We start from the raw sequence: 109,817 nt of genomic DNA on the forward strand, positions 1-109,817 counted from the left end.
GAAAATCGTTCTGGAAACGGGGGCTCAGCACTCTCTCCAGCTGGCAGGACTTTATCCCAGTCAGGGCTGTGACTAGGACGGTATCTGGAAAAGGGACCATGTGCTCCTACTGGGACTGACATGGGCGCTCGCGTCCCTTGGGGCAGCCATTTCATGGCCATCTCCGGGAGTGTAGGGAGTCCCTGCAGGGGACTGGGCGGCACCCCTAAACCCACCCGGGTCTGACCGCATGCACTGGGGCAGCTGGGCAGGGAGAACGTCCTCCTGGGGGGCGGTAACGGCGCTCGGAGGTTGTCAGCTCAGGGCTGCTCCTTGCTCCATTCCTGGCTCCGTGGGGCATCCATCCAAGCGTGTTCAGTTGGAGCCTTAACGCTTCCGTCACAATGACACCCCGTGTGCCCCTAAAGCTGTGGATGAGTCACGAACGCCCCACAAAGATGTGGCCTGGCCTGGCCTGGCAAGGTTTTGAGGGGCACAGCAGTGTGAAGAGCAAGTGCACTGAACCACCTCCATCTGGATACCGGCCAGAAATGGCGAGAACCCCACTGTAACGGAGAGAAAGCAGCTTCCTTTTGAATTCAGTTGTCACACCCCGGCCTGAAGCAACACACACCTGCACACAGGATCCCTGCGCCTGGTCCAGCATCCTAATGTTGCCCTGGGGGGTTACCTGTATCCAGGTGTGCTGCTCCCAGGTAGGGGCTGCGATCACAGCTTCTGGCCCACCGAGACCACTGGGCTCATCCGGCCAGCGCCCGAGGGTCCACGGGCACCATGTGCCAGGGCAGAGGCTCGGGGGACCCATCAGGCTAATGTGACAGCGACTGTCAGGCAGGACCGCTGCCTCCGCGCCCCGGGCCCCTCCCACAGCCCTGTGACAGCCCAGCCCCATTACCGCTCTTGCCGAATTAGGGTAGTAAAATGAAAGTAATCAAAGCCGTGGGAGATCTCTCACCGCTCAGCTCGGGTATTGTGCCTTTGTGAATGTCAAGGAGCTAAAGAGCGGGCCAGGAGCTGGACCGGGGGGCCAGGCCCTGCTGACCACACCTGCCTGACCCTTGCAGACCTTGAGCCCAGACTCTGACTGTGCCCGTGGAGCCCTCCCTAGAAGGCTGGCGGGCCACGTCCCAGCAGCCAGGACCCTGGGGAGGACATCAGAGGCAGCCCCCCCTCCCCTGCCCCTGCCCACCCTGCCCCACAGCATCCAGTGCCCTAGTGGGCACTCCACCTGGCTCCCTGAGCCCCACAGAGGACCGGGGTTTCCCGGCATCTGGGAACCTAGGCACCTTGAATTGGGAGGGGCCCTAGCCCCAAACAGGACCACGTCTCCAGGGACGTGCAACTCGGCGACCTGCCCAGGGGCCCCTGCCAGGGCTGGGCTCAGCGTCTCGGACCCCAGTGCCCCAGCAGCCGTGCCCACCTCTGCACCTCCTCACACCCTCTTTGCTGCTGGGAGGGGGTGAGTCCTAAAATATCACCCCCACCCCATGCTGCCGGCCCTCCTGCACTACAGTCCAGGTGACCCTGGGCCAGCAGGTGCATGCCACAGCCTCTTAGGGCCTCATCTCAAGAAGGGACAGGCCCTCTGCTCAGGAGTGGCGCCCAGGCCATTGGGAGTGGAGGTGGCTGGTCTGTCTGCCCAGCTGGGAGTAGCCTGTGGGGAGGGCGACCCAGGGCCAATAGGAAGACCTACAGGAGCCCAAGTGGGCGGGGCGACTTGGGGGCCGGCTTCCTAGGAAGCCACCTGCAGGAGGCGCACCAGCCCGTAGAAAGGGGCCCTGAACCAGCCAGACAGCTCTGGGGATGGCAGACCCAGGGCTCCTGCACCTCCCCGGAGCTCCTTCCTCACCTGTGAGGGTGATGAGCATGCGTGTGCGGCTAGCCCCAGACTGCAGGCAGCTGCTGCCCGGCGCCCAGGGGCCCCATAGCCCCTACCCTCCTCCCCAGACTCGGGGCTCAGGCTGCCCAGAGCCTGGTCCTGGGGTGGCGTCTCTCCCCGCCCCTCCCTGTGCGCTGGTGGGGCAGGGGGGCAGGGGGCAGGGTCGGCGGGGCGCAGGGGGCCTGGGGGACGGGGCGGGGTCCGAGGCGGGGGCGCGCCTGGCCGCTGGGGGCGCCGCTGAGCCGCCGAGCCGCCGGGGTGTTGACGGTGTCCCGGGAAACGGACCCGCCCTCCGGACCCGGGCGCTGCGGCGGTGGGCGCCTCTGGGAGCCCAGCCGCGCGGACCCTCGGGCAGAGCCGCGTCCACCGCCCCTCCACCCGGCCACCAGCAGGTGTGGTGGCTCGAGCCTTTCCCTTCCCCGCGCGCCCCGCACGGCCTCGGAGCACAGGCGAGTGTGAGCGCGTTTGCACATTGGGGGGCGCCTGTGTGTGCACATGCGTGTGAGCGCGTGCGTGTGTGTGCACACGCGTGTGTGTGTCTCAGTGTGTGTCGGAGAGCATACACTTGGTGGGGGTCTTGTTTGCAGGCACTTTGGGATCCAGGAGAGAAAGGGGCATGAGCAATTCGTTCTTCAGGTCAGAAGGTTTGGGGACGGGGAGAGGCACAAGACAGGGCTGGTCCTGAACTGACCTCAAGACCTGACCCTCCGGCCTGGGCCATCGTGGCTCCCCACTGCCACCCAAGAGCCGGCCAGGTGCCCCTCACCACCCCAGCACCCGCCGCCCCCCCCCCCGCATTGCCCCCGTGCAGGAGGTGCCCACGGCTGTGGTCCTGAGGTTGGGTGAACAATAGAAACTTAGAGCCCTGAGAAGCAGTCGAGAAGGCCTGTGTGAGCTGGATTGATGGGAGGGGGTCCGCCTTCCTGAGGGGCTCTGTGCAGGGAGGCGCAACAGGTGGAGTGAGGGCCACCCAACTCCTCCCTGCGTGGATCCTCCGGGGTCAGATGTCCACAGAGGGCCCATTGCTGAGCGGGCCCATTCTGCAGAAGAGGAAGCTGAGGCCTAGAGGCAAAGAGCCGGCTGGGGGCCTGGCTTGGGAGGCGTGCCCCAGCCCCATGGAGACGCCTGCAAGGCAGGCACCCCCAATGCCCCTTAATGGTTGAATTCACCCTGCCTTCACTCGGGGGCTCTGTGCTGACCCTGGGGTCTCCATGGGGAGGGGCAGGAGGCCTCGCTGGAGCAGGGCTGGGGGGCCATAGGACAGGCTGGCTGCCGGCCACCCACGCACTAACCACGCTCCCCCCTCCAGGTGCTGTGAGGACCGGACATGGGCCCATCTGAGGCGTGGGCGTGATGTTGGCCCAGGAGCTCGCAGCCTGCCTCTGCTGGCAGGGGGACCGGCACCTGGCCCAGGGGGAGACACCACTGGCCACCGCCTTCTACCTGGCTGCCTTCAGCTGCCACGCCCCCTCGGCCGTGCGGAGTGTCCGAGCTGCCCTGGCCGGGGCTCGGGAGTCCCCCGTGGTGGCCACGCTGGAGGCCTGGTGCCGAGGTGACAGCCAGATCCCGGCCATCCACTGGGACGGCATGGCGGTGGTCTCTCTGACGGGGACCCTGGCCCGTGCCTTCCTGGCCACCCTCTGCCCCGACCACCCAGCTGCAGCCCTGCACTCCCTGGCGGGCCTGCTGGCCCACGGGTACCACGGGGAGGTGGTGCAGCGCTGCGGGGCCCTGCTGGACGCTCACTCCCAGCAAAGTCTGGAGCTGCGGCTGACCCGTGCCCTGGCCTGGCTCCTGTCCAGGACACAGGTGGACGCCGGGGTGGCCGACTACCTCCAGGCCTTTGCAGCTAGCGCCGACCGGATGGTGGCCTTCGTTCACACCCACCAGCAGCCCTACCTCTCCGCTCTGGTCAGCACCCTCCAGGACTACATCTCGGGATGCCAGGAGGCTGGGGACAGTGCCAGCCAGCAGGAGACCGACTGCCGGAGACTCCTGGCAGCCCTGGACCCTGTGGGCACCTGGAGCAACACCCCGTCGCCTGAAGCCCTGCTCCAAGGTGGCAGGTATGAGGACTGCCAGGCAGCCTGCAGCCGAGCCCTGGAGGCCGCCTCAGCGGGCAGCAGACCCCAAGGTAGGCGTGCCCTCCACACCCCCTAAGGGCCGGGGCAAAGGTTGCTCTCACTGCATGGTTAAGTCCTGCTTATGGCGGGGGTGGGAGTTGTGCTGGGGCTGGGGACACCACAGTGACAAAACAGAAAGACCCCTGAACTTATGTAGCACCAAGAAAAGAAGCAAAACAAAACCTGTGCTTTGAAAAATGGACTATGAGAGGTGCTGCTCTAGCCTCATGGTCAGGGAAGGCTTCTTGGAGGAGGTGTTGTTTGAGCTGAGACTGAAGGATTCCAGATAGCAGAAACAGAATGTGAGAAAGTACTTGGGGTTCCTTGCCACTGAATGGAGCCAGAATGGCTGGCGGGGGCCGGCGATGGGGGCAGAGGGAGCCAGGAGATGCTAAAGACAGTAGCGGTGGCTGAGCCCTCCTGGCCTTGAAAGACTTTGGATTTTATCCTCAGGGCAGCAAGAAGCCATGGGAGGGTTTTAAACTGTGGAGTGAGGTGCTCTGATTTGCATTTTTAAAGTTTCCTCTGGCTGCTGTGCGCAGAATGTGCCACGGGGGCCGGACTGAGAACAGAACCTGCTGGAGGCTGGGACGCGGTCCAGGTCTGAGTTATCACTGAGACAGAAACGACAAGACTGTAGCCAGATGTAATGATGGGGAGAGGACGGGGGCATAGAGGAGGATCAGCAATGATTTTAAGAGTTCGCCTTCAGCACCTGGATTGCAGAGGCCGGGGAGGAGCGGACGGGAAAGGGGGCATCAGGGGCTGGAGACACACCCAGTCTGAGACGCCGCTCCTGCCAGGCCCCTTCGCTGGGTCCTCCTTCACGGCGGGGGCGGGGGCAGCGGGGCGTGTGGCTGGGAGCACGCCGGAGCCACTCGCCAGCCTGCCGCCACACTCCCGGCTCCCTGCCGCCTCTCCACCTCCCCGTGCGCAGGTGAAGGGGGTGGCCACGCCCACTTCGGAGGGTTGCTGTGCAGATTCAGTGAAATTGTGTATCAAGCCCTGAAAATGTTCTCACCCGCTAAACACTCCCCAAAAGAGTCCCTTGAGTCCCTGAAGTGGACGTGTCATTAGGCAGCTGGACACACGAGCCAGCTCATGAGAGGAGTGGGGGCTTGGTCTGAAGAAGGGGTTTGGGGATCACCCACACAAGGAAGGGATTTAAAGTCAAGGTCTAGATCGGGAGGGAGCACGGGAGAGAGTGGGGCAGCCGGACACCTAGAGGCGGGGCGCTGGGGGGCTGCCATGCGCTCAGTGGGCGGAGCCATTGTGCGGGTTTCATACGCATTTTCATTGCATCCACACAGCAACCCTCGGAGGCGGAGGCGGGGGCAGGCACATCCCCACGTGCCCGTGGGGCCACCAGGGGCACACAGGGTGTTCACAGAAGCTGGAATTTGACCCCCGGGTGCTCCTAACTGCCCACCGCACTGCTCTCCACCAAAAGAGGACCCAGCAAAGGGGACAGGAGGACAGGAAGAAGGCGGAAGCTCAGGAGCCTGCAGGGCAGTGACGAGGGTGTTTGCGAGATAACCACGTGGAGGGCGGGACGTGTCTCTGTGTCCCACGAGGCTGTTGGTGACCCCAGGGTGAGAGGGGGGCCAGACAGAACTGAAAACTGAGCGGGCCAATTTCTTTCTGGAAATATGCCAGACCAGATACGCTGCAACTCTCCTGCTATAAATTACCTAGGAACGCTCGAGTCACAAAGAATCCTGAGTAGGAGGCCCTTGGTGCCCAAAGCACAAACATGCAGCGGCCTGTGCGCTGGGGGTGTTCAGCAACCCCTGGGTGGAGGGGGTCTTCCACTTGAATAAGCCCCTACAGAGATCCAGAATCCCCAAAGGGCTGCAGCCTTGAGGAACAGTGTTCTAGAAAAACTTTGCTCCCCACCCCCACCCCCAGAGACTGCAGGAAGCTTGTCTGTTCCCCCTGGGCTCTGAAGCGGACAGGCGAGCCTTCACTATGGATCGCTGCATTAATTAGGACAAAGTCACTAATGTCACTGGGAGTCACCTTATCATCCCCACCCACACTAGCATGGCTTACCATGTGAACAAATAAATTCTCCTGTAGCAAACTTTTTACCCATGTAGATTCCCATAACAAATGCATTCTAATCTCCATGTTACTTATCCAAAGTCCTTGGAAACGTCGAACAAAACCTTCCATATTTGGGAATATGCTCAGCCCTTCTCAGTACGTGGACATACAAGGACACTCGGTGTATGAGGACGAGATACAGAACAAGAGTAGCTTTAACTCACGTCCACCAGGGGCCTCAGTTCCCTGACTGCTTATCCTCTGAAAGTCCCCAGGGCAGCCATCTCCAGTTCGTTCAAGGTTCCTCATTCAGAGCGACTGGGGTAGGTGAGAGACCGAGCCATGGTTGTAGCTCCACCCAGCACGGAGACAGAGTTCACTTGGCCTTGAGATTTGCTGGGACCAGCAGAAAATAGTGGACGTGGTGCCGTGTGGTTCTGGAGGCCAGGCTCCACCTCCATCCTCTTGCAGTATTCCCAGTGCCCTGCAAGGAAGCTAACTAGTGAACCACGAGGGCACACACAGAGAGGGAGGCTCAGCCCACGGCCAACAGCAGGGCCCCAGACATGTGACTGAGGCCACCTTACACCCTCCTGCCCAGTCGAGCCACCAGGTGGCCTTAGCCACAGGAGTGATCCCCAGTAAGACCAACAGAAGAACTGCCAGCTCAGCCCAAATTGAAGAAGAATCGCAGACAAATAGAAATGGTTGTTGTTTTAAGTCACTAAGTTTTGTGGTAGCTTGTTACACAGCAATAGTAGCTGATACAACTGCATACTGAGTCAAAGCATTGGGTTTTTTTGTTTGTTTGCTTGTTTGTTTTTTGTCTGTGTTGGGTCTTCTTTGCTGCGCGTGGGCTTTCTCTAGTTGTGGCGAGCAGGGGCTACTCTTGGTTACGGTGCACAGGCTTCTCATTGCGGTGGCTTCTCTCCTCGCGGAGTACGGGCTCTAGGCGCGCGGGCTTCAGTAATTGTGGCACACAGGCTTAGTTGCTCCATGGCATGTGGGATCTTCCTGGACCAGGGCTCGAACCCGTGTCCCCTGCATTGGCAGGCGGATTCTTAACCACTGTGCCACCAGGGAAGCCCAAAGCATTGGTTTTTGATGCATCCTTTAGCCAAAACTGAGTTAAATAATATAAGACTTATAGTTTTATGTTTCTGTAATAACACAATTTACTACATTCATTAATGGAAGAAAGAAGAATATATTATCATTACAATAAATTAGGGACAAGTATTTTATAATATTTAACATCTCCAAAATGTAAACAACCAGGAATAGAAGAAAGCTTACTTAATTGCAAAAGATAAAATCTGTCAAAACCTACCAAAATATCATACTTAATGTGATATTTTAGAATCAAGAACATGGTGGCTGCCCACCCCCCCATTTATCCATCATTGCTCTAGAGATGCTAGCCAAGACAATGAGGGAAAAAAATGTAAGACTAGAAAGGAAGAGATAAAGCAACCATTATTTCAGACTATATAATTCGCTATGTAGAACCCCCAACAGAAACAACAAAAATGTATTAGATATAGGAATAGAATTTAACAGGAGATACAAAAAGTATTTATGTTTATAGACACCAGCAACAAATAGAAACTTTATGGGGTTTTGGGGGGTGGTTTTTTTTTGTTTGTTTCTTTAGATTTTTTTTAACATCTTTATTGGAGTATAATTGCTTTACAATGGTGTGTCAGTTTCTGCTGTATAACAAAGTGAATCAGCTCTACATATACATATATCCCCATATCTCCTCCCTCTTGAGTCTCCCTCCCACCCTCCCTAACCTACCCCTTTAGGTGGTTACAAAGCACCGAGCTGATCTCCCTGTGCTATGCGGCTGCTTCCCACTAGCTATCTGTTTTACATTTGGTAGTCTAAATATGTCCATGCCACTCTCTCACTTCGTCCCAGCTTACCCTTCCCACTCCCCACGTCCTCAAGTCCATTCTATACGTCTGTGTCTTTATTCCTGTCCTGCCCCTAGGTTCTTCAGAACCTTTTTTTTTTAAGTCTCCATATGTATGTGTTAGCAAGCTTTATGGTTTTAAAATACACCATTTACTGTAGCAAAAGAAAATAATTTATTTCAATGAGTCATATGACTTAATGGAGAACACTATAAAACTTTATTAAAAGAGAATAAATTATACGTATATAAGCAGAGAGATAGTCACTGTCCATTGATAGGAACACTTGATATTATAATAGAAGAGCAAAGGACCAATAATAGACAAGACAAAGAAGAATGAGCAGAAGCAGAGGAGGAGGGGGAGGGGGAGTGGGAGAAGATGGAGAAGAAGGTGGTGGTATAAGGATTTTCTCTACCAGTTAATACAAAGTTATGTTAATCAATACAGAAGGATATTGACTTAAGGGATAGATAGATAGACTAATAAAACCAATAAGAGAGGTTAGAAATAGACCTATATTTGTCTGGAACTTAATATGTGAGAGTGTGCATTGCAAATCTATGGGGAAAAGAGGACCATTATCCAATGCATGGTGCTGATTCTCTACCTCAAACCATGCAAAAACAAGTAAATTCCAGGTGAATCATGTTAATAGCTAAGTTTTACAGTTTCTAAGAGAAAATATGAGAGAACATCTTAAGACTTCTGTGTACAGCTGGGCTTCTTAAGATACAGAAAAAGTGGAAACTGTAAAGCAAAATTTGATACATTTGATTAAATTGAAAATTTTAAACTTCTGTTTTGCCCATAACTATAGAAAATGAGAGGAGAATCCACAACAGAAGAAAATATTTGCAAAATATTCAGTGGGCAAAAGATGAGTACCCAGAGTATTTGAAGAATTCATACATATCAATAAGGAAAAAAAAATCCAGGACAAGAATTGGCAAATGCATTTCCCAAAAGAGAAAACACAGATGGCTAATAAACAACGTGCAGAAAATATTCAACATCATAGTAATGATACAAATGCAAATTAAAACAATGAGACACCTCTTTCTACCCACCAGATTGGCAAGAAAGGTTTTTTAAATAAATGAGCCTTACCAGCAATCAGGAAAATGAAAATTAAAACAACAGTGGGGTAGCATTATAGCATTTTATATCCCCCCACTGCCAGATTTTCAAAATTTTTAAATTTAACAATAAAAGATTCTGGCTTTCAATAACGGTGAAGTAGCTGGACTAAACTGTGTGTTCCACATATAATTATAAAATTGGGGCAAAATATAAAATGCAAATATTTGGCAACCAAACAGTGGCCAAATGCAGGGAGAAACTGGAGACTGACCCCTAAAAGATGAAGCGTGTACAGGGTAAGATTTGCAGGCTTGCAGCTTTTTGCCTCCTCAATCCATGTTTTATCCATGTAGGATAGAAAGTTGCCATTTTACTGGCTTGAGATATCATATGACAGAAGTTGGGAATGAGAAAAGTGACTGTAAAGTTAGAAGGGAAATCCTGAAAAAGAGAGAGCCACATTCAAGGGGGAAGGGAGGTAAGACCCCAAAACCGTGTATTAAAGGCACTTAAATCCTCAGCTGACCACTGAACTATACACACATGGGAGAGACTGGGTGGCCTAAAAAAGCAACAACTGGAAGCTGCAAGAACTAAATGGAGATTTCAGCTGCTGTCCAATAAAGAAGACAGAGAATTTGGAGTTTGATCCTAGCCAATTTAACTGCCTGTTAAAACAAAATTCAATTCTCTTCAGAGGAACACAACTGAACCCAGAGTCTCTACAAAGAATCAACCAGATGTCTAGTGTACAATTTAAAAAATTACTAGACATGCAAAGAGACAGGAAAATAAAAGGTGAGCCACAGTCAGGAGAAGAAGTCAACAGAAACTGACCTCAAGGTGATCCCAGGGCTGAAATTAGCAGACTAAGGACTTCAAAGGAACTGTTATAAATATATTCAAGGACTAAAGGAAAATATGGTCATAGTGAATGAACAGCTGTGGAATCTCAGTAGATAGGTGGGAACTATAAAAAAAAAAAAAGAACCAAATGGAGATTCCAGAATTGAAAAACACAACTGAAATGAAAAATTCAGAGCACATTGGAGACAGCAGAAGAGCCAGTGAACTTGAGATACAGTAGAAAGTACTCAACAGGAAGAACAGCGGGAAGATGAGCTGAACCTTGGTGACCCATGAGACAATAGCTGGAAGTATAATGTGTGCAACTGGAGTCTCAGAAGCAGTGCAGAGAACACACTTCCATGTGGGTAAATAATAACCGGCCCCCCAGGCCCCATGGGCTCTCCATCTGCTGCAACTCCCTAGGATCCATGAACTATTGCAAACATCAGGGATACAGGTGTTTTCTTCAGGACTTAGTAAATGACAGGGAAGTCTCAAAGTTTCTTTAAATTTGGCCACCAGGAGTAGACTGGGTGACCTTGTTGTTGGTTGGTTGGTTGATCTCAGGGTGCAAGATGCTTCTTTTACTTGGCTAGGTGCTGTGTTGTGACACTTACCCACAATGGCAACAGGGCAGGGCAGCAGCAACTTTGCTTCCATGCAGACGTGAAGGTTATTTGCCCCCTCCTGTTTCAGCGTAAATGATTATTACTGTTGTGGCTATTGAGTTAGGTTATAAGGAGAAGATCTGAAGGAGTCTGTGCAAAAGGCATGGAAGTGGAGGTTCAGTGCCCCAGCATTGTGACTCACCGGGCCCTGAGAACTCCCCTCCCCAGCAGCACTTTCCTGACCTATAATACTATAAGAGTGGGCACCCATGACCTTGAGCTCCTTCCAGCACTGAGTTTTCTGCGATTCTTTCAATGGCATGCACCTGCCTGGCAGGGATGGGGTGGCTTGGCTTTCTTTACCAGTCGGAAAGCCCCCATTCACACAAGCCTCCATTCACACAAGCCCCAATTCACATATTTATGCTGCTCGGATACAAAGTATGGGGACGGTGGAGGTGAGGCCGCTGCTGATGGGAAGGCTCACTGAGTGACGCCACCCACCAGTCCTGGTTCCAGGCCTGGACACACATTAATCCATTCAATCCTCGCAGGCCTGTGAATGGAGACCATCCTTGTTCCCACTATAAGGCAGAAAAGGAAACTGAGGCACGGCAAGATGCAGTAAATCCCCACGTCCCCCACTCTTTAAGTGGCATTGGGTGCATCATCCCTCCTTCTGGAACCTGATGGGGTGATCTCATTTCAAAGAGGGAAGCACTGGATCCCACTGTAGCCAAAGAAGGCATGAAACAAAGATGCTGCAGTGACACCTGGCCCCTAAAACCTCACAGGCTCAGAACCTCAGCTCTGACCTGGGGGAGCAGGGGTGGAGTGGGGTTGCTCTCAGAAGAGGGAACTCAGCCCTAAAATCCATCACTGAAAGTGCCAGGGGTGTTGTGACGAAATGTCCAGGGCGGCTGGGCTGGCTGTGAACCGATGTGGCGAGCAGCACTGGGGAGGCCCACCCCGGTTGCCCCCTTCTGAGCCTGCTCTGCCCCTGATGGGCTTAGGACCTCCTGCCAGCACTCATCCTTCCGGTGCCATGTCCTGGGCTTCTGGGAGACTCAAGGGAATCGCCGTGAGACGCTTCAGAAGGTCCCAGCACTGGAGGGCTGGGGTCTGCAGGTGGCTCCCCTGGAGGACGTGGCCCAACAGGCAGGACCAACACCTCTGTCCTCTCCCCAGGTGAGCGTCGGGCCACCCTGCTGGTCACCCGCGCTGCCGCGACCTTCCTCCTGGACAGCGGGGCCCAGGACCTCCTTCGGGACCTGCACGAGGCCTTCTGCGAGAGGCCCTCAGAAGCGCAGAGGCAGTTAGAGGCCATGCTCTCGGCCGGGGACCGGGAGCGTCTGCGGGCGCAGGTGCAGGAGGCCGCGGACGTAGGCTTCGCGCGCTTCCAGGAGACCGTGCGGAGCCGCCCCGAGCTCCGCGAGGACTCGGGCCGCGAGCTGCTGGCCCCGGTGACCCGCGCGCTCCGGGTCCTGTGGCGCGTGGCACCGCCCGGGGCGCGCCCAGCACTGGGCACCCGGCTGGCCGAGTGCCTGCTGCTGCAGGGGGACGCGGTAGGCGCTCGGGCTCTGTGCGAGCGCTTGCTGCGGCCCTGGAGCACCGGGGACCGTGCGCGGGTCCAGGCCGGGGACCGCGCGCCCCTGCTGGCGCTGCGCGGCTTCTGCGCGCTGCACGCCGGCGACGCGGGGCGCGCCCAGGAGGACTTCCAGGCGGTGGTGGAGCTAGGGCCGCCGCACCCTGGTAGCTGCGTGCGAGCCCTGTGCGGCCGCGGGCTGCTGCGGGTGCTGGCGGGCAGTGCGTTCCTGGGCGCGCTGGACTATGTCACCGCCTGCCGCCTGCGGCCCGAGGAAGCTCTGCTTGTCACAAAGGCCTACGTGCCCTGGAACCAGCGGGGGCTGCTAATGACCGTGCTGCGGGAGGAGGGCCGCAGGATGCTGCAGCGGAGGCCGGAGCCGGGATCCGAGAGCGGGCCGGGCCGCAGGAGCAAGGTTGCGGAGACCGACAGCCACGCTGCGCAGGAAGGGTAAAAACTAGACCCGTGCACGCCTGGGGCTGCTGCTTCAGTCTGGTCTCCTCCAAGTTAGTCGCGGTGTGTTTCCTACTACTTTACAGTAAACTGAGGCAGGGAGCTGCTAGGTGATTTCCTTAAAGCTTTGGTGGCAGATTTAGCGCCGGGGCCCAGACCTTAGGACCCTTGGTCCCAAAGGGCAGGATGCATTATGGACTTAGTTGTCAAAGAAAATTAGAAACACAAAAATGGGAATGAAAAAATAGAACTTACCTGTCATCCCACTGTTACTTTTCCTTGTTGTTTCTCCCTGTGCATATAGAGTCCACAAAACTGAATTTGTGCTCTATGTGCAAATACTTCCCACCTTTTTTACTCCCTGGATCATGAACGCTTCTTTGGTCCCACTTCTTGGACAGCCCCGTAGCTCATCCCGTGAACGTGCCATCCATCCTGCGGGCACTCCAGTATGTCCGCTCTTAGTTATAACGCATCCTGGGTCATCTCTAGCCTTTGCAATGTTCTGCACTACAGATAGAGACAGAGGTGGAGCTCCTGGGTCAGAGAACACAGCCCCCGTGAGGCCCTTGACTTTGGAGCTGCCCACCTGCCCATCAGTCCACACGCTCCAGCCCTCATGCTCCTTTCACAAAATTCTTTGCCAGCCCAGTGGGTGAACCTGCAGCTGTTTTGTTTTGTTTTTGCTTTTGTTTTTTTTTGCGGTACGCGGGCCTCTCACTGTTGTGGCCTCTCCCGTTGCGGAGCACAGGCTCCGGACGCGCAGGCTCAGCAGCCATGGCTCACGGGCCCAGCCGCTCCACGGCATGCGGGATCCTCCCAGACCGGGGCATGAACCCGTGTCCCCTGCATCGGCAGGCGGACTCTCAACCACTGCGCCACCAGGGAAGGCCCCTGCAGCTGTTTTGACTTGCATTTCTCTGGTAGCTGGGAGGTGGCAGGAAGGTATTTTAGCAAAAAGCTAAAAGCACTAAGCTGAGGGGCCCCTGGTGCGGGGGGGCATGTTTGACGTCAGCCCCCTCGCCCCTCCACGCACGCACAGGCACGCACGCAGGCTTCCTCAGCCCCCTAGTTCCTTAATTTGCATTGCTTTGATTTGATGCTGAGGAGGAACTTTCTTGTAAGAGATTTGGGGCCCTTTATATCTTTTCTCTCTGGGAACTGTCAAATTTGAGGCTCTGGCCCCTTTACCAGTGGGAGCTCCTTCTCATTCCCAAGAGGGCACCAGGATCGTTCCAAGTGCAGCCTGGGTGTTATCCAGCTCTGCCTACAGCACCCCTGAGCCCTGCAAGGCCAACATTTTTATCCTGTTTTTGCAGAAAAGAAAGCTAAGGCAGCGTTGGCTGGGGGTCAGCATACAGCCTCGATTTCTCATCTGTAAAATGCCCGCCCTACGGGGTGGGGGAGAAGGGGGTGGTGAGGGCCAAGGGCTGTATGTCGGAAAGGGCAGCCGTGCGCTCTGGGGACGGCACGAGGGTCCTTCCAGCAGGAACCTGGTCTCTGAGGCCCAGCGGGAGGGGCGCTGCCTGGACCAGGTGCAGGGGTAGGATTTGCGTGCAGCCTGCCTCCCTGGGTAGGTGAAAGGGGTGTAGGGAAGGGGTCAGCCCTCTCCCAGCTGCTCTCTCCACAGGGACGCCCGTGGCGTGTACCAGCTGGCCACGCTCCTCATGGAGCTGGACACGGAGGATGAGGCTTCGCGCCTCCTGGCGGCCGATGCCCTGTACCGCCTGGGACGCCTGGACGACGCCCACAAGGCCCTGCTGGTGGCCCTCTCCCGAAGGCCTCAGGCTGCCCCTGTGCTTGTGCGGCTGGCCCTGCTGCAGCTCCGGAGGGGCTTCTCCTATGATGCCAGCCAGGTGAGGGGGCCCCGGTGGGCCCCCCACCGGCTCCTGACGCTCAGCCCAGAGCGGGACCCACAACTCCCGACCCAGTTTTCCCTGTGCTCAGCTCTGGCAACCCGCAGTCCTTGCCCCCATGGGCCACGCCCCCCGCGAGCCTCGCCCTTGCGGGCTGCATCTCTGAGCCACACACCGCTGCACGGAGGATGGGGGTGGACTGGTCTGGGCTGGGGCACAGGGAGGACCAGTGGTGACGCCCATGCCCCTGCAGCTGGTGAAGAAGGTGGTCCAGTCTGGAGACACAGCCTGCCTCCAGCCCACCCTGGACGTCTTCCGCCACGAGGACCGCCAGCTGCTGCAGGGCCACTGCCACGCGAGGGCCCTGTCCATCCTGCAGGCACAACTGGGCGGCGCTGAGGGCAGGGCCCACACCAGGGAGGCCATCACCTACCTCTCTCTGGCCATCTTTGCTGCAGGTAGGAGCCGCCCTCGTTCCCCCGGGTCCCCCACACTGCGCCAGGTGCCCGAGGGCAAGGGGAGCCTCTGCCATGCGGGGAGGGGGTGTGGTCAGGCACCAGGGAGTCTGAGCATGTGCTTGGCTCAGGGGTATGGCGTGCTCCCGGGCCACTCACTGCAGCGAGCGCACTAAGGCCTAGGAGAGGGCCCAACCAGCTGGGACCTGAGCTGGGACCCTCTCCTGAATCCTGGGCCATCATCGCGCACACGCAGGGCCCCGAGGGTGGCAGGGCCAGACTCAGCTGAGGCCCTTCTCCCAGCTCAACCCCTCTCCCTCCATCCGTGGGGGATGAGGGCCCCACCCCCCGAAGCCGTTCTTCGGAATAGCAGGGGCAGCTCTGTGCGTGTCCGCCTGGTCTCCGCGCTCGCCCAGCCCACCCACCGCGCCCTGCCCTAGGCGCAGGAGGGTCAAAGAGTTGAGCCTTCTCAGCCTGGCACCTTCACGGCTGCAGCCATTCTGTGACCTGCCCCGTGGACCCTTCCCCCCACCCCTGCCCCTCCCCTGGCCTCACTTCAGATGCAGCTGCAGTGCCCCCTCCTCTCAGAAGCCCCCTCGGACTGTCCACCAACCCTCCCAGGTGCCACCCCTCCTGGCTGAGCTCCCCATGTCCCTCAGCCAGGGCCCCCGGATCAATCCAGACTGCTGTTCCCTGGTGTGTTGTCGTGCCCAGCAGTTTGTGAGCTCCCTAGGTGACCCCAAAGCTGCTGCACCCCCTCCCCCTGCCCCTTGGAGCACCAGGACAAGTGCAGTAACTCCTGGATGAGGGCAGACACACTGAACCTGGCCGTGCCCAGCCGAGGTTACATCCTGACGCCACACCCCCTTCCTCCAGGGAGTCAGGCAAGTGAGTCCCTGCTTGCCCGCGCCCGCTGTTACGGGTTCCTGGGCCAGAAGAAGACGGCCATGTTCGACTTCACCTCCGTGCTAAGGGCTGAGCCGAGGAACGTGCAGGCGCTGTGCGGACGGGCGCTCTTGCTCCTGGCCCTGGACCAGCAGAAGGTACAGGCCCACCCTCCCCGCCTGGCGCTGGGCAAGTGGGGGTGCCCAGGGTAGGCGCTGCCCTCCTTCTCAGAGCCCCCGGAGATTGGAAGCAGGGCCAGGCCATCTGAGCGTCAGTCATCCATCAAAACCCCGCCTGTACTGGGGCTCCCGGGAGCCTCACCATCACATCCCCGGTTTGGGGGGGTCTTTCCCTTCCATCTGCAGAGTCCCTGTGCCCCACCCCCGCTTCAGTCAGCATGGATTGATGTGCAAAGCGGGGGCCCCCCACCTTACAGTAATGAGACCTCCGCTGCCCCCTTGGGTGCCACTCTGAGCTGTCTACACAGGGCCTGTGGATTTGGGTGGTCAGCGTGCAGGGGCAGGGGTGGGAAGCGGTCCATTGCAGGCCCAGGGCAGGTACTTTCCAAAGGGAAGACGTGCAGCCACAAACAAACAGCCCTGGACAAGGGCACTCTGCAGCCAAGAGCAATGTCGTTGGTGAATAACTGAAATCGATTGTCTGCCTGCCCTGCTGCTGCGCTGGGCCAAAGTACAGCCCAGAGGTATCCTCCCTGCCAGGTTTCTGAATTTCTTAAGGGTTGGAGTCTTAGGAGACAAGGTAAAATGATCCAAGATGCCACTGGGATGACAGCGTCTCAAGATGGTGCTTCTGCCTGTCAGGGTGTCTGTGTTTCCCCCAAGGGCACTGGCAGCCTGATTTCTGTTCCAGCTGGGCACACACTTGTGCTTGGGAGCACCTGTAGTTCTCAGGGACGAGCCCATTAAACAGAGCCGGGATTCAGCCAGGAGGGCCCTACTGCAGGAGGTGGACCCCTTGGAAACCCACCCCGGGGTGATCTCGACATGCCAGCAACTCCTCCAAGAGGTGCCTCAGAAGGATCCCTCCTGCCGCTGTGTCCAGGGCAGCAGGGCATGTGGCAGGGAAAGTCAGCCTGGATGTCTGTGCATCAGCATGAGGGAGCAGGGGCACCCCCACATCGTCACACCCATGAACTTCCTCCTCCTGGAGATGGGCTGAGGCCAAGCACCCACACACCCTCTGGCACTTCACCAAGAGAGGAGCTCTGAGCCAGCCTGCCGGGGTCCAGAATCCAGAACCCTGCTCCCCCACCTCTAACTTTCTGAGCAAGTCCTGTAACATCTCTGAGCCTTGTTTCAACATCAGTAAAATAAGGAGGGGGGGTGCTTGTTCAAGGCCATCAATGCTCAGCCTTGAGGGGGTTGCTTATTCAGTGCAGCTGTCAGATACTCAGCGTGGTGCCTGGTCCCTAATGAGGGCTCCATATGTGGCAGCTGGAGTCTCCATGAGCCAGCACAGAATTGGACTTTCCAAGCTGATCGGGTTTACCACTGGCCAGCACCAGGGTCACGTGGGGCCCCGGTCATAGTGTAGGAAGGATCGGAGAGGACCGTCTTTCCATCCACCCATCTAAGGGCTCTGTCTCCCAAGACCTTCATCCCCCACACACCTGCTCCAGGACAACCCCATCCCTGGACTTTAAAAGTATCTGGGCAGGGCTTCCCTGGTGGCTCAGTGCTTGAGAGTCCACCCGCCAATGCAGGGGACGCGGGTTCGTGCCCTGGTCTGGGAAGATCCCACATGCCGTGGAGCGGCTGGGCCCGTGAGCCATGGCCGCTGAGCCTGCGCGTCCGGAGCCTGTGCTCCGCAACGGGAGAGGCCACAACAGTGAGAGGCCCGCGTACCGCAAAAAAAAAAAAGGATCTAGGCAAACTTCCAGTGCTGGCTAGGAGAGGGTAACTGGTATTGGGCTGCTGAAAACAAAATATCTGGATAAAATACATGACAACTGTCTTCAGGCCCTGAACAACAGGCAGTGGAGAACTGCCATCCCGGAGGAAAGGGAAGCCACACAAGGGGAGTCCAAGGGGAGCCCCATGATAACCTTTCTGCCTGGGGAGGCTTTCCTGTTACTGCACAAGGAGGTGGGGCAGTCAGCTTGCTGAGCTGAGGAGGCAGAGACTGGGGTTCCAGACTGCTGCAGTAGCTGGAATTTGCAAGGAAAGGCAATGGAGAACATGGGGCTGTGCAGAGAAGTCTTCATGGGATTCCAAGTGGTTCTTGTCTTGAGTCTGGGCTGCACATGCAGGGGCACAGCAGAGCTCACCCGTGGCAGGAGATGTTGGAATTCTGACCCTGCCAGAGCAGAGACCTTTCTGAATACCTTGGGCACTTAGCTGAGGCCACACCCTAAGTAAAGGTCATATCTTAGGACTAAGTTCAAAACTGAAATGGACCTGCCCTCACAAGGAACAAAACCAAGTCTAGCAGAACCAAAATGACCCACCAGAATAAAACACAACCTCCTTTATGAGAGGGTGACATCGTCCAGACTCTCTACAAGGTACCATCCACAATGTCCAGCCCCAAATCAAAAACTGCTAGACACACAGAGAACCAGGAAATGTGACCAATAATAAGGAAACTAAGTGCTCAATAGAAACAGATGTCGATCTTGAACAGCCACCTCAAGATGGCTCAGATGCTGGAATTAGCATACAAGGATGTTAAAACAGTGATTGTAAACATGTGAAGAACTTCAAGGAAAATTTTTTCATAATGAGTGAACAGATGGGGAATCCTAGCAGAGAAATGGAAACTATAGAGAAGAATCAAGTGGAAATTCTGGAGCTGAAAAGTATATCTAAAATTTTAAATTTACCAGATGTGCTTAACAGCTGGTTGGAAACTGCCAAAGAAATGGTTAGTAAAACTGAGGATGGACCAATACAAATTATCCTATCTGAAGAACAGAGGGGGAAAAGGATTTTTTTTAATGAAGAGAGCTTCAATGACCTCTGGGATGATTCCAAGCAGTCCAGTATACGTATAACTATAGTCCCAGAGGAGAAAGAATGGGGCAAAAATATATGCATGTATGTATATATGTATATGTATATGTATATGTATTTGAAGAAATGCAGAAATTTTTCCAAGAAGCTCAATAAATCCCAAGATAATAAACACAAAAAGAACCACACCTAGGCACACCTTGATCAAATTTCTGAAAACCAAAGATAAAGAGAACATAGTCAAGGCAGCCAGTGGGAAAAAGAAACATTACATACAGCAGTATGAAAACATGACTGACTTGTCATAGAAACAATGGAAGCCAGAAGACAATGGAATGGTGTCTTTAAAGATGCATAGTTTGGGGACTTCCCCAGCAGTCCAGGGGTTAAGACTCCACGCTTCCACTGCAGGAGGCACGGGTTTGATCCCTGGTCAGGGAATTAAGATCCCACATGCCACACAGCAGGGCCAAACAATAAAAAATAAAGGTACGTATTGTCACCTTATAGGACAACGGCCAAAAAATGTTAGAGAGGCAGAGTTAAAAGGCCAATGGAGGAACTAAAATAAAATACTAAAACTATTTAGTTAGCCCAAAAGGGAGGAAGAAAACAAAACAAAACAAAAGACACCTAGAAAACCAACAGGAGGGTGGACCTGAAGATGACTCCATGTTGGCCAGGTCAGAGGTCAGATGCAAATGACTCACCAGGGTCAAGGCTCTCCTAAAGGGGCCCAGCCTCCCCCCCGCCCCGGCCTTGTGTGCGTCCACAGCACTGTCAGGGCCTCTAGACTCCTCCCCCACTACTCCAAGCTGCAGACTCAGCCCCTGGCCCATGGCCCTTCTGGTACCAGCCCAAGCCCACCTCTGTGCCATAGCGGGTTCTTTATCAGTGTGGCCCTTCTGGGGTTCCAGACCTTTTCCCCCGTCCAGAACTCTGATACGCTTGCCTCAGTTTCACCACGCCCTCCTTGAATGCTCACCATACGGGCCCTCATGTTGGCTGACCCCCACTCCCACCCCACGGTGGGAGGGCAGGAGCTGGGCCATCTGCCCGTTCCGGTATCGCCAACACCCGGCACCAACAGGAACACAGCAGATACCCAGCTGGGACCACTTCTGCCGCCCACCCTGCCCTCCACCCCTTGCAGGAGGCTGTGGACGACATCCTCTCGGCTCTGAAGCTCAGCCCAAGAACGGCGGTCCCTGAGATCCGCTCTCTGAAGCCAGAGGTCCAGGCCCTCATCACGCAGGGCCTCTCATCCCGCTGCCGGGCCCTCCTGATCCAGCTGCCAGGCACAGGGGCCCGCCTGAGCAACGAGGACACCCAGAGCCTCCTGGCCGCGGGGGAAGCACTGATCGAAATCGAGGCCGGGCAGCCCAGCTGGCACATACTCCTGGCAGACGTGCTGGCTGCAGTGGGTATGTGTCAGCCAGACATGCAGGACGTGGGCGTCTGTCCCTGTTCTTCCCACCCCTGGATCCTTTTCTGTAAAATGGGAGAAAGAGACTCAGGACTCAATGGCTTGTAAGGTCACTTCCACCCTGAATCCCAGGACCTGGTCCCCGTATGGGTCCTCCGTGTGGCTTTGCCCACTGGGAGGTGAGACAAAGGAGTGATTTGGGGGTGTCGTAAAAGGCCCAGATGCTCAGGCCCCTCATTAACTCGTGCATTGATTCAGCAGGTGTTTATTGAGTGCCCTGTTCTAGGTGAGATTGTCTCAGGCCCACATATGTCGGTCTTCCCTGCAAAACCTTGAAAATATTTCAGCACTAATTTGAAAGGGAGACCTCTCTGCAGCCTGCGTTTCACAGGCCTGTCATCATCACTTGCAAGCCTGTGAGATGCCCCCACCAAGGCCTTCAGGGCCTCCGGGGCTGCTCTCATCCGATGCAGCCCTGCTCAGGAGAGAAGGCAGGTCCCTGCAGTGACCATGGTGAGGGGGCTTAGCGTCCTGTTACTCCACCTGGGGGTCCAAGAGTGTAGTGACTGCCCCCAGGTCAAGGGGCTGGGTCATCAGGTGAGTCCGTGTGAGCGACATGGTGTCACCGTGCCCCTCTGTTCCCTGCTCCTTCCTGCTGGTGCTGAGAGCCCCTCCATCAGCCAGCCACTCCCAGAGCCAGCACCCAGAAACGCTGAACTGGGCTTCCCAGTGGCCCCTCTGCCCCAGCTCCACCCTGACTGTCCTTCCCCAATCCCTGACAGGCAGCTTTGAGAAGGCCGGCGCCCGCCTGCAAAAAGCCCTGCACCTGGCCCCTGCATCAGAGGCGGCCCGGGCCCGGCGTGGCCTGCTCCGGCTCAAGAAGGGTGACGTGCCAGCTGCCACACAGGACCTGCAGCGTCTGGCAGAGACAGACGCCCAGGACCTCGGCTTCCTGCTGCATCTCCTGGAGGCCTCGGAGAGGCAGAGCCTCGCCCAGGTGGGCACAGCACCCCGCGGAGGCCCCAGCCCAGCCCCTCTCCAGCACCTCGGGTGGGAGGCCCCCAGGCCCGGGGCTCCGGGTATGCTGAACTCCCCGTGCGCCTGATCTCACCTGGACACGGGGTGGGATGGAGGTTCAAGCGGGAGGCACCCGGATCTGGCCAGCTCAAGCCCTGACACCCCCAGAGACCTCAGGGCTTCTTTACATGAGGCGTACGAGCCACAGCTGACTCAGGGTCAGGGAGAGGGAGGGGACCCCATCCTCAGAGCCAGACTGAGCCAGGCAGGAACACCTGGCCCTCGTTGGAAGCCCACCCCAATCCCCAGGTCAGGCCAGGAGAGGCGTGTCCCTCCCAGTGAGCGCGTGGGCGGCGGGCCAGCTCCTGCCCCTCGTGCGCTGAGAGGGACCCTGAAGGGATGTTGGGCGGGGCTGCTGCCCCTTTGGGTGGATGATTGTTCCACTGCTCATTGGACAAGAACAAAGAGCACCTTCCACCAGGCCTTGGGTGGAGCCACTGCCCGCACTGTGGCCCTGGCAACTTAGGGGGTGGACCGTTTGCGGGGAGGGGAGTTCACTTCAGAGGGTGAAAGTGTAAGGAAGACCCTAAGACAGGGCAGCGGGGGTGCGAGGCGGCCCTGGAGGTGAGACCACGGTGGCGACAGGTAGGCCAAGGCAAAAGCCTGGAGGCAGGAAAGATCTCAGAGTGTTCAGGAAACAGGTGGGCAAAATGCAGCCGGTGTGGAGTGCAGGAGGAGGGGCTCGGGGTGGGGGGCAGAGGGAAGGGTGTCCTCCATCCTGCTCTGGCCACCTTATTCCCTTCACTTGCTGGAGGCAGGAGCCGGAGAGGCAGGGCTGGGGGAGTGGAAGCTGCAGAGTGGATTTCCCTGCAGTGGCCGAATTTCTTTTTTTTTTTTTTTTTTGGAGGGGGTGGGCGGTGAAGGGACCAGCAGGTTGGAGTGGGGCGGGACCAAAAGCATCAGCCGGTGAATCAAACCCCTAAGCGGCCTGGGGCAAGTATTTCACCTCCTTATGCTTCCACGGGCTCCATCACTCAGGGTCCTTCAGGAAAACTAAAACCGCACTAGGTGTGTCAACGAGGGGGTCAATAGGGGAGTTGGCTAAATGAGCATTAGGGACGGAAGCAGTGAAGCGAGCAATGGGTCATGCAGGCGGGGACAGCCCTCGTAGGGCTGAGGGGGCCAAGGAGCGTGTTAACAAGGCCTAGAACTCAGAGGAGCGGCCGCGGAGCCCGGGGATGTCGGAGGAGGGGGCCTGGCTGGGGTCTCAGAGCCTTGAGGTGGCGGGGGGGGGGGGCTCTAAGCTGGGAGCGGGGAGCTAGGTGAGCGTCTCTCAGTTCACAAGGCGGGTCTGGGCAGGGTTCTGTCTCCGAGTTCAAACGACGGCCTGGGCCCGGAGGAGAGCACTAGGCAGGGCCGCCGGGAGCCCAGATTCGGTGTCGCGAGAATTCGCTCGACGTCGGGCCGTGGCCGGGCGACGAGGGCCGACCCGGAAGTGAGACGGAAGTAGTGGCGCCCCGTTTCCGGCGATAGTATGGCTGTGCGGCCGGTGGCTCCACGCTTCTCCCCAGCTCCGGGAGGACCACGCAGAGCCCGTGGGGAGGGCGCTGCACGGCAAGGACGGGTCGCCGGTCCGCGTCGCACAGCAGGGCCAAACTGGCTCCAGCCCGGGCTCCGGCCTCCCGCCAGCCTGTGTGCGCGGTCGGGCTGGTGGGAAGACAGGACCACGCGTTCACCCCGCCGGGTGCTGGGTGCCCTGTGCTCTCCTGGGGACAGGAGGGGAGTGGGGGCGTTGCTAGCACCTGGCTGCATGGAAGAGGGAGGGTCTGGAATGTGCCCGTTCAGTCCGTGGGGGGCCACTGTGGGCTCTTGGGAGCGGGAGGGGACGAATGAGGCCGGCGGATTTATCCGGGCCAGTTCGGCGGAAGAGGTAAGGCATTTTGGCAGGTTTGGAGAGTGGGCTTCAGTCACACTCAGAAAAGAAGAGTGAGCCTGGGGGGCAGAGGAGAGGCATCGGCCCTCGGGGCTGCGCCATCCAGAGGGGGGCAGCAGTGCACTCAATCCAGCAGTCCCCAGGGAGAGAAGTGCTCGGGCGGACAGCGCCCTCTGATCTCTGGCCTGGCCCTGCAGCATCCAGCGAGGCTGAGGCTGAGGCCACCACAGCCTCCTGGACGCACCGCTCTGCCCGTCCCTGGGGAGCAAACGCAACCCCAGCCCCTGGGTCATGCTGGCAGTGCAGGGGGCGCCCGGAGAGTGTCTCCCTGGCCTTGACTCTGGCTCCACAGGGCCTGCGGGAGCAGCTCGTTGGTTAGCAAAGTGAGAAGCACAGTAGCGCAAAGCAGACCCTGCTTTTCTGACCCGGGGAGCAGGCTGAGCGGAGGCGGTGTTTGCTTCTGTCCTCGGAGCCAGGGCGGCCTCGGGAGGGTGGGCAGGGCGGGAGGCTGGGAAGAGCGGAGGGAAGGGGAGGTCACCCAGGTAAGAGGTCACCCAACACCCCTTCCAGAGGGAGCGGGCAGCTTCTGCCTGGGGAACAAGCAGCGGCCAGCCCGTAAGGGGCCTTCAGTGTTCTGGGTTGACCTGACCTCCCTCCCTCCGTCCTCTCTCTGCAGGCCGCAGCCCAGGAAGCTGACACCCTCATGAACTCAGGGCAGCCCGGCCAGGCGCTGGGCTACTGCTCACTGGCCGTCCTGGCGGGTGGCAGTAGCGCCTGTCATCTGCGCCGGCGGGCTGCCTGCCTAGCAGAGCTACGGGAGTTTGGCCGGGCACTCGGGGACCTGGACCATGTGCTCCGAGAGGGTTCAGGGGACGGTGACCTCCAGGCACGGGCGGAGGACTTCTGCTCCCAGGGCCGCCTGCTTCTGAGCCTGGGGGATGAGGCCGGGGCTGCCAGGGCCTTTATCCAGGCCCTCAGGCTGGCGCCCGCCTTAGCCCAGAGCAACCTGTGGCAGCGGCCAGGCCGGGCCCCGACTGCGCACGCGCTCCTGTGCAGGGCACAGCACTGCCTGGACGAGCAGCGCTACACAGAGGCCTGGACGGCAGCCGAGGGCGGCCTCCTGGTGGACCCAGAGCACAGCGGCCTGAAGAGACTGAAGGCGAGAATCCGGAGGGAGGCATCCTCGGGCTGCCGGCTCCACTGACCCAGCGCTCCCCAGGCCCAGCCGTGGGGCCACCCTGTCGTTAGCATTTCTCGGACCCTGGGGTGCACCCCGCCCCCAGATCGGGGAGGTGCTCACCCACCGTCCCCCTCCTCCCAGTCCTGGGGTGGGTTGGTGACAACCAGCCTCGGGAAGCAGAGCGGAGAGCTCCCCACTTGCCTGAGTCACCATCCCAGGGGGCTCAGACACCCTCCCCTCAACAGCAACCTGGTCCCCAAAGCTGTGGCCCTCTTGGCCCACACATGGGGCTCGGGCCTCAGAGAGCAGCCCCAGTCCTGTCCCTGGCTTGGGACCTGCAGGTTGGATGGGGTTCAGGCCGGCCCCTCGTGGCCCTGGGGAGACGGTGCCAGCCCAGGGAGCCCTTCTCCAGGTGTGAAGCAGCCCTTGACCCTGGTCTGACGTTCGGGCCAGCCTCCTGCAGGGCCTGGGCCCCCTGAAGGACAAAACTCCCAAGCTGGGCCCCAAACCCACGCTTTCAGCAAGGTTGTTCTCCAGGGAACCCAGTGCCTCCTCCCCCACCTGCTGTGCAGAACCCTCCGCCCCCCGAGGGTCCCCTGATGAGCAGAGCAGCCAGGCGTCTACTCAGCAGGTCTCCGGCAAAGCTGCCTGATGTCAGGGCGCTTCTACATGGATTAAACTGAGCCACCCCCGCCCACCACAGTTTGCTGGGAAAACCTCTCCTGGAGGGAGCGGAGAAGCCCACCCTTGTCCCATCACCGGGGGTTTCAAAGAAGCCGGGTCTGAGTTGCGCAGGTTTTCTCTCCTGTTCCTGAACTCAACTGCTGGACGGGCCATCGGGTCCAGGGGGTGCGTTCGCCCGTGCTGTCCTCCCCCCAAGACGTCCTGCCCTCGTCCGTCCCCTCGAGGCCAGAGATCCCCGCGCTGAGCCTGTGGGTGCCCGACTCGCCACAGCTCTCCAGGACCTGATGCTCTTTGCGGAGCCCCCGACGTGCCTCCCACCCCCGGCTGCTCACTGCTGAGCTGGAGGCTGAGAAGCCGGGCCTGGATGTGTCCCAACAGAAGGCACAGAGGGCGGCCCTCTGTCTGCAGCCTGGCCGCCTGGCCTCATCACCTGCCCCTGCTGGGCGCCAGGACTGCTCACAAGTGGGCCTCTCAGACCGCGGCTTCCTCTCCCCCCTCCTCCAGGGCAGAAGCTGGGAAGGTGGAGCTAACTGCTGTCAAGCCCCTCACCACCGAGCGCATCTCCCAGAAGCTTTTCACATGTGTTACTGTTTTCTTTTTCTCCCTGGAGGCTGAAGTAAGCTCATCCTGTTCTGAAAGCTGAGGCTGGAAAGGTCCAAAGATTCACAGATGGTCACAGTCAAGTTAGCTGGGATGTCTGGGGACCACTCCCAAGCTCCCGGCTCTCTGGGCAGCTTCAACAGAAGACAGGCCTACGGAACCTACAGAGAGGGGCTCATCCTCCCAGCTCCACGGGCCAAGCCTGCCCTGCCCCGACTCGTCCCGAGTCGACCCACCTCCACCTGGGCAGGGGGTCGTTCTCACATCTGCAGGTACACGTGAGACCATTGTCCCAGCCTCCTGTTGTGGCGCTCAGAGGACAAGGACTAGTGGGCGCCGGACGGCCTCCATAGCGGAATGACCGGGTGGGTCTGATGTAAATCAGACTCTTCCCCCAGAGCAGATACTGCACCTTGTTTTCTCAAAATCACATTTCAGGTTACCAAGAAAATGTTTATGATGTGGTATATAGAGCATTACCTACCCTCAAGGCAATAAAGCTATAAATTAATTTTTTAAAACTCCCTGCAGGTGAAACACCTCTTGGATCCAACAGGGAATCAAATCTGGAATTGCAGAATATTGGAAAAAATAATTGTGACAAAAACAGTCCAGGGAAGCCCCTAAGGGATACAGTGTCCAGAGGGAAGTTCACACCCTGAGTATATAACTGACCAACGAATATGAAGCATATCCTCATCTTGAGAAGTTAAAAAAAGACAATAAAATAGAGAAAATCAGCAGGTAGGAATCAGTAACAATAGGAGCAGAAATTAATGAATTAGGAATAGAAAAATGGAAGAACTCAGAAATCCAAAATACAATTCTTCAAAAATCAAATAGATGAACCAGTAGCTGACTTAATCTAGAAAGATGGAAAAAGCACAAAGACAAATTTTTTTTAAAGTAATAAGGACAAAATAACAGGAAATTTAAAGAATCATAAGGCATTACTTTTCTCAGTTCTGTGCAAATAAATTTGAAGGCCTGGATGAAATGTATAGGTTCCTAGGAAAACATTACTTCACTAAACTAACTCCAGAGTAGACGTAAAAATTACACAGGACAATTACCGTGGAGGGAAACAGAAGGTTGTTAGGGAGATTTCCCCGAAGCAGCTCCAGTTCCAGATGGTGTCAGGGAAGATCTGCCGGCCTTTAAAGAACAGTCAGCTCGTAATTGCTTTAAACTCCTTCATAGCCAAGAAAAAGAAGAAAAGCTTCCAAGTTATTTTTTTTTCTATCGAAGTAGAGTTGATTTACAATATTGTGTTAGTGCCTGGTGTACAGCAAAGTGATTCAGTTATACATATATATGTATATATCTGTGTTCTTTTCTTTCAATTCTTTTCCATTATAGTTTATTACAAGATAGTGAATATAGTTCCCTTCCAAGTTCTTTTTTGAAGAAAGCATGATCTCAATCAAATGAAAGCCACAAACCAATTTCATGTAGAGATTTCCAGTTCAGAAACCCTAAATGAAATACCAACAAACCTGAATCCAGCAGCACGTTAAAAGAATAACACACCACAAGCAACGTACACGGGAATGCAAGGATGGTTCAAACTTAGGAAAGGGGTTCATATAGTTTATCACAGAAATAGGCCTAAGGAGAAAGTAAGTCCCACGACCCTTCCTGGGTCTGTAGCGGGGTCATGGGTCACGTGTGATAAGTCCACTCCAACATGTCATCTCCCTGTGCCTTTGGGTTCCTTCCTCTGGCACACAAGGGAGGTTCTGGCATCTCAGCTTCATTAGCTACAGACCACCATTAAGTCCAGATAGAGTCACTACCCACAGCTGCCATGAGCCAACACACAAATCCATAATTTTTGGCAGGTGCGCCCATATGAATGGAGCCAACCCAGCCCAGTGCTGGGCTCCCTCCACTGTGGTCTGACACCCCTAGACCCAATCCCCACACATAATCCTCAGGTTTCTCAGTGTCAATGAATTACATCTTGAAATTCTCTGGGTGGATATGCTATTTCCTTGTGGGAAAGATGTCTTACTTTCCCCCACCCTGAGTGTGCTGAGATTGGACCCTACTTATGGGTCTGGGGTCAACAGGGGCTGGGGGGTTGAGTAGAATGAGGATCCTCTTTCTAGGCACCTGATCCACGTGAGGTTCTCGCAGGGTTTATAGTGAAGAAGGGCTCGGGCTTCCCTGGTGGTGCAGTGCTTGAGAAGCTGCCTGCCAATGCAGGGGACACGGGTTCGAGCCCTGGTCTGGGAAGATCCCACATGCCGCGGAGCAACTAGGCCCGTGAGCCACAACTACTGAGCCTGCACGTCTGGAGCCTGTGCTCCGCAACAAGAGAGGCCGCGACAGTAAGAGGCCCGCGCACCGCGATGAAGAGTGGCCCCCGCTTGCCACAACTAGAGAAAGCCCTCGCGCAGAAACGAAGACCCAACACGGCAGAAATAAATAATAAATAAATAAATAAAGTGAAGAAAGGCTCATCTCCTCAGACACTGGAGGGGTTCAGAGGGCCCTGGGGGTTCAAGGTTCTCGGCTTTATCTGAGCCCAACCAGACATCCCATTCCTCGTTTCAGGGTCCCATTCCTTCCCGATCAGTGCCCGAACTTTCTCGTAAGAAACTTGGTGAGGCTGTGAAGGCACCAACACTGCTGGGATTGTGCTACTCACAGGATCAAATGTTGTGTTTGACTTTTAGCCACATCAGCCCTGTGCTGGTGAGAAATGAGGGACTCTCAGGGCTGTGGCTGGAGCCGAGTGCAGACCTGAGCTCGCGAAGGTCCGGGGCACCAGGGACCTCGCAGCTGCTGTCATTCCGTCAACAGTGGGGGCAGCCCTCCGCTCCCGAGGCCCAGATTCAGCATCACAGCCGAGCTCGGTGGCAGCTCGGTCACTCCCAAAGCCACCACGTGCCACAAGTCACATCTCCCATGGCCTCAGGCCCAAGGGCACAACCAGGCCAGTCCCCAAACCCCATCTCTGGAGGCACCACCTGGGGCCGCTCCTAGCGCCAATTTATGTGTCATCAGGGTTCGCTCAGGAGACAGAAACCACACCCAGTGATTCAAATAGTGAGAATTTAATATAAAGAACAGTTAGTTACGGGGGTAAAATAACTCTAGGGTCACGGAAGTAGCAGCCGAGCTCCAAGACAGGCAACCCGGCCCTCGGCACGGGCCCCTCCCGCCCCCAGCTGGTTTCCAACCACATTGTTGGGCCAGGCACTGCACATCTGTCTTCTCTGACTCCGTGGCAAACCTTGTAGGGGAGGGGACCGATGTTCCAGCTATTGGGGCTGGGTTGGGCACTCAGTGATGGAGCCCTGGGGCACAGTCAGACCACCCTGGCCCCTTCCCTTCTGCCCAGGAGGCCCAAGGCCTGGCTTCAGGACGCAGCGGGCAGGGAGGGGGTGCGGGGGCTCCCAGAGGCCCGGCTCTCATCCCAGCTCTCCAACTGCCTCAAAACTATTTAACCTCTTCCAGCCTGGAGGTCTTCTCCAAGCGGGGCACCTCGTGCCTGCCTGCAGCGTACACGGGCAGGGCCAGGAGAGGTCCAGTTCCCGTCGTGCTGAGGCTGAGAAACACGCCTGCTAAGGGATGCTGGGCTTCCTGCAGAGGACAGGACCTACCCCAGACCACCCAGCCCGAGAGCATGGGGCAGGGAAGGACTGGACCCAGCAGTAAAGGGCAGGCGCCTACAGGGTCTGAGGGTAGCCCCAGGAACAGAGGCTACTCCCTGCCTTCCATGGTCCCAGGACTGATGAAGGAAGGGATGCCCACCCCCTACCCTCATGGGGGGCTACCTTCTTGGACCCCAGAGCTGAGGCTGGGCCTCGGACCTCCACATCCCGCATCTACTGCCTGAGAGACAGGGAGGGGTGGGCAGGGAGCCCGCACTGGCCCCTGAGCTCACCTAGGAGAAAGGACTAAAATCCACCTGGTGGAGGTGTCCTGAGCAGCTGGGTCGCTGTCTGTCTAGGGATCTGGCTGGGGCTGGGAGTCTGTAGCTCCTTGGCCTGTGGACTCCCCTGCCACGCTTCCCAGCTTCTCTTGGAAGGGAGCCAGCACTGCTAGGCTTGGTTCCCCCCAGAACCTGCTGGCCTCAGCGCAGTGCCTGCTAGGAGGCCGACCCAGGACCCCAGGCTCCTTGCTCCCTCAAAGTTTCTATCTTTCACTGATGGAGCTACAGACAGGGAGGACCCAGAACATGGCAGTGTGGGTGGGAAAGCGCAGCTGAGCTCCGGGGACCTGCCAGCCTCTGCATCCAAGCAGCCTCTGGCAGGGATGGGGACCGCTCTGGCTGCACTGCATCAAGCGTGGGTCCCCAGGGCCGCCACACTCTGGGAAGGAGTCTCTAGCTGGCAGGCTGGACCCTGACCCATCTCTGGCTCCCAGGAAGGGCAGTTGCAGCTTCTCAGTCCCCTGACCTTGACCTCATCCTCATTCAGGCCAGCAGCCCAGACAGCTTCCAGGCCAGGCTGCCAGCCCCTCGCTCTGGCTGGGTTTGTTCGGGGGAGTGGAGGGCTGCCAGGGCAGCCAGCGGACTGAGGAGAGCCTTGCCTGGGGGTCAGGGTTGGGTTCTGGATCTGAGCCCCTGAAGCACTGCCCTCCTCCCAGGGAGGGGGCCAACGTAAGAGGCCACCTGAACGTGGACTGGAATATTCCGAGACCCAGTGCGGGCCTTCTGGTGAGGGGGTGGCATAAGCGGCTGTTTACCCCCAGACCCCTGGCTCTGTGGCCTGGCCCCTGGCCTTGGACACCCTTACAGAGTCCCAGGGGCCTGGGAGGATCCCTCCGTCCTCTGAAACGGAGGCAGAACCATGCTGATGACCGAGTTGGGCCCAAAGAAGGGAAATCTGGCTCCTGACTGGGGCCTAGTCCACGCAGAGCCCCCCAACCCGGCCCCCACCCCTGGGCCAGGGGCGCCCGCCTAACGCTCTGAAGCACTGGGGTGCCTCTGCGAAGCCCGGAGGGCCCCTCCTGTCCCCCAGCCAGGGCCGCCTGCCTCCTAGGGGTTAGGGTCTGAGCCTCGAGACCCCCCCAGGGGTGGAGAGGCAGCCGAGCCCCACACCAGCTGAATGTGGGTGTCTCTGGGTGGGGACCGCCCCCATCATGATGAGCAGGGACGTCTCCTCCCCTGACACCCCAGCAAGACCCCCAGAACCCACCAGCCTCACTGGGGATGGAAGGGAAAGGACCCCACGGCCAGGGTGCTTCTCTGGTTGCGACCTCTCTCGGGCAAGGTGGGCAGGGTGAGGAGAGGGGTCTGGCCTTCCTTCCCAGGAGCCTTGCGGCCCCTTCGGACTCCGAAGGGAGGGAGGGAGGAGGGGCAGGAGGTGGGGCCCTCAGCCTCCGAGGGACACCGCTCAGCAGGGAGCCTCGTGTCCCCTCCCCCCACACCAAACCGGGATGGAACCTGCCAGCTGTGAGCAGGGGGCGGTCCAGGCCTCCAGAGAACCCATGCCCGCATCACTGGCCTGGCCTCTCACAGCCCCACCCCTGGGAGCCCTCCCGACCCAGCCTTCCGAGACCTGCCTGTGGGTAGCAACCTTTCTGAGTGACCCGCAGGTGAGCCGGGCCAGCTTTCCTGGGCAGTGCGGCCGGGGGAACACTCTCCAAGCACCGGCCCATTTCCCAGGCCGTGGGGCAGGCAGACCAGCACCCCGGAAGTTAGCAGGGCAGAGTGAAGTGGATTAACTGAGTGATGAGGGGACTCTAGTTCTGATCAGAGAAAGAAGATACTGGGGACCCCAGAGCCACACGTGCCAGGCGAGGCTCAGGCCCAGCCATTCATTCATTCGACAGTCGTCGATGGACGCCTCCAAGGTCGTGGGCACCCGTCTAGGTCCTGGGGACCAGGCAGAAGGAGCCCCCTGCCCCCGGCACCGATGTTCCCGGTGGGGGGTGGGCAACAGAACTAGAAATAAGGGCCGTAGAGGCTGAACCGTCGGTGAGGTGGTGAAGCAGGTCAGGTCTGGGAGCAGGTGGGGGCCGGACCCGGAGAAGGCCTAGCTGAGGTGACCTTGAGCATGGACTTCCAGGGGGCGAGGGGCTCAGGTGGGGATCCGGGATGGGAAGTGCAGAGAGAGGTGATGGGGGCCGAGGGGGCTCCTGAGATCAGAGCGGGCCTGGCTTCTCCTCTCTGGTTGGGTCACGTGACAGGTGATGCCAGAGGTTGAGAAACCCAACCCCCCCACCCCTCAGTGAGTCGGGACAGGTGTTGGCAGGTGAGAACAGCTAACCCAGCCCTGGGCGATCTCCGGGCTGCGCTTACCTGCCCGCGGGCGGGTGGGACAGGGTCTGTCCTCTGTCCTGGGGCGGGGCTGGGCTCCGAGTGTGAGCTTGTGTGAGGACTGGAGCTCGGCAGGGCAGCCAGCTCTCTCCCAGGGCCCGGGCACATTTCTGGGTCAGGGCTCTGTGTGCCAGCAACAGAGGCATGCACATGAGCACACACACATACACCCAGGAGCATGTGCACACCTGTACGGGCACACATGCTCACTCACACGCACCAGGGAGCACGTGCAGCCCTTGGTCCGCTGTCCCCACCTGACCGGAGCAGCACACCCTCTCCTGCACACAGCAGCAGCCCTGGGTGTTTTCCACCACTGCTCACCGCCCGGCTGTCACCGCCTGGCTGGCTGGAGAAGGCGTCCCTTCTGTAGTGACAGTGTGGGGAGACGGCAGGAACTGCGCGCCAGCCAGGTGACTCCTGGAGCTGCCCTGCCGGGGCCCGTCGTGGCCTCCGTGGTCACCGCTGCGTAGATTCCAGTCATTCTCGCCTCCCCCTTGCCCCTTGGGCCCCAGGCAGGAACAGTGGGCAGGGAGCCCAGTGGGCCAAGCCACCTCCCAGAGCATGTCCCTGATGCACCCAGGCCCACAGCTCCCTGATGCACCCAGGCCCACAGCTTCTCAGCACAAGAACCCCAGGCAGGCTCCACTGCAGAAGCCCCTTGACAAGCCTGGGAGCTGGGCCTCTGGGTCCCGCGTGCCCAGCACAAGCTGTGAGCAGAGCGGCCCCGGACCAGCCCCAGCCAGAGAACAAGCTTGGAGGGGACTCCCTCCAGAAGGGACGGCCACCAGGGCCAGCAGGCCAGTCCTGCCCCACCCCCGGCACTCAGACTCTGGCCCGGGGAGAGAGAGAGGAAAGCCCTCAGGCACAGGCCGGCTGTGGCCTTGGGATGGAGAGAGGGACTGAGCACCCGCCAGCCTCAGGCAGGGCCTCAGGAGCTCCACACCCCGTCCTCCGGGCCCTGGCGCCCCAGGCTGGGTGGACGCCGGCCCTGGCCTTGGTCTTGGGCTTCTCAGCTGTGCGCTTTCCCCGTCTAGAGACTTGCAGTGAGAAAGCCCGAGAGCCCGGTGGGGACGGTGGAGGTCGCCGGCCGCGCAGGGCAGGAGCACCGAGGCTTCCTGGAGGGAGGGCGGCGGCTGCTGCGGCTGCTTCTGGTGACCGGCGCCCAGGTCGCCTTGGGCCTCCTCTATGCCGACAGAAGAGGTGAGTGAGGGCACACCCTCCCCTCGGGCCCGACACCGACACCCTGCTCACCGCCTCTTCCCCACGTGGCCTCGGCAATGTCTATGTGCCCGCTCACCTGGATAAGCCAGCCATCGAGCGGGCAGGTGGGGTCTGCTCGGGGCCCCGGGGGCTGCCGGGCTGTGCTGCAGCCTGGAGAGAAGGGGCACTGACCTGCGGGGGCCGGGGCCCTTCCAGAAGGCTCTACCCAGGCGCCGGCTGGCACAAGGCTGGTTCTGCCGGCTCTGGGCTGGCGGGCCCCTGCGGGACTCCCGAGATGCTGCAGAGCGGTTCCCCCCACCCACGCCGCGTCTGCGCGACCCCCTCCCCTCCCCTGCCGCACAGGGCGCTGCAGTTCCCGGCCGGCCCAGCAGCAGGAGCCCGCGCTCCAGCGCTGGGGACCCGCGGCACAGCATCCCTCCAGCCAGCGGGGCTCGCCTGCCGCCCCTGCAGAGAACCTGCTGGGAACCCCCTCGCGGCCTCCTGAAGGCCTGGGTCCCCGGGGCCTCGTGGCTTCCCAGGCTCTGCTTTTTGCACAATGGTGGGTGGGGGCCAGGCCGGGGTCCTAGGGAGATGGGGATGCCAGGGCCACCCTGCAGGAGCACCCCCACTCATAGTCCCTCCCCCGTCTCCCCAAGGCCAACGTGGAGGAGCCTGGACTGTTCCCGCCTTGGGTCTGGAGGCACTGCGGGGGCGGGGGGAGGTGCTCGCCTGCCTGCACCTGGGCACCAGGTGGCCCGGGTCAAATCCCAGAGGCAACTTACTCCCGGCAGGCACAGCCTCGGGCGCAGCTGGGCGGTGCAGTTGGTTCCTCCTGCAGGTGGGCGGGTGGACGGGGGGCGGTGTGGCGGGCTCAGGACTCAGGAGGATCTGCAGGAGAAGCCCTCTCCACGGCCCCAATAGTAGGGCAGCACAGGCTTTGCTACTAGAATATTCCCTCACTGGCCAGAGCCACCTGTGCTGTGGTGGGACCATCCATCCATCACTGGTCAAGGCTGCTTCTGAGAACCAGATGCGGGTGCTGCCCACAGATGTGCTGGGCGGGCCCTGCCCAGGGCTCCTCCCACCTGACCAGGAGCCTGGCCGGACCCTGCCAGCTGCTGCCGTCTCTGGCCCCTCCGGGTCTCCTGGCAGGGTCGATGGACTCTCCATCTCCATGGGCACGGGCCGTGGGGAGGGACCACTCACTGCTCGGAGAGCCCTGGAGAGCCCAGACCCCAGGGAACCTCTGTTCAGGACTACTGGGCTGCAAACACCTGGTTGAGAGGCTTCCAGGGGACAGGGCTGACCCCCCACCCCACGCCAGTCCTCATCGAGGTGGTACCAGCCTGACAGCAGGGACCCTCCCTGCCCAGCCTGCCTCCTCCTCGTGGTCCCCTAAATACAAGTGGGGTCTCTGCCAGGGCCCCTCAGGCAGGACTCTGTGCCCCTACCACCCCGAAATGACCCAAGCCGATCTCGGCCTCAGGTCCTGATGGAGCCCGTGGAAGAGTTTAAATGCTGCATTATTATTTATTTCTAAAGACTTTCTCATCCACTATGGTTTTGTGGGGTTTTTTTAATTGATTTATGAGTTATTTAGAAATCTCTCTTTTTAAAATTTCTAGATGCTTGGAGACTTTTTCTTAGTTACCTTTTTAAATTGGTTTCTAATTTAATTGCACTGTTGTCAGCAACTGTGGTTTATGTGATATTGATTCTTTGGTATTTACTGAGGCTTGCTTTAGGGCTAATACACAGTCAGTTTTATAAATAATCCACATGTGCACGTGCAGTACACACAATCACCCTTAAGTGAAAGTGGAGATACATACAGAGGTTTAGATGCATCCATTAGGTCAATCAAATCGTCTGTATGTTTGTTTTTTTCCATTTTGTTGACCTTTCAATTCTTGAAAGATGTGTGTGCTAAAATCTTGCCCTGGAGAACTATCAATTTTCTTTGTAGTTATGCCAAGTATTAATTTGTGTGTTTTAAGGTTAAACTATGGGAATTCCCTGGCTGTCCAGTGGTTAGGACTCCATGCTCTCACTGCTGGGGACGTGGCCAAAAAAAAAAAAAAAAGCCACATTATTATGTGGATGCAAATTTAGAATCAGTGTATCTTCACTCTGTATGATTATGTAGCGCCCCTTTATATCTTAACAGTGCCTTTTGCCTTAATATGTTTTGTTTTAAATTCTGTTTTGTCTGATATGAATTAGCATTTGTTCTCTATTTTTTCCATCCTTTTTCTTTGAGACTTTGTCTCTTTAGCTTTAGGTGTGTCTTTTGGAACCGTGTACAGCTGGATTTTGTCTCCATCTTGTACCTGGAGGATTTAGTCTATGTGTATTCACACAGAAATGTACGATTTTTTTCTGTTGTGTTCTTTTGTGTTTCTGATGCCTCTTCTTTCTCTTTCCTTGCCTTCTTTTGGATTGATCTATTATTTTTCACTCTGTTTTCCTGCAACTATCTTGAAAGTTTTATATTTCTAATCCTTTTAATGGTTACCTTAGATTTTTGGTTTTAATATTTATTTCAAAAGTTATACATAAACCTTTTTCAGAAAATTGAGTGTTTTTTTAAATAAAACTTTGAGTGGGAAATACAATCCCTCACCCACAATCCTGCCTCCTGGAATTCTGCTCCTCAGAAAGAGCCATATTCATTGTCTAGTGCAGAGGTCTGCAAACTATGGCCTGTGGGCCAAATCTGGCCCACTGCCTGTTTTTGTAAATAAAGCTTTATTGGAACACAGCTGTGTCTACTCACTTATGTATTGTCCGTGGGTGTTTTCAGGCTACAAGCGCTAAGTTGAGTCGGTGAGACAGAGTCTGTATATGGCTCACAAAGGCTAAAACATACGTTGTCTGGCCTTTTACAGAAAAATATTGCCAAGCCCTGGACTGGGGTGTCTAAGCCTCCTCTTTGGACCCTTCTCTCTTTATTGTCAGCGTTAGATCACAGGGAGGCATCGTAAGGCTGTGGTTCATACCCAGGCTCCTGAATCTGACAGCCTGGTTGGGCTTGCCAGCCCCCCACATCCCAGCTGTGTGACCTTGGAAGGTTTTCTTCACACCTCTGTGCCTCAGTTTCCTTATCTGTAAAATGGAACATAACATAGAGGCTTACTGGAGGGTTCAATGATTAATACATCAATAACACTTAGAAAAATGTCTGTCATGCTGTTTATGATCAGATTTAATAATAAAATATTAGATTTGTCATTGATTCCCTATCCATATTGTTATTGACATCCCGAATGGGAGGCAGATTTAGCTCCTTAAGCCACCCAGGCTTCCACTGTCCCAGTATAGGTACATCATTGCTTTTGGATAAATCCATATGCATCATTACAATAGTTCTACTGAGTATTTTTCACAGCTGAGCTATGAAGAATAGTTGGATTACATTTCCTTTCCTTGTTATTACTTTGTTTTCTTATCATTAATAGCTATCTTGTTTAAGGAGTTTCATTTCTCTCCTGCCACTTTTCCTCTCTCTCTCTCTCTCTCTCTTCTCTCTCTCTCTCAGACTCTATATACATATCTGTGGCATGGTTTGATATTATCCCACAGTATTTGGGTGCCCTGTTCAGATTTTGTTCATTCTTTTACTCTTTGTGATACAGTTTGAAGAGTTTGACCCTAATTAGTCTTCAGTTTCACTGGTTCTTTCCTCAGCAGTATCCAGGGTGCTGGTCAGCCAGTCAAAGTAATTCTTCATCTCTAATATCATGCTTTTTCTTTCTGATATTTCCATTTCCCTCTTTTTTATAGTTTCCATCTCTTTGTTGAAATTTGTCTGTTCATGCATGTTATCCACCTTTTGCATTAGATGGAAACATATTAACATATTAACCATAGTTATTTTGCAGTCCTTCTCTGATAATGCCAGTATCTGAGCTATCTCTGAGCCTAGTTCTATTGATTACTTTATCTCATGGCAATGGATTGTTTTTTCTTGCCTCTGTGTGTGTGTGTGTGTGTGTGTCATACATTTTTACTGAATGCTAAACATCCAGAGAAAGAGCAGAGACTGAGGTAAACAGCATTTGCACCCAGAAACAAGCACAGTTATTCTGTCAGTCTGTTAGTGTGAGAGATTGAATCCATCTAGTCAGGAGTCAGCTGATTTGGGGTTTTGTTTTCACTTTTGTCACCCTCGGTGCACCACAGACTTCACCTTTCTCTCGCTGTGAGCAGTGATTACCTGTGCTTAGAGAAATGGGCCTGGGGGGCCAGAGGTTCCCCATTGTTCCTGCTCCAGCCTCAGATCTCAGCAGTCCCTGGACGTGTGCAACACAGAGGGGTTCTCTCCATGCCTCTGCCCCTCCACAGATGGTAGGTTGCCCTTGCTTTTCAGTGCTTGGCTCATGCTGGGGTGGGGGATCTCTGGTGTCCTGGCCCCGTCTCAGTCTTGGAGTGGGGCTGTCTCAGTATCCCTGCCCCGATCCGCACGTCCATCACACTTTGCCTGATGCCTGAGTCCCCTGCCCCTCTCCTCGTGGCAGCAGACCTCAGCGTGGTGTCAGTCTGGGGTCCTGGGCCCACAGGGGTCTCCTGTGCCTCTCCCATGAGCAGAGGAGTTTTAGATCTGACGCTCCTCCGGGCCAGTAGGTTTTCATCTGGTCCAGGGGAGTGAGAGGGTTTACCCTCCCCTCGGTGGTTTAAAGCTCTTGCTTCCTACAAGAGGAGGGTCCAGGCAAGCAGGAGACGCCTCCTGCTGGTACCTCAGCAGAAGCAGATAACCTCCTGCATGCCCGTGCCACTGAGGGGGACTCTCCGGTCTTCTGAGACCTGCCCCAGTTTTTCTCATTGGCACCTGGTAAGGATCCATGGAAATAACTGGTGAATGAGTGCAAAATCCCCCTGTGCTGAGGCTCCAGCTGTTCCCACTGACAAGCTAACTCACACTTGGCCTTCAAGACTTCATTAAAATGTTAGCTGATTTCTTCTTACCCACTTGTGTGGTGACTGTCTCTTACTCCTACGTCCTGTCAGAGTTCTCAGTTCTGCTTGGTGGGATGTGTCACTCTGTTTTCCTGCTCACCCTCTTACCTCAGGTCCTAGATGAGCTCCAGAAAAGCTCTGATTTCTGTAGACTATCTGGATTTTTCCTGTTATTACAAAGGGAATGATACTCTAGTTGGCTTTTGATGTCGTAAGTGGAAAGCAGAAGTAATATACCTTAAATTTTATATGCATATTTAACTTAAAGTATTCAGCTAGTCAATATCTTCATATTTCTTCCAAACAATACAAGCATTTAGAACAGTTTAACTCATCCTCCACCCTGATCACATGTTATTGTGGGTAAGTCCGTGGTTTCTATCTTATTTTTTATTTACTGAACACAGGCAACATTCTCTAATATACTCAATTTAATTCCGATTTTCCCAAGTCCTTATCAGTTTCTTTTTTTTTTTTAATTTACTTTTGGCTGCGTTGGGTCTTCATTGTTGGGTCTTCGTTGCTGCGTGTGGGCTTTCTCTAGCTGTGGTGAGCAGGGGCTTCTCTTCGTTGTGGTGCACGGACTTCTCATTGCAGTGGCTTCTCTTGTTTCAGAGCTCGGGCTCTAGGTGCACGGGCTTCAGTAGTTGTGGCACATGGGCTCAGTAGTTGTGGCTCACAGGCTCTAGAGCACAGGCTGAGTAGTTGTGGCGCATGGGCTTAGTTGCTCCACGGCATGTGGGAACTTCCCGGACAAGGTGTCGAACACATGTCCCCTGCAATGGCAGGAGGATTCTTAACCACTGCGGCACCAGGGAAGTCCCTTATCAGTTTCTTTGCTCATCATTCTTCCTACTTCTCAGGTAGCCCTTATGAAATCATTTTCCTTCTTTCTGAAGTACATGCTTTCGGAGACTCCTACACAAAGTGTGTCCATGGACCAGTGGTGTTGGCCTCCCCTGAGAACTTGTTAGAAATTCAGAAACTCAGGGCCCATCCCAGGCCTACTGGATTAGGATCTGCATTTCATCCCCAGGTAACTCATCTGCGCTAAGTTTGGGAAACGCTGATTAGGACACAGCATTTGTTGAACTTGCTTGATAATCAGAGTAACCTGGGGCAATTGTTAAAAATCCAGACCTTGGACCCTGTCTCCATCTGCTTGGGCCACCATAACAAAATACCATAAAGTCAGGATGACTTAAGCAACGGAAATCTATTTTCCCCTAGTTCTGGAGCCTAGAAGTCCGAGATCAGGCTATCAGCCAATTCAGTTCCTGGTGAGGACTCTCTTCTTGACTTACAGACAGCCACCTGCTCACTGTGTCCTCATGTGGTGGACAGAGCAAGTTCTGGTGTCTCTTCCTCTTCTTATAAGGCACCAGCCCTACTGGATCAGGGCCCCACCCTTATGACCTTATTTAACCTTCATCACCTCCTCACAGGTGGCAACACCAAATGCAGTCACATTGGGGCTTAGGACTTCAACATAGGAACGGTGGGGTGGGGGGGGGGAGATACAAAATTTAGTCCATAACAGGACTCAACCTGGGCAGAACCAAGAAATCTTATAGGGTAAGACCTCCGAATCTGTACTGTAACCAGCATGTTAGGCCTTTCTTGTGATCAGGCAGATCTGGGGAGCACAGCTTTAAAATACTCTTTCAGGGGCCTCCCTGGTGGCGCAGTGGTTGAGAATCTGCCTGCTAATGCAGGGGACACGGGTTTGAGCCCTGGTCTGGGAGGATCCCACATGCCGCGGAGCAACTAGGCCCGTGAGCCACAACTACTGAGCCGGCACATTTGGAGCCTGTGCTCCGCAACAAAAGAGGCCGCGATAGTGAGAGGCCCGCGCACCGCGATGAAGAGTGGCCCCCACTTGCCGCAACTAGAGAAAGCCCTGGCACAGAAACGAAGACTGAACACAGCAAAAATAAATAAATAAGTTAATAAACTCCTACCCCCCAACATCTTCTTTAAAAAAAAAAAATACTCTTTCAACTGTAAACCTTCATTTTTGTTTACTTGAAAATGACTTTATTTAGTAGTTATCCTTCAGTGATAGTTTAACTGGTTACACAAATCTGGGCTTAGTTACGTTCTCAATATCTTGAAGATTTACTTTCACTGTCTCTGACTTCCATTGCTGCTGTTCAGAAATCTGGTTCAATCTAATTGGCCTTCTTGTCAGATGAACTTTTTCCCCTCTGAGCTGTTTTCTCCCTGGTACTGTGCATTTTTACCATGAGGTGTCTAACTATGAAGCTCTTTTTATTTATTCTGCTTTGCATCTGTTGTGATTCTTGGATCCGAGCATTAATGACATTTATTAATTTTGGAAACTTGTAGCCACTGTCTTTTTAATATTGTGTGTCCCACATTATCTTTATTTTCTCCTAAAATTCTGATTACATATGCACTCAATTTTTCTCACTCTATCTTCCATATCTTTTAGAGAAAAGTTTCCATCTCTTTGATTTTGCCCACATTCTGGGTAAATTCTTTAGAACTACATTCAAATTCGCTAAATCTCTCTTCAGCTCTGTTGTATCTGCCACTTAACCCATCCATTTTGGATTTTTTCTAAAAAAAAAAATTATTTTCAACAATTTCATGTTTTTTATTTCTAGAGTTTCCAAGTGATTCTTTTACAAATTGATTTTTTCAATGTTTTCTTTGCCCTTGTTTTTAATTTTTATTTCTTTCAATGATTCAAACATACTTGGGTTATTTCTGCATCAGCTAGCCACTGCTGCCTAACAAATCACCCCAATACTTAGGGGTTTAAAACAACACTTGTTTATCATGACACACATCCATCAGTAGGCTGCAGGGCTCAGCTAATGTAGGTCATCCTCAGCTGGGGCAGCTGTTCCATGAATTTCGTCCTCCTACAAGGACCAGCAAGCATGTCCCTCTCCATACAGAAGCTCACGGGGACAAGTGGAAACACACTTAGGGCCTAGGCTCTGAGCTGGAGTACACTATTTCCACCTCGTTCTATTACCAAAGCCACAGGGGCAAACCCACAGTGAAGAGAGAGAGGAGATATTCTCTGCCCCTTCAGGGAAAGCAACTACAATGGCATGTGCAAAGGCACAGATGCAGAGAGACATTGAGGTTTGGGGCCTGTGATGCCAGCTTCCACATGCTATGGGTCAGATAATCCTAAAATATGAATCCTTGGGGTTCTAGTCCTGCTGTTTGCTGTTTCTCACTCATGGAATCTGGCCTTCTCATAAACCTCAGTCCATGTTCAAATTGGCTTTATCTGCGAGAATCCTTTGTTACTTGGGCTAAGTTTACCTCCAGACAATATGTGTGTTTGTTTCCATCAGGCACCCGGGAATGCTACCAGCCTATATTTAATTTCTCACCTTGTGGTTTCCTTGACCACAGGGTCATGTAAGCTCACACCGCACAGCTGCATGACAACCAGCCTGTGATGATACATTCTCCAGGGAGGACGGTTATTTTCCACCCAATAAAGTTCTTTGTAGCCCTCTTTTGTTAGGGAGGGAGAGACAGAGACAGAGACAGGAAGAGGAGACAGACAGAAAGAGGAAACAAATTGTCCACATCAAGGCCAACCTTTAGGAGAACAGACCTTTCAAAGAAAATGTCAGGTTTGTTTTTTAATGTAGAGAGTCTATGTGAAAATAGTTGGCATATTACAGAAGTTATACAAGCAAATATAAAAAAGAACAAGAGTAGACACATGTCAACTGGGTACAAGGAAGTCTACTCCCTTCTGGACTCATGAAGGGGGGAAATATCCCTGTTTGGGGTCTGTTTGCTGTGTCTCCTGTTGATCCTATTTTAGCATTAGAGGAAGATTTCATTTCTATTCAGCTTTTGTGTCAAAGGCCTTGCTGTTTGCCTCTTCTCTTGCTCAGAAGAACAGATTTTGAATGAGAATATGGGTGCTGGAAGTCCAACCTCCACCAGTCGCTAGTGACCGGCCATGGGTGCATCACCCCACAGGCCTGTCAGTTTTCTCATCAGAAAAATGGAGGTGGTGACCCTCACAAATGAGGTGGTGTAAGTTAAAGGCAAAGTGCACAAACATGGTGATCTCGTCTCATTCAGTTTTGGAAATGTTTTCTCAAGAGCCCACTGCATCCTCAGGAAACTCTTGAGCTGTAGCATCAGATGAACTTACCCCAGGAATTTCCCCCAACCAGAAGGTTATGGCAGACTGTGCTGGGAATGCAGTGGAGGAAATGGGAGGGGGACATAAGCATGGAGAAGGCATGAACTTACCTCCCCAGTGTTGGGTGTTTGTTCTGGTTTTGTCTGACTAGACTGGAAGCAGATCAATCAGATGCGCTGTTTGGGTTCCCACAATGCTTCATTCACCCCGTTTACCCTGTGCTCCCCTTTCTGGTCCTGCTCATTATTCCTTCCCACCAACCTGGACTCCCAACTGGTTACCTGCTCTTTCTATGGGAAGACTTTCTTTAGTTATGTGTTGTAGTGAGTGCTGTGTAATGGAGAAAAATTCTCTCAGCTTTTGCCTGAAATGTCTTTATTTCACTTTCACTTTTTAACTATATTTTTGCTGGATATAGAATTCTAAGTTGGTAGTTAGTTTGTTTTCTTCAAGCATCCATTCAAGAGTTTGTTCCATCGTCTTCTGATCACCATTGTTTGTGATGAGAAGCCAGCCGTCACTCTTCTTGTAGCTCCCATGAATTAATGTCTTTTTTCTCCTCTGACTGTTTTTATGAATATCTCATTCTCTGTAGTTCTCAGCAGTTTGACTTGATGCTGCTACGAGCATGGTTTTCTTTGTATTCATCCTGCTTGGGATATACTGCCCTTCTTGGATCTATAGGCTTATGTCTTTCATCAATTTTGAAAAATTATTAGCCATTATCTCTTCAGAGATTGCTGACTCATACCATTCTCCTGTGGGGCTCTAGCTACATAGATGTTAAGCTATTTAATATGGTTCGACAGATCTCAGATCCCCTGCTCATGTTGTTTCAAAGTAATTTTTCTAAATTTCTTTTTCTTTTTCTTTTTTTTTTTTTTTTTGGCCATGCCACATGGCATGTGGGATCTTAGTTCCCTGACCAGGGATTAAACCCATGCCCCTTGCATTGGAAGAAGCATGGAGTCTTAACCACTGGACCACCAGGGAAGTCCAACTTTTCTAAATTTTAAAACAGCTTTAGGACTTCCCTGGTGGTGCAATGGTTAAGAATCCACCTGCCAGTGCAGGGGACATGGGTTCGAGCCCTGCTCCGGGAAGATCCCACATGCCATGGAGCAGCTAAGCCCATGCACCACAACTACTGAGCCTGTGCTCTAGAGCCCTCGCGCTACAACTACTTAAGCCCACAACAAGGGCAGCAGCCACTGCAATGAGAAGCCCATGCACCACAACGAAGAGTAGCCCCCACTCATCGCAACTAGAGAAAGCCTGCATGCAGCAACGAAGACCCAACGCAGCCACAATTAAATAAATAAATAAAAACAGCTTTAGATTTACAGAATTATTGCAAAGAGAGTACACAATTCCCATATACTTCATACCACATCTTATATCACATAAGTGTGATACATCTGTCACAAGTAATGAACCAATGTTTATATATTACTATTAACCCAGTCCATGCTTTATTCATATTTCCTCAGTTTTCCCCTCATGTCCTTTTCTGTCCCAGAACCCCACATGATTTAGTTGGCAAATCTCCTTGGACTCTTGGCTGTGATGGTTTCTCAGCCTTCCCTTGATTTTTATGATCTTGACAGTTTTTAGGAGGACTGGCCAGGTATTTTGTAGGATGTCTCTCATTTGTCTGATGTTCAGACTGGGGTGATGTTTTGGGGAGGAAGCCTACAGACCAAGGGGACATAATTTCAGTGACTTACCACGTTGATGTCAACCTTGATCACATGGCTTGAGGTAGTGTTTGTCAGCTTTTTGCACTGTATAGGTACCTTTGTCCCCTCTCTTTCCACACTGTCCTCTTTGGAAGGAAGGCAGCACATGCAGACCACACTTAAGGGGTGGGGAGTTATACTACACATCCTTAAAGGTGGAGTATCTATGTAATCTATTTGGAATTCTTCTGTTTGGAAGACTTGTCTATTACACCACCACCCCCCATTTTTTATTTATTCAACAATTTAAAACCACAATTTGTCAGTATGGACTCATGGATATTTATTTTATACTTTGAGTTATAATCCAATACTACTTCATTTTGTTGCTCAAATAGATCCAACTTTGGCCATTGGGAGCTCTGTCAGTTGGCTTCTGTGCCCCTTCAACATACCCAATCATTGTGTGTTTGGCGTTTGGCGGGGAAGGTAACACTTTCTTACTTTGTGACACTAAAAGATGTTCCAGGTTCACCTTGTATACTTCTTGCCCCAATTACAGAATCAATCATTTCTCCAAGGATCACTGGTTCTTTTTTTTTTGGACAATGGTGTTAGAAACCAAGATCTGGGTGCCTATTTGCTCATTGCTTTTGGGTTGTTTTTACTTCTGGTCACTCTCAGCTGATGATCTATAAATATTTGTGTATGTATCCATCTGTGTCTATAAGCTAACTGTGAGTTTATACTGATGTCTCCACCTCTAATCCATGACCACATGGATCATTCTACCTCCTCCCTTGCTTATCAGTAACTACCCTAGTAGCAGTAACATGCCTGGCCTTCTACTAGCCATTTGCCTACTTATTCAATTCCAACATACATGTATGGTGGTTTCAGAATTGTTAACCTGTATTCCCCTGGGGAACAACTTTATCAACTAGAGCACAGCACTACATACAGCTCCTTTGCCTTCAGTTTTACAGTTTTTCTACTCATTTTCAAATTGACTTAGCTCAGCACCTTGTGCCTCTACTGCTTTTTAGTGAGGTTACTGCACACACTGTGAAATATTTAGATTCTCATGCTGCATTTCACCCTGGGATTCCCTGACCTCCTAAATGTTCTTGTAAAATTTGCATACATTAAGGTTTACTGTTTGTGTTATAAAGTTCTGTGGGTTTTGGCAAGTGCCTAATGTATTGTATTCACCATTGAGTATTAGAATAATTTCACTACTCTAACTATTCCTGTGCTTCACCTCTTCACACCCACCAGCACCACCCCTGCATCACATCCCCCACCAAACTCCTGGCAATCATTGTTTACTCTCTCTGAATTTTTGTTTTCCCAGACTGTCATATAATTGGAATCAGCGTGCGTAGTTTTTCAACCTGGCTTCTTTCACTTAGCAATATACACTTAAGATTCATCCATGTCGGCCTCCCATGGGACCTGGCCTGAGGAGCAGTGGTGGAGCTTCGAGACTAGGGTGGTGCAAAAGATAGACAAAACAACTAGTGGAATAGGAAGCATCTTAAAATTAGATGCAAGCCACAGGACTCAGGCTGGTGCAATGTCAAGCGGGCCTCTGCTGTCACAGGCTTGCCCCGCCTCCGTGCCCCTCCCTCCCCCTGGCCTGAGTGAGCCAGAGCCCCCGAATCAGCTGCTCCTTTAACCCCGTCCTGTCTGAGTGAAGAACAGGTGCCCTCAGGCGACCTACACGCAGAGGCAGGTCCAAATCCAAAGCTGAACCCCAGGAGCTGTGCGAACAAAGAAGAGAAAGGGAAATTTTCCCAGCAGCCTCAGGAGAAGCGAGTTAAATCTCCACAGTCAACTTGATGTACCCTGCATCTGTGGAATACCTGAATAGACAATGAATCATCCCAAATTGAGGAGGTGGATTTTGGGAGCAACGATAAATTATTTTTTTTCACTTTTTCTCTTTTTTGAGTGTGTATGTGTATGCTACTCTGTGTGATTTTGTCTGTATAGCTTTGATTTTACCATTTGTCCTAGGGTTCTGTCTGTCCATTTTTTTTATTACTTAAAAAAATTTTTTTCATAATAATTATTTTTTTATTTTAATAACTTTATTTTATTTTACTTTATTTTATTTTATCTTCTTCTTTCTTTCTTTCTTTCTTTCTTTTCTCCCTTTTATTCTGAGTCATGTGGAGGACAGGCTCTTGCTGCTCCAGCCAGGTGTCAGGGCTGTGCCACTGAGGTGGGAGAGCCAAGTTCAGGACACTGCTCCACAAGAGGCCCCCCAGCTCCACGTAATATCAAACGGTGAAAATCTCCCAGAGATCTCCATCTCAACACCAAGACCCAGCTCCACTCAAAGACCAGCAAGCTACAGTGCAGGACACCCTATGCCAAACAACTAGCAAGACAGGAACACAACCTCATCCATTAGCACAGAGGCTGCCTGAAATCATAATAAGGCCACAGACACCCCAAAACACACCACCAGACGTGGACTTACCACCAGAAAGACAACATCCAGCCTCATCCACCAGAACACAGGCACTAGTACCCTCCACCAGGAAGCCTACACAACACACTGAACAAACCTTAGCAATGGGGACAGACACCAAAAACAACAGAAACTACGAACCTGCAGCCTATGAAAAGGAGACCCAAAACACAGTACGTTAAGCAAAATGAGAAGACAGAGAAACACAAAGTGGATGAAGGAGCAAGGCAAAAACCCACCAGACCAAACAAATGAAGAGGAAGTAGGCAGTCTACCTGAAAAAGAATTCAAAATAATGATAGTAAAGATGATCCAAAATCTTGGAAATAGAACAGAGAAAATACAAGAAACATTTAGCAAGGACCTAGAAGAACTAAAGAGCAAACAAACAGAGATGAACAACACAATAAATGAAATTTAAAATTCTCTAGAAGAGATCAATAGCAGAATAACTGAGGCAGAAGAATGGATAAGTGACCTGGAAGATAAAATAGTGGAAATAACTACTTCAGAGCAGAATAAAGAAAAAAGAATGAAAAGAATTGAGGACAGCCTCAGAGACCTCTGGGACAATATTAAATGCACCAACATTGGAATTATAGGTGTCCCAGAAGAAGAAGAGAAAAAGAAAGGGACTGAGAAAATATTTGAAGAGATTATAGTTGAAAACTTCCCTAATATGGGAAAGGAAATAGTTAATCAAGTCCAGGAAGCACAGAGCGTCCCATACAGGATAAATCCAAGGGGAAACATGCCAAGACACATACTAATCAAACTATCAAAAATTAAATACAAAGAAAAAATATTAAAAGCAGCAAGGGAAAAACAACAAGTAACACATAAGGGAATCCCCATAAGGTTCACAGCTGATCTTTCAGCAGAAACTCTGCAAGCCAGAAGGGAATGGCAGGACATATTTAAAGTGATGAAAGAGAAAAACCTACAACCAAGATTATTCTACCCAGCAAGGATCTCATTCAGATTTGATGGAGAAATTAAAAGCTTTACAGACAAGCAAAAGCTAAGAGAATACAGCACCACCAAACCAGCTTTACAACAAATGTTAAAGGAACTTCTCTAGGCAGGAAACACAAGAGAAGGAAAAGATCTACAATAATAAACCCAAAACAATTAAGAAAATGGTAATAGGAACATACATATTGATAATCACATTAAATGTAAATGGATTAAATGCTCCAACCAAAAGACATAGACTGGCTGAATGGATACAAAAACAAGACCTGTATATATGCTGTCTACAAGAAACCCACTTCATACCTAGGGACACATACAGACTGAAAGTGAGAGGATGGAAAAAGATATTTTATGCAAATGGAAATCAAAAGAAAGCTGGAGTAGCACTTCTCATATCAGACAAAATAGAGGTTAAAACAAAGACTATTACAAGAGACAAAGAAGGACACTACATAATGATCAAGAGATCAATCCAAGAAGATATAACAATTGTAAATTTTTATGCACCCAACATAGGAGCACCTCAATACATAAGGCAAATACTAACAGCCATAAAAGGGGAAATCAACAGTAACACAATCATAGTAGGGGACTTTAACACCCCACTTTCACCAATGGACAGATCATCCAAAATGAAAATAAATAAGGAAACACAAGATTTAAATGATACATTAAACAAGATGGACTTAATTGACATTTATAGGACATTCCATCCCAAAACAACAGAATACACTTTCTTCTCAAGTGCTCATGGAACATTCTCCAGGAGAGATCATATCTTGGGTCACAAATCAAGCTTTGGTAAATTTAACAAAATTGAAATCGTATCAAGTATCTTTTCGGACCACAACACTATGAGACTAGATATCAATTACAGGAAAAAATCTATAAAAAATACAAACACATGGAGGCTAAACAATACACTACTAAATAACCAAGAGATCACTGAAGAAATCAAAGGGAAAATCAAAAAATACCTAGAAACAAATGACAATGAACACACAACGACCCAAAACCTATGGGATACAGCAAAAGCAGTTCTAAGAGGGAAGTTTATAGCTATACAAGCCTACCTTAAGAAACAAGAAACATCTCAAATAAACAACCTAACCTTACACCTAAAGCAATTAGAGAAAGAAGAACAAAAAAAACCCCAAAGTTAGCAGAAGGAAAGAAATCATAAAGATCAGATCAGAAATAAATGAAAAAGAAATGGAGGAAATGAGAGCAAAGATCAATAAAACTAAAAGCTGGTTCTTTGAGAAGATAAACAAAATTGACAAACCATTAGCCAGACTTATCAAGAAAAAAAGGGAGAAGACTCAAATCAATACAATTAGTAATGAAAAAGGAGAAGTAACAACTGACACTGCAGAAATACAAAGGATCATGAGAGATTGCTACAAGCAACTATATGCCAATAAAATGGACAAACTGGAAGAAATGGACAAATTCTTAGAAATGCAGAACCTTCTGAGACTGAACCAGGAAGAAATAGAAAATATGAACAGACCATTCACAAACTCTGAAATTGAAACTGTGATTAAAAATCTTCCAACAAACAAAAGCCCAGGACCAGATGGCTTCACAGGCAAATTCTATCAAACATTTAGAGAAGAGCTAACACCTATCCTTCTCAAACTCTTCCAAAATATAGCAGAGGGAAGAACACTCCCAAACTCATTCTATGAGGCCACCATCACTCTGATACCAAAGCCAGACAAAGATGTCACAAAGAAAGAAAACTACAGACCAATATCACTGATGAATATAGATGCAAGAATCCTCAACAGAATACTAGCAAACAGAATCCAACACACATTAAAAGGATCATACACTATGATCAAGTGGGGTTTATCCCAGGAATGCAAGGATTCTTCAATATATGCAAATCAATCAACGTGATACACCATATTAACAAATTGAAGGAGAAAAACCATATGATCATCTCAATAGATGCAGAGCAAGCTTTCGACAAAATTCAACACCCATTTATGATGAAAACCCTGCAGAAAGTAGGCATAGAGGGAACTTTCCTCAACATAATAAAGGCCATATATGACAAACCCACAGCCAACATCGTCCTCAATGGTGAAAAACTGAAACCATTTCCACTAAGATCAGGAACAAGACAAGTTTGCCCACTCTCACCACTATTATTCAACATAGTTTTGGAAGTTTTAGCCACAGCAATCAGAGAAAAAAAAAGAAATAAAAGGAATCCAAATCAGAAAAGAAGAAGTAAAACTGTCACTGTTTGCAGATGACATGATACTAATGATACTATACATAGAGAATCCTTAAGATGCCACCAGAAAACTCCTAGAGCTAATCAATGAATTTGGTAAAGTAGCAGGATACAAAATTAATGCACAGAAATCTCTGTCATTCCTATACACTAATGATGAAAAATCCGAAAGTAAAATTAAGAAAACACTCCCATTTACCATTGCAACAAAAAGAATAAAATATCTAAGAATAAACCTACCTAAGGAGACAAAATACCTGTATGCAGAAAATTATGACACTGATGAAAAAATAAAGATGATACAAGTAGATGGAGAGATATAACATGTTCTTGGATTGGAAGAATAAACACTGTGAAAATGACTATACTACCCAAAGCAATCTACAGACTCAATGCAATCCCTATCAAACTACCCATGGCATTTTTCAGAGAACTAGAACAAAAAATTCACAATTTGTATGGAAACACAAAAGACCCCGAATAGCCAAAGCAATCTTGAGAAAGACAAACGGTGCTGGAGGAATCAGGCTCCTGGACTTCAGAGTATACTACAAAGCTACAGTAATCAAGACAGTATGGTACTGGCACAAAAACAGAAATATAGATCAATGGAACTAGATAGAAAGCCCAGAGATAAACCCATGCACATATGGTCAACTTATCTTTGATAAAGGAGGCAAGAATATACAGTGGAGAAAAGATAGTCTCTTCAATAAGTGGTGCTGGGAAAACTGGACTCCTACATGTAAAAGAATGAAATTACAACACTCCCTAACACCATACACAAAAATAAACTCAAAATGGGTTAAAGACCTAAATGTAAGTCCAGACACCATCAAACTCTTAGAGGAAAACATAGGCAGAACACCTCTATGACATAAATCGCAGCAAGATCCTTTTTGACCCACCTCCTAGAGAAATGGAAATAAAAACAAAAATAAACAAATGGGACCTAATGAAACTTCAAAGCTTTTGCACAGCAAAGGAAACCATAAACAAGACGAAAACACAACCCTCAGAATGGGAGAAAATATTTGCAGATGAAGCAACTGACAAAGGATTAATCTCCAAAACATACAAGCAACTCATGCAGCTCAATATCAAAAAAACAAACAACCCAATCCAAAAATGGGCAGAAGACCTAAATAGACATTTCTCCAAAGAAGATATACAGATTGCCAACAAACACATGAAAGAATGCTCAACATCATTAATCATTAAAGAAATGCAAATCAAAACTACAATGAGATATCATCGCACACCAGTCAGAATGGCCATCATCAAAAAATCTACAAACAATAAATGCTGGAGAGGGTGTGGAGAAAAGGGAACCCTCTTGCTCTGTTGGTGGGAATGTAAATTGATACAGCCACTATGGAGAACAGTATGGAGGTTCCTTAAAAACTAAAAATGGAACTACCATACGACCCAGCAATCCCACTACTGAGCATATACCCTGAGAAAACCATAATTCAAAAAGAGTCATGTACCAAAATGTTCACTGCAGCTCTATTTACAATAGCCAGGACATGGAAGCAACCTAAGTGTCCATCAACAGATGAATGGGTAAAGAAGATGTGGCATACATATACAATGACATATTACTCAGCCATAAAAAGGAACGAAACTGAGTTATTTGTAGTGAGGTGGATGGACCTAGAGTCTGTCATACAGAGTGAAGTAAGTCAGAAAGAGAAAAACAAATACCGTATGCTAACACATATATATGGATTCTTAAAAAAAAAAGAAAGAAAGAAAATGGTCAGAAGAACCTACGGGCAAGATGGGAATAAATATGCAGACCTACCAGAGAATGGACTTGAGGATACGTGGAGGGTGAAGGGTAAGCTGGGACAAAGTGAGAGAGTGGCATGGACATATATACACTACCAAACGTAAAATAGATAGTGGGAAGCAGCCGCATAGCACAGGGAGATCAGCTCGGTGCTTTGTGACCACCTAGAGGGGTGGGATAGGGAGGGTGGGAGGGAGGGAGATGCAAGAGGGAAGAGATATGGGGACATATGTATATGTATTACTGATTCACTTTGTTATAAAGCAGAAACTGACACACTACTGTAAAGCAATTATACTCTAATAAAGATGTTTTTAAAAAATTAGCTGCAAGAGCATAAGGGAATTGAGATTAAAATAAAAGGTACATTTTGGATCAGTAGGAAAACTTATTCAATAAAAGTGGGGGGGCTTCCCTGATGGTGCAGTGGTTGAGAGTCCACCTGCCGATGCAGGGGACACGGGTTCGTGCCCCGGTCCAGGAGGATCTCACATGCCGTGGAGCGGCTGGGCCCGTGAGCCATGGCCGCTGAGCCTGCACGTCCAGAGCCTGTGCTCCGCAACGGGAGGCCACAACAGTGAGAGGCCCGCATAGCCCCCCCCAAAAAAAAATTTTTTTTAATAAATTTAAAAACTAAATAAATAAAAGTGGGGGCTTCCCTGGTGGCGCTGTGGTTGAGAGTCTGCCTGCCGATGCAGGGGACACGGGTTCGTGCCCCGGTCTCGGAAGATCCTACATGCCGCGGAGCAGCTGGGCCTGTGAGCCATGGCCGCTGAGCCTGCGTGTCCGGAGCCTGTGCTCCGCAACGGGAGAGGCCACGACAGTGAGAGGCCCGTGTACCACAAGGAAGGAAAAAAAAAAAGTGGTAAAATATGGCTATCATTAATGAATTCTAGATATAGTAACTAGTTAAAAGTAAAAAAATAATGAAACTGTAAAAGTATCAGAAACCTGGGAGACTGGAAGTAAATTATTCATGAGGAATACCTTTCTAAGATAAAAGAAAAAAGGATACATTTAATTATATAAGAATTAAAATTTTCCTCATGGCAAAATGCACTACAAAGGTCAGAAAACAAGCAAAAGAAATTGGGAAATATATTTAGAAATAGATATGCTTTCTTTACAACTTTTGAGAGAAGCACATGTTTCTTTTTCCTTTAACCTGTTATGTGGGTATTAATCTGTAATGTAAGTGCATGGTTCCTTTCCTTTAACCTGTAATGTGAGATTTAATCTGTATTGTAAGTGCATGGTTCCTTTCCTTTCGTGTGTAATGTGTGTCAACATGGCGCACTGTTTCCAAGCACAGACTTTGGATGTTCCTGTACTGGTCCCATCACTGACCATCCACAAAAACTTGCAAATGTTACTTTACTTTCCTGGGGATTAGAGTCTTACCTAAGAAATGGAAACAAAATAAACCTTTCCCCAGGGATAATAGAAGGTTTAAAGGAGTAAATATGGAAATGACTTAGGACAGTGCCTAGTACAAGAGAGATCAATATAAGTACTTATCCATTTTTTAAAGAGACAGATGAAAGAAATAAAATGTGGTGATTTCAATCTATTGATATATATTCTTGACATTAAACTACCTTTTCATTCAAAAAAAAAAGATTCATCCATGTCTTTTTGTGGCTTGAAAGCTTTTTTCTTTTTATTGCTGAATAATAATTCCATTCAATAAATGTAATACAGTTTATTCATAATCCTATTGAAGGACATCATGGTTGCTTCCAGTTTTTTGTTTTTTGGTTTTTGGTTTTTTTGAAGTTATAAATAAGTCTGCTATAAACATTCACATTCAGGTTTTTGTGTAGACATAAGGTTTCAAGTCAGTTGGCTAGACACCTAGGAATGGAGTTGCTGGATCATATCGTAAGACAGTGTTTGGTTTTTGAAGAGACTGACAAACTGTCTTCCAAGACAACAAACGGTTCCAACTGTACCGTTTTTCATTCCCACCAGCAATGAGTGAGTTCCCAGGGCTCTGCCAGTTGACATCATCAGTTTTTTATTTTGTCCGTTCAAATAGGCATGTCATGGTATCTCACTGCTGTTTTAATTTACAATTTCCTAATGAAAAATTATGTTAAGCATCTTTTCATATGTTTACTTTTCAACTGTGTATTTTCTTTGGTGAGGTGTCTTCATATCTTTTGCCCATTTTTTAACTGGGATTATGTTATCTTATTTTTGAGTTTTAAGAGTTCCTTGTATTTTTTGGAGACCAGTGTTTCATCAGATATGTATTTGCAAATATTTTCTCTCAGTTTGTGGCTCTTTTTTCATTTTCTTAACAAGACTTTCACAGAGCAGAAATTTTCACTTTAATGAAGTCTCACTTGTCGATTTTTTCTTTCATGGATCATGCTATTTGTGTCGTATTTTAAAAGTCATCACCAAACCCAAAGTCATGTAGCTTTTCTCCTGTCTTCTTCAAGAAGTTTTACAGTTGTGCATATTATATTTATGTCTGTGGTTTATTTTGAGTTAATTTTTGTGTAAGGCATAAGACCTGTGTCTAATTTTTTTTTGGTTTCTTTTTGTATTTGAATGTCCAATTTTCCTTTTGGAAAATTTATTGAATGGCTATGCTTTCTCCATCGAATTTCCTTTGCTCCTCTGTCAAAGGTCAGTTGACTGTATTTGTGTGGATCCATTTCTGGGCTGTCTATTCTGTTGCATTGATCTATGTGTCTCTTCTTTTGCCAATAGTATGCCATCTTGATTACTTGTAGCCTTATCGTAAGTCTTGAAATCCAGTCATGTGTCTCTCCAACTTCATTCTTCTTCATTGTTGTTTTCTGTTCTAGCTACTTGAGCCTTTCCATACAAACTTCAGAATCAGTTGATCAATAAATACAAAATAACTTGCTGGTATTTTGATTGGAATTATTTTGAATCTGTAGATCAAGTTAAGAGAATCAACATCTTAATAATACTGTCTTCCAGTCCGTGAACACGGAATATCTTTCCATTTCTTTACATATTTGATTTTTTTCATCAGTGTTTTATAGTTTTCCACATATAGGTCCTGTACATATTTTGTTAGATTTTTACCTAACTTTTTCATTTTTTAGGTGCTATTGTAAACAGTATTGCTTTAATAATTTCAAATTCCAGTTGTTCATTGCTAATATATAAGAAAGCGACTTGTATATTAATTTTGTATCCTGCCACCTACTATAGTCTTTTATTAGTTCCAGGAGTTTTTTGTTGTTGTTGTTGTTTTGTTTTGTTTTGTTTTTTGTTTTGTTTTGTTTTGCTTGATTTTTTGGGATTTTCTACATAGATGACCATGTCATCTGCAAATAGAGTCTTATTACTTCCTTTCCTGTCTGTGTTACCTATATTTCCTTTTCTTGTCATATTGAACCAGCAGGACCTCTCATGTGATGTTGGATAGGAGAGATGAGAGAGGACAGTGCTGCCTGTCCCCAGTCTTAGGGGAAATCACCCAGTCTCTCACTGTTAACTACCATGTCAGCTCTGGGTGTTTTTTAGATGTTTTTCTCCGTTCGGTTTTTTCATCTTTTTCCTTTGTGCTTCAGGTTGGATCACTGATACTGACCTATATATGCTGACACTAATACTTTCTTTTGCAGTATTCAGTGTGTTTTTAAACCTAAAAAATGAATTCCTCACTCTTTCTATTTCATTTCCATTTAGTTCTTTTTTAGAGTTCCCATTTATCTGATAAAATTCACCATCTATCTACATATTTTTCCGTCTTTTGTACAAGACCCTTTATCTTAATTATCATGGTGATTTTAAAGACTTTGTCTGCTAACTCTGACATCTGGTCACCAATGAATCCACTTTGAACTCTTTTGGGGGTTTTTTTCTTGGTTATGGGTCACATTTGCCTGTTTCCTCATGAAGGAGGATTTCTCCCAGCTTTCCTGCCCTGGCCCTGCCTTCACCTGCATCACCGCCATGCATTATGGGACGCCCCAGAGAAGGAACCAGAGCCTTGTGTGACAGGGGCTCCTTGGAACCCGGATCCCTCCCTCCAGCCCACGGGCAGGAGCAAAGGGCTTGTTAAAAATCCCCCACTCCATGCCCCTCCTGGAGGAGGCCTGCCCCTCCTCCTGCCCCGGTTGCAGGTGAAATAGCCACAGGTCCCTCTGGTCCTGGGAGGGCTCGGCTCTTTCTGGAATTCGGTTCACTCAGGTTTCTTGATGTCTTCAGCTCTCATGTCTCTTCTCCAGCTTTCTGTCCTTGTTAGGTGGTAGCCACAGTCTCCTTAGACTTTCTGCATCCTAATCAGAAGCAAGGACCCCTTCTCCCTCACTATCTCTTTGGCCAGAGCTCAGATGCCTAGACCACTCTTCCACAAGGGCGTGGCCCTTGTCCAGAGGCCCTGGGTTGCTGAGACCGGCAGATGCCCGTGGGGCAGACAGACGTAGCACCCACTGAGCACTGCATTTCTGTTTCTGATCCATGGGACCGTCCACGGTTTGCCTCAATCTATGCATCACTTTTCTCTTTTTCCACTGGACTGGGGGCCCCTTAAGGGCAGGATCCGTGTGGGACTCAGATCTGAATCTTCAGAGCCCAGCACCAGGGCTGGTTGATAATATTAGCAAATGTTGGATTCATGGATGAACAAATGGATGGGTGGAAAGAGCAGCCACTAACAGGTGGAGGAGAAACACCTCTCCCCACCCCCCCACCCCCCAGATCACACATCTCATAAACACTCCCTCCAATGGCCAGGCCCCCAGGGGACACCCAGCACATTCAGGGCCTCCTACACCCTCTGCAGTCTCAGGGGCCGGGCTGAACCGGGTCCCAGGCTTGCCCACGGCCCTGACCTGGACGAGGCCCTGTTCCCTCCTGCCCAGCTCTCCGTGGGTCTCCCTGGTGGGGAAGGTGGCCAGGCCTGGTGGGCTCTCTCCCTGGACCTGACCCCCTTCCCTGCACTCACGCCCCCTTCCTGCACCCCCTCCAGGCCGATGCTGACCAGGCAGTGCCCGCCCCCCTACGTAGTGGACAAATGAGGGAGGGCGGCTTTGCACTTTCAGCGGCCTGCCCAGGTGGAGGGGCTGGAGCTGAGGCCAGTGGGTCAGAAAGAGACCCCCCCAGAGGACATCCTTTCCCCTTTAAAGGGCCTATCGTCCCTGTCTTGGTAGACCCCAGGAGCTGCCCACCCTGGCCTGGGTGAGGCCCATGACCCCGCTGTAGAGGAGGATGTCAGAGGGCACTTCTTAGGGGAAGAGGTCCTGCCTCAGGACCCCTCTGGGCCTGGCAGCTGCAGTCCCAGGGCCGGTGGGCCTCCCCCTCTGCTCAGATTTGATTTCTGCTGGAGCCCCTGTGTCTTGGTTGCCTGATGACCAGCCCTCACTACAGCGGGAAGGGGCCGCAGCCCTACACAAGGAATCCCCAGAGCTCCCAGGACCCCCCTCCGCAGGAGGATGCCTGTGCTGCCCCAGGTCAGCCCTGAGGCCCCCAGGAAGCGGTGGCGGCAGAAGGAGCGCTGAGTGCGCTGAGTGCTGTGTTTCTCCCCAGGGAAGCAGCTGCCACTCTTCACTAGCCGGCTTTGCTTCTCAAAGGAAGAGAAGACCGTTGTAAAGCGAACACCCCGAGGTAGTCCCGTCTTCCCTCCCAGCACGACCCGAGCAAGGCGGTGCTAGGAAATGGCACGCCGCATGGTCAGGCTGGGTTCCACTGCAGGCCTGGGGTGTGCGGCAGGACAGGGGCCCCTGCCCAGGGCACCAGGGTCCTGTGGGAAGAAAGGGCAGTGGCAGGGATGCAGCCGTGAGCACCTGCTGGATGCAGAATGCTTCCTGGGCGCCTGGGAACCGGCAGTTTCAGGGAGCGGCTCCTGAGGTTCAGCAGCTGCACACTGATACAACCAGCGGGTGAGGGGGTGGGGGGCTGGGAGAGAGTAAGGGCGTGCAGGGACGGGGCAGCACAGGCAGGCTGTCTGGAGGAGGTGACACCTGATGGGTGAGCGCTGGCTGGGCCGACAGGCAGGAGGGCAGAATGGCCAGCTTCAGCCCTCAGCTGTGGGGATCAGAGGGTGTAAAAGGGCTCCCGGGTCACTACAGGGGTCAAGCCAGAATGAGCTTACCCTCACTTAAGGCCCCAGGCCTGGGCCACCCAAGAAGGAAGTAGGCTGCCCAGCAGATGCCCTCGGGGCCCAGGCTGGACCGCCATGGAGGCGGGGGTGACCAAGGTTTAACCCTGCCTATCCCTCCCCACCCCACCTGTGCCCCGCCCACCCCCGCCAGCCCCACCAGCACCGATCATCCTAGCCAAGTGCTCACACTGCTCCTTGCCCACAGACATCCAAAAGCCCAAGGACACCGGTGAAACCTGCACCACCCCTGGCTGCATGATGGCAGGTAAGCCCCCCTTCCCTCTGAGCCTTCCACAACCCTACCGGGGGGCTCGGGGCCCCCCGTGATTCTGGCACAGGCCAGGCACTGCTTGAGGCCACGGGGAGCCACCACACTCTTGAGGCGCGGCATTGGGCTGGTGGGCAGACCCTGGATGTGCCTGGGGGCAGGGACTCTACTGCGGGTGTCTCACCTCCCCTGCCCCCAGGAAGCTGCTCCCCTGGCTGCAGAGGCCCCTGTGACCACAGTGAAGCTGGCACAGGGACCCCAGGTGCTCTTTTTTGCACTTACAGAAAGAAGGTCACACAAACACACACACTCTCAAGTTTTCTCCCAGGAATTTGTCTTAAAATTGGGCGCCATGTGCCATTATTGGCAGATAAAACACAGTGAAAATGGTATGAAGAAACACTAGTGTAAAATGTGTTTCTGCCCACGTTGGGGTAGTGGATGGACTCCTGTGGTGCTGCCCCCTGCGAGGTCCCAGCCAAGTGGAACAGAAGGTGAGAGAGGGTCCTGGGTTGGGGTCCAGCCTGGGCACCTCTGCTGAAAGCATCCTGCCGGGAACCTGGGGGCCCCACTGTCCCTGCCACGTGGGGTTCTGGGAGCAAACCCATCTGCTCCAACAGAAGACAAACCCCTGTGGTGGGCGAGAGCCGCCCTCCCCCACGGACGCACTGACCGGTAAGGGGGCTCCAGGGGCAGGGCCAGTGCTGAGCACTGGCTGTGAGCCGGGCGGGCTCGGCCAACACCTGGCCATCTGTGGGACCACAGGCATCCTGGATTCGCAGATGTGTGAGTGGAGGATCGGAGAGGTCACGGGGTCCAAGCTCACGTGGCTGATGAGTGAGGTCCTTAGAACTGGAGGCCCTGCTGCCGACCTCCCTGAGGTCCCGGGGTGACTAACGCTTCTGAGGGCACAGGGCCGTGATTGAATACCCAACAGCCCATCGGGCTGTCCACACTGGATCTCCCCTCTTCCTCTGCACCCCCTGGGGACGAGCAGCCGCCAGGATCCTCCAGAGCATGGACCCGTCCAAGGAACCCTGTGACGACTTCTACCAGTACGCGTGAGGGGGCTGGCTGCGGCGCCACGTGATCCCCAAGACCAACTCACGATACAGCGTCTTCGACATCCTCCAGGATGAGCTGGAGATCATTCTCAAAGGTGCGCACGGCCTCCACCGAAGGAGTGGGGACAACCCGTCGAGCCAGTGGGCACAGGGGACAGGGAGGGAGTCCCCTGGGATAAAGGCCTCCACCGAGTGCAGCAGGGACACGGGCACCTTTAACCTGACTTCCCCAGCAGCCTCCTCAGGCCTCTGTCCAGCTTCTCCTCTGCCCACAGGGGTGCTGGAGAATTCTACCACCAAGGATCGGCCAGCTGTACAGAAGGCCAAGGCTGTACCACTCCTGCATGAACGAGAGTGAGTGGCTGATGGAGCTGCCCCTCCAGGACCCGGTTCCAGGACCCCACGGCCCTGCGACAGAGCCCGGCGGAGCAGGCGCCCCTCCAGACCTGTGCCGGTGGGAGCTGTGCACTCCTCCTGGCTGGGCACCGGGCCCAGGTGCCCTACGGGGTCCAGGCTGACTGCCAGCTGCCCGGGACCGGCTCACACCCTGACCCCAGCCAGCCACACTGTGCCCAGGCAGGAGGAGTCTGCCTGGGAGGCCCAGGGAAAATGCACGCGCACACGCGTGTGTGTGTGTGTGTGCAGGCACGCCTGTATGTGGTTTGAAGGAAACATTATTCAGGGCACTTGGTAAAGATGGTAAAAGGCAGACTCTTCAGGGCCATGTCAGTAGGTGCAGGCATCACTGCAGCGGGGTCTAGAAAGAGGGGAAGGAGACTGGGCTCCACTCCAAACACAGCGAGGGCAGGCAGGTGAGGGTTTAGATCCGAGGGGCAGGAGGGCTCTGTGAAGGGAAGATTGCTAACAGGAGACATGGGGGGGTGGGGTGTGTCTGGCAAAACTAACCTAACCGGATTCTTGCTGAAGGCAGGCCAGGCAGTCAGACATCACCTGGGGGACAGTGAGGGGCGAGGACTCCGGTCAGCTACCGAGAGGGATCAGATATTCAGGGGGCAGGGGGAGTTCTGGTTAAAATGACCACCCAGAGTTCTTGCTAAAACTGGATTTTACCAGGAGGTGCGGTGATGGGCCCAGTAGAAGGTGCAGCAGCCGGACTGAAGGCAGAATCGAGAGATAATCTTGCCGTGTGTGTGTGTTTGTGTGTGTGTGTGTGTGTGTAGATGCAAACGCATGTCTATTGTGTGTGTGTATGCACGTGTGTGTAGGAATATGTGTATGTGTTTGTGTGTATGTGTGTGTATGTGTGTACACGTATATGTGTATTATGTCTATGTGTGTGTATTTGGGTATATATATATGTCTGTATGCCTGTATGTGTGTGTATATGTGTGTGTGTCCATGTGTATATGTATGTCTATGTGTATGCATTTTTGTATGTATGTGTACATATATGTGTATATGGGTATTATGTCTATGTCTGTGTGTCTATATGTGCATGTGTATGTGCATGTGTGTATGCATATGTGTACGTGGGTACGTATATATGTGTATATGCATATGTATGTCTGTGTGTGTAGGCATGTGTGTTTGTGTGTATACGTGTGTGTAGGTATATGTGTATGTCTATGTGTGTATATGTGTGTCTGTGTGTATTTATGTGTTTTGTGTGTATATGTGTGTACATATATATGTGTATATGGGCATTATACCTATCGTGTGTATGTGTGTATATGGGTATATATGTCTATGTGTGTGTAAGTTTGTGTGTATGTGTGTATGTCTGAGCATGTGTGTGTGTGTATGTGTGTGTTGTGCGGCAGGGGTAGGGGGCAGTTTCCCAGTGCTTTGGTTCCTGTTAAGAGGATTCACACACTTGGGGCCCCTCCGGCCTGTCTTCCCTTAGGCGCCTGCCTGGGGGCCTGCAAACCCAGCCTGTGGTTCCGGCTGCTCTGGGGGACCGCTTCCCCTCCTCGGCACCAGGGTTTGAGGCTGGCTGTTTCCCCAGGGGTCTCCTGCAGGGCGGGGTTTGTTTCTGGCATACCTAATAGCGAGACTTGTAGGGCCCCCAGCATTATCGGGGTGTCTCCATGGGGTCCTGGGCTGGCACACTCCTCTCCTCCCCATGGAAACAGGAGGTCACGTGATCCAGTCTGGCCAGCACCTGCCAGGTGAAGGAGATGCGCTGTGTTCCCACCTGTATAGAGTTTCTGGCCTGAGAGACCAAATGTACGAAAGGACAACGGCCAGACCGTGTATAAAAATACAACCCTGACCCCGGGTCTGCAGCCAGGCGGCCAGGCCATCACCTGCGGGAACCAGCCCAGGAAGCCAAACAATAACTCCTGTAATGATCTGCCCGAGACGGCCGACCTGACCCGTCACTGGCAGCTCCCTAGGTTTTGTCCCTGCTCCCAACTCAGGACCCAAAAAAGCAAGACCAGTGTGCCCCCACCAGCCATGTGGGACACCCTGCTTCTCGGTCCCCCAGGCCCCGGCCCCCATCAGGGCACCCTTGGAGCCGCCCCCCTCCCCCTGGACCGCTCCCCTCCCAGCCCGCCCCTCCAGGTCAAGCGACCAACCAGCGAGGCCCTCCCCGCCCTGAAGCCTCCACCTTGTCAGCAGTGGGCCAGCTCTATTCCCACCTTTGCGGGTTCTTGTGCCAAGTTCTCCCAAGCTTCCTGGGCGCCCCCATGCTGGGAAGCTGTGCCCCGTGCTCTGTCAGCAGTTCAGTCCACCCGATGCTGGAGCTGGAGGGCACGTGGGCTTCCCAGCCGCCGGCTTGGACCCCCACCCCTGCCTGTTCCCGGCCTTCCAGAGTACCGCCTGGGCTTCTCTGAGCTTCGGGACCTCCCCTTCCACACCCTTGTCCTGGTGGCGCCTGTGCTTTCATCAACCCCAGGTCCCTTTCCCGCCTGCGTCCCGTCTCTGCTCTTTCCAGGCCCCTGCGTGTCCTGTGCTGCAGAGTCTGCACCGGGAGGGTCAGTCTCCACGCTGGGCATCAGCATCCCCGTGGGTCCATGTGCCGGCGGGTGTCACACCCACCCCCCACCTCCCCACCAGGGCATCCGGTGAGCGACCGCTCCCTCCCCTCTCAGGTGAGATAGAAAAGCGAGACTCGCAGCCCCTGCTGGACATCCTGGAGGTGGTAGGAGGCTGGCCAGTGGCCATGGACAAGTGGAGCGAGAGCGTAGGTAAGGCAGGGCCTGGTGGCAGCCTCGCATGGGCGGGTGGCCCTGGGCCTGGGGCTCCTTGGAACAGAGACCTACCAGGCCCGAGCCGGAGAGTTTGCAGCAGCTGCTAGCGGGCTCCCAGCAGCTGGGCCCCTCCACTCCGCAGAGGGGCATCCCTTCCAGAACCCTAGGGAAGGACCCGGGCTCCGGCTCTCAGCGTGGGCCCTGCTCCCTGTTCTCGGGGGGTGGGGGGCGCACAGCGCTGCTCTCAGGGCCCTGTTGATCCCCGTGGACTCTGTGGGGATAGTTCCGGGATCCCCTGTTGGACGAGGGGCTGGGCTAGGACCCCAGGTCCTGGCAGGTCTCCAGCATGGGGTGCTGGCCCCCAGACCCCCGGTGGGAGCTGGAGCAGCAGCTGGCTGTGATGAACGCGCAGTTCAACCGGCGGGTCCTCATCGACCTCTTTGTCTGGAACGACAAGCAGAACTCCAGCCAGCATATCATCTACGTACGAGCCGCGCTGGGGGGCCAGGTAGGCCGGGTCCCGTGGGCCTGGCTGGGGGCTTCCGCAGGGCAGCGGGGAGACAGCTGTTACCACAGGAGGCGGGTGGCCCGCATATGCTCCCAGGGCCCTGCTATCATCCACACCTGCAGTTCAGGGGACCTGTGCCGATGGTCTGGGTTTCTTTTTTCTTTTTTTTTTTTTTGTGTTACGCGGGCTTCTCACTGCTGTGGCCTCTCCCATTGCAGAGCACAGGCTCCGGATGCGCAGGCTCAGCGGCCATGGCTCACGGGCCCAGCCGCTCCGCGGCATGTGGGATCTTCCCGGATCGGGGCACAAACCCGTGTCCCCTGCATCAGCAGGCGGACTCTCAACCACTGCGCCACCAGGGAAGCCCTGGTCTGGGTTTCTGCTGGGCCTTCTGGCGCCCATGTCCTGACCAGAGGGGCGGCCCAGGTGCCGAGCTGGTCCTTGGGATGGTCCGTCCAGGCCTTTGGCACCAGCACAGAAAGCCCGACCTCAAAGAGCCACCACTGGCCACAGATAGGCCACAGAGGACCCCGTGTGGGATACACGGGAGGGGGTAGGGGAAGGGGGCTGTCCAAGGCCCTGTGGGTGGCCCGCACCCCCTGGCCACCCCTCAGCCCACCTGCAGTCCAGCCCCAGAGCAGGGGTCGGGGCCCAGTACCTGCACACGCTCCAGATGGAGCGCCCATTCCCGCCAGGCACAGCATGGTGGAGGGGAGAGGGCTGGGCCCACCTCGGCAAGGCTAGGGGTGTCCCGGCTCCATGCCCAGGTTCCCATGCTCTGTCCCCAGATAAACCAGCCAACCTTGGGCATGCCGTCCCGAGAGCACTACTTCAATGAGGGCAGCGACCAGAAGGTGAGTCAGGGGCAGCCCGACGCTGGACCTGCCCCACCTGGCGTTTTCCCGCCGGCCCCTTCCACTCTGGGCACCCTCCACCCATCACTCCAGGGCCCACCTGTGGCCAGCTCCCTGTGTGTCCCCTCGACACTAACCCCACAGCTAGCCTTTGTGGGCACTTGCATGGTCAAGCCCGGTGCTGAGGGCTGGACACGCAGGCGTGGGCCCCTGCCTTTGTCACCATCGTAGGGGTGTCCCTGAACCCCCAGAGGCAGGCTCGGGAATCCGCTCAGCCCTGCAGCCCTGAGGGACACACCCTGCCATCCCCATCTCGCCAGGGCAGGACTGCGGTCCACACTGCCGGCTCACTGCACATGGCCTGTAGAGATCTGAATGCAGGCCACCCGGGCCCTGCCTGCTCCCTGAGCCACCCTCCTCCTGCACCCAGGAGAAGAGAGATGGGGAACCAAACAGCATCAAGGCACGCGGGACAGGGACAGGGGGTGTGGAAGGGGGAGTCGGGGGGGAAGGCCGGGGAGCAGACTGAAAGACAGGAGGTGACATATCCCACGGCCTGGAAGCAGTGTGGTGGGCCTCATGGAGGAGGTGGGCTGTGAGCTAGGCCAGGAGGGTCCAGCCAAGAGAAAAGACAAGTGTGGCCAAAAGAAGGAGCCGTGAAGTGGGCAATGGGGCTGGGAGAACAGCCCAAGGAACCCAACTCAGAGCAGCAGGAACTGGGGCCCCTGGAAGGGCTCACGACTTGCAGCCATGGATCAGACCCAGAAGCTGCTGGCCAAGACCGGCCTGGCGGCATCAGCCCAGCCTGATGCCAAGTAACTGGGAAGACGTGGCCTCTGTGGTCCCTGCTTGCAAACGAGGAAACCACCCCCCCCAGGCAGGCCCCAAGAAGGCGGGTCCAGGAGGGACACACAGCCTCAGGACCCAGCTCCTGACGCCCAGCCTAGGCAAGCCCGGCTAGGGCAGCCCGCCTGAACCCTGGCGCCCGATGGCTCTGGGCCTTTACTAGCACCTACTGTGTGCCCCGCACTTTATAGGCAGCCATGCAGTCCGCTTGAATAGGCCTCTGGTCCTGTGCGAGCTGCTCAGGCACGGGGTCGCACAGAGAAGGGATGCAGCAGGGAACCCAGCACTGAGCGTCTGGCTGTGGGTCAGAGAGCAGCCCATCCAGCAGGTCTGGGGAGCAGGCGCCGTCCACCCACGGGGCTCACGGCCTCCCACCCGCCGGCTTGCCAGCAGCATGAATCCCAGCGCCGAGGGCCCCTGGTCTGGGAGGCGTGGGCCGTCTGGAACCCCCAAGCCGATGGGCATCCCGAGGGCTGCTTTGTGGCATATGCCCACCCCACCCCCACAGAGAGCTCCATGGGGGCCAAGGTGGCCGAGGTCGCCAGACTGTGTCCTGCACCCTTTGGCTCAGGTACAGGAAGCCTACCTGCAGTTCATAGTGTAGGTGGCCACAATGCTTCGGGTGGACATGAACCTCCCCCAGAACAGCGACCTGGTGCGGGAGGACATGGTCCAGGTGCTAGAGCTGGAGACGCAGCTGGCCAACATGAGGCCGCGGACCGGGGGCGGATGGGGTTGGGGGGATCAGGCCAGCTGCCCCGCCCCCGTGACCACCTGCCCCGCTGCAGGCCACGGCCGCCTGGGAGGAGCGGCACGACGTCACCGCCCTGTACCACAGGATGGACCTGGAGCATCTCCAGAACAAGTTCGGTCTGAAGGTGAGCCCCAGCCGTACCCGCCCCGCCTCTCTCCCCTAAGCCTCAAATATGCCCACCCCAAGCAGGGCCCACGGGACCAGTCACCCAAACAGGGACACATCCACACGAGGACGGCAGGTGTCAGTTGGCTGCCTGGGGATGCGGGGCCACCCGCCTGTGAGGTGCCTGCTGCGACGTCCCAGGTCTTCTGAGTGGGAGAGTGGCCTGCGAGGGGCTGCTGACTCACCTGCCTGAGTCGGGCAGGCCCCCCACCTGGGGCTTCCTATCCCCAGGCCTGGCTCGGGGCCCCAGCACAGCTCTGCCCCCGACAGAGGGCCCCACGGCCGGACCCTCGGACCCTCCCCTCCCGCTGGCCAGGCCTTAGGCTCAGGGGCCTGGGCTGGGGAGGGGCAGCCCAGCCCCGGAAGGGGGAGCTCCGCCCTGCACCCCCAAGGCCCTGCACTCACTCAGCCTGTCCTGAGCAGTCAGAGGGGCCTCCTCCTGTGGAAGGAGGGTCCGGACGTGGCTCTAGCCACCGCCAGCTGACTGCAGCGACCAAGGCCCAGGTCAGAGGGAGAAGGGTGCAGCTGGGGACAGAGCCTGCCGTCAGAGGTAGGGCCTGAATCTCCTTCCTGTGACCAGAACACTTAAGTGTCTGGAGCCACAGAACAAGACAGGAGAACTCGGAGGACCCTGCCCGGGGGTCCTGCACCTGGTGCTCCAGGAGGCCCCGTCGTCCCCGTGCTTCCTTCCCAGCTCCCAGCGCTGGCCTGCTGTGACACCACCCCGCACCGCCCGCCAGCTCGCCCCCTCCCAGGCGGGCACTTTGAGGGGCCAGCCGTGCTCTGGCACTGACTCCATCCATGAACGAAGCAGGCAGCCCCCGCCCAGGGCTTGGGTGGGGGAAAAAGAGATGTGGCCTGCAGAGTGTGTCAGAGGGCAGGCAAGGGGGGCACAGAGGACCAGCGAGTGCCAAGGTCCTGAGGCCGGGGCTGCGGGGTGGCTGGGGGCGAGCTGAGGCCGGGGAGGGAGGGTGGACCGTGTCGGGCCTCCGGGGCCATTTTGAAGGCACCGGCTTTGATGGGACAGGACTTGACTCATAGCGAAGAGAACCTGGCTGCTGAGGACACAGGGGAGGGACTGAGGGCCAGAAGCAGGGAGACGGTCAGGAGGCTGCAGCACTGCCCAGGCGGGACCAGGCGGCGGCGGGAGTGCCGAGAGGCGTGGCTCGTGGATCCACTTGGAAGGGAGAACCAGCAGGACTCGCAAGTGGACCAAACGTGGGAAGTGAGAGGAAGGGGGGGCACAGATGGCCAGAAGGTGCTGTGGAGACGCCCCGGAGCAGGGGTGGCCACGGGCAGGAACCCAGGGCTGGGGGTGTCTGGACTATAGTGCGTTTATAGAGCTTAGAATTGCCACACGTGAGCACATCCACACAGCCCCCTCCCTGCCCTCCTCCCCAAAGCAGCCGCCACCCGGCTTCCACCACACGCGTGCAGCGGGCTGCGTTCTTCTAGGTTCTGTAGGTGAGGCTACTTATCATCGTCATTACACCTCGTGTCGCTGGGGCAGCAACGGCCTCTCAGCCATCCGCATCGCTGTACGATCGATCCTAAGAACACACAGCAGTTTGTGCTCCTGTTCTACTCTTGCTGGGCCTCTGGCTCAGTTCCAGTTCTGGACTTTTCTGAGCGATGTCGCTACGCTCATTCTCATGCATGTCTTTTGGCACACACACGCGAGCGTTTCTGCCGGGTGTCCACCTAGGGATGAAGTGGCCAGGTCTTAGGACGCAGTTCATTTGAAAGTCATCATACAGATTTACACTCCCCAACAGGAGGGTGTGAAACAACCCCTCCAATGCTTGGCGGTGCTCATTCCTTCCGTCTCAGACCATCTATGGGTGTGTTGCAGATGAATGTGTTGCGGAATTTCATCTGGGTTGGATTTGACTTTCCCTGAGCACTACTTCACACTGACTGGCCAACGGTGGCCCCCTTTTGTGAAGTGTCTGCTCAGGTCTCTTGCCCCTCTGTACTACTGGGATATCTGTCTTCTTCTCACTGACTTTTAGTTCTTTGAATACATTGGATGTGACCCCTTGGTCAGTTTCTGTGTAGTAAATGTCCTTTCCAGTGGGCAGCCTGCTGTTTTACTTTCATACTGGTTCTTTTTTTTTAAGGAGGACTTAAAATAGTCCAATTTATCAGAGACGGATGGAACCTGTCTCTATGGCTGGTGTTCATTGTGTCCTGCTTAAGAAATCTTTGCCTGCCGAGGTTGTTTAGGTCGACAGTCTACCTTGAGTTGATTTTTTAGGTACAGTGAGAAGAAGGAATTGTTTCCTGTGCTCCTTGTGGCTGTCCAGGTGATCTAGCGCCATTTATTGAAAAGACTCCCCCATTAGCCATTGCGCTGTATGCCAACTTGATTAAAGACTGAGTGTCCTTCTGTGCACTTGTGCCTGTGTGCACGTCTGGGTCTGTGCGTTTGTACCTGTGTGTGTATCTCTGAACTCTCGTCTGTTCCTTTGGTCTCTCTGTCTATTCATGTGCCGGAACCTACTGCCTCCATTGCTATAGCTTTGTGGTACGTTTTGATGTCCACTAACTCTGTTCTTCAAATCGTTTATTCTTGATCTTTTGCATTTTCTTACAAGACTCAGAGTCAGCTAGTCAATTACACACACACACACACACAAAATGCTGCTGAGATTTTGACAGGGATTGCTTGAAATCTAAGTATCAATTTGGGGAAGATCCACATCTTTCCAAGGTTGAGTCTTCTGATCCATGAAACTTCCAGATAATTACTTCCATATATTTATGTTTTCTTTCATTTCTCTCAATAAGTTTTATAGTTTTCTACTTCAAGGCCTTACATATCTTTCATTACATTTGTTCCTAGGTGCTTGGTTTTTTAATATTATTGTAAATGGTGTCATTTTGCAATTTCTCTTATTGTTTGTTGCTAGTATACAGCAATACTTTGTATACAGCAATTTTACTCAAAGCATGTAGTAGTTCTAATAGTTTATCCTTTAATATTTTATAGACACAGAATCATGTCCTTTGTAAAAAATAAGTTTTATTTCTTCCCTTTTCAATCCTTATTGATTTTATTTTTTTCTTGTCTTATTGAACTGGCTAGGACTTTCAGCATAATGCTGAGGTCATGACAGTAGATATCTTGTTTCCCCCCTGATCTCAGAAGAAAAGCTTGCAACATTTTGCAAGCTTTCATTTAATTTTGTTTGCTGTAGAGTGGGGTTTTGTTTGTTGCCACTGCTGCTGTTGTACAGATCCTTTTATTAGATTACAGAACTTCTATTTCGATTTGCTGAGTCTTTTTCATGAATAGTCCATTTTAATATCCCTTATCTGCATCTATTGAAATTACCATGTGATTTTCCTTCTGTATTCAGTTACCATGGTGAATTATATTGATTTGATTTTCAAATGTTACACCACACTTGTATTCCTTGAGTAAATCTAATTTGGCTGTGTTGCATTATCCATTTTATATAGGTATGGATGAATTCCAATTGCTAATATTTTGCTTAGAATTTTTGTATCAATTATCATAAATGAGACTGGCCTATTGTTTTCTTTTCATGTCCTTATTTTGGTATTAAGGTTATTTTTGGCCTCATAAATCAAGCTGAAAGAGTTTTCTCTTTTTTCCTTCTCTGGAAAGTTTAAGATTGGCAGTATGTCTTCCTTAAATGTCAGATAGTATCCACTGGAAAAGCCAGATGAGTCTGGAAATTTCTATGTGGAAATATTTTAAATTAAATAATCCAGTTTTTTACATACAAAACTATATTTTCTATCTCTTCTTTCATTTTTTCTAAGTTGTGTTTTTCCAGGAATTCTTCCATTACACTTGAATTTTCCAATATATTGCCATAATCTCTCTTCACTGTTTGTAGGCTCTGTAGTAGTGTCATCCACCTTTTTCCTGATTCTGATTACCTGCACCTTCTCTCTTATTTTTTGAATATTCTTTAGAGGGGGCTGGGTTTCTTGGATGCCCAAGAACTGTGTCTACCTCTCCACCTCTCCCTCTTTCTCCTCACTCCCTCCTTCTCCAGGGATTTAACTGGACTCTCTTCATACAATCTGTGCTATCCTCTGTCAAAATCGAGCTGCTGCCAGATGAGGAAGTGGTGGTCCATGGCATCCCCTACCTCCAGAATCTTGAAGACATCATCGATGTCTACTCATCCAGGTGAGGCTCAAGGAAGGTCCCAAGAGGTGTCAGCATCTTTCCCCTGCTCTCTCCTCATCCCCAACAGCTCCTCCTCTCAGGAAAGGACCCCGTAAAGCATTACTCTGAGGTGCGAGGGACATGACGGGGTCAAATGTTTGTGGCCAGTGGAACCTTACATTAGAGATGCGAACCCCTCCTTGAGTCATCCAGGGGCAGGCAGGATGTATCTGTGGGTCGTCTTGGAGATTTTCTCCACCACCCTGAAGTCTCTGTTTGGTGTGGAGCCTGCTGTCCAAGGGCCCATAAACCACACCCTCTCCCTGGGCAAACAGCGCACACCTGTTCTATCTGTTGCCCTCTGCCTCCTGCCCCAGGACCATGCAGAACTACCTGGTCTGGCGCCTGGTGCTGGACCGCATCAGCAGCCTGAGCCAGAGATTCAAGGATGCACGCACAAACTACCGCAAGGTGAGCGATGCCCTGCCCCTGCACCGAGCCTGGCCTTGATAACACTGACCACCTGCTGTGGGCCAAGCACCAAGGTCCAGCCTGGGATCAGAGCTGTGATCCAGGCTCATGAGACACACCCTCTTGGGGCAGCCTAACAATAAGCCATCGACAAAGTATAATCTGCTCTTTCAAGACCAGCAAGTAGGATGCGAGGGGAGGGGGTGAGGGCAGGGAAAGTGACCATGGAGACCTCAAGGCATGAATGACCCAGGCCAGACTCCCAGGAGCAGAAACAGCTAGTGCAGAGGGCCTGGGGCAGGGACCCCGGGGTCACATGGGGGAAGGAAGGAGACGAGGTCGGGGAGGAGGGGGAGGCAACCATGGGCCAGAGCAACATACGGATCCCACGTGCACTGAGAGCCACTGGGGTGTTAAGAGTGGGAACCACAGGCCGATGTCCCGCCTGGCGTGGTCATTCTGGCTGCTGCGGGGGCACAGGCCAAGTGAAGGCAGGTGCCATCATCGGCGGGGGGGCGGGGGGACGTGGACCAGGGCATCGGCACTAGATGGAGGCGCTGACAACAGGCAGTTGAGGTTGGATGAGGGGATGAGGAACCGGGGAGTCGGGGGCCTCTGAAGTTCTTCGCCAGGGACATGGGGCAGGCAGAGGTCTGGCCCCGATCGGGGAGATGGGAGCAGAACAGGTTGTGGCAATCAGACCTCCTGCTTTGCCGTCTTGGGCTGAGGACACTACGAGACAAGCGTGGAGAAGGGAGCTGAATCCCAGAGCTCAGAGGACAGAGAATGACTCACACTGACTTCCTAAGAGGCAGGAAACCCCATAGCCCCGGAACGTGTGGCCAGATGCTGGGCAGAGCTCCGAGGTGGCCAAGATTTGGGGCCAGAAATCTGACGGGGGACACATTTCCATCCTGTGCCCTGTGTCCCCAGGGACAGATGGGCAGACGTTCTCATCGCCATTTTGGAGACGGGAAAACCAGGGCCCAGACAGCTGGCGGCTCACGGCTGAGCTAGACAAGGCCCCCAAGGTCAACCCCAGCCTGTGCTTTGGGGTAGGGCTGGAGTCCTTGAGAGTAGAGTCGGCCAGACAGCCAGGCCAGGGTGGCAGGGACAAGGGACAAGGAGGAACTCGGGGCCGGGCAGGGCACCCGCACCTCGGGGTCCGCCTGGGACAGGAGCCCAGCCCTCCAAACTGCACACTCGGTCCTCCCACACCAGGGGCGGTGTTCAAAGGGAGTGTTTGAGTTCACCAAGGTCCCCCACTGGCCCCTGGGCACGCTGGGGCCAAGGCCAGGGAAGCAGACGTTGGCAAACGTGGTGAAATGAAACGTGCCAGGCGCTGTACGGCACAATGGTGGAGGAGGTGCGCTGGCAGGAGTGCGTCAGCTACGTCAACAGCAACATGGAGAGTGTCATGGGCTCACTCTACATCAAGGAGGGCTTCCCTGGGGACAGCAAGAATGTGGTGCGTGCCCGGCGACCCCGCCCTGGGCCAGGGGACACCAGCCCGTGGCACCTCTCACCCCAGCAGCGCCTGTGTGCTCAGCGGTACCGGGGAGCACGTTGCCAGGCACCCCATCACACAGCTGGATGCAGGGGAGCCTTGCCCGCCCCAGGCCTCTGGCCCCCAACAGCTATTGGCCCCGACCCCCAGTCCTGCGGGCCTGCCTGGGAAGGGGACAAGTTCTACGAGGTGTTGAGTCCAGGGCCTGGCAGGCCCTAGGCCCACCCAGGACAAAGTGCTGCCGTGGGGACCCTGTCCCAGGGGGTCAGATCCCGCCCCCAACCCCCCACCACGTTTGGAGCGGCCCCCTGCAGAGACCCCAACGCCAATCAGCCAGGCACCAGGATCATGCATTCCCCCCAGGTCGGAGAGCTCGTCGACAAGCTGCGGGCAGTGTTCGTGGAGACCCTGGACGAGCTGAGCTGGATGGATGAGTCATCCAAGGAGAAGGCCCAGGAGAAGGTGGGCAGGAGGCTGGGAGAGGGTGGCCCCAGCGCGAGGGGCACAGGGTAATCATCGCCACCCCTTCCTCAGAGAGGAGGACAGTGAGCCTGGGGGGTGGGGGGCTCGCTTAGGGAGGGGCTGTGGGCAGAGGCGAGGCCCCCCAGCAATGGGTGGGGGCGGCCACGGCCACAGGGAGCAGGACCCCCTCTGGGCTAGTGTGACAGACAGCGGCCAAGCAGCTCTGCCCGGCCCGACCCCAGACCCCTGGCTGGCGGCCGGGTGCGAAGGTTGGTCTCTGGTCGAGTGCTTCCACGTTCTGTCCCCATTAGCCGCCCCACAGCCTGCAAGGAGGGCGAGTCCCTAAGCCCCTTACCCACATGGCGGGGGCAAAGCCAGGATGCCCACAGTGGGGCGGGCAGGGACCGGCCCCCATCTCCTCCCTAGGCCATGAGCATCCGGGAGCAGATTGGGTATCCCGACTACATCCTGGAGGAGGTGAACAAACTCCTGGACGAGGAGTATTCCAATGTGCGTGCCACCCAGACAGCCCCACCTGTCCCCTGGCCCCAACCCAACCCGCCCCTGAGCCAGCCCCCAAGGACCTTAGGCCCTCAACTACCGGGGGTGGATTCCGTCCATGACGCAGCCACCTGGCCACACGCTGGGGCTCTACCATCACCTTCCATTACAGGTGGGGAAACCATGGCTGGGAGGGACTTGGATCTTGCCCAGTAAATGCACAGAGCCAGGGTTGGGCCCTAGTCCACCTGCATCCAGAGCCTGTGGGCCACATTTGGGACTCCCGGCGAGTCCTGAGGCCAGTCCCCATCCGCCCGTGACCTCCCTGACCCCCAGGCCCCTTGAGGACCCCGCACGCATGCCCACCCGTCTCCTGTAGCTGAAATTCTCGGAGCACCTGTACTTTGAGAATGGACTGCAGAATCTCAAGGCTGACGCCCAGCGGAGCCTCAAGAAGCTTCGGGAGAAGGTGGACCAAAACCCGTGAGTGGGGATGGCATGGGGGAGGGGGGGAAATGGGCCAGCGGGGGAGGGCGGTGGGTCTGACTCAGAGCCCCCCTGCACCCGCCCTCTGCTTGTGGGGTCCCAGGGAGAAGCCAGGGCTTTGGATTGGCCTAGACCCTGCCCTGGCCATTGGCCGTGCTGGCCTCGTGGCATGACCGCTGTGCATGGGTCAGGGTGGGCTCTGGTCAGCCGAGTGGGGGGACCTGGAGGGCAGGCCCAGGAGACCTGGGCTCTGAATGACCCACTTGTCACAGCTGGATCATCGGGGCCGCCGTGGTGAATGCGTTCTACTCCCCAAACCGAAACCAGATTGGTGTGTCCACCCCGCCCCCCATGAGCCCTGCCCTCTTGCCTTCAGAGCCTAGGTTTTCTGCTCCGTAAAATGGGGCAGGGCATCATAACCTTTACCTCCCCGGCTGTGAGGTTAAATGACAGGACACCTAGGTGTGCCCACCCCGAGCCTGGCACACAGGTGTGCTCACCCACAGCTTATTCCGTCCCCCACCGCCTCCTCACCACAGTGTTTCCTGCCGGGATCCTCCAGCCCCCTTTCTTTAGCAAGGAGCAGCCACAGGCCTTGAACTTTGGGGGCATCGGGATGGTGATTGGGCACGAGATCACCCATGGCTTTGATGACAACGGTACGGGGCTGCCTGGAGGTCAGAGCTGCACCTCCAGTCACAAACACATCCCTCCCGCCACTGCGCGGGGGCCCCCTGCCTGGTTCCTGCCTGGTTCCAGGGGCCTCCAGCTGCCACCCAGTGAGGCTGGCTTTCCCATAGGGCTAGACCACCGAAACCCTCTGAGGGCAGCCCCATGTCCCCAGGGTCCAGTGCTGCCCTCCCCTGGGGTTTAGAGAGTGTGGACGCCACAGCAAGGGTCCTTAGTCCACAGTGCCTCTGGGGTCCTCTGACCCAAGACCCCAGGCCCTGACCTTGGGGATGGCATGGACACCACTGAAGCCTTCCGTCCCCCAGGGCCTGAGCAGCCCCGTGACAGGGGTCCCATTCTCTGCTCATATGAGCTCTAGACACTGGGGTTCCCAGGAGGACGTCGGGGAGAGGCTGGCGCTGGGCAGGCCGGGCCTCGTGGGCAGCCCCCCGCCCCCGTCCAGGCCGGAACTTCGACAAGAACAGGAACATGATGGACTGGTGGAGTGACTTCTTGGCCCAGCACTTCTGCAAGCAGTCGGAGTGCATGGTCTACCAGTATGGCAACTACTCCTGGGACCTGGTCGACGACCAGAATGTGAGTGGCCACCGCCCGGACACACCGCAGCCCTGGCCTGGGGGAGGGCAGAGGGGGGGAGCCTGGGCGCCCCCGCCATCCTGTCTCCCGCCTGCAGGTGAATGGCTTCAGTACCCTCGGGGAAAACATCGCAGACAATGGAGGGGTGCGGCAGGCCTACAAGGTGCGTCCAAGCAGGGCCCCTGAGGAGGCGGGGCGGGGAGTGACCAGGTCCAGGCAGGGACGGCCCCTCAGCGCGGCAGGGACTGACCCCCTCCCAAGCCCAGGCACATCCTGGGACCCTTCTCCATCTGACGGGGAGGCGGCAGAGCCCTGGGGGAGCCTGCCGGCCACAGGCGGGCAGGCCCACACTTTACCCCAACCTTAGCTGAGGCCTCCGCGCTCTGGGAGACCACTGTCCACTGCCAAGTAAGGCAGTGACAGTCACTGAACGCCCGCCAGCCTCAGCGATACCCCTGCACCAGCAGCCTTGGGCACTGGGTGTCAGGTGCTCATTCATGTGGCAGGTAGCCCGGGCAGTGGGCTCCCACCGAGCCCGGGGTCGGTGCTCAGATGGTCCCTGGGGTTCTCAGAGGCCCCACGCTACAGGGGCATGACCCCCACCGGAGGAGGCCCGGAAGCCAGACCTCCCTTCCGCCCCGATCCAAGGACCCTGGAGTCCTTGGCCAGCCCGGTGCTGCCCCCAGGAGGGCAGGCCCTGGCCCAGCACCCGCTTGGTGCCTGCAGGCTTACCTAAAGTGGGTGGCGGAAGGCGGCAAGGACCAGCAGCTGCCAGGACTGGAGGTGACCCACACGCAGCTGTTCTTCATCAGCTACGCACAGGTCGGAGTCCGCCCCCTGCCTCACTGGCTGGAAACCGGCCCCCCACTTGCATCCTTGGCGAGCCCCAACTAACGCATGCCTCCAGGGACACCCTGGAGGGAAAGCCAGGCAGAACCAGAACCAGTGGGCCAGGAAGGCTTCCTGGAGGGAAAGGATGGTGGCGGCGTTGGAGCTGGGGAAGATTCAGATGTAGCTGTGGAGGGAGAGGGGCGACCCGCTGGCTTCCCTCCCCCCACCCAAGAAGGAGCAGCGGGGGACCTGGCGGGACTCCTTTGTGCCCAGAGAGGAACCAGGCCGCACTCCCTCCGTGCCACAGCCCTAGGGGCGCCCACCTCCCCAGGCCTGCGGTGCCCCCGCCAGGTCCTCTGGTCCTCCGTGCCCCTGCACCCCATCCCCCCGCCCCTCCTCCAAGTCCCGCAGCCACGCCCCTCGTGCGCCCACAGGTGTGGTGCGGGTCCTACCGGCCCGAGTTCGCCATCCAGTCCATCAAGACTGATGTCCACAGCCCCCTGAAGTACAGGCAAGTGGCCCCCGTGGCCCCGCGCCCGGGCCGGCACCGTCTCAGGCCCCTCCGTCCACCCGCAGGGTGCTGGGCTCGCTGCAGAACCTGGCCGCCTTTGCGGACGCATTCCACTGCGCGCGGGGCTCCCCCACGCACCCGAAGGTGCGATGCCGCGTCTGGTAGCCAAGGCCGAGCCGCGCTGCGCGGCCCACGCCCACCCGCCGACCCGAGGTGTCCGGTCCGCGTGGAGACGGTGCTGCCAGCAGGGACCCGCTCCTGGCGGCCGACCCACCCACGCCGCCCCCGGCCTCCGCGCCCGGCCTGGAGTGCGACCCGGCCCTGAGCCCCCTCCACGCCCGCCCGCGAGAATCTACACCGCCCACCGCAGCCCTGTAGACACGGTTATCGGTCTTCTGGCCGCTCTCCAAAGCGCGTCCTCCTCAGATGTCCACAAGCTTCAGACTTGAGCTAAGTAAAGGCTTTAAAGCAGTCAGCTGCCTTGTCTGTGTAGCAGGGCCCGGGGCCGGCCGTCGGGGTGACATACCTGAGAAAGTGCCCCGCTCTCTCGCTGCACCTGCCGCTGACTGCTGGCGACCAAGTGAGGAAATGGCAGGGTGCTCCTGACAACTTCCCCAGGCTCTCTGTGCCGGGGGCACAGCAACGGCCATGATGCCCCCAAATGCCCGCCCTCGGGGATCACAGTTCAGGTAGGGAGAGGGGATCCCGACCCAGGAAGGAGCTGAGTTCCAGGAGAGGGGCAGGGGGATCCGAGCTGCAGCCCAGAATCTGGATTTTGGGTTTTGTGTAACTGGAAGCCAGTGAGGGGTTAAACCTTGTCACCTGCCCTGAGGTTTTAAATGACCACAGAGAGGCTCTGTTGGGGGCCGGGGACGCTGGGACGCCAGCTAGAAGGCCACTGTGGTTGTCCAGGCCTGGACCAGGGAGCATGGAGACAGTCATCTGAACTCAGACGAGAGAGCTCCTGACGGGGCAGGACAGGAGTTCTGCTCTAGACCTGTTAGATTTGAGGTACTTGTCACCTCCCCACCTCGTGACAGGGGCATTGGGGGAACTAGACATTCCCCCCAGGCTACCCCCCACCCTCAGCGGGGCGCACATGACAAGTCTCATGTGAGTAAAGGGCCTGCTGGCAGAGCAGCCCTTTCCCTAAAAGTCCCCGACTGTCCACCAGACTCCAGCGGGTGGAATGGAAACCATCTCCTCCCTGGAAACCCAGTTAGCTCCCACTGGACGTGAGCTCTGACCCCCACCCCTCCAGGCCAGGCTCCCGCCTGGGGCTTGGGGAGTTTCCTCACTATCAGACGGAGCCCATCCCACCCTCGTTTCCCACACCCTGGACCTGTTCTCAGACCCCTGACCCACATGTGCCAAAGGCCTGAGGTCTCCTGGGAGGCTGCAGGGACGCGTCCACCACCACCAACCCACCAGAGAAAGCGACTCTGCTAGCAGGGAAGGTGACGCCTCGGGAGGCATGACCGCCCCGCTGGCCTGGATGAAACCAAGAGCAATCAAGGCCGGGGTGGCCAGGGCTGCCAAGGACGCAAGATTCAGAGGCAATGAAAAAACACTGTCCAGAAACTGCAGTTTAATGCTCATCGCTGCCTGCAGACCAAGCAGAGTTCAGCCCCAGCCCAGAGATTCTGGAATTTGTTCACATCCAACTCCCAGTGTGCCCAGGGCAGGAGACGCCACCCAGATCCTTGGAGGCCCGGGGCCTTCACCTTGAGCACGCCTCCTCGTCACACTGCAGAGCCAGCAGAGGCCCCATCAGCCTGGCCACACTCCCTGGGGCCAAGAGCAGCTGATCCCACCCTCCAGGGGTCTGTGGCCCAAGTAGGAGGAGGAGTGTGCTGGACAGTCCCCTCCATTCGGGGCACAGGAGGCAGGCCACCAGCACCATGCTAAACTAACGTGGGCAACGGCCACCTGGGACAAACCCCAGCCCTCCCAGGCTGAGAGGACGGGCCCCTCCTCTGCCTTGCAGCCCCTGACCAGCCCCCTGTCCCCTGGAGAGGGCCCTGCTGTGCCTGCCCATCTGGCCACCCTGCCCCTGGCCCATCACCGCAAAGTGGGGTGGCAGTGACATCCTGGGGCTGCTGTGAGCCCAGAATCACCTAAAGCCAACAAGGTCCAGCTCAGCATCTGGCCACAGCAAGTGCTCAGCCCAGGGGTTGGCGGCGGTGGGGGGGGGGGGCATTCTTAGCGCAGTGCCCACCCCAGGCCTGGGCTCACCTTGGGCGGCTCACTGGTACAGACCTCTGCAGAGATGCCCAGGGCCTGCAGGATGCTCTCCTGGGGGGCGTAGTCACCTGGAGACTTCTGGACAAAGTGTAGCAGCACTTTGTCACCACCTGCAGCCGGCGGCGGGGGTGGGGGGGTGGTCGTCAGGGTGCCCCTGTGTGGCCACTACCCCACCTGGTTACTGAGATGAGTGAGCTGTTCTGGCCACGCCCCACCCAGCTAGGATGACACTCAGAGCTGGGCCACTCCACCAAGGGGGTAACTGTGCTGAGATCAATAAGCCGGAGGGAGGGAGGGTGAGGGCAGGGTCAAGTTCATCAAGACCTTCCCACCTGAGTATGTGGCCCTGCACCCCCGACCCCGTGACCATGCGGTGGCCCCTGATGCCCCTCCCCTGGCCCACCTTTGGCAACCACCAGCAGCCCTCCGCTCTGCAGCAGATCCCCGGAGAGATTCCCCTGGATTCCGACAGCCTTGGCCTGGGGGGAGCGGAGCAGGCCCAGGTCAGTCCTAGACAGAAGCCCCTGCACCTGAGTCCCACACGACCTCGGCAGTCACAAACCTTGGCGGCCACATCACGAACAGGCTTCCCCAGGGAGGCCGGCAGGATGCTCAAGCTGTTGTACCTGCCAAGACACAGCTGGCTTGTCCAGGCTCTGACTCTTCACCAAAGACGGAGCCCCAGCGCCTGCCCCCAGTCTCTGCACAGACCAGTTCCGACAAGCAGGCCCCACCCCATCTCACCAGGGGCTCAGGAGGCACGGGGCAGCCAGGCCAGCAGCTGGCCCAGCCAGGAGCAGCTGCCAGAGCCATAGGGCACCCAGCCTGTGGGCTGGCAGGCCTGGGGCCCCACAGAGGGTGTGGGGAGTGTGGACTGGGTGAGCCCGGGGGTTCTGGCTCAGCTGGCACTGCCAATCAGAGGAGGCAGCCAGCCGGTGGCAGATGTACCCGAGGTGGCTAGGGTGGCCCCTGACTGGGGCGCTAGGCCCAGGTGCCCTCTGCAACCAGTTGTGGGGAGGCCCTGGGTGAGAAGCCTAACCTACAGCCCATAATAGACACTCGGCACCCAAAAGAGAGCCCGGCAGGGCTGGCTGGAGCAGTGGATGCCCCCAGAGCCCGCTTGGCCAGGGAGAGGCGGGAGGGGAGAAGAGGAAGAGGGGAGCAGTGAAGCCCCGAGCCCCCAGCTCACCGCTTGAAGCCCAGCTCCTTGTAAAACTGCTTGCTCTCATCCAGGTAGAGCTCTGAAAAGCAGAGGCCACAGGTGGGTGCCCCAGGCCCACCTGCCCCCCCGGCTCACCCTCCTGCATCTGGCCGTCTGTCCACCCTTGGTACCCAGCTCGCCCACCAAGGACCAGGAGGGGCACAGCAGGGCTGACTGTCCCCATTGTTAGAGGAGAGGCAGGGGCCCAGAGGTACAGGTGGGACAAGCAGGACTTGTCTGGACTCTGCCACTGGGCCCAGGGCTCTGTGAGGGGAGGGGTCCAGCGGCGTGGGGTCGGCAGGCAGCGCAGCCTGGGCTCTGGTCCCAGATACTCCTTGGGGAAAGCATCCGGGGAAGTTCAGGATCTGGCTCCTGGGGAGGCGAGGAGCTGGCAGCTGACCCAGTGAAGACCTTTGCCCTGGATCGCAGGCCACAGTCACCACTGAGCCCTCCTCAGCGGGAAGAACATCATGTCTGGGGCAGGCGGGTAGAGGCCACAGCCGGAGAAGGCAGGGGAGGGGAGGGGAGGGGACACAGGAGCCTATCAAGGCCACTCCTGGAGAGAGAAGGGCCTAGGCTGGGCAAGAAGGAGGCAGCGAATGCCCTGAGTTTGAGGAGGGGTCTCAGGGCGGGTTGGGCATTTGGGGGGGTGGGTGCTGCAGGGGGAGGAGGGTGGGGAGTGCAGGCACCTCCCGCGAAGTAGCCACCGTCCAGGAACTCCTGCAGGCCCAGGGCCTCGGGCCCCACGCCCACCAGGCGCACGCCGTGCTGGTCCAGGAGCCCCTTCAGGCTGCTGAGGTCCCGGGCGATCCAGCGACACACCATGCAGCCGAAGCGCCGCAGGCCGGCCACCACGCACGCCTGCTCCTGCCACAGGCTCCGCAGCTCCACGGCCTGCGCCGGGGCGAGTGAGGGGCGCCGCCGGACCACGGCCCGTGCGCACGTCCTCACCCCCGGCCCCGCTCCCGCGCCCCGTGCCCCCGGCCAGCGCCGCGCACGCCCAGCCTGCGCGCCCAGCCTGCGCGCCCAGCTCCGCCCTGTGCCCCGGCGCCGGCCTCGGACGCCGCTGCCAGGTGCCGGGGCGCACCCACCACCCTGAGCCCGTCCAGCCTCACCTCCCCGGTCACCGCGTGCTTCAGGACACATGCGCCCACGCGGGCAAGGTCTACCGTGCTCATGGCAGCTACCGCCCCGGATTCCAGCAGCAAACCCGCTCTCCAGCAGTCCGCTCAGCCTTCAGTCTTGTGCGCGGCCCGCCCCCGCCCCCGCCCCGGACACGCCCCCAGACCACCGCCCCGGCCCGCCCCCTCCGCCCTGGCCCCGGCCCCGGCCCCGGCCCCGCCTACCGCAGCTGCCCGTAAGCAAAATAGGCTCCCGGGCACGCATTTTGTATATGCATGAGCCCGTCAGCCAATGGCGCCGCTGGTAGTGGGCGGAGCTTGGCGTCTGGACTGCAGGCACGCGGTGCGCCTGCGCAGAGTGCAGCGTCCTGCCGGGGCGGGGTCAGTCGTGGAGTGCTGGGTGATAAGCGACGGAGCGGTGGGGATCCCGGGGTTCCGGCGGGGGTCCCATCTGGTGGAGGAGTCCGAGGGCTTAGCTTTTCCCGTGGTCTTGTTTCATCTCGAAAATCCATGAGAATGCAGCGTTTTCTCAGTTACACGTCCGTGTTGGCTTTAATCATAAAATACTTTCAATTTCATGCCACCTAAATATCTGCCTTTAACCCCCAAACTTTGGGTGAAAGGGACCCGAAAGGGATAACAGCAGTTTACTAGGTGCCTTGCCAATTTATCTTGTTTTTTCCTCGCGACAGCCCTCTGACACCTTTCAGTATCACCCAATCTTACCGATGAGGGCCCTTGGCACAGAGGCTGAGGGGTGGAGCAAGGCAACTCGGACCGTGGTGTCCCACCTGGGCATGGCCCGCCCCCCTCCGAGGGACTGCGGTTCCTGGCACTCGGCCTCACTCCCCAGGGCCCACAGACAGCTCCAGGCCCTGGACAAGGCTGAAGAATGAAGGGGCAACAAGCCGCCTGCCCTGGGTTTGGGGAGGGGGGAGTCCCCCTCTTGATACCACACTGTATTCCACAGGACCTCCCAAGGGCGGGGGAACTGAGACCCAAGGGGGTGCTGCTGCCTTCTTAGCCTGCCCTTGGGCCTGGGAGGATGAGGGTGCTGGGAGTGGCTGAAGGTCCAGGCTCCAAAACCAAGTTACGATGCCAAAAAGAGAAGGATTTCAGTTTCAGGGGGCCCTTTGCCCAGCAGAGAAGGAGAAACAAGGGGGAAATGCCACAGTTCCCAAACCCAGCTGTGCAGCCCCCCGGAGGCCGAGGTACCTCCTGGATCTCTGTGGGCATCAGGCATCCTGGTGCCACGTGTGCTGCTCCACATCCCGCCTCTCCTCTCTGCAAAGTGCGGCAACGCTTTTGAGTTGGAAGCAAACCCTGGGACCGGCAGCACAACGTCATGTGACATGTTCCTCCTGGAGCATTTATCTCGCGGTTATCGTCCCCGTCGTTCTTGTGGGACTTGTCATAATATACCGGCAATGCATGAAAACCAGAAGGCTACCTGATGAGCAAAGCCTATGGTCCTGTCAGGGCTCAGGTCCTGAGGAGTCACAGCCCAGAGACCCTCCACGCTCTATCCCTCAAATCTAGAGGAGGCAGACCCTAAGAGTATCTCCAGCATTCCTTGCCCCTTAGGGATGTAGACCTCCCACAGAGCCAGAGCCACTGTGTCATGGGATCTCTCAAAGGTAGGGGGACAGGATGAGGAGCCCTCTTCCTCCTTGGTGCCCACTCACAGCCATGAACTCTGAGCTCCCATCCTCCCTGAGGGGGCAGTGGGGGCACAGGGCAGGCTGCAAACAGCTGGGAGAGGCACTGGGATAAAGGGTTAGAAGCCCCGTTGTCAAGGCTGTGTCCCCACCAAGAGCCTAAGTGTCCTTCATTCCTTTACTGGTTTGTTCATTTATTCACTTCTTCTCTTATCTGCCCTACTCTGGGCTCCTCGTCTGCACCAGGTCCCAGCTGGACACCAACATCCGGCCTGTGGAGACCCAGCTCTGGCCTTTGGGAAGCCCCATGCACACTCAAAAGGGAGCAGGTACACAGCAAAGATATCCAAATTAGGGCGGTCGGCGACCATCTCAGGGTGTGTCAGCAAATCCTTGCTGTGTCCTCACCCGAAGTTCCCCAAGGTGCAGAGAGGTCTCGGGTTCCAGGCTCTGAGCAGACCGGCCGGGCAGTGGCCAGTGTCCCTTCTCACCCCAATTCTGTGGCACCTGCTCCTTGAGGGGTGGGGGGGAACCTCCTCTCTGAAGTGCTGACCCCCTGTCTGTGCCTGATGGTCACATTGGAGTTAGGGACCAGGATTTGGCAACTGAGCAGGTGGGCAGGTTTCCCCCTATATCTCTTCATGTGTCCTGGGCCCCTGGGGGTCAGGCCAGCAAGAAGCCCTGTCCGCATTGGCCTGGCCTGTCTCTGAAAAGCTCAGTCTCCTGGGGGAGAGGCCCCACATCTCTGTTTGGTTCCTCCTGATGTCTCTGTTTCACAGGAAGACTCGCCAAAGGGAGATTCTCCCTCCAGGTATTAATACCTGTCCCCCCAACTGGAGGTGATGCTGCTGGGGTGGGTAGACGCTCCCAGGCCTCTGATGGTCTTGAGTCCTTAGTCTACAGCCCTGCCTGCTAAGCTGGGAAGAGAGACACAACTCCTTCTATACACACCGGGTCCCTGGGACACCTGGGAGCTGGAGCCAGGCTGGAGCTGAGCGTGCCCAGCAGGGTGCGGAAGTGGACGCAGCTCTCCAGGCTCTGCAGGCCCTGCCGGGTGTCACCGCAGAGGCTGTGGAGGACGCTGCAACCGAGTTCACTGCGAGGGGCCGACCTGCTGATCAATGGGTCCGGGACGCAGGCGCCTGAGATACCTCGAGCCGTGCCTGCTGGGAGCTTCAGCATCCCCGGGCCCGAGTGTGGAGGCAAGGGGAGCTGGTGGGACCCCTCCTGAGCTCGCTTCAGACTCTGCCCAGCAGAGAGAGGGGCCGCTGCTCAGGGGCTTTGCAGACCCCTCACACACACCTCCCCATCAACTGCAGGAGGCCTCACTCCTGAGCTGCCCAAGCACTGAGCCAGCCCTGTGAGGAGGCAGCCACTAGCCCTTCCTGGCGCCCCACCCCCCAATCCCCGGCCCTCTGAGCCCCAGGTGCTCATCCGGAGGACGGACCTGTGGGCACCTCCCTCCCAGGGCTGGGTCTGGACTGGATGGGCCTGAATGTGGCCTTATGTGAACATCACATTTGGAAGGGATTTCTAAACTGGAGTCGTGTTCTGCTCCGTTTCCTCATTTGGAGGCTCTGGCCTCCACTGGGGGTCAGACAGGTGTGGACAGAGGCCTAAGGCTCCCGGCAGGGAAGATCCATAGGAGGTGGGCTGGGGCCGGGCCAGGGGCGGCACCTGGTCCTCCACATGTTGGGGGTGGGGCAGTAGCAGGATCTGGGGGCCGGGGTCACCTTTCCTGCCTGGGTCACAGACTTGGCACTGCAGACCCTTGATCAGGCATTGAGGTGGGCCATGGAGGCCCCCTGGGGTTGCGGGGAGCAACTCCCCACAGGGCTGCCTCGCCCGGTGCCCTGCAGCCCAGGGACCCAGGGCACTCAGGGCTGGGAGGGCCGGAGGGAGCCCCCCATCACCGGACACCCCCGGCAGGTACGACCCCATCTGCAGTGACCTAAAGGCACCTGGGCTCTTCCCCACCCCATGGTGAGCATGCTGGGGGAAGTCAGATCATTCTGGGAGAACGTGGAGCCCTCCTTGGACACCTGGGCCTGGTTCCGTCACAGGGGCCGCCCTACGGGGCCCATGGCCCACTCCTGCCGTCTGTGCCTCCTGCCAGGGGCCTCATGCCACCCCTGGTGGTAGGCGCTGTGAACGGAGGGGCTTCTGGACAGGGAAGGGGCGGGGGGGGTCTGCCCTCAGCCCACAGTGCTGGACCCCCAAACCAGCCCCACAGAGAGGGTCCCTCCAGGGCTGCACTCGGGCAGCATTCGGCCTCCACCTCCTCCTCTTTGCCCAGGGTCATCGCCAGGGCCCAGCAGGAAGCCCTCCCGGGAGCAGGAGGTACAGCTCCTAAGGGAGATGGCACCGAGCCTCAGTCTCTCTCTCTGTGAAATGGGGCAGCAGCCCCGCCTCTGGCCATGCCCTGCAGGGATGCCACTGGTGGACCCAGAACAGGCTCCGGGAATGCCTGAGTATGACTATCCCGCTCAGGTCTTGGCTCCCCCTGCCTGGCAGTGTGGGAACGCCACCCTCAGGGAGCCCAAGGCCCTGTGGTCTGGACAGCGTGCCAGCCTCCCTGCTGGCCTGTGTTGGGCCCGCTGAGCCCTGGGGAGCCGGAAGCATCAGAGCAGGGGAGGCCCCCAGGCCTGCCCAGTCGGGGAGACAGGCTGCTCTGGGCCCGGGGCTGGGGGAGGCCACGCTGGGGCCCTGGTTCCAGGGCTGGCTCTCCCTGGCAGTCAGGGCCCCTCCCTGAGGAGTAACAACCTGGCCTAGCAGGGGAGCCACACTGGCCAGGAGGAGGTGGTCTCCGGCCCCCTGCATGAACATCTGGGCTTATCACCCAGGACAGGGCTGCCGGCTGTGGGTGGAGATCAGCTGCCTGCTGCAGAGCCCCACCCCAAGGGCACGTCCCAGCCAGGCTTTCCAAGAGCAGCCAGGCCAGGGAGCATCCTTGCCTGCAGTGGGCTCACCTGAGACTCCTGAATGGGGCTGCGGCGCAGGGGCCTGCAGAGGGCAGTTTCTGCTGGTGGTGGGCCTGGCTCTCCTGAGGTCAGGGGGACAGGGTGCCAGGGCCTGGGTCAGCCCAGGAGAGCCAGATACTGGAGGACAGAGGCCCATGTGAGGTCAGGACAGGGACATGGCCCAGGCCGGGATGGGGAGGGAGGGGTCACCGGGGCACACCCAGAGGGCAGGAGTGGGGACACTGCTGGGTGGTGGGACAGGCAGACAAGCTCAGGGGTCTCCCCAGGCTCCAAGCGTTAGCCTTGGGCACCGGGCACCAGGGTGGCAGCCCCCCGCCTCACAGAGGCTCCGTGTCCCTCCACAGGACCATTCATACCCTGGCTACGGTCCCCGAGAAAGCCAGGGAGGAGGTGTCACCTGCAGCAAGAAGCGTTTGCTGTCCAGCCCCCAGGGTCCCCTGGGCCCACAGCTGCTGGGGTGGCAGGCCCCCTCGGCGACAGCTCAGACGGGGGTGCAGGCTGCGTGCAGGGGAGAGGTGGGGAGACCGGAGTCCAGCCGGGGGTGCGGGCTGCCGACGGGGTGGGAGGGGAGGGGAGGGGCGTGTAAACGGGGAGGTCAGGCCCCCACTGCTGCAGTCTCCGGGCACAGGTCCTCCTGCCCCACCCAGTGCCAGCGTCCTGGCCCCGCCCCTGAGCATTAGCAGCCACATTTCAGTTCCTGTAGAAGCGGGTGGCCCCCCAGAGGTCATGTGCGCTCCGCCCGGTACTCTGACCCCACAGCACTGAGCCCACAAAGAGGGCCCGGCTTGGCTTCCCTTTACCCGTCCCAGCCTCCACAGGTGCCAGTCCCCGCCCGCACGCAGTGTGCCCCATGCGCGTCCCCACCCCTGCTAGGCTGTGAGTCCAGCTGCCTCCTGCGCCTTCCTGAGCTCAGCTCTGCAGAGTCCGAGGGGATGTGGGAGCGCGCACTTTGCCGTCTTTAATGACCAGAGGGCCTCCCCACCTTGTCCACACCCCACCTGTCCCTGGAAAGGGGCAGGGCTGGGTCATTTTGCTCCATTTCACTGAAGGGGAGACAGGGGCTCAGAAAGGGACAGGCCTTGCCCAGATTCCCCTGTGCAAACTGTGCTTAGACCCAAACCCCGATCTTCCTGTCCAGTGGGTCTTGGGGCTCTCCCCACCCAGGCTTCTCAGCTCCACCACTGCCCTCAGAGCTGGTGAACAGGGGCAGGCCTGGGGGGGGGGGACCACCACTGCCACCCTCTTGTGCCTCTGGGCTGCAGAAGGAGGGTGTGAAGAGTCCCACCTCACATGACACTGGAGCAGGACGCCGGGAGGGTGGGGACCCCACCGGCAGGTGCGGGTGTCACCAGGCTGCAGGCACGTGGGGTCAGCCAGCTTGGCCTGGATCTCCTCAGGCAGGAGCTACACCAGTAGAACTGGCCAGCGGCCACCACGTCCTCATGGTCACCACCTACTTCCATTTCCAGGGGAGCCTGGGGAGGAGAGCCTGGGTGCCAGGGAAGGGACAGGGCAGGGGTGCAGTCATGGGGGTTGGCGGGGCGGGGATTGACTACCATCCTGTTTGCAAAGCTTCCCAGAGCTCAGATGCAGAGCTAACCACCAGCCCCTGTCCCCCAGTACAGCCAGCTCAGCCCCACAGACTCCAGGAGTCTGAGGCAGGGTGGAGGACAAGTGTGACCCAGTGGCTTGGGAGCCCCTGTGAGACGCCCACCAGCACAGGCTCCCATCCCCCTGGGAGGGCCTGTCAGATTGGGCTCCTGCCCTGCTATTTACCTCTCCGCTGCCTGCAGGCCACCTGAGGGTTTCCAGTAAGGGGGAAGGGGCACCCCTGCATCCTTGGAGGAGGCTGGGGCGGGGCCCTTCCCCACTCACCATGTGTCCCCATCTCTGCTGTCATCTGCTGGGTGTCCCCTCTCCTCCCTCGGCCCCAGGCCCCCAGGATCAGCAGGCAGGCCAGGATCTGAGAGTATCCCCCAGAGAGCCCTGTGTCTGTCGGAGGCTCCATGGGGCTCCTGCACCCAATCTAAACTTGGGGGGACAGAGGCAGAGCCCGCATCCCAGGGCCTCTCCTTCCACTTCCCTGTGTGACTGCGGCGCTGGGACCCAGGGCCTCCTCTCCCCTCTCCTGACTGAGCCAGAGCCTGTGCCAGAGACCCCCCTGCACCCTCAGGGCCCAGGGGAGGGCTGTGCCCTGTCAGGATCACAGACCCTGACACAAGGCTGAGCCTCTCCCCCATCCCAGTTCTACCACAGCTGGAGGAGCCCCAACTCCAGCCCCCATCACCCACTGTCCCCTCGAGATCCTCCCACAGCCCCAACTGTGCCCTCCAGGGAGCTGCCTTTCCCACTGTGTCACCCAACACCCCGGCCACCCTGTCAAGACACCTCCAGATGGACTCCTGGAAACCCCTGATCACATTTCCCCTCTCTTCTTGAGAGGGAGATTTCCAGGGTCTTGAGGGTGGAGAGAGATTGTGAGATGAGCCACAGTCCTGGGGGGCGGGAGGACGGGGCATCCCAAGCCCCACTCTGGAGGCTCCCCTTCCTCTCCTCTGCGTTCAGGCTAGCCTCAGCTCCCCCTGCTCTGTGGCAGCCCCAGGCTGGGCATGGGGCTGATGGGCAAAGCAGCCTGGTCCCCACCCTCCTGGGGCTCATGGTCTAGTGAGGAAGCCAAGTCTAAAAGCCAGAGTAGCTTCATGTGGTGAAGCCTCACTTATAGGCTGCAGATGCCAGGCAGGGCTCTGAAGGATGAACAGGAGCCCTGCAAGGGTGGGAGGGACAAGGTGAGAAAGGCCCTCTCTGAGGAAGGATGTGTGCTGAGCAATGTGGCAGGGCCCACTCCTGGTGAGGCCTGGAGCAGGTGGCGACACAACGCCGGCCATGGCCCATCCCGTAGGGAGGCTGGAGCTAAGGCAAACCATCTGCCAGGAGAAAATATTCACATCACATATATCTTGGATCCAAAAGATATAATTCTTCCAACTCAATAAGACAAACAACCCAATTTGCAAGAGATTTGAACAGATCCTTCAAACCAGAGAAGATGCACAGAGAGCACCAGCAAAGAGGCGCAACATCATTAGTCACCAGGGAAACCCAAGCTAAAACCATCGGAGCGGCTGAGATTAGAGTCTGACCAAGTGTTGACGAGCATTTGGAGCCACTGGGACTCTCAACGCTCCCGGTGGGAATGGAAAGTGGAACGGACACTTTGGACAACAGGCTGGCAAGTTGTTACAAAGCTACACACACACCTACCATAGGACCCAGCCATTCCCCTCCTGGGTAAATAACAAAGAGAAATGAGACCACGTGTCCACACCGGAACTCGTTTATAGACGTTCAGAGCAGCTTTCCTGGTAACAACCAAGAGCAGGAAGCCACCCAGACAGACAGGTGAGTGGATATGCAAAGTGTGGCATATTCATACAATGGGATACTAGTCGGTAATAAGAAAATGAATTTTGATATGCACAGCATCACGGGGGAACCTTGCAGTCACGATGCTGAGGGGAGAACCAGGCCCAAAGGAGCCAGGCTGCATGACCGCATGGACGTGAAATTCGAGCAGGAAGATATAACCTAGAGTGACAGCCAATCAGGGATGCTTGGACCGGGGCTGGGGCCTGCCCGAAAGGGGTCGGGGTTAGTGGCAAGGGCTGCCATGGCAACGTACCTGGGGCTGGAGGGCTTAAACAACAAGAACTTATTTCTCTTGGGTCTGGAGGCTGGAAGCCTGAGATCAAGGTGTCACAGGGCTGGTCTGAGGCCTCCCTCCTTGGCTTGCCAATGGCTGCCTTCTTGCCACGTCCTCACCTGGCCTTTTCTCTGTGCACATCCCTGTGTCTCTCTTCGTACAAGGACACCAGTCTTATGGGATTAGGGCTCCTGCCTTTCGAGCTCCTTTAACTGGAACCACCTCCTGAGAGCCCTGTCTCCAGATCCAGCCACCCTGGGGGCCAGCGCTTCAACACGTGAATTCAGAGCAAACAGTCTCTGAGCAGAACGCCAGTTCCCCAGGGCAGGGAACTCTCTCCCTTGCTCAGTGTTATGTAGCCAGCACCTGGCATCGAGAGGGCACTCGGAACAAATCTGCTGGGGAATGGTGAGGTGGAGGAGAGCCACCCGGTGCTCTCAGCCAGCATCACTGCCCTCCTGGTGAATTGAGCCATGTCACACCTGCAAGAACACGCCGACCAGGTCTGACCTCAGACTGAACTCAAACACCGTCAGCGCACAAAAGTGACCAGGCTGATGCGGTGACCACAGCTCCTTCCTTCCACACCCACAGCTCCAGCTCCGCTCCATCCACTGACATCCTGCATGAGACGTACTGAGATGCCCCATCACAGACTTACCCCGCCCCTGACAGTGAAACCGAACAGGAGCCTTTGGGGATCCTGGGCACTGAAACCTTTCTGTGTCCCCCGTTTCTTGTTTGTAGGGAATAGACTCCAGCCTCCATGACTTTCCCTGAGTTCCAAAGGGCAGATTTGAGCAGTTGCTAATCAGGGAAGGGAGGGAATGCAGAGACAAGGGAGGAGCAGCCAAGAAACGATGGTGCAGCCTTGGGGCAGGGTCCTGGTTCTGCCTCAAGGGATGCACAAGACAATATCTTTGAACCCTTTATAGAACTAAAACCCCCGACAAATGGAAGATGTTAATTACTTGATGAAGCATTCTTCATTCAAGAGAAAAGGTCACAGTTTGATAACCTTGAGAACCACAGAAGCTCATTAGGAGACCACCTGAGGCCAGATTAAAGGGAAGTAGGCCCTGCATACACCCTGATCCTTATCAGTAACCCCACCCTTGAACCATGGCTATAAAACTCCTCACCAAATCCCCCCAGGTTGGGACACAATTTTTCAGGGCACGAGCCCACTGTGCCCCTTTGCCTGGCAGAGCACTCAAGCTGTTCTTTTCTACTTCACCCAAACTCTGTCTCTGAGACAGGACCCGGCACTGGCGCACAGAGGCCGAGTTGCTCCGGCACCCAGAGCTCTCCATCCGGCACAGCTTGCTCCCTTGAGCCCTCCCCCAATCACCCTGCACAACGTCAGACCCCAAATTCCCATCTAACACCCTCGCTGGGGCACCCTCACCATGCTGGGCCGTCACCGCACCCTTACAGGAGGTGGGCGTGCTGCCAGAACTTGGCTGCCACGCTTTGGCTGGTATTTGGGTTCTTCGGGTAAAGTAGCAACGAGATGAACAGATGCCCGTCCTCTTGCTTGTGGGGATCTCCCTGGGGGCAGAACTGGGGGATCGATTTGCTAAAAGGTCTGGGACACCCACACACAAGTGTGCGCTAACATCCACACACGTGTGTGCACACACATCCCAGCCATGAGGACAGGGAGGCCAGGAGATAGCACAAGGGACAGAGAGGCCCAGCCGAGGCTGTGGATCACAGAAGTCCCTCCTGCGTGCGTATGCTTCTCCATGTCCTGAAAAACGCCAGGTGTGCTTCCAGGCTGGGGCTGGGGGCAATGGGGGGAAATGGGGGGGGGGGGATAGGGGACTGCCACAGACAACGTCCGCTTTCTCCTCTATCCTCTTCTGCATGGTGTGAGTTTTGGTAACCATAAGTTTCACTTTTACAAGAAAAAGGCTGATCAGGACACGGATTAACATTCACTGCTGGTCAAGGCCAGGTCACCAGGCCAGCCCCGGGGGGCCCCATGCTGTCCCCAGAAGGGAGCCCTGCCAGGCACTCCCTGTCCACTGCACCACCACCCCATTCCCCACTCTCCACGCTGGGACCCCACCCCTCAGTCCTGGACTGTGGGGTTTGGAAATGAATTGGGCCCAGCCCTTCCCAGCCACGTCCAGGGCTTTGTACACCCATGTGGCAAAGCAGCATTCGTCACCCCATCACCAAAAGGTGGAAGACACCTGGGAATCCAGCCACAGAAGAATGGCACCCCGGTACAAGGGAGGGTTATTCACCCAGAAGAAGGAATGAAGCTCTGACACCTGCTGCAGCGTGGATGAACCTTGAGGATATGATGCTACGTGAAATAAGCCATCACCAAAGGACAAGTACCGACTAATTCCAGGTATGTGAGGTGTCTGGAGTAGCCAAGTTCACAGAGACAGCAGGTGGAAGAAGGGCCACCAGGGCCACCGGGAGAGGGGAAAGGGGGAGTGAGTGTTTAATGGGGAGAGAGTTTCTACTGAGATGGTGAAAAAGTTCTGGAGACGGATGGTGGCGATGGCTGCACAGCAATGTTTATGTCCTTAAGGCCACAGAATTGTACACTTACAGATGGCTAAGGTGGTAACTTTTATATTATGTATGTATGTTTTATCACTATCTGAAATCAATGATTCAATAAAGTTTTTTTTTCCCAAAGAAAGCAGAAGTGATCCTTGCGGTGACGGAATGTTCTATATCTCGACCCGATCAATGCCTGTTGCTCTCATCCCTGTTCTATAGTTTTGCGAGACGTTACTGACAGGGAAACCAGGTGAAAGGTGCATGGGATCCTTCTGTGTTGTTTCTTACAATTCCCTGTGAATTATCTCCAAACAAAACGTTCAACTAAAAGAATACAAATAAAAGGGAAGCACTGTGAATTGAAGTTTGCTCTCGAGGTGCAGGAAAAGTTGGCCAACAGGTGCCCAAGCTCACCGGCCGTGGACCCTGCACCTTTGGAGATGCCACCCAGGGTATTTCGCCAGCTTCGGTCCTCGGCCAGAAACAGGAAACGCTGCCCCCAGGAGGTGACCTGGGAGGGTTAGGCCCCTTAGGCCTGGAGTGCTTGTCCTGTCCTCCGTCTTCAACAGCTATAGTTTCCTTTTTTTTTTTTTTGCGGTACGCGGGCCTCTCACTCGTCATGGCCTCTCCCGTTGTGGAGCACAGTCTCCAGATACGTAGGCTCAGTGGCCATGGCTCACGGGCCCAGCCGCTCTGTGGCATGTGGGATCTTCCCGGACCGGGGCACGAACCCGCGTCCCCCGCATCGGCAGGCGGACTCCCAACCACTGCGCCACCAGGGAAGCCCTCCTTTTTTTTTTAATGTGAACCTTGAACATGTTTTTCCCCATAATCATGTTTGTCATCAAGAAATAAAAAAGATAGCTCACCCTGGCCTGTCTCCTTTGTTTAAACATGGTCACAGGATGTAATTTCACAAAGAAAACCTGGGACAATGAAGGGGATGTTGGTGCTGAGGCAGGAGATAGATGGGCACCGGGCTGAGCAGCCGGGATCTGTCCCCTGTGGACAGATTCTCCGAGATAAAGAGAATCACAGGAGCAAAGGAGGAGCTGAGCCCCGCCAGATAAAAGATCAAGAGACCACATAGTCCTCATTCTCGAGGTCAAGGAGACCTTCCCGACTGCACATGCGCAGAAAGCCTCCTTAGGGGTCAAGAGGGAGGGGGTGCCACCCCATAGTAGGTGATGCCAATCTACCCATAGGCCTCTGCGCTAGAATCCATCTTGGCTAAGAGATGAGGACCCTGAGATAAACCAAATACGGACTCAAAGCCAGGCAAACCAAGATGACTGGCCAGAGGAAACCGGAAGAAATGCCCCATATAAGTAATTCAAACTACCCCAAGGGCACGACTCTTCCTCTGAGCCTGCCTGTATGTGTCTATCCACACATACTTTTTTCCTCCTAATAAACACTTCACTTGTTTCACTACTTTCTGTCTCTTTGTTGAAATTCATTTCTACAAAGCAGACAAGCCAGGGTCTTGTCACTGGTCACTGGCCCTCGTGGTCTAGCGGCTAGGATTCAGCACTGTCACTGCTGCAGCCTGGCTTCAATCTCTGGTCCGGGAACAGAGATCCTGCTTCAAGCCTCTGCAGGCTGACGCCGCCGGAGATCAGTGTGTGGCAACAGCCTGGTGAGAGGCTCCCCATCCCCCACTCATTCTCTCTCGCCCCTTCGAGCATTTGTGGGGCAGCCCTGAGTCCCCACCCACCTGTGAAATGGACACGCTGATGCACATCCATGGAGAGTCTGCGACACCCAGGGCCGGGCTGCTGTCCTGCTCCACACTCAGTGTATGTCCCACACCTGCGTTCCTGTGTCCCATAGAAGGTCCTGCGCACAAGCCCTCGATTGACCCCCAAATAATCCACCTTATCAGGGGCACCCCCCCATACTGATGCTGAGATATCTGACAGGTGACAGATCGGATCCCTGGATTCGCCATCCAGCCACACTGACCAACTGCCCCAAGAGACCCAGAAGCAGGGGGCGCGACCATGGCCCCAGCCCTGACCCTGGGCAAAGGCCCTGAGATAGGCTGGCGGGGAGAGGAGGGGGCATCGGCCCAGGCACCCAGTGGTCGCGGGCTGCATGGCTGAGGGTCTCTGCCCGCCCCGCCTTAGGGATGCTGGAGGGCCCTGAGCCAGCACAGCCTTACCCGGAGTCCAGGCTCCTCAAGCCTCCAGAAAGCCATGCTCTGTTTAGCCCGCATTTATTAAGCACCTACTGCATGCCAGGGAATGGGGCAGGGGATGGCCCATTGGGGACGTCCCCTCCCCCAGAGGAGTGGTGTGCTGGCAGACAGGGTGACTAGACTCCTGAGTGTGGACAAGGGGGCTCAGAGGTGGGCACCTGACCTGCGGTGGGAGCGGCTCACGACCCCATGATCTGGAGCTGCTCCAGGCACAGAGGCAGCAGCGGTATCCACAAGGCGGCCGCAGGCTGCTGTGGTCACCACCCACCCCTGCCCGCTGGCCTCCCTCTCTGGTCCCTCTCCGCGTGAGGCCGGCCTCTGGGCCCCTCCCCCACGGGGCGGTGCTTCCCGGAAGGTGACGCCCCTCTGGTTTCAGCGTAACCCCACCCCTTTCCCAGAACTTGCCTGAAGGCCCGCCCAGGCCGGGGCGGTCCCTGGCTGTCCATCCCCACCCACCGTGGCCCGCACACACCCGGGGCTGGGGCAGGCTTGAGCCGAGGAACCCTCCGCCTCCGCCTCCGCCTCCGCCTCCGCCGCGGGAGAGACCTCGGCGCCCCTTCCCTTCCCGGGAGCTGCCAGGCGGCAGGGCCAGGCCGGGAGACGCCAGGGGGCAGCAAACCCCACACCTGTGCCCCGGTCTCTCCTGGGCGGGCTTCAGCCTCCACCGCGGGGTCGGGGAGCTGGTGGGCAGGGGTCTGGGGCCACACTCCCTTTAAGACTGTGAGCCCACGCCCCCTCCTGTCGGGTTCAGTGCGGGGCACTTCTCAGCCCTGCTGCCACGTGGGAGAAGGTGGGGAATAAACGGGGGGCGAGGTTTGGGGGACCAGGAAGAGGTAAGCAGGGGGGGCTCCACTCCTTGATCTGCTCCGTCATGCCGGGCGGCCACAGCAGGGGCAGGGAGGGGGCGAAGGCGGTCAGGGCGAGCCCCCACTGCTGAGGGGCACCAGCCCACCCCCGGCTCCTGGTGAGTACGTGGCAGGGTCCCTGAGTCAGCAAAGTCTCGGAATGCTCTGCTGTGATCTGGGGACAATGACGTTCCTGCCTTGGAACCCACGACTTGGGCACCGTGCGGGGCTCACACAAACGGAGGCTCCCCCCAGGAGGCCTGGGGAGGGAAGGAGCTGTGGCTGGCTCAGAGCATCCTGAGGGTCTTCTTTGTCATTAGGGGCCAGGGGAGTGGGCTGGGCATTGACCATGGTTCCAGAGAAGAGGCCAGCAGGGCAGGGATCTAGCCCAGGATACCCTGGCACAATGCCCCACCCCAGCAGGCCCAGTTCCCTCCCCATGCGCTGGGCAGGGGCCCTGAATCTCAGGGGTGGTGGTCAGCTTGGGGGTGGGACAAGAGACCCAGGGGGAGTCCGCAGACCAGAACTTTTATTCAAGCCCCATGTTACCCAGCTCTGAGACATACACAGTATTTACCCTGCACGCATCCGCAATGCATACACCTGCATCCCACGGGGATCTCACGTGCCCCTTGCCCCCACTGGTGTCGGGCAGGTGGCCACGCCCTTCAAATGCACAGCATCCTCCCAGCCCACTCCCTCTCTAACATAAAGCATCCAGCCCTTTCCTGGCCTGGAAGAAGCAGAGGTCCAACTGCAACGCCTGGCTGGGATGACCAGGCACACCTACCCTCCCCCAGGCCCCTCCCCACTTCCCTGCCACGGACGATCTTGACCACTTACAGCCTTTGTAACCTACAAAACCCTTGTCCCCAGGACCCCTCCTTCAAGGTTAAGACCCAGGACTTCCCTAGTGGCGCAGTGGTTAAGAATCCGCCTGCCAATGCAGTGGACACGGGTTCGAGCCCTGGTCTGGGAAGATCCCACGTGCTGCGGAGCAACTAAGCCCGTGCGCCGCAACTACTGAGCCTGCGCTCTGGAGACCGCGAGCCACAACTACTGAAGCCCACGTGCCACAACTCCTGAAGCCCATGCACCTAGAGCCCGTGCTCTGCAACAAGAGAAGCCACCGCAATGAGAAGGCTGCACACCGCAACGGAGCCTGCTCGCTGCAACTAGAGAAAGCCTGCGCGCAGCAACGAAGACCCAACGCAGCCAAATAAATAAATAAATAAATAAATTTTTAAAAAAAGACCCAGGCACTGCCTGCAGCTGACGGCCCCACCAGTGGCAGGCCGGGCTGCTCAACCTTGGCCCTGGCGTGGGCAGGAAAAGGATGGGAACCCCATTCCTTTCTTCAGGAGGAGCGCGGCGCCTGGCCAGCCCGGGCACTCGTCTTTGGGTCCAAGGGGTCTGGCAAAGTCCCCACCAGGGCCTCACCCGGACGCTTGTGGGAGGGGGCTGCGCGGGCGTGCTGCTCTGGGGCGGCGGGGGAGGGGGTTCTTCTGCAAGTCGCTCTCCAGCTCCGCCTGAGTCTCCATCCTCGCCTGGTGATGGGGGGGTTCAGGAAGGCTTCGTGGAGGCAGCGCGCCGTGCCTTCCCTGGATCCATCCGCGGTGCTCTCAGTGTTGGGGTGCTGCAAAGAGTGAGGCCAGCTGGAGACCGCGCAGGGGGAGCGGGGACTGGCGGGGCGCCGAGCCCCCGGTTTGGGTGACGCCCCTGTCACAACCCCTTCCACCCCCCAGGCCGGGCGCGGAGCTCACCAGGGAGGGTGCCACCTCCGCCTCCGTGATGTCTGTTCCCCAGCGCAAACGTCCCCGAGCAGGAGGGGGAGAGGGCGGTGGCGTGGCGTCCGCAGTACCCTGCTGGGACCGCCGGGGGCGCCCTGTGCCGCTGTCACACCAGACCCTGATCGGGCTTCACTTTGGGGGTACTCACGGGGCCATGCCTGCCGCCGGGCGCGAGGGGCTGGAGCGCCCGGCGTAGGAGGGTGGCAGGAAGGCGGTAGTGGTGGTGCCTTTATGGGACTGGGTCGGGGTGGGGGGGCCCAAGGGCAATCAGGCTTCCCCACCTCCCCATTCTCGGCAGCCAATCGGAGGCTGGAGCTGGACAAAGCTCGGGACACCAGAGGCCGCTGGGCTGGGTAAGGACGTGCCTCCGCCCCCAGCAGGTGGGGGCGTGGGCAGGGCTGTCGGGGACACGTGGGGCGCAAGCTGGATGTCCTGCCCCTGAGTCCAGCCCTCAAAGCCCCACAGACCGGCCCCCAGCGGTCCAGCAGCCTCCCCAGGATGCAGGGCCAGGAGAAGGGTCCTTCCCTGGGGTCTTAGCATACGGAGCAGCTCCTTCCCTGACACCAAGGACAAGCGTCCCCACTGGCCACCCTCTGGTCACTGCCTGTCCACCGGTGACACCCTTGGTCCCTCTTAAGAACCTCTCCAGTTCCTCACACCTGACCAGGAGCTCTCTCAGCCAGGGAACCTGCTGGACCAGGCCATTCTCACTGGGTGACACAAGTGGTGCAGGGGCCACCCAGGATATGGGAGCATAATGGAGACACATCCTAATCAGAGAAGGGTCCTACCAGCAGAGCTGCACCCAGGGGTCAGGGCCACCGGACTGGGCCAGCACCTCTGCCCCTGGGAGTTCCCACCCTCCCCCTTGCTTTTGAGAAGCCAGGCTCCAGTTGCCACCTCCTCCAGGAAGCTCCCCTGGCCTCCCCTGGCCTCCCCCAGGCTGGTCCTCTTCTGATGTGCTCTGGGCAGCTAATTCCTGGGGCCAGGTCCCCTGCCTCCCCTCCCTGCCAACCCCACCCCCGCTTCTCCAGGACCTGCTATTTTTAAACAGCTGAACTTAGGGAGCTCTTACACCAGCCCAGGGAAGTGGCAGTGCTGTCCCGCACGTTAGATGACGAAGCTAAGGTCAGGGAGGAGGCCTTGCCCAGCCCTCTGCCCCCACCGTGTCCCCCTCCTGTCACCGGCACTGTGGGGCAGAACGGGGTTGGGGTGGGTGAGGGTTTCAAAGTAAATGGGGGCTTCCCTGGTGGCGCAGTGGTTGAGAGTCCGCCTGCCAATGCAGGGGACACGGGTTCGTGCCCCGGTTCGGGAAGATCCCACATGTCGCGGAGCGGCTAGGCCCGTGAGCTATGGCCACTGAGCCTGCGCGTCCGGAGCCTGTGCTCCACAAGGGGAGAGGCCACAACAGTGAGAGGCCCGCGTACCGCAAAAAAAAATCTTAAAAAAAAAAAAAAAAAAAAAAAAAAAAGTAAATGGGAGGTGAGAGAAGCAAGGCAGTGTGCCAGCGAGGTGACGGCCCAGCGTGGACGGCGAGGTGGGGGTGGGGCAGCCCGATGGCAGCGGCAGGCACAGCAGCAGGAACGTGAGGGTCCGAGAGAGGAGGCCCAGGATGAGTGATGGGGCCCAGGAACCGTGCCAGCCTCGGGCAAATGGCGGGGGGCGCGAGTGGCCAGCCCGGGTGGCCCCACAAGGCTCTCCCAAGTGCCCAGCCCCAGGGACCACTGGGCCCTCGGTGGTCAGTGGGCAGGCACCGCCCCGTGGACACAGGCACTGCTTGGGGGTGGCCAGGTAGGCTGCGGCTGAGCCTCTGCTCACCCCACCCGCCTCCGGGCCCTGAAAGGCTGGGAGCCTTTTGTGGGAGAGCAGCTGGCGGCCCGGCCTTTATGTGGGGCTGTGGGAAAGTCCCCGGGCCAGCCTCTCACAGCCTCTCAAAGGCAGGGATTATCTTGGGGCCTGCAGGACACCCTCTCAAGGACATCCCTCCCAGCAGGGGTGGGGGCAGGGCGCCTCCCAGAGGTCCTGTCCACCAAGCCCTGGCCCTACAAGCCCCTTGGCCGGGAAGGGTCCCCTGGGTGGAAACCCTGCCCCCAGCCATCCAGCTGCCAGGCTCAGAACCGCGTGCCACACAAGAGTGCCCCCCACCATGCCCCTCTGGGGCTCTCCCCTCTGATTGTCCAGGCCCCTGGCCCTTTGGGGGGCTGGTCAGCAGAAGGTCATGCTCGGGGCTGTGCCCGCACTGGGCTGACTCAGGGCAGGCCCAGGGATGAGGTCAGGAGGCCTGGAAGGGGAGGGTGGGCACACTTATTTAGCACCTACTGCATGCAGGCTGAGCAGGACGTGCGCCTTCTCCCTGGAATTGCTCGGAATCCCGAGAGGGAGGCAGGACCACTGCTTCTCCACAGAGCAGGGGACAGAGCAGGCCCAGCTCCCTGCTGAGGTCACCCTGTCCTGGGTGCACCTTGGCCCCATGCCTGGCCTTTTCCTGTTCCATCAGCTGGCTTCCAGGTGGCGCAGACATAGGCGGGGATCACCCACCCAAGAAACGGACCGAAGTGGGGTGGGCGGAGGCAAAGGCTCAGGGTGACCCTGGTGTTAATACCAGCAGCGGCTCCGAGGCCACCTGAATACTCTGCTTTTGACCCCTCCCCCCATCCTCAGCACATACCCACAGTGGGCTGTTATTAGGCCCCTTTTACAGATAAAGATACTGAGGTCCAGAGAACCCAAGTACTGAGTGGCAGCACCTGGACTTGAATCCTGAGCCCACAGCGCTGTCCCAAGTCCATGCTGGCTCCAGAGGCTCTCTGGCAGGCGCATCCAAGGGGTAGCACTCCGAAGGGCTGGGGACAGGGAGGCAGGTGGCCCCCTGGTCCCCTCGTCCTGCCTCCTGCCATCATGCTGTCATGCCTAGCGATGCCAGGCCGGGCGTGCACGGGACACCCGGGGGCTGTGGGGCAGGAAGGCGACGCTGGGCCAGATGTGTGGCCTTCCAGCCGCTGCCGCTTCCCCGACCTTCAAAGGCAACCCGGGGCCCCGCCCCGCTGGGACGACTGCTCCCCAGATGGCCTCTGGGCCCGCAGCTCTGCACACAAAGCCAGGCGGCCCATGTAAATGAGTTTGTCGCCGGGCACGCGCCTTTTGTGCCGGATGAATGTCCTCAGCAGGGGGGCGGGGTGTGGGAAGCCACCCGGAGCGGCCTCCCGCCCGAATTCTCTCACAAGACTGGGGGCGGGCAGGGCTCTGGGGCGGCTGCTGGTGGAGAGGGAGCCCCAGAGCCAAGATCCGGTGGCACAGCGGCGGGCAGCCCACACCCCCCGTGCCCCATACTCCTGGGCCTTCTCAAGCAGCATCAGACAAACAGGGCTCCATGAGGCCAGCAAGACCACTGGAGTTCTCTGCACAAGCAGAGAAGCAGAGGCCCTTGGGGGACTGACAGGGACAGTCCTCACTCTCCCATGGGAGTGGGCTCCAGGGTAGGTGGAGGCTGCCCCATGGGGCCCAGAGCCTACTGGGTGAGCCCAGGTGGTGGCCTTCTGGACACCTCTGGTTGAGACCAGGAGCCATCTGAGTCCTGGAGGGCAGAGGCGGGAGACAGGATGAGGCCACTGCCAAACTCAGGGACAAGCAGAGAAGGGAGGGCCAGATTCCAGAGCCCTCACCTTTACCCAGTACCCCCGAGCCCTACCCCGCACCAGGCTCTGGACACTCTGCCTGGCACAGAGCAGCTACTTCAAGTGGGTCATCACTGCTCAGCGGAGGGTGGGCACCCTTGCTCTGGCCTCCTCCCCTAAGCTTTCGGCCAGCTGGGAGCCCAGGACTGGTTTGGCCACACTTGCCTTCATCTGTGAACCAGGGTGCCATGTCCCCTGCCCCACTGAGTGGGTCCAAGGAGACCCCCAGCCCAGTGGCTGTAGGAGCATCAGGTGTGCCCTGGGCCACTGCTGAGCCTCACTGCGGGGTCCCCACAATAGGCTGGAAGCCCAGAGCCCCTGACAGCTGGCTCTGACTGCCGGTCATAATGTGGGGTCTGCAGGAGGTGGGAGCCCCGGCAGGTACCCACAGGGAATGCTGATGAAGTTGTTGTTTGGCGTCAGGGCAGCGGTCCTGTGGGGGGTTGGGGAGGAGCTGGGGCATCAGGCATCAGGGAGCAATGACCCTGAAGGGCGTGGAGCCTGAGCCCCACGTCTGTGATCCCTCAGGTCCCCATAATACCTGGGAGCCGAGCGTCCCGGCTGGGATGGTACCTGCAGGGCTGGGGTTCTTCTCTCCTTTCAGCCATCATAGGATGGGGGGAGGCGAGCCTGGGTCAGCCCGGTGAGGCAAAGAGAAAGGACTTCCAAGCTCAGCGCCCCAGAGCTGCAGGTCTCCTTCCCACCCCAGCCCCCATAATTGATCCACCAGCAGGCAGCCCCCAACCCCCACGGGGCCCTTTGTTCTCTCCTGCCAACCCCTAAAGCCCTCTTCCTCTGAGCTGCTGCCCTCCTGCACTTCCTGCCCCTCAAGAAAGCAGGGTACTCCCACCACCGGGCTTGTTTTGCAAGCCCCCAGTGACCTGACCAGGAGGCAGGGGAGCTCCCTAAAGATCAGCCAGGCCAACGCAACAATCAGTGGGGAAAATGAGGCCCAGGGCAGGCTGCCTGGTCTCCAGCAGGCCCACAGCTGGACTGCTGGTGGAGGAAAGGAGTGGACGAGTCAGTCTAGGGCCCCCGATGAGAAAGTGGGGGCAGCTGTGTGAAAGTGACCTTAGCCAGGGAGGGGGAGCTGGATGCTTTTAGGACAAAATGGATCTTCCCCAGGTGTGCAATAGCACACATGCTCGGGGAAGGGGGGAGGCACGGACCCACCCAGTGTGTGTGACGGGGAAGATTCCCCCCAGGCCGTGGAAGAAGCACAGGACGGGCCTGGAGGCTGAGTGACCACCTTGGTGCTTTCTCCGGGGAGGGGGAGCTGCCCCATCTGCCCTAACCCAGGGTCCGGTCTGGCCTCAGCCACCACCTGGGCCTCAGTTTGCTTACCTGTACAATGTGCAGGAAGACCCTCAGCCTCAGCAAGGCAGCCACCCCTGAGTGGGGCTCCCACACCAGCCCCAGAAGAGAGAGGGATGGGCGGGGCAAGCCCCCCCCGCCCACCCCCGGGGGTGGTAAGGACAGCAGTTAACACGGCGACAGCATGGTGGGTTCCATTCCACCCTGCGGGTGGGGCAAACCTGCCCCACAGTAAATATGTTAGGGTTTAGGTGACTGTGTTTCACCCACTCGATTCTGCCTCGCATCAGGAAAGCAACACTCATAGTAAAGGAATGGCCTGGCTGTGTTCCAGTACAATTTTATTTCTGTATGCTGAAATTTGAATTCCATCTCATTTTCACTTGCCTCAAAATATTTTTCTCCTTTGGATGTTTTTTTAAGGATTTAAAAATGTAACAGAGTCCTTCTTGGAAGGCACAGAAATGGTGACGGGCCTGATGCTTGCCCGGTCCTAAAATGGGATGATCCTCCAAAACCTAGCAGGTGTGCTCAGGCATCGTCCCCGTTTTACAGATAAGAAAACCGAGGCATCCGTAGGGTTCATGGCCTACCCGAGTCATCCGGTGCCGAGACACCCCGGGAGGGGTCTCCGGGAGTCCCCCCACCCCAGGCCCCGACCCGCGAGCCTTCCCTTGGGCGCCGGGCAGCCCCGCCGGGAGCTGCGATGCGCGCGCCCATCCGCGCCCCGCCCGCGGCCGGCGGGCTGTGGGTCCGCGCCGCCAGGCGGTTCCCACACAGCGCGGCGGGCGCGGAAGCGTGCCTGCCCCCCGCGGCATTAGTGCCGGGGTCTGCCTCTGAATGAATGAGGGCGGCCGCGGGGGGCGAGGGGGGGCAACTCCCAAAAGACCATCTGGCTCCGCGTTATAATAGAGCAATAAAGGGCTTGTCTGCCTTTCAGAGGTTGGGAACGAGCTGCTCTCTGACACCGCGGGGTTTTTAACCAGCTGGGGACAGCGACCCGGCCCTGCCCCGGCCTCGCGGGGAGGGGTCGGGGCGCGGCCACGTGGGCCCGCGCGGCCCCTAATCCGGAGGCGCCCGTGAGACGCGCGGCTCCCGCGCTTTCCCACCGCCCACCTCTACGCGTCCCTGTCGCCACCGCCCTGGCCCCTGCTTTACACCTGGGAGACTGAGGCCCGGGAAGCGGGGATTGAACGAGCCTGGGGTCGATGCCCATGGCTGCCAAGTCTGGAGCGCAGCCCTTTTGGGAACCTGGAGCCTGGTTTGGTCCCCAAAAGCGGGGGTCCCCAAGTCTGGCCTGGGGACTTGACAGGACTGCAGAAACTGGCTAACCACCGTGCCCACCCCCCACCCCACCTTGGAGGGCAGGAGTCCCTCAGATCTACGGATACCCTGCCCCAACCCCAGACTCAGGTCCCAGGGTAGAGCCCGACCTCGGTGAGATGAGAGAAGGGGGTGGGGGAAGCTGGGTAGCCATCCAAGGGCAGCTTCGGGGGAAGGGTCCAAGCCCCCCGAATCACAGAACCTGATCGAGTCATCAGGTTTGTGAACTGACTCCCCAGCTGGCCAGACCCGGGCCAGGCAAGCCGCAGAAATGGACATCTGCAGCCCCAGCCCAGCCCTACCTCCTGGGCACCTGCACACAGGCCGTCCTGAGCATCCCTCCCGGCTCGGAGCCCCCAGCGGCTCCCACTGCAGAGGGAGAGGTTGCTGCGTAGGCCTGGGGCACGGAGGGCCCTGTCCCATGACTCTGTGGCCCTGACTCTGCGCACTGGCCATACTTCAGACGAGAGCCACGGGCAGCCCACGCGATCAGCCCCAGCAGTGGGGGCTCCTCCTGGGCCGGGGGGCCCAGCAATGCCCCAGCCCCGCTTTGGCCACCCTCGGTCATCTCCAGCAACCTGGAGCCAGTCCCTCCCTCAGGTGGTCTTAGCAGGGAAAGCCCATGCTACACAGGTAAACTGAGGCCACAGAAAACCAAGGGCAGAGCCCAGCCTCAGCCTGGACGCCCCCTGTGCCCATCCCGCTCAGTCCCTTCTCCCCTGAGACCCAGCTCCCACAGTGCAGCACTGAAATGTCGGAAGCAGGGAGACTTTCTTCAGCGAGGATGGTCTGTGTCTATGCAGGGGGAGCAGTACAGACCCCAGAAACTGGGAGCCAGCTGCGGAGTCAACCAGCCAAGGGAAGGGCATCTTGGTCCCACTCAGCACCCAGGGTGAGGCTCCATCACGGGCACTGGTTTTGATCCCAATGGCAACCTGGAAACCACCCCGCTTTGGATGGGGGCCCAGCCTGGAAAACTCGGAGCTTAGGCAGCAGCTGCAAGACAGAGGCTGAGAGTCTGACCCCCAGGGGCGGGCCCGGGCAGGGGCTCTGGGGCCTTAGGGCACGAGAGAAAAACTCTAGGCGGGAGCTAAAGGGTGGGTAGAGAGGAGGTGAGTGCAGAAGACAAAGCTGCCCGCCCCTGCCTCTGCCCCTGGAGCCTCCACCTCCTCTGACCTGTGGGCAAGAAGAGCTGCAGGGCCCCAGCTGCCTGGCTCACTCTGTGGCCTTGGGCCAGTCCCTTCCCGTTTCGAAGCTTCAGTTTCCTCATCTGTGCGATGGACAGGATAACAATCATCCTTCAATCCCAGAGTTGCTGTCCAGATACAAAGCCCCTACTCTGGGGCTCGACGTGCAGCAGGCGCTCAGTAAATGCCAGCTTTACGTTAGTGCCCTGTGAGCTGGGGGCAGCCCGGCCTTGAGGGTTGACTGGTGTCCACCTAGGATGATAAGATGCCCAACCTCTGACAGAGGAGATGTGGAGACAGGATGGCAGACCCCTCCCTCCCCAAATCACCCCCTGCAGCCTGCTCTCTGTCCTGGGGCCGAATGGGCTCTGCCACCAGGAACCCCCCACCCAGCAGCACCCAGACTCGGCTGAGAAGCTGTCTGCAGCCCCAGCTGCCCTGGGGAGAGGTCTGGGGGCCACCCCTCTGCAGCCTGGCTTCCTTTACAGGGGCTCCAGGCCGAGGGGCAGGAGAAGGCATCTGGCCCCTGCCCCCCTTCCTTGGGGCCTCAGGTTCCCGCTCTGTGTAAGCATCCCCCCACCCACTATCACTGGACTCCAGGTCCCCCTCTTGGGTCCAGCATAACCCTGGGGTGGAGGGGCTGGTCCTGAGCACGGAGGGCCGTGCTGGAGGGGAGGCCCCTCCCCGGCCACCCTGCACCCCCAGCCCCCTTCTGGGCTCTGGGGCGGACTGACCCACCATGTGGCCCAGGACCACAGCCCACTCCCAGGTAGGGTGGTGGCAGTCTGCGGCCACAGGCCTTTTGGCAGGCTATTGCACCCTCAACACCTCAGCTTCCTCGGTTTCCCCCATGAAACGGAGATCATCTTTCCTGCCTCTGAACGTTGCTGGAGGCCTGGATGAGCCATGGTGCCACACTGGGCAGGGCACTGACCCCTAGACAGTGCAGGAGAGGGGCTGCTGACAGACAGGGTCTTCCTCACACCCACCCGGGGCCCAGGGTCCACCTACTCCAGGAGGGGTGCCCAGAGCAGCGCTCCGCCCAACTCAGGCACCCCTCCCATCGGGGCCTCTAACACTGGGCAGTGGGCAGGGAGGAGAGGACGCCTGAGGTGTGTCCACACGTTGACCCGCCAAGGAAAGCGGGCCAAGCTGAGGGGCCGGGGGGCAGTGCCAGGCCCTTTATCTCCAGAGCCCAGGCACGGGTGTGCATTCACAGGCACGCATGCAAGGGCACACGTGCATGGCACACACATGGGCACGCACAAAGGCGGGCACACGTGCATGGCGCACGTGCATGGGCGCACATGCACAGGCACACACACACAGGGGAGCCTCTCCCAGCCATTCTTGGACACTTCTGGTGCCTGCTTCCGCTCACCCCCAAGTCCGTATCCCACCATTCTCTTTTCCTGAATAAATCTTCCCAGAATTCCTCACCTGGGACACACCCAGTCTCCCTTCAAGGACCCCCTCAGGCATCACCTCCTCCAGGAAGCCCTCCCTTGGCAACCCTGCCTTTCCCTTCATCGCCCTACATCCAGGGCTCTTCTGAAAAACGTCAGTATCTCAGGCCTTCCCCCAAGACACCCCCTTGTTCCCTGGGGCCTCTGTGGGAGCCTAAACGTGCCTTTTTAGAAATTATACAAACAGTAGACACTACTTCAAGAAAATCTGGATAAAGCAGACATAAGAAAAACTAACCAAGTTTCTGGCCCCCAAAATGTCAGCATTTGGGAGGTTCCCTCCATCTCTCTGCCAATGTCAGGTGGACACTCGGTCTTCGATGTAACTCCATGGTGGGCTAACTACACCTCCAAAGTGACCTCCTACGTGCAAGGTCTCCCCAGCCCCAAGTTCAGCCCCCATCCACCCCCCAGGGCAGGGGCCAGGCCTCAGTCCCTTCTCAGCCCAGGTGTGCCCAGGTGTCCGCTGCCCCAGGGAAGGGAAGGGAAGAGTCCCGCATCTGCGAGGGAGGAAAGAGCCCCCTCTCGCATCCAGTTCTTTGGTCTGGCTCTGGGGGGCGCGGGGAGCTAGGGCAGAGGGGGGCTGGGGAGTGGAGGGCGGGGTTTCCTCCCACCCCCCAGAGCACCCCTCCCCCAGAGCGGCCACGCAGCCGGAGGTTCCCACACTCTGGACCCTCCGCCTGCGCGGCGACAAAGGCAGCCTGCGTGCCTCGCAGGCCGCCTGGGAGCTGCGGCTGCCCTTTGTCCACGGTCCTGGCCACCCGCCATCTGGAACAAGACTCCGACCAGGGGATCGAGGCATCGATGCGGCTGCTCCTGCGTGCCACGGGGGAGACGCATGTCACCCCTCCCCGGTTCCCTCTCCACGGCAGGGTCCACTCACGTCAGCGCCCCAGGCCCACGGCCGGGGCTCTGCGCCCCTTCCCCTCCCCCATTCCATCTCCACGGGTCCAAGTCCCAGCTCCCACCCTCACCCTCCCAAGTGGCCTCAGCGACCTCTCGGTGCCTGGGGGCTCTCGGAAAAAGGAAGTAATAATACTGCCTGGTCCCCAGGCAGGTCTAGCCTGGGAAATACACCAGAGCTCTTATCCCTGTCTAGTACGGAATAATAATAATAAATGTTCAAAAACCCTCTGGTTCCTATCTGTGAAATGGGGCAGGGACACTCCCCTCACAGGGCAGTTCTAAGAAGGCAGATTCCTGCTCCCTGCCTGGTGCTTAGTAGATGCTCAGAAACTGGGACTCTTACCCCCATCCAGCTCCCGCCTGGATCCCCAAGGAGAGACCCCAAACTCCCTCCCCCGCCCCAGACAGACTCAGCAACCTATAGCCACCGCCTCTCCAGTGCTCCCAGGGGCCTGCCTGGCTGGGGGCAACTGTGAGAGGCACCCAGTCCAGCCTTGCCCCTTCACACCTGGGGACCCGAGCCGGGCGCCTCCCTGCTGTCCTGGGTGCTCTTTCAGTGGCCACCACAGGTGGACCGGCTGGTGATGGAGGGCTGGCCGGGGGCCCCCCTGGGAGCCACTGGAGGGCAGGAGAGGGGCACAGCACTGAGTTTGGATGGGCCCAGGGTGAGAGCCATGGCACAGAACCACCCCAGGGGGCACCAGTCTCTGGGCTATGCACAGCCTGGGGTCCTTGTGGTGGCACATGGGGGTGTCACAGTGGGTTGTCACTGTCCCTCCTCTCCCAGAAGGCCAGCCTGCCCACTCCCCATACCCCAAGAAGGAAACCCTCCTGGGACCAGAAACACCCAGGTTGTGGACAGCCTGGGACTTCACAGAACCCTGTGGATGGCACAACCTGCTCCAGGGAATCTGGCCCCGGGCTGAGGTGGAGGTGGCAGTGCGGATCTGGGCAGAGGCCAGTGGGTACAGCAGTGGCCCTTCCACACCGGTCCAGTCTGCAGGGCACTGGGAGGTCCAGGGCAGGGTCACTTGGGGCTGGATGGGGGGTGGGTGGAAGGGAATGTGTGGCTCTTCCCCAAGGAGTCCTCCTTTTTTATTTTTTTTAAATTGTGGTAGAATACACATAACATAAAATAACCTTAATTATTTATAAGTGCACAGCTCAGTGGCATTAAGCACATGCACCCTATTGTACAACCATCACCACCGTCATCTCCAGAACTTTCTCATCTTCCCAAACTGACACTCTGCCCCCATGAGACACTCACTGCCCACCCCCTCCCCCAGCCCCGGTCCCACCCTCCTACTTTCTGTCTCTGTGAGTGTGACTCCTCCAGGGACGTCACAGAAGCGGGATCATGTAGGATGTGTCCTTTCGTGGCTGGCTCATTTCGCTCAGCACAGTGTCCTCAAGGTCCATCCACGTTGGAGCAGGTATCAGAATCGCCTTTCTTTTTAACGCTGAATAACATTCTGTTGTATGGATGGACCACATTTCACTTATCCATTCATCTGTTGATGGACACACGTTGTTTTTACCTCTTGGTGATTGTGAATAATGCTTCTGTGAACATGGGTATACGAGGGTCTCTTTGAGACCCCGCTTTCAATTCTTTTGGGTACAGAGCACAAGTGGAATTGCCACGTCTCGTGGTAATTCTACGTTTAATTTTGGAGGAACCACCACACTGTTTACCACAGCAGCTGCACCATCCCTATGAGAAGACCTCCCTTGTCATGGGGAGCAAATGCCCCTGGAGCGCCGCCCCCATCATGGTGCCCTTTGCTTTGCAGTCAGCCTGGGAGGGGTGGAGTTGGGGTGTGGGTTATTTAGAAATGGGTTATGGGGCTTCCCTGGTGGCACAGGGGTTAGGAGTCCACCTGCCAATGCAGGGGACATCGGTTCGAGCCCTGGTCCAGGAAGATCCCACATGCCGCGGAGCAACGAAGCCCATGTGCCACAACTACTGAAGCGCTCTAGAGCCCGCGAGCCACAACTACTGAGCCCACGCGCCACAACTACTGAAGCCCGTGTGCCTAGAGCCCGTGCTCTGCAACAAGAGAAGCCACCGCAATGAGAAGCCCGCGCACCGCAACAAAGAGTAGCCCCCACTCACCGCAACTAGAGAAAGCCTGCGTGCAGCAACGAAGACCCAACACAGCCAAAGATAAATAAATAATTAAATTTTTTTAAAAAAAGAAAAAAGAAACGGGTTGTGGTCCTAGATCCCTGAATTCTAGCATAATCATACCCAGCTCGTGGGTTTGGCCTGGAGCCCCACATCCACAGCAGGCACCTTGCCTCAGTGGCTGTTTCTAGACACCTCACCCCACCCTAGACTTACCGAGCTCTCCAGGGTGGGGGCAGGACGAACTCTCCCCGCCCCTCCAGCTGCTGGGGGCAGCCAAAGCGGAGGATTCGAGCCCCCTCCACGTTCCGGGATGCTTCTGCGCTAAGCCTGCCAGCCAGGAGAGGCCCTGGGCTCTCCCCCTCCTCCCTCCTCCGCAGCACCCCCAGGCTGCTGGGCCACTCACCTCGGATGGACGTGTGAGCCGGGAGCCCAGCGACTTTCCCACACTTTGGCCCCATTCACAGTGTTAAACGGCCCACAAAGGCCAGGCGTGTGCCTCGGAGGCCGCGCTGCCATCTGGCCCGCACTCGGGGAGGGATCAAGCCTTTCATCCGGCCGGGCTGAGATTTAACACCATTCATTTCATATTTCCCACAACTCAAAATTGGATCAAAGCTGCTACTGTCCAGGGGGAGGGGGGAGGGGAGGAAGGCGGGAGGAGTCAGTCCCCCACAGCCCACCCGCCACCCTCACCTCCACCCTGGCCCACTGCGGGTGGGCGTGCAGCTGCGGTGGGGTGGGGTAGGGGGTGGACCACGTCTCTGGCACGTGTCTCCTTTGGGCCGAGAGCTGGCTTGGGGGAGGTGGCCAACTGCCCCTCTGAAGCTGTGGGGGTGGGGGACTGGGGGCCGGGGCCAGCCTGGGTGCTGCCCTCAGTTCCGGGCAGAGCCCTGGGGCCCCCGCTGCCAGCAGCCAGGCAGTCAAGCGCACGCCCCTTGTCCCTGCATTCCCTCTTCCTTGGCCAAGCTCCTCCTTGGCGCCAGGTGCCGGGCTGGCAGGGTGTGGGCGATGGGACACAGGCAACTAAGCCATCCGGCCCTCCCCCCGACAGTCCACCTCCAGGGAGTCCATAGGCAGGCAAGGGACCCACCAAAACGTGCCGGTCGCCCAGCACAAGCCCCACTTTTGGTGCAAAAATGGCTCCACTGACTCTGAGCGTCACCGGGTGCCCCTTGCAGCCTATGGGATCTACCAGCCCACGCTGACAGTGCCAGCCAGGGCTGTGGGGCAGAGGGCAGAGAGCACGTGTCTCCAGCATGCCCATCCCAGTTTGCCTGGGTGCCCTCTGCCGTTTTGCATCGAACCTGATCGGGCCAGATATCTGTGGTAGGGGGTCCACCTGCTCGAGAGGAGCCCAGGCTCAGGGTCACCCACCTCCCAAAGCCAGCCTGGGGCCTGTTTCCCCTTCAAGAGAGGGGCTCTGGGGGAAGAGCAGGTGCCAAAGGGGGAACGGGGCTGCCCTCCACTCCCTTCCAAAGTCACCTGAAGGCTCCCCGCCGGGAGCCCCCCAGCCTAACGCACCCCGTGGGTGACCAGCAGGCTCTTGGGGCTGCCCTGTGCTGGCTCCAAGCCAAGCCCGCCCTGGCCGTCCTGACACCACCCTCCTGCTTCCCGGATGGGCCCGTCCCCGGTTCCCCAAAGGCTCCTCGTGCTGCGGGCTTCTTGAGCAGGTCCACCAAGCAGGCCACTCATAGCTGTGAGTCACTGCCAAGACCCTTGTTAAGGCCCTGCAATTCCCAGCTGCACTCGGACATGGCTGCCTTCCAGGGAACTGTGCTCTTGGATTTGGATTCTGGCTAATGCACCCTGATGCCAGCCGCTGGCTCCCCGGGCTGAAGCCCTGCCTCCTCTTTGGATTTTGCTGGGGCCCGCCTTGCCCCTAGAAGGTAGTCCCAGCCCCACCCCCTCCCGCAGTCCCTGCAGAACTGGATTCCTGGCTGCAGAGAATCAAAGTAAAGTGATTGTTTTGGGTGGAGGGGGGCTCCCAACAAGCCCTCCCCTAGGGACCCAGGGTGGGGCTGGGGGCCCCCCAAGCAGCGGCGGGCCCTCAGCTGGGCTGACCAAGTACCGGGATCAGCGGTTCCTCCAGTGGGTCTGAGCAGGTACAGCGTTCGTGTGGGCTCCAGGCAGGAGCCTCATGTCTGCCACCTGGCATCCCCTTCCTCACCACTGGCAAAATGCCTAGGGACAGCAAGCCCTACAAGTGCTCCTAAGGCAGTGCAGAGGGTAGCATGCAGCCGAGGCTTCCCCCGAGTCACGCAGGAGCAGTGACCACACACCTGTACAGAGCACGCCTGGAGCCACGCACCCTCCCGTGCTCCATGGACAGCCACGGTCAGACTCCC

At 56.4% G+C, this 109,817-nt stretch overlaps 3 protein-coding genes across 3 annotated transcripts; 2 read left to right on the forward strand and 1 right to left on the reverse strand.

Moving 5' to 3' along the window:
• Positions 1 to 3,232: 3,232 nt before the first annotated feature.
• Positions 3,233 to 25,957, forward strand: TTC34 (tetratricopeptide repeat domain 34; the record flags this gene model as incomplete). Its single annotated transcript, XM_081224572.1, has 8 exons — positions 3,233 to 4,013; positions 11,696 to 12,542; positions 14,176 to 14,401; positions 14,655 to 14,859; positions 15,733 to 15,899; positions 19,867 to 20,141; positions 20,926 to 21,136; positions 23,766 to 25,957. 8 exons carry the CDS (start codon positions 3,233 to 3,235, stop codon positions 24,291 to 24,293), a joined length of 3,240 nt encoding a protein of 1,079 aa, XP_081080698.1. The 3' UTR covers positions 24,294 to 25,957.
• Positions 25,958 to 32,391: 6,434 nt separating this feature from the next.
• On the forward strand, positions 32,392 to 75,367 carry MMEL1 (membrane metalloendopeptidase like 1; the record flags this gene model as incomplete). Its single annotated transcript, XM_081215971.1, is given in 27 exon segments — positions 32,392 to 32,523; positions 32,865 to 33,030; positions 56,833 to 56,910; positions 57,612 to 57,671; positions 58,672 to 58,736; positions 58,740 to 58,833; positions 59,014 to 59,065; positions 59,067 to 59,092; positions 61,795 to 61,890; positions 62,259 to 62,377; positions 63,190 to 63,255; positions 64,673 to 64,702; positions 64,706 to 64,807; positions 64,890 to 64,979; positions 69,052 to 69,188; positions 69,545 to 69,638; positions 70,978 to 71,106; positions 71,509 to 71,607; positions 72,034 to 72,117; positions 72,488 to 72,591; positions 72,867 to 72,925; positions 73,134 to 73,253; positions 73,727 to 73,860; positions 73,958 to 74,023; positions 74,587 to 74,682; positions 75,126 to 75,202; positions 75,268 to 75,367. Coding segments are annotated over 27 exon segments (2,475 nt in total).
• A 1,303-nt stretch (positions 75,368 to 76,670) lies between these two features.
• Positions 76,671 to 79,899, reverse strand: PRXL2B (peroxiredoxin like 2B). Its single transcript, XM_081224913.1, has 7 exons — positions 79,763 to 79,899; positions 79,337 to 79,541; positions 78,636 to 78,687; positions 78,009 to 78,072; positions 77,850 to 77,925; positions 77,438 to 77,556; positions 76,671 to 76,949 (listed from the first exon to the last, which is right to left on the reverse strand). The coding sequence occupies exons 1-7, from the start codon at positions 79,823 to 79,825 to the stop codon at positions 76,923 to 76,925; spliced, it is 606 nt and encodes a 201-aa protein (XP_081081039.1). The 5' UTR covers positions 79,826 to 79,899; the 3' UTR covers positions 76,671 to 76,922.
• Positions 79,900 to 109,817: the final 29,918 nt, after the last annotated feature.

Source organism: Mesoplodon bidens (assembly GCF_964165515.1).
Source record: "Mesoplodon bidens genome assembly, chromosome: 2".
NCBI lineage: Eukaryota > Metazoa > Chordata > Mammalia > Artiodactyla > Ziphiidae > Mesoplodon > Mesoplodon bidens.

Excerpts from the sequence above, each read along its gene's own strand:
- PRXL2B (XM_081224913.1), bottom strand. The coding sequence starts at position 79,825 with ATGAGCACGGTAGACCTTGCCCGCGTGGGCGCATGTGTCCTGAAGCAC. Across the intron at positions 78,073-78,635 it reads AAGGAGCTGGGCTTCAAGCG|GTACAACAGCTTGAGCATCC; the intron begins GTGAGCTGGGGG and ends GTGTCTTGGCAG. Across the intron at positions 77,557-77,849 it reads GCTGCTGGTGGTTGCCAAAG|GTGGTGACAAAGTGCTGCTA; the intron begins GTGGGCCAGGGG and ends CGCCGGCTGCAG.